Source organism: Pelophylax lessonae (genome assembly GCF_965119305.1).
Source record: "Pelophylax lessonae genome assembly, chromosome: 3".
Classification (NCBI taxonomy): Eukaryota; Metazoa; Chordata; class Amphibia; order Anura; family Ranidae; genus Pelophylax; species Pelophylax lessonae.
In genome coordinates this window covers 459,997,346-460,141,524 of record NC_138770.1, presented here as the reverse complement: position 1 = coordinate 460,141,524, position 144,179 = coordinate 459,997,346, and positions in this window count along the sequence as shown.

Sequence of the window (144,179 nt, the reverse complement as noted above, 5' to 3'; positions counted from 1 at the left end):
CCCTGCAGGCCGCCGTAACAGAGGCGGAAGTTTTGCCCAGTACACAGTGGGTTGCCATAACAATGCCTCCCGTGGCATCCCGACAGGGCGCCCGGCAGACGCTGTAAGTAATGACACATACATATCTCCCTGCAAGCCGTCGTGACGGAGACAGAAGTTCCGCCCAGGTGCAGAGAGTTGCCATAACAACCCCTCCTGTGGCGTCCCAAGAAGAGGAATCAGGACACTCCATGGACGCTACAATCGATGACACACATACCAAGGAGAAATGAAGAGAGAGGGGGAAAGGGTAATGAGCAAGGCAAAACAAAAAATGTGAGAAAACAGAGATATAGATATACAGAAAAAATAGGGACAAAATAGAATTTTAAAAAATAAATAAATAAAAAAAATATATAAAGGGAAAACAAAAAGGGTAGGGATGAGTAGTCATTTAGGCACAAGTGGATGGACCTTCCAAGAACTGGGATTATCCATCCAAAGGCACGTGAGCTTCCGTACAGTTGCCTAATCGTAAAAACCCAAGGTGGAGATCCGTGGAGAAATAAAATAAAAAACATAAAATATTCAAAAATATCAAAAAATAATAATAAATATTAGGAAAAGCATCCAAGCTGACATGGATATTCAAATTCATTAATTACACATGTTTCATACAATTTCACAGCTGAATAGAATTGTGTGGTATAACTAGGATGGGATAAAAGATACATAGTACTAAGTCTAAAGGCCCATATGTATCCTTTAGTGATACAAATAGGGTTTAAAACAAATAGTTTCATTAAGGCCTGGGGGTTCTGTGCTTTGAAGAGAAAAAATCCACTTGGATTCACGTTGGAGGAGGAGACAATGGATTTCCCCACCTCTTTCATGAATGGGTATGTGCTCTAATGCAAAGAAGGGAATGTTTGATAAATCAAAGTTATGGTAAAGGCCGCTGTGGCGGCTAATTGGAGTTTCCATTCGCTTCTTCCCAATAAGAGTTACATGATCTTTGATGCGTTGGAAGAAGAGCCTTTTCGTCTTACCGACGTAAAAGGCAACGCATTTGCATAGCATCAAATAGACCACTCCTATAGTTTAACAATTGGCATAAAAGTGGGGACGATATTGGCGACAGTTGGGTAATGTAATGGAGGAGGCATTGTGCAAATATGGGCAAAATTTGCATTTGCCACACGGGGCAGTACCTTTTTTGGTTGGATTTAAAGTTTTAGGGTGATGGTGGCTTTGAACCAATTGGTCCTTAATTGATCTTGATCGTGTAAACGTGATCTCTTGATGAGATCCAATGTGCTTAGATACAAGATCATCTGCCTGTAGTAAATACCAAAATTTATTTAGTATTTGACGTACTTTGTGATGATGTCAAGAAAATTTGGTAATAAATTTAGTGGTTCCAAGGTCTGATTGTTTGACTGTTTTGTGTAGTAATTGCGACCTAGTATTTTTGTTTGTTTGATTGTAGGCTTTTTTCAAACAAGATCTACTATACCCTTGTTGAAGTAGACGAGTTTGGAGTGCTTTGGCTTCCTGATCGAAATCTATAGGGTTAGTGCAATTCCTTTTTATACAAAGGTATTGGCTATACAGTATATTGGATATTGGGGTTGAGGGTGGGAACTGGAGGCATGAAGTATTGTATTCCCTGCCAAGGGTTCACGGTACAACGAGGATCCAATAGTGCCATCATCATTGGTGAAGAATGATGAAATGAAGAGGACATCGTCAATATATTGATGCCACCTGAGTACATGGTCCATATATTGCTTGACATCATCTCTGGCAAAAAGGTCCCTCTCCCAGCCACCCAAAAAAAGATTTGCGTATGAGGGTGCACATCGAGTCCCCATTGCGACACCTTGTTTTTGTATGTAATGGGTAACGGAAAACATAAAGATGTTGCGAGTTAATATGAAGTACAATAGGTCAAGAATAAATCGATTGTATTGCTAGGCTGTTTGTCCTCTTTCTGATAAGAAATGTTCAGTTACTTTAATCCCCAGATCATGAGGAATTCAGTTACTTTAATCCCCAGATCATGTGGAATTTAGTTATAAAGTGCTTCCACATCCACTGCTACTAGCCAGGCACCTTCTGGCATGTGCAGGTCTTCTATAGTTTGGAGCAAATCTATGGTGTCTCGAACATATGATGAAAGGGATACCACATGTGGGCGTAAATAGTTGTCAACAAGTTGACTCGCCTTTTCAGTGAGACAACCACACCCTGATATTATGGGGCGACCAGGGGGATTGTTAGCATTTTTGTGGATTTTAGGTAATGAGTACAGGCTGGGGGTTTTAGGGTGTTTCACATTCAAGAATGACTATGTATTTTTATTTATTATGCCCATATGAAAAGCTTGACCAATTAACCACTTACCCAACAGGCCTATTTTTGACACTTTTTGTTTACGAGTTAAAATCTGTATTTTTTGCTAGGAAATTACTCAGAACCCCAAACATTATATATATATTTTTAGAAAAGACTCTGGAGAATAAAATTGCAGTCATTGCGCAGCAGTCTTTAAAACGCCATTTTTTAAAAAAAAAATTCCGAAAAATCACATTTTACTGCATTAAAAAAAACGAAGCAATAAAGTTAGCCCATTTCTTTTTGTATATTGTGAAAGATGATGTCACACCGAGTAAATAGATACCCAACATGTTACGGTTTAAAATTGCGTACACCCGTGGAATGGCAACAAACTACGGTCAATAGAAATCTCAATAGACGAAGCTTTAAAAATTTTTAACGGTTACAGTTTAGAGTTAGAGTGTAGCTCTTTTTTTTCTAATTAATACTCACGCTCTGGCAATCGCGGCGATACCTCACATGTGTGGCTTGAACAGTGATTTCATTTGCGGCGCGACTTCGATATACGTTTTCTTTCGTGCGTGAGCTAACGGCTACGGGGGCGGCTAAAATTTTATTTTATTTTATTTTTTCTATTTATTTATTTTTTTTAACTTTAACACAGGTTTTAAAAAAAAAATCTGATCACTTTTATTGCTGTCACAAGCAATGTAAACATCCCTTGTGACAGCAATATGCAGTGACAGGTACTCTTTATGGAGGGAACGAGTAACCCAGACATGATGTCATGGATGCCGCCTCCGGGTTACGTCAACGGAGACCCAATCGAAGCCGCATCCGGCTTAGATCAGGACTCCATTCAGCCGGCACCACATCGGTCGTTACCGCCCCCTGAGCCGCATCGGTCTTTACCGCCGGGAAGCCGACCGCTGGCTCTAAACAACGGTACTGGGATGATGCCTCTAGCTAGTATAACCCCGCAAAAGTCTGCCGACGTACGGATACGTCACTTTAGTAAGGTTTGGTAAGTGGTTAAGGCATTGTATTCAATCTGAATGGAATTAATTCAACTGGCAGATATTTTTTTATACCAAAAGGGAGTTATTTAGAATGGTCATAACTAGTGTTGAGCGAACACGGACTGTATTATTCGTGTTCGTACCGAATAATTGGATTTTTTTTACCCGAACACGGACACGGACACTTTACTGTATGTTCGGGTAAAAATCCGTGTTCGGTCGTTTTATTTCCGGGTTTTGCATGCTTTGGCGCTCTTTTCATGGCGGGCTTTCAACAGCCAATCAACAATCGTTTAACTGGTGTGCCTTAAGCCATCCCAGCCATGCCTGCAAATGTCTTAGTAGCTGTGATTGGCCGTCTGAAGCATGTGACCAAGTCTTTATAAGTTCGAGGCAGCCGCCGCAGCAGCGTCATTCTGCTGCTTAGCTAAGGGACAGAGCACACATCAATGTGCTGGCTGCTGATTAGGGAAAGATAGGCAGGAAAAAACCATTTGTGTCCGGATAGAATTGAGGGACAGGTCGGAGTGTTTAGGCAGGGCGAGTTGTAGGCATTTTAGGGATAGAGTCTGCTGAATTATAGGGTCAGTGTCTTCTACAAACTACAATCGATATTGCTGTGTGGGGGGTGGGGTGAATCTGCACTCAATCCTGATCTACGATCTCTTCTCAATCCTGTTAGGGACAGAGTCTGCTGAATTTTAGGGAAACTGTGTTCTACAAACTACAATCGATATTGCTGTGTGGTGTGGGATTGGAGATAGGCAGGTGTCAGTGATCCACATCCATTTTTCTGTGTGTGAGCTGCAGTGAACACAATCTTTTTGGGCTGCAGTGAACACAATCTTTTTGGGCTGCAGTGAACACAATCTTTTTGGGCTGCAGTGAACACAATCTTTTTGGGCTGCAGTGAACACAATCTTTTTGGGGTGCAGTGAACAAAATCTTTTTGGGGTGCAGTGAACACAATCCTTTTTGGTGTGCAGTGAACACAATCTTTGTGGGGTGCAGTGAACAAAATCCTTTGTGGGGTGCAGTGAACACAATCTTTTTGGGGTGCAGTGAACAAAATCCTTTTTGGGGTGCAGTGAACAACATCCTTTTTGGGGTGCAGTGAACACAATCTTTTTGGGGTGCAGTGAACAAAATCCTTTGTGGGGTGCAGTGAACACAATCTTTTTGGGGTGCAGTGAACACAATCTTTTTTGGGTGGAGTGAACAACATCCTTTTTGGGGTGCAGTGAACAAAATCCTTTTTGGGGTGCAGTGAACAAAATCATTTTTGGGGTGCAGTGAACACAATCTTTTTGGGGTGCAGTGAACACAATCTTTGTGGGGTGCAGTGAACACAATCTTTTTGGGGTGGAGTGAACAACATCCTTTTTGGGGTGCAGTGAACAACATCCTTTTTGGGGTGCAGTGAACACAATCTTTTTGGGGTGCAGTGAACACAATCTTTGTGGGGTACAGTGAACAGAATCTTTGTGGGGTGCAGTGAACACAATCTTTGGGGGGTACAGTGAACACAATCTTTTTGGGGTGCAGTGAACACAATCTTTGTGGGGTGCAGTGAACACAATCTTTTTGGGGTGGAGTGAACAAAATCATTTTTGGGGTGCAGTGAACAACATCCTTTTTGGGGTGCAGTGATCAAAATCCTTTTTGGGGTGCAGTGAACACAATCTTTTTGGGGTGCAGTGAACAAAATCCTTTGTGGGGTGCAGTGAACAGAATCTTTGTGGGGTGCAGTGAACACAATCTTTGGGGGGGTACAGTGAACACAATCTTTTTGGGGTGCAGTGAACACAATCTTTGTGGGGTACAGTGAACAGAATCTTTGTGGGGTGCAGTGAACACAATCTTTGGGGGGTACAGTGAACACAATCTTTTTGGGGTGCAGTGAACACAATCTTTGGGGGGTACAGTGAACACAATCTTTTTGGGGTGCAGTGAACACAATCTTTGTGGGGTGCAGTGAACACAATCTTTGGGGGGGTACAGTGAACACAATCTTTTTGGGGTGCAGTGAACAACATCCTTTTAGGGTGCAGTGAACACAATCTTTGTGGGGTGCAGTGAACAACATCCTTTTAGGGTGCAGTGAACACAATCTTTGTGGGGTACAGTGAACAGAATCTTTGTGGGGTGCAGTGAACACAATCTTTGGGGGGTACAGTGAACACAATCTTTGTGAGGTGCAGTGAACACAATCTTTGTGGGGTGCAGTGAACACAATCATTGTGGGGTGCAGTGAACTCAATCTTTGTGGGGTACAGTGAACACAATCTCATACTTCTGAAGATTTGAGGGTGCTGCCTGTTCCATACTCCCCCTACTCCTCATCTAGCCTTTTAGGGGTACAAACAATAGTAATTGGGGCCTAGTGTGGTTGTGTACGTGTGATATACATACACTTTTTTTGGATCATATTTTCTATTCCGCTATTTAATCAAAAACCTTTGGGGATCAGTTAAATTGGGGGATAGTCTGTGTTGGTACGTGTGAGAGAGATCCACCTTTCCAAGTTGTTGGGGTTCATCTCATACTTCTGAAGGTTTGAGGGTGCTGCCTGTTCCATACTCCCCCTACTCCTAGCCTTTTAGGGGTACAAACAATAGTAATTGGGGCCTAGTGTGGTTGTGTACGTGTGATATACATACACTTTTTTTGGATCATATTTTCTATTCCGCTATTTAATCAAAAACCTTTGGGGATCAGTTAAATTGGGGGATAGTCTGTGTTGGTACGTGTGAGAGAGATCCACCTTTCCAAGTTGTTGGGGTTCATCTCATACTTCTGAAGGTTTGAGGGTGCTGCCTGTTCCATACTCCCCCTACTCCTAGCCTTTTAGGGGTACAAACAATAGTAATTGGGGCCTAGTGTGGTTGTGTACGTGTGATATACATACACTTTTTTTGGATCATATTTTCTATTCCGCTATTTAATCAAAAACCTTTGGGGATCAGTTAAATTGGGGGATAGTCTGTGTTGGTACGTGTGAGAGAGATCCACCTTTCCAAGTTGTTGGGGTTCATCTCATACTTCTGAAGGTTTGAGGGTGCTGCCTGTTCCATACCCCCCCTACTCCTCATCTAGCCTTTTAGGGGTACAAACAATAGTAATTGGGGCCTAGTGTGGTTGTGTACGTGTGATATACATACACTTTTTTTGGATCATATTTTCTATTCCGCTATTTAATCAAAAACCTTTGGGGATCAGTTAAATTGGGGGATAGTCTGTGTTGGTACGTGTGAGAGAGATCCACCTTTCCAAGTTGTTGGGGTTCATCTCATACTTCTGAAGGTTTGAGGGTGCTGCCTGTTCCATACCCCCCCTACTCCTCATCTAGCCTTTTAGGGGTACAAACAATAGTAATTGGGGCCTAGTGTGGTTGTGTACGTGTGATATACATACACTTTTTTTGGATCATATTTTCTATTCCGCTATTTAATCAAAAACCTTTGGGGATCAGTTAAATTGGGGGATAGTCTGTGTTGGTACGTGTGAGAGAGATCCACCTTTCCAAGTTGTTGGGGTTCATCTCATACTTCTGAAGGTTTGAGGGTGCTGCCTGTTCCATACTCCCCCTACTCCTAGCCTTTTAGGGGTACAAACAATAGTAATTGGGGCCTAGTGTGGTTGTGTACGTGTGATATACATACACTTTTTTTGGATCATATTTTCTATTCCGCTATTTAATCAAAAACCTTTGGGGATCAGTTAAATTGGGGGATAGTCTGTGTTGGTACGTGTGAGAGAGATCCACCTTTCCAAGTTGTTGGGGTTCATCTCATACTTCTGAAGGTTTGAGGGTGCTGCCTGTTCCATACTCCCCCTACTCCTCATCTAGCCTTTTAGGGGTACAAACAATAGTAATTGGGGCCCAGTGTGGTTGTGTACGTGTGATATACATACACTTTTTTTGGATCATATTTTCTATTCCGCTATTTAATCAAAAACCTTTGGGGATCAGTTAAATTGGGGGATAGTCTGTGTTGGTACGTGTGAGAGAGATCCACCTTTCCAAGTTGTTGGGGTTCATCTCATACTTCTGAAGGTTTGAGGGTGCTGCCTGTTCCATACTCCCCCTACTCCTAGCCTTTTAGGGGTACAAACAATAGTAATTGGGGCCTAGTGTGGTTGTGTACGTGTGATATACATACACTTTTTTTGGATCATATTTTCTATTCCGCTATTTAATCAAAAACCTTTGGGGATCAGTTAAATTGGGGGATAGTCTGTGTTGGTACGTGTGAGAGAGATCCACCTTTCCAAGTTGTTGGGGTTCATCTCATACTTCTGAAGGTTTGAGGGTGCTGCCTGTTCCATACTCCCCCTACTCCTAGCCTTTTAGGGGTACAAACAATAGTAATTGGGGCCTAGTGTGGTTGTGTACGTGTGATATACATACACTTTTTTTGGATCATATTTTCTATTCCGCTATTTAATCAAAAACCTTTGGGGATCAGTTAAATTGGGGGATAGTCTGTGTTGGTACGTGTGAGAGAGATCCACCTTTCCAAGTTGTTGGGGTTCATCTCATACTTCTGAAGGTTTGAGGGTGCTGCCTGTTCCATACTCCCCCTACTCCTCATCTAGCCTTTTAGGGGTACAAACAATAGTAATTGGGGCCCAGTGTGGTTGTGTACGTGTGATATACATACACTTTTTTTGGATCATATTTTCTATTCCGCTATTTAATCAAAAACCTTTGGGGATCAGTTAAATTGGGGGATAGTCTGTGTTGGTACGTGTGAGAGAGATCCACCTTTCCAAGTTGTTGGGGTTCATCTCATACTTCTGAAGGTTTGAGGGTGCTGCCTGTTCCATACTCCCCCTACTCCTAGCCTTTTAGGGGTACAAACAATAGTAATTGGGGCCTAGTGTGGTTGTGTACGTGTGATATACATACACTTTTTTTGGATCATATTTTCTATTCCGCTATTTAATCAAAAACCTTTGGGGATCAGTTAAATTGGGGGATAGTCTGTGTTGGTACGTGTGAGAGAGATCCACCTTTCCAAGTTGTTGGGGTTCATCTCATACTTCTGAAGGTTTGAGGGTGCTGCCTGTTCCATACTCCCCCTACTCCTCATCTAGCCTTTTAGGGGTAGAAACAATAGTAATTGGGGCCTAGTGTGGTTTTGTACGTGCGAGATACATACACTTTTTTGGATCATATTTCCTATTCCGCTATTCGAAAAAAACCTTTCTAGGGCAAGATCTTAAATTACAGAAATATGAGGAGACCGTCAAATAAGGGCCGTGGCCTGGGTCGTGGTGCTGCTGGTAGAGCTCCTGTTGCAAGGAGAGGACGTGGTCGATCTGTGCCAGCTACACGCACAAGTGAAACACCTTCCTCAAGTGTGAGTAGGCGACAGAACCTGCATCAGTATTTGGTAGGGCATCAAACGCCCCTAGAAGTGATGAGGCCAGAACAAGTTGAGGCGATAGTAGATTGGTTTGCTGCTGACAGTGCCTCCAGTTCCTTCACATTGTCTCCCACCCAGTCTACTGCAGAAAGGTCAGAGTTGGCACCTGCAGCCAATGTCCAACCGTCTTTCACCTCACCCCCTTGCAAATCAGGCCAGCAGTCTGAGCCCCAAGCCATACAGCAGTCTCTTATTCTTTTTGAGGACTCTGTCAGCAGGGTTTCCCAGGGCCATCCACCTAGCCCTGCCCCAGAAGTGGAAGAGATTGAGTGCAGCGATGCCCAACCACTTATTTCTCAAGATGAGTACATGCAAGGATCATCGCAGCACGTCTCCGATGATGACGAAACGCAGGTGCCAACTGCTGCGGCGTTCAGCATTGTGGAGACCGACAAGGAGGGCAGGGGTGAAGACTGGGTGGAAGATGATGTGGAGGACGATGAGGTCCTCGACCCCACATGGAATGAACGTCATGCAGGTGACCTGAGTAGTTTGGAGGAAGAGGCGGTGGTCGCACAGAGCCACCAGCACAGCAGAAGAGGGAGCAGGGTGCAGAAGCGGAGCGGCCGTGCCCTAGACACTACGCCCGCTACTGCCCAACGCAGCAAGGGAACGAGCGCACCAAAGTCAGCTCAAAGGAGTTCTCTAGCGTGGAAGTTCTTTAGAAAATGTGCTGATGACAGGACACGAGTGGTTTGCACCCTGTGCAATCAGAGCTTGAAGCGAGGCATAAACCTTCTCAACCTGAGCACAACCTGCATGATCAGGCATCTAAGTGCAAAGCACGAGCTGCAGTGGAGTACACACCTTCAAAACCAAGAAACGTCTCTGGCTCATCCTGCTTCCTCTTCTGCTGCAGTCTCGGCCGCTCCAGCCACATCTGTAGTGATACCGGCACCTGCCACCCCGCAAACAGACGATCTGTCAGCAACACCACCACCTGGGTCACCAACAACCATCTCCACAATGTCCCGTGGAAGCGTTCAGCTTTCCATCTCCCAAACACTTGAGAGGAAGAGGAAGTACCCCCCTACCCACCCGCGATCCCTGGCCCTGAATGCCAGCATTTCAAAATTATTGGCCTTTGAAATGCTGTCATTCCGTCTGGTGGAGACGCACAGTTTTAAAAACCTTATGTCGGTGGCTGTCCCACAGTACGTCGTGCCCAGCCGCCACTACTTTTCCAGGCAAGCCATCCCTTCCCTGCACAACCAAGTGGGGGAAAATATCAGGTGTGCACTGCGCAACGCCATCTGTGCCAAGGTCCACCTAACTACGGATACGTGGACCAGTAAGCACGGTCAGGGGCGTTATATCTCCCTAACGGCACACTGGGTAAATGCAGTGGCGGATGGGCCTGAGGCGGATAGCAATTTGGCGCATGTCCTTCCACCACCGAGGATTGCAGGGCGCTTCAGTTTGCCTCCTGTTCCTAACTCCTCCTACTCCGCTTCCTCATCCTCTACCGCCTCCTCATCCGGACAGCGTAACACCTTCACCACCAACTTCAGCACGGCCAGGGGTAAACGACAGCAGGCAGTTTTACAACTTGCCTGTTTGGGGGACAAACCACACACCGCGCAGGAGTTGTGGAGGAGCATGGAACAGCAGACAAATGAGTGGTTGCTGCCAGCGAGCCTCAAGCCCGGCCTGGTGGTGTGCGATAACGGGCGAAATCTCATAGCAGCTCTGGGCCTAGCCGGTTTGACGCACATCCCTTGCCTGGCGCATGTGCTGAATTTGGTGGTGCAGAGGTTCCTTAAAAACTACCCCGATATGTCAGAGCTGCTGCAGAAAGTGCGGGCCGTTTGTGCGCACTTTCGGCGTTCTCACCCTGCTGCTGCTCGCCTGGCAGCGCTGCAGCGTAACTTCGGCCTTCCCGCTCACCGCCTCATATGTGACGTGCCCACAAGGTGGAACTCCACCTTGCACATGCTGGAAAGACTGTGCGAGCAGCAGCAGGCCATAGTGGAGTTTCAGCTGCAGCACGCACGCGTGAGTCGCTCTGCGGAACAGCACCACTTCACCACCAATAACTGGGCCTCCATGCGAGACCTGTGTGCCTTGTTGCGCTGTTTTGAGTACTCCACCAACATGGCCAGTGGCAATGACGCCGTTCTCAGCTTAACTATCCCACTTCTATGCCTCCTTGAAAAAACAATTCGGGCGATGATGGAAGAGGATGTGGCACAGGATGAGGAGGAGGAGGAGGATGAAGAGGTAACATTTCCAAGGCTTTCAGGGCAGTCATTCGCAAGGGGCTCCGAGGGTGGGTTCCTGCACACGCAAACGCCAGGGACGCAATTGTCCAGCAGGGGCACAGTTCTGGAGGATGAGGAGGATGAGGAGGAGGAGGAGCTGGAGGAGGAGATGGAACCATGTTCACAGCAGGGTGGCACCCAGGCCAGCTCATGGCCATCACTGGTGCGTGGCTGGGGGGATACAGAGGACACGGACGATACACCTCCCACAGAGGACAGCCTTTCGTTGCCTCTGGGCAGCCTGGCACACATGAGCGATTACATGCTGCAGTGTCTCCACAACGACCGCCGAGTTGCCCACATTCTAACTTGTGCTGATTACTGGGTGGCCACGCTGCTGGATCCCCGTTACAAGGACAACGTACCGTCCTTAATTCACTCACTGGAGCGCGATCGCAAGATGCGCGAGTACAAGCGCACGCTGGTAGACGCCATGCTGCTGGCATTCCCATCTGACAGCGGGGCCACAGTGGAAGCACAAGGCAGAGGAGGAGGAGGAGGAGGTCGCCAACGCAACCAGGGCACCGCCAGCACCTCAGAAGGCAGGGTTAGCATGGCCGAAATGTGGAAAAGCTTTGTCAGCACGCCACAACAAACAGCAGCACCAGCAGCTCAGATGGAACGTCTTAGCAGGAGGCAGCATTTTACCAACATGGTGGAGCAGTATGTGTGCACACGCCTACATGTAGTGAATGACGGGTCTGCCCCCTTCAACTTCTGGGTCTCCAAATTGGGCACATGGCCTGAGCTTGCCCTTTACGCCTTGGAGGTGCTGGCGTGCCCTGCAGCCAGTGTATTATCTGAACGGGTATTTAGCACGGCTGGGGGCGTTATAACAGACAAGCGCAGCCGCCTGTCCAGAGACAATGTGGACAAGCTCACGTTCATTAAAATGAACCAGGCATGGATCCCACGGGACTTTTCCGTACCTTATGCAGAATAGCAATGGATACCGACCTTACCCACCCATTGTTCCATTTTTGCTCTTTCTCACTCTTTTGGGGTGTACCCTCATTTAAAATTTTTGAAAAGAAGCAGTGTTGGCTACCTCGTCCTCCTCCTCAGGGCCAGATTAATGTAGGGGCTATTGGAGCTGCAGCTCCAGGCCCCTACCTTTTATATAGGCCCCGGGTTGGCCATATTCACTGTTACCGCTCTTCTGTCACTTGTAAACACAGAAGTCTGGGTTCTATGCTCGCTTCCCCAGGCAGCACCCTCAGAACCTCCCCACACAGCGTGAAGGCCGGACATGGAGGGACAGTTGGCGATGCATGGATGTGTTTATGGGCTTCAGAGACAGCATCCCATGTTGAATTAGGCATGCATGGCTGCACCCTTCCTCCTCTGGGTGCATGGCAAGGCACGGCCCTTAAGGCCCTTCAAAATCCTCAGCACCAAGCCCATGATGCTGTTAATCCGGCCCTGGTCCTCCTCCACCGCCGCTTCCACCTACACCGCCCATAGGTGTGCGCAGCCTATTGCATTAAGGTGTGCACCCCAAAGTTGAAATACACATGCATGTGTTTGCCAGCAGGGAGAGTAATGTATCGGGGCCATGTACCTGTAGGCAAGGAGAAATAGAGCAGAGCAGGTCCCAGGGAGATCTTTCCCATCTCCTCACTGGCAATGCTATGTGCCCTAGGTGATTAGGGTGTGCCCAGGCACACCCAGCACACCCTGTGCGCACGCCTATGTCACCGCCACATCCACCACCACCTCAACCTCCCTCCTACTCCATATGGGCCTCGTCCTTCAGAGATGAAGAAGAACATTGTTTTATTTTTCTGTTTTTTTTTGTTGTTTTAAGTTATTTCCCTATCCACATTTGTTTGCAGAGCACTTGCCATGCTCTTAATTACGTTTTGCTGCCATTTGCAGCACTCTAGCCCTTTCCTTTGGTGTTTTAGAGCCATTTTAGTGCCTTAAAGTTCGGGTCCCCATTGACTTCAATGGGGTTCGGTGTCCGGGAAAAGTTCGGTAAAAGTCCGGGACACGGACCCGGACTTTTTTTTAAAGTTCGGCCGAACCCGTCGAACACGGACATCTAGGTGTCCGCTCAACCCTAGTCATAACCATTGCTTTATATTGTTTGGTGTCCATTACAACAATGATCCCACCTTTGTCAGATGGTTTTATCACAATTTGGTGGTTTTGTTTTAAGGACCTTAGGGCTTTACGTTGAGAGGAATTTAGATTTGATTTAGTTGTTTTTTTCAAATTTAGTTGGGTATATCATGACAGACTTGTGTAAAAGCCCAAATGTAACGGAATCCGATGACCCACACTGTACTTGTGGTCTTCTGTCAATATACGGCTTCCTCCCAGTTATGAACATAGATATCAAATCCCAGCCACCGGAAACAACTCTTTTATTGAAAAAGAAACAGACATTTATACACTTGAGAACTATGGCAGTCACTACATGAATATTTACCCAAAACATCACACAATGGACAGATAACGAGGTACAGCTGATACAGGGCTAATCCCATGACATGCATCTGTTACCAACTGAAGCAGTCCAAACCATCAATTTATCTGTCACATAGTTTTTTCAGTCTCAGTGATGGTGCGTACCATCACATATCTTCCCCCAAAAGGTAGACTAACCAGGTACCAGACCATTCGGTCTGTGCCTGAGTTAGTCGGGTAACAAGCCCCAAAGAGTCAATCCATCATGGCAGCTTCCTTGACAAAGTTCCACATAGTTTGCAAGTTTGTCCCGGCAGGGCGCATGGAGCTCTCATAGCCAATCAGTCTGTGAAAGTCTGGTTTGGGCAGGCCAGACTGGGCTTTTTGGTCACCCTGTGTCTCTAATAGACACAGGGTGACTTACACATAAGAAGTGCCTAGGGGGTTGAGAGCGGTATTTTCCAATCTCTCTAAGGTAAGCAGTGTTCCACGGGCCCCCCAAAGAAAGTGACTCCCGTCACATCTCTCCCCTTGCGGAAGGAGATTAACACAGGAGGGGACCCCAAACGGGTTGACTTTGAAGGTAGTCTGTAGTTCCAGCCCTCCAATGTCTATACCCACACAGTACCCCAAGCAAATTGTCCCAAAGGGAGCAATACTCACCCAGCGAACCTCTGCCTCTATCGTAGAACATACCCGCTGCAGGGAAGAAGCGTGGACTGGCCCTTCTCCCTGGAGTCCTTTCAGCTGCTGGAGAGAAGACAGGGTGGTTGGGTTCACTCCCTCATGCTGTTGGGGACCTGGGTTAACTGCCCAGCATCCCTGGGATATAGAGGTTGTGACGGTACTAACCGTCACTATGAGTGAAAGACAGATAAGTAATGGTTTGGATTGCTTCAATATTTGTCAGCAAAAACTTCATATAGAAATATGAAGATTTAATACCACCTTACACAGTGTATTCCATGCTTGGCTGAGAGAGAGAAACAAAGACTGACATCTGCAGACGTCCCTATTGTTTGTGTATTTGGAGGGAATGTGTATTGTTTTAAAGTTTACCTGTCTGTTCCATTGTTAAATGTTAATGACCTCACATTGTTCTGTCCAGATGGCTAGATAATTAGTTTAGTTCCTGTATACACTTTCATTTGCATATGCTACTGTAATCAGCCAGAGGGGAGGGATTGTGTACACTGTATGAGAGTGTAAAACCCTGTTCCTATTGGATTGTGAATGTCACGTCCAGTCTTCAACAAGGTCCACCTGGGCGGTAACCTTGTGAGTAAAAACTGTATATAAGTCTGTTTCTTGTTCAATAAAGTTGTTCTAGAGTTACTTCACCTTCAATCTAGAGTCCTGTCTCTTATTGGGGGAATATGCTACAAGGGATTGCTATGGTCTTCCATACTCCCTTAGATAATCACTAAGCTCTTGTAAGAGCTTGTGTAAGAGCTTGTTCTGCTGCCCTCTCTGGGGAAAGAGAGGTTCACCCACGGGAACATGGAGCCTGGGTGGGATGAAAATGGTGGGATGAAATCCCTAGTGCTGGGCCCTGATTTTGTGTGACCACCAGCTCATTGATTGATCAGGTGTCTGCTGGGTTATTAGTAGTGACCAGGGCTGGCTAAAGACATTGTGCTGCCTGGGTCCATGAATGAAATGCTGCCATCCCCAAAAAAAAAACACTAAAAAAATATCACGCCCCATCAAAAGGCACCCACATCCATTATTTTATTTCATGATAATTAAAATTAAAATTAAATTTATCAGACAGTTAGATTTACATGCAACAGCACACCCACTTCACATCAGGAGTCCCCCCTTAATATCAGAAGCTCCATACTTAGCATCAGGAGCCCCCTATCTAACATCAAGAGTCTCCTTTTACATCAGAAGTCCCCCCCTTTACATTAGGAGGCCCCCTTTGCATCAGCAGTACCTACTTACCTCAGAAGTCCCCCTTTAACATCAGAGTCCCTCTTTACATCAGTAGCCTACTACTGAACATCAGGTGTCTCCCTTTATGTCAGAATCCCTCCTTACATCAGAAGTCTCCCCCTTCATGCGGCTTTGGTTCTTCTACCCCCTATGCGCGTGCCTGTGTCCCCCTCCTCCATGCGATTGGAACATACACAGACTGGTGAGGTTAACAAACAGCCCACCAGCCCCAACCCCCATCACCACCAGTGATTGCTCGACCGCCTACAAAATTCTGTACCCAAAACTATATTTTCCATGCGGAGCAAGCTGAGGAGCCCGCTCAGCTTCTGGTGCCCTCCTGCCATTGACTGAGCAGGGGAGGGGAGGGTACGGAGAACATGCTCAGCCTGAGGGAAGCCGTGCTGTCCTTGTATGGGACATTAGAGCGGCCCAGGGGGAATTTCGCACCCTGCCTACCCTAGGGTGACAACATTTCCAAAATGCCATTCAGGGACAATTTTTGCCAAGGACGGGGGGGATTGTAGTCTCAGGGTTGATCAGCGGCGGAGGTGACTTGTTGGGCAAATGGCTAGTGTTAACACTTATATCAACCTGACACAATGCTTGATATGGTGTCAGGATGATCAAACCACATTATTTCTATTACTACATTGTATTATATAATGAAATAGTTAAACTCACCGTAATGCAGAATTAGTGGGAACCCTGAGCTTGTCACTTGCCACCAGATGCAGCGTGACATTTGTTACCATCGCCTGCTACCAGATGCAGATTGTCACTTGCCGCTGTCACCTGCCACCAGATGCAGCTTGTCACTTGCTATGTCGCCTGCCACCAGATGCAAATTGTCACTTGCCACTGTCGCCTTCCACCAAATAAAGCTTGTCACTTGCCACTGCCACCTGTCAGCAGATACAGCTTGTCACTTGCCATGTCGCCTGCCACCAAATGAAGCTTGACACTTGCCAATGTCGCTTGCCACCAGAGAACGGGCAGGGAGAGAAAATGAGAGGGGGGCAGAGAGAGGAGGGGCAGGGAGAGAGAGAGAGAGAGAGGAGGAAGAGAGAGAGAGGGGGTTGTCGGCTGCTTGTTTAATCTTCTCGCCCTCACATCCCCTCCACAGATGCAGCACATGGGCAGGGAGAGAGAGGTGGGAGAAGGAATGTGTGTGTGTGACAAGCTTACACATGCTGGATGGAACAGTGTGCAGATTTCCTCCTTCTAGGACAGCTGCACCGAGTCGGCTGTCACCTGCTGCGTGCACAGTAACACCAGGGATGATTGGGAGGATGGAGCGGAAGCAGCCGTCAGAGGACTTCTGTCCCCGCCCACCAACTATCAGACACCTATCACAGTGCTCCACAAGCCTTTTGGCTTTGTGCTACACGTGGTGGGTGGGCCAGCAGAGAGAAGAGGCCAGCAGCCTCAGCAGCAGCAAAGAAGCCCTGAAGTTCCCCAAACCCTGAAGATCCCAGCACATGCGCCCATGCCTCTCTTCCAACTTTGTGCTTGTGCCTCTCTTCCATATGCCACACACTCTACCCTTTGGCCCAGTCTGCCACTGATTTGCCACCCTTATCAGAGTTAAGCCAGAGTCCAATGGACCCACCGGGACCCATGGTAGGGCCTGCCCTAGTAGTGACCTGACCATGGTTCTGGGCTCCACCCTCCTGAGGAGTCCAGGTGTGCAAGGGAGAAGCCAGAGAGTGCATAGGTGCAATGTAAAAGCCAGAGACCCAAGCCTGAGGTTGCTGCCAAGATTTAGGAGGGCTCCAAGTGAGAGCCAAAGCAGTAAGGGGCTGCATACTGTATTATGTGCACAGAGGATGCATAAAGACTGTGAGAAAGAGACAAAGGCCTGAAGTGTAGTGTTGAGCGAACACGGACTGTATTATTCGTGTTCATACCGAATAATTGGATTTTTGTTACCCGAACACGGAGCCGAAAACTTTACTGAATGTTCGGGTTTAAAATCCGTGTTCGGTCATTTTATTTCCGGGTTTGTATGTATTGGCGCGCTTTTAATGGCGGGCTTTCAACAGCCAATCAACAAGCGTTTAACTGGTGTGCCTTAAGCCATCCCAGCCATGCCTACAAATGTATTAGTAGCTGTGATTGGCCATCTGAAGCATGTGACCAAGTCTTTATAAGTTCGAGACCGAGCACCGCTGCGTCATTCTGCTGTAGTACAGGGACAGAGCACACATCATACATGCTGGCTGCTGATTAGGGACAGACAGTCAAAAATCATATTGTGTCCGAAAAGAATTCAGGGACAGGTCCGAGTGCTGCAGGCAGGGCGAGATATTAGGTCATTTTAGGGAGAGGCTGGAGATAGGCAGGGTCAGTGTTCTACAATCGATTTTGCTGTGTGGGGGGTTTGCAGTGCCGGCAGTCACCGATCTTATCGATCATTTTAGGGCGAGGTTGGAGATAGGCAGGGTCAGTGGTCCACATCGATTTTGCTGTGTGTGGGGTTGTGTGAACACAATCTTTTTGCCCGCTGAGGAGGAGGGAGAAAAAAGTATTTTTTATCAGTCAGTTGTGTGCAGAGTTTTTCCTTCAGTGCTGCTGACTGTGATAATACACTGCTGTGTTCACATGTGCTATTATTGAGTGATTTCAAAAGTTATACACTTTTTTCTATTCCACTATTCAATATACACCCTTGGGTTAAAAAAATTAAATTGTGGCATAGTCTGTACTAATCTATTTAAAAATTACAAACTTAAAAGGGGAATTTTCTTTTTTTTTTCCCTCCATAGCCTGCAGCAGAGCTGACTGATATAAGACACTGCTGTTCACATGTGCTATTGATAAATCACCAATTTTATATCATATTTTCTATTCCGCTATTCAATCTTCACCCTTGGGGTAAAAACAATTAAATTGCGGGATAGTCTGTATCGGTACGTGTGAGATACACCTTTACAATTATTGGGGCGCATCTCATACTGCCGAGGATTGCAGGGTGCTTCAGTGTGCCTCCTGCCTGTTCTGAACTCCTCCTACTCCTCATCCTTCCTTTGGGGGTACAAAAATAGTAATTTGGGCCTAGTCTGGGTCTCTACGTGTGAGATAGATACACCTTTTGATATCATATTTTCTATTCCGCTATTCAATCTACACCCTTGGGGTCAAAACAATTAAATTGCTGGATAGTCTGTATCGGTACGTGTGAGATACACCTTTCCAATTTTTGGGGCGCATCTCATACCGCCGAGGATTGCAGGGTGCTTCAGTCTGCCTCCTGCCTGTTCCGAACTCCTCCTACTCCTCATCCTGCCTTTGGGGGTACAAAAAATAGTAATTTGGGCCTAGTCTGGGTCTCTACGTGTGAGATACATACACCTTTTGATATCATATTTTCTATTCTGCTATTCAATCTACACCTTTGGGGTAAAAACAATTAAATTGCGGGATAGTCTGTATCGGTACGTGTGAGATACACCTTTCCAATTTTTGGGGCGCATCTCATACCGCCGAGGATTGCAGGGTGCTTCATTTTGCCTCCTGTTCGGACCTCCTCCTACTCCTCATCCTCATCCTGCCTTTAGGGTACAAAAAATTGTAATGGGGGCCTAGTCTGTGTTTGTACGTGTGAGATACACCACCGTTTTGTAAAATTTTTCCTATTCCGCCATTCAATATACACCCTGTTTGAGTGTAAAAAATTAAATTACGGCATAGTCTGTATCGGTACATGTGAGATACACCTTTTTAAATTTGTTTGGCGCATCTCCTTCCACCGCCGAGGATTGCAGGGCGCTTCAGTTTGCCTCCTGTTCCGAACTCCTCCTACTCCTCTTCCTCATCCTGCCTTTAGGGTACAAAAAATTGTAATTGGGCCTAGTCTGTGTTTGTACGTGTGAGATACACCGTATTCTAAAATTTTTCCTATTCTGCTATTCAATATAAACCCTTTTGGAGTGTAAAAAATTAAATTACGGCATAGTCTGTATCGGTACGTGTGAGATACACCTTTTAAATTTGTTTGGCGCATCTCCTTCCACCGCCAAGGATTGCAGGGCGCTTCAGTTTGCCTCCTGTTCCGAACTCCTCCTACTCCTCTTCCTCATCCTCCCTTTAGGGTACAAAAAATTTTAATTGGGGCCTAGTCTGTGTTTGTACGTGTGAGATACACAGTTTTTTATCCTTCTTTCTATTCCGCTATTCAATATACACCCTTTTGGGGTAAAAAAAAATTAAATTGCGGCATAGTTTGCATATTTGACTGTGAGATACACCCGTGCGATACTGTTGTTGTTTTGTTCCGCTATTCAATAAACACCTTTCTAGGGCAAGATCATAAATTACAGAAATATGAGGTGACCGTCAAATAGGGGCCGTGGCTTGGGTCGTGGTGCTGCTGGTAGAGCTCCTGGTGCAAGGAGAGGACGTGGTCGATCTGTTCCAGCTACACGCACAAGTGAAACACCTTCCTCAAGTGTGAGTAGGCGACAGATCCTGCAGCAGTATTTGGTAGGGCATAATGCGCCTCTAGAAGTGATGAGGCTAGAAGAAGTACAGGCAATAGTAGATTGGGTTGCTGACAGTGCCTCCAGTTCCTTCACATTGTCTTCCACCCAGTCTACTGCAGAAAGGTCAGAGTTGGCACCTGCAGCCAATGTCCAACCATCTTTCACCTCACCCCCTTGCAAATCAGGCAAGCAGTCTGAGCCCCAAGTCACACAGCAGTCTCTTCTTCTTTTTGATGACTCTGTTACCAGGGTTTCCCAGGGCCATCCATCTAGCCCTGCCCCAGAAGTGGAAGAGATTGAGTGCAGCGATGCCCAACCACTTATTTCTCAAGATGAGTACATGGAAGGACTATCGCATCACGTCTCCGATGATGACCAAACGCAGGTGCCAACTGCTGCGGCATTCAGAATTGTGGAGACCGACAAGGAGGGCAGGGGTGAAGACTGGGTGGAAGATGATGTGGAGGACGATGAGGTCCTCGACCCCACATGGAATGAAGGTCATGCAGGTGACCTGAGTAGTTTGGAGGAAGAGGCGGTGGTCGCACAGAGCCACCGGCACAGCAGAAGAGGGAGCAGGGTGCAGAAGTGGATCGGCCGTGCCCTAGACACTACGCCTGCTACTGCCCAACGCAGCAAGGGAACGAGCGCACCAAAGCCAGCTCAAAGGAGTTCTCTAGCGTGGAAGTTCTTCAGAAAATGTGCTGATGACAGGACACGAGTGGTTTGCACCCTGTGCAATCAGAGCCTGAAGCGAGGCATAAACCTTCTCAACCTGAGCACAACCTGCATGATCAGGCATCTAAGTGCAAAGCACGAGCTGCAGTGGAGTAGACACCTTCAAAACCAAGAAAGGTCCCTGGCTCCTCCTGCTTCCTCTTCTGCTGCATTCTCGGCCTCTCCATCCACATCTGTAGTGATACCGGCACCTGCCACCCCGCAAACAGACGATCTGTCAGCAACACCACCACCTGGGTCACCAACCATCTCCACAATGTCCCGTGGAAGCGTTCAGCTTTCCATCTCCCAAACACTTCAGAGGAAGAGGAAGTACCCCCCTACCCACCTGCGATCCCTGGCCCTGAATGCCAGCATTTCAAAATTCTTGGCCTTTGAAATGCTGTCATTCCGTCTGGTGGAGACGCACAGTTTTAAAAGCCTTATGTCGGTGGCTGTCCCACAGTACGTCGTGCCCAGCTGCCACTACTTTTCCAGGCAAGCCATCCCTTCCCTGCACAACCAAGTGGGGGGAAAAAAATCAGGTGTGCACTGCGCAACGCCATCTGTGCCAAGGTCCACCTAACTACCGATATGTGGACCAGTAAGCACCGTCAGGGGCGTTATATCTCCCTAACGGCACACTGGGTAAATGCAGTGGCGGATGGGCCTGAGGCGGATAGCAATTTGGCTCATGTCCTTCCACCACCGAGGATTGCAGGGCGCTTCAGTTTGCCTCCTGTTCCTAACTCCTCCTACTCCGCTTCCTCATCCTCTACCGCCTCCTCATCCGGTCAGCATAACACCTTCACCACCAACTTCAGCACGGCCAGGGGTAAACGACAGCAGGCAGTTTTAAAACTTGCCTGTTTGGGGGAAAAACCACACACCGCGCAGGAGTTGTGGAGGAGCATGGAACAGCAGACAAATGAGTGGTTGCTGCCAGCGAGCCTCAAGCCCGGCCTGGTGGTGTGCGATAATGGGCGAAATCTCATAGCAGCTCTGGGCCTAGCCGGTTTGACGCACATCCCTTGCCTGGCGCATGTGCTGAATTTGGTGGTGCAGAGGTTCCTTAAAAACTACCCCGATATGTCAGAGCTGCTGCAGAAAGTACCGGCCGTCTGTGTGCACTTTCGGCGTTCTCACCCTGCTGCTGCTCGCCTGTCAGCGCTGCAGCGTAACTTCGGCCTTCCCGCTCACCGCCTCATATGTGACGTGCCCACAAGGTGGAACTCCACCTTGCACATGCTGGAAAGACTGTGCGAGCAGCAGCAGGCCATAGTGGAGTTTCAGCTGCAGCACGCACGCGTGAGTCGCTCTGCGGAACAGCACCACTTCACCACCAATAACTGGGCCTCCATGCAAAACCTGTGTGCCTTGTTGCGCTGTTTTGAGTACTCCACCAACATGGCCAGTGCCGATGACGCCGTTGTCAGCTTAACTATCCCACTTCTATGCCTCCTTCAAAAAACTATTCGGGCAATGATGGAAGAGGATGTGACACAGGATGAGGAGGAGGATGAAGAGGTAACATTTCCAAGGCTTTCAGGGCAGTCATTCGCAAGGGGCTCCGAGGGTGGGCTCCTGCACACACAAACGCCAGGGACACAATTGTCCAGCAGGGGCACAGTTCTAGAGGATGAGGAGGATGAGATGGAGGAGGAGATGGAACCATGTTCACAGCAGGGTGGCACCCAGGCTAGCTCATGGCCATCACTGGTGCGTGGCTGGGGGGATACAGAGGACACAGACGATACACCTCCCACAGAGGACAGCCTTTCGTTGCCTCTGGGCAGCCTGGCACACATGAGCGATTACATGCTGCAGTGTCTCCACAACGACCGCCGAGTTGCCCACATTCTAACTTGTGCTGATTACTGGGTGGCCACGCTGCTGGATCCCCGTTACAAGGACAACGTACCGTCCTTAATTCACTCACTGGAGCGCGATCGCACGATGCGCGAGTACAAGTGCACGCTGGTAGACGCGATGCTGCTGGCATTCCCACCTGACAGCGGGGCCACAGTGGAAGCACAAGGCCAAGGCAGAGGAGGAGGAGGAAGAGGTCGCCAACGCAACCAGGGCACCGCCAGCACCTCAGAAGGCAGGGTTAGCATGGCCAAAATGTGGAAAAGCTTTGTCAGCACGCCACAACAAACTGCAGCACCAGCAGCTCATATGGAACGTCTTAGCAGGAGGCAGCATTTCACCAACATCTAAAAGGGTGTTTGGTGCCTCAGGCCAAAGGGGTGGGACTTTATGGGCTAAGTCAGATAATAGTATGACAAAATGAGTAAAATATCACAATTTATTAAAAAAAAACAGAAAACAAAATTCATGAATAACATGAAATAGTTTGAGTGCCTATGGGTTATAGACCCATGTGTACAGTGGAATAAGGTAGAAAAGTTACAGTGTGAATGGTGACATGGATATAGATCTCTGTCTGTTCTGGCTCATATGAGAGGCTCTGGAACGTGTTGAGAGAGAGTATATCTTGAATTTCCAACGCGTTTCGGCATTTTATAATACGTTGCCTTTATCAAGGAAAAGAGTGGGCCACCATATGTGCAAGATATATAGTGGGTAAATGTCAATTTACATGCTTAATATATAGATACTTCCATTGTAGGATGGAGAAGTAGATTATACACATACTTGTGACATTTACGTCAGATCCCGGACCTTTGTATCTGCTCTCCCAAAATAGCTCACACAGGATTTAGAAGGAGTCGCTGTCTCTGTGATGTAAGCAGGATTGGGTGAATTTTTGGGGGATGATGATGGTAAGGAAGAGATTTAATTTATCGCTGACTTACAGAGGGATGTAGGTGCTCTGGCTTGAATGGAAGGAATCCCTTCTCGTGTCCTGAAAATGTTTGGATAAGGTGGGTGTTCAGAATATTGAAAACATTTCAAGGATTCTTTAATAAGTCTTTATGTGAAGGAAGTAAACTGTATCAATTACAGATTAGGGTGTTGCAAGTTTGCACCAGTAGAGGGAGCCCCGGTCTTGTATTCCAGGTTGTTTCCCTAGTAAAATAGTGTACAAGTGAGCCTAAAATAGAGGCATTTGGCACTTGAAGAAGTCATCCGACAATGCATAAATATTAAACAAGCAAAAAATTTGGGGGAGCATACCCATGTATTTCTAAAGCTGGTGCAGCTATGAACCAAAAGACATGTATATTAAAAAAGAATAGCGCACACATGCAAAATGCATAAATATAGTCATTGTTGGATGGTAACTTACTGTTAAGGTGGGGGAATGAAAGGCTGGGTATCCGGGAGAAGCGGGTCCTGGGCATCTGTCACGTTCCCTCGGCAGGAGGGAAGTGGCGCCCTATTGAAAATTCCCGGCTATATATACCCGCTCACGCATGCGCATTGGTGCATCGGAGCGTCATCACGCGAACCCGGCTTCCGGGTGGGCGTGTTAGAGTGGTGTGCGTCAGGCTGAGCTGCACGCGCACCTTGCTGGTGACGATGGAAGGGAAGAAGATGTTCCGAAGCCGCCGACACAGAAATGGACAGGGATAGTGCTTCCATCCAGAACCCCTCAAAAAGTCTATACCTTACAGCCAATTCCTAAGACTCAAAAGGAATTGTACTAGTCCAACTACATTTCAAAAAGAAGCTGATGCTCTAACCCACAGATTGCTAGCAAGAGGATACTCTCAAACATGCCTTAAAAAAGCATTCAATCGGGTAAAAAAACAAAACACGAAATCCTTTTTAAAAGGAAAGATACAAAAACAGATCCACCTCCGACCAGGATAATACTAAGATTCTCCAATGAACACCAAAAAATCCGGAATATACTGAAAAAGAACTGGTCTATCCTCACCGAAGATCCCTCTGTAAAAGATCTAGTACCCGATAATCCTCTCATTACCTACAAAAAAACTCGCTCTGTGCATCAAACACTTGTACACAGCAAAATGAAATCCAGAAAGGATCCTTGCAAAACTAGAGGCACCTTTCCCTGTGGGTCCTGCGCCCAGTGTGCAGTCATACCTAAATCAACCTCTCTTATTTTACCAAATGGTGAACTCTTCACCCCCAAGCACTACGCAAACTGTAAAACTAAGGGGGTAGTTTATATAACGAACTGTGAATGTGGTGCGTTTTATATTGGAAAGACACGCCAAGAGTTCGGACTTAGAGTTAATAAGCATGTACAAAGTATGACTATTGGTAATTTTTACCTCCCACTGGGCCGTCACATGGCCCACTTCCACAAGTACCAAATGCCAAAAGTGAGTTTCTCAGTTCTAGATCATATGCATATTCCAGCCAGAGGAGGGGACTGGAATAAGTCTCTCCTACAAATTGAAATGCCCTGGATCAAAAAACTAAATGCCACTAGACCACCAGGACTTAACGAAAGCGAAAGCTATCGCCCTTTCCTAGAGGGTTTTGCTTCTGGCAAGACAGACTGACCAAAATTCCATAATCAATACCCCTCAGTAAGATCTCACCTCCATCTTCACTCCTCCCAAACATGACAGACATTATACCATTCCTATACCAACAAACTGGTCTGGTAAGTCTACATCACCAATGGGATTACCCCACCCGAGCCAGTAATGCCTCCCCCTGTGAAACCTACCTCCCTCTCTTCATAATATTATTGTATTCCTTGAAATTCTTATCAATATTCTCTGACATCATTGAAAATAATTATGCTTTTTTTCTTCTTCAAGTTGATTATTATTATTATAATTCAATACTGTGACATATAATGCGTCTTATTATCCCTGAGTCTTGATATTTGCACTCCCAAACACACCTGGCACAGGTGACACCAGAGGCAACCTCTCTGGGGGTTGACAGAGAAGTGCCCCTGCACAGGGAACACTATCCCTGTCCATTTCTGTGTCGGCGGCTTCGGAACATCTTCTTTCCTTCCATCGTCACCAGCGAGGTGCGCGCGCAGCTCAGCCTGACGCACACCACGCTGACACACCCACCCGGAAGCCGGGTTCGCGTTGTGACGCTCTGATGAGCCAATGCGCATGCGTGAGCGGGTATATATAGCCGGGGATTTTCAATAGGGCGCCACTTCCCTCCTGCCGAGGGAACGTGACGGACGCCAAGGACCTGCTTCTCCCGGATACCCAGCCTTTCATTCCCCCACCTTAACAGTAAGTTACCATCCGACAATGACTATATTTATGCATTGTCGGATGACTTCTTCAAGTGCCAAATGCCTCTATTTTTAGGCTCACTTGTACACTATTTTACTAGGGAAACAACCTGGAATACAAGACCGGGGCTCCCTCTACTGGTGCAAACTTGCAACACCCTAATCTGTAATTGATACAGTTTACTTCCTTCACATAAAGACTTATTAAAGAATCCTTGAAATGTTTTCAATATTCTGAACACCCACCTTATCCAAACATTTTCAGGACACGAGAAGGGATTCCTTCCATTCAAGCCAGAGCACCTACATCCCTCTGTAAGTCAGCGATAAATTAAATCTCTTCCTTACCATCATCACCCCCTAAAAATTCACCCAATCCTTCTTACATCACAGAGACAGCGACTTCTTCTAAATCCTGTGTGAGCTATTTTGGGAGAGCAGATACAAAGGTCCGGGATCTGACGTAAATGTCACAAGTATGTGTATAATCTACTTCTCCATCCTACAATGGAAGTATCTATATATTAAGCATGTAAATTGACATTTACCCACTATATATCTTGCACATATGGTGGCCCACTCTTTTCCTTGATAAAGGCAACGTATTATAAAATGCCGAAACGCGTTGGAAATTCGAGATATACTCTCTCTCAACACGTTCCAGAGCCTCTCATATGAGCCAGAACAGACAGAGATCTATATCCATGTCACCATTCACACTGTCACTTTGCTACCTTATTCCACTGTACACATGGGTCTATAACCCATAGGCACTCAAACTATTTCATGTTATTCATGAATTTTGTTTTCTGTTTTTTTTTAATAAATTGTGATATTTTACTCATTTTGTCATATTATTATCTGACTTAGCCCATAATGTCCCACCCCTTTGGCCTGAGGCACCAAACACCCTTTTAGATTATACTCCGGGATGTTGGCTACACCTACTATATAGGGCAACTAGGGATCTACACAAAATTTACCAGCATTTCACCAACATGGTGGAACAGTATGTGTGCACACGCCTACATGTAGTGAATGACGGGTCTGCCCCCTTCAACTTCTGGGTCTCCAAATTGGGCATATGGCCTGAGCTTGCCCTTTACGCCTTGGAGGTGCTGGCGTGCCCTGCAGCCAGTGTATTATCTGAACGTGTATTTAGCACGGCCGGGGGCGTTATCACAGACAAGTACAGCCGCCTGTCCAGAGACAATGTGGACAAGCTCACGTTCATTAAAATGAACCAGGCATGGATCCCACAGGACTTTTCCGTACCTTGTGCAGAATAGAGATGGATACCGACCTTACCCAGCCATTGTTCTATTTTTGCTCTTTCTCGCTCTTTTGGGGTGTACCCTCATTTAAAATGACTGAAAAAAAGCAGTGTTGGCTACCTCGTCCTCCTCCACCGCTGCTTCCACCTACACCGCCCATAGGTGTGCGCAGCCTATTGCATTAGGGTGTGCACCCCAAAGTTTAAATACACATGCATGTGTTTGCCTACATGTATATGGCCCTGGTACATTACTCTCCCTGCTGGCAAAGTGAAATAGAAGTGTGTGGCACTTCTCTTATGGCAGATCAGGTCCGAGGGAGATCTTTCCCATCTCCTCACTGGCAAACAGAGCGATAATGCTAATGTGCCCTAGGTGATTAGGGTGTGCCCAGGCACACCCGGCACACCCTGTGCGCACGCCTATGACACCGCCACATCCACTACCACCTCAACCTCCCTCCTACTCCATATGGGCCTCGTCCTTCACAGATGAAGAACATTGTTTTATTTTTCTGTTTTTTTTTTGTTGTTTTAAGTTATTTCCCTATCCACATTTGTTTGCAGAGCACTCGCCATGCTCTTAACTACGTTTTGCTGCCATTTGCAGCACTCTAGCCCTTTCCATTGGTGTTTTAGAGCCGTTTTAGTGCCTGAAAGTTCGGGTCCCCATTGACTTCAATGGGGTTCGGTGTCCGGGTAAAGTTCGGAAAAAGTCCGGGACACGTACCCGGACTTTTTTTTCAAGTTCGGCCGAACCCGCTGAACACGGACATCCAGGTGTCCGCTCAACTCTAAACAACTATTATTTCCTCCTCCTCATGTCTTGAGGATCATTACTAGATTCTCAGAACAACAATCAGACATTAGAAAGATCGTAAATAGATACTGGCATCTCTTAGCGAGGGATCCGGTCCTGGGATGTCATGTCCCAAAAACCCCTCTATTCACATACAGGAAGGTTCCAGCCCTCATGGACAGGTTGTCACAAAGCGAATACAAGGGTGACAATTGTGACGATCCTTGCAAATATAAAGGCACATATATTTGCGGTAGATGCAACTACTGCAGATATATGTATGTTCAAAAGCATCCAGTACTCCCTAATGGTAAGAAATTTGAGCCGAAACATTTCGCAAATTGCCGCACTCCTGGAGTCATTTATTTGTTACTTTGTGACTGCGGATGCTTTTACATAGGAAAAACCAAACTTGAATTTTGGAGACGAGCATACCGTCATATTTTGAGCATGAGTAGTTTTAACCCGGAATTGCCTTTGGGGTGCCACACCATCACTTTCTTTACTTATTGAATATTGCTACAATACTGGTCCCTTTACCATAGCTGCACTGATTTTTCAGTGCCTTCTATATAAGCCATCTAAGCTTATATTTACTGATTATATTGATTTTCTACTACCAAACAATCCCCCATTATGTCTATGGATACTCCCTGGCAAAGACACCCCCCCCCCTTTTTGTTTTCCTTTTATAATCAACATCATTATATTCTATTAACATCACTGGCTATATATAGCTCATTATTTTGTGTATTTTCTTTGATGCCAGGGCTCCTGACTTTTTTGGACTTCAGTCATCCACGAGATCCATCCCTTTGAGCATAGCCCCTTGTGGTAAAATTGCTGGTGAAATACTACTCCATGACATTTGAACTATGGTGATCCATCGGGCAAACGACTGCTGACTGCTTGTTTCGCAAACAGTGTAAATCATACATTAACACAATGCATGTAAGTGTTTATTTATTCCTCTATTGATGTTATAATTATATGCATGTACATTTACATATATGAAAATGTTATTGTAGTATTGCAACAACAAATGTACTAATCTTGCTTTTTATGATTTAATCTTAGAGGAACAGTTGTAGCCATCAGTGTCACCCCTGAAGAAGAAGCGCATCCACTTCTAAATGCATTGGGTATACACTGTGCTATAAATCTGATCATCTATATGCATTTTGTGTAGTTTCTGGAACACACTGCTTGCTCTTTTTAATGTTTTTTTGCTTTAATGTCTTTGTTTTTCATTAATAAAAATTATAATATTATATTCAATTTTTTTGTTATTTTTGCAAGTGCCTTTAAAGTCCCATCACCAGGAGAATTTTCCTTCTTCCTACAAGCGAGGCAGGGCTAGGGATCCAAGGATAAGCTTCCAATACACCAACTTTTCCTTGAAACCTAAAGATCTCTGCAAAATATTGGTATATACTAATGATAATTTGGTTAGGAAATGTATTCCGGTGCATCAACAATATACTTTTAGGAAAGCCCAATCCTTGGGTGATTTACTCATGCATAGTGATTTTGCCTGGAAACTACAGAATAAACCAAGGGGTGTTTCTGTGAGTATGCACAGGTGTGGCATATGTGAATTTTGTCATTTTATGAAAGAGGGTCCTACTCTGAGACTGTACTGGAAGGCTCCTCAGGTGCAGATGACATTTGGACTGTAGTTTGGAGAGTGTGGTCTACATGCTGCTCTGCTCTTGTGGATCCTTCTATATAGGAAGATTATTAGAACTGTTCACAAACATCTCTAGAACTTCATGAACTTCAAGAACATGTATATGACATTTCTACATATTATCTGGGATCTCCCGTCGCCTGAAATTACTGCTTGGCTTGCCTGGCCTCAATGACATTCTGAGTTTCAGCCCTTTCCTCTAATTTTTGAGCAATTTGTGAGTAAAAAATTTTTTTGAAGAAGGCATGGTAGAGGAGTCCTTTAAAATTATTAAAGTAATTTAGAAAAATTTAATAAAACTATAGAAATCATTGAATTATTAAACTACAACACATCAGGTTTTCACAGTCTCTATGGGACAAGCATAAAGTACTTTGAATATATGGCATTTTGTGTTACAATTTTTTTATTATGTTATTATGTTCCTTGCCAGCTGGAACCAGTGTAGCTGGATTATGTAGCTTTGTGGAGCTTTATGAGGGGTTGTTTCTGTATTGCCATCTCAAACATGTAGATGGCACTATTGGGTATGCATTTGGTTGGGAGCATCATGATGTCATTTTTACGTTCCCTGTTTGACGTTTGGAGTGGGTGGGATGGCACCTTTTCCATTTCCCATTTATAGGAGTTTGGCGTGCAAGGGAAGTAATACATCTGATGCAATTGGTATTGCAAAACTCGTCAGGCTTTTTTCATCACCAACAACAGCAACCACCAGAGCCAGTCCTGCCATTTTGACAGTGTTCTGGCCAGCAGTGTTAATTTTGGCAGCAAATTTCAATTTAGTTTTAGTCTTAATCTTAGGACTAAAATTGCATTTTAGTTTTAGTCCCATTCTAGTCTTCTGCAAGTGTTTTAGTTTTAGTCGTATTTAGTCGACTAAAACTCCAGTACATTTTAGTCGACTAAAACTCCAGTACATTTTAGTCGACTAAAACTCCAGTACATTTTAGTTGAGTAAAACGTCCTACATTTTAGTCGACTAAAACTTATTTTAGTCATCTATAATCGAATGGGTGTAGTTCAATTGTAATTTGTAATGCATTATTTAAGCATTTTTCTACAATTTCCAAACTCATTATATACGACTGCTGGTCCTGGAGTGAAAAATTGAATATGTTATTATTTATGGTATTAAGCTTTGAGCATGCACTAGCACAGCACTACACAGACACAGAGGTAATCATTAAGTCTTTATTTAGGAAAAACTGTTTTGCCAAGAATATTGCTTTTTTGACCAAAGGGGGTAACATAAAAATGCAATAAAAATACAAAAAAATAAAAACTTTGCAGGCTTGTTGACTCTCTTGTTGACATTCATTTACATGAACTTTAACAGGTCAAGAAACTGAACATAATAACACAATAAATCCTTTCAGCAGCTTTACCTGGTGTCAAAGGGACTGGAGTAAAGTCATTTTCTCTGATGATTCATTCCCCTTTCTGATTGTTTGGGGCATCCCAAAATAACCTTGTCCAGAGACTCACTCCAGGGAAGAAAAAATAAACATCAGCTCACTTAATCAGTCCTGGGGGGGTTGCTAAGTTCTCAGCCAACAAGGGAGTGTGCTCACTGCTCCCTCACAATTTTGCCTAATAACACAGCCATGAATAAAGAATGGTACAAAACATCCTCAGAGAAGAGAACAACTTCCTTCCCACCTCAACCATCCAAGAACAGCTGCAGAGAGACTCCAGGGAAGAAAAAAATAAGCAACAGCTCACTTCATCAGTCCTGTGCTCATGGCAACAGTACAGCATCCTGAGACCTGAGACCACTGTGGGGGGGGGGGGGGGGGGGTTGCTAAGTCCTCAGCAAACAAGGGAGTGTGCTCAGGTCAGACAGAGGAGGCCTGTAATGCTGCTGGCAGTGCTGGAGCCTGGATGGTGTTCTCAGGTCTAAGGGATGGCCTGTAATGCCCTGGATGCCTGTGGTGGTCAGGGCCGACAAAGGAGGCCTTTAATGCTGCTGGACAGTGCTGGAGCCTGGATGGTGGTCTCAGGTCTAAGGGATGGCCTGTAATCTAATACACAGTGCTGGATGGTGGTCTCAGGTCTAAGGGATGGCCTGTAATCCCCTGGAGGCCTGTGGTGGTCAGGTCAGACAGAGGAGGCCTGTAATGCTGATGCAAATTGCTGGATGGGGGTCTCAGGTCTAAGGGATGGCCTGTAATGCCCTGGATGCCTGTGGTGGTCAGGGCAGACAAAGGAGGCCTGTAATGCTGCTGGACAGTGCTGGAGCCTGGATGGTGGTCTCAGGTCTAAGGGATGGCCTGTAATCTAATGCACAGTGCTGGATGGTAGTCTCAGGTCTAAGGGATGGCCTGTAATGCCCTGGAGGCCTGTGGTGGTCAGGTCAGACAGAGGAGGCCTGTAATGCTGCTGCAAATTGCTGGATGGGGGTCTCAGGTCTAAGGGATGGCCTGTAATGCACACAGTGCTGGATGGTGGTCTCAGGTCTAAGGGATGGCCTGTAATGCACAGTGCCCTGGATGCCTGCGGTGGTCAGAGGAGGCCTGTAATGCTGCTGGACATGGACAGTGCTGGATTGATGGTGGTCTCAAGTGGTCTAGGGGATGGCCTGTATGCATTGCACAGTGCCGGATGCCTGCGGTGGTCACTGGTCAGGTCAGAGAGGAGGCCTGTAATGCTGCAGCCTGCAGTGCACACAGCACAGTGCTGGATGGTGGATGCCAGTGGTCTGAGGGGACTCAGGGGAGGCAGTAATGGCTGGCCTGGCTGTTGTAACTCGCTCAGTGGGTGCACTGCTCTGGATGTGGTGGTGGGTGTGATGTGATGTGATGGATTCGGGTCTGGAGTCCGGAGGCCTGGCTGTGGCTGTAGTGCTGCAGTGCTCTGGTGAGGTGACTGGTCTCGACTCTCTTGTAGTCATCACGTCAGACGTCACAGGGCACCCCACACCAGACGCCACACAGTTGCTTACTGGGAGCAGAAGCAGGCAGAGCTCCATGAAAACCGGAAGTTGGGTAAACGTCCCTGCCTCACATTCTCGTTTAGTTTTCGTTTGTTAACGGAAAACAGATTTGATTTTCGTCATAGTTCTCGTCATTTGACGAAAATGTGCTATACTTTGCATTTCGTTTTCGTCACTTGAAAAATGCCGTTGACGAAATCGGTGACGAAAACGTTTTCGTTGACAAAATTAACACTGCAGGCCAGTACACTGGACACGAAGTACAAGTGATGATGGATTGCTGAATGTTTCATTGTACCATTGAGTGGGGACCTGATACTATTCATCATTTATTCAGTGTATAGTGGATATAGGTTATCCTCCTGGTGCTGAGCCAGTCCTGATCTTATAACAGTGTTCTGGGCAGTACACCAATTGATACATGTACCTGCAGATGGACGGTTCCCTGGATAATCATCTTTAATCTTCTGTTCAAGCATAATTTCAGAAAACACAGTTTTAGCAGGTGTGTACCACATAATAACCATAGTGCTGGAAGTACAAGGATGTATATAATATATGAAGTACAGAGCATGGACACATGGATTTATTTTCCTTTTTTTCTGCACATATAGCAATGTTTGCCATATGAGAACTATAAGTATTAATTTTGGAATTTGGTCTGTGTAATTCATTTTTGGGTAGTCACCTATGCCAGCTGTGGATGGTGACATGTTATGATTAGTTATTGTCCAGGATTTGTTTATCATTTTATTCTTTCTTGTAGTATTTATATTATTATTAAAGTGGTTCTAAAGGCAGAAGGTTTTTGTCTTAATGCATTCTATGCATTAAGTTAAAAAGCCTTTTGTGTATAGCAGCTCCCTCAGCCCCTCTCATGCTTAACTGAGGTCCACCCAGATCCAGCGGTGTTGCACGAGAGCCTCGACTGTCCAGGACTCCCATACTCATTGGCTGAGACAGCAGCTCTGTGCCATTGGCTTCCGCTGCTGTCAATCAAAGTCAGCCAACCAATGAGGAGAGAAAGGAGCAGGGCAAGGCTGCGCTCCATGTCTGAATAAGGGAGCTGCGGCTCAGCTTGGGTGCCCCCATAGCAAGCTGCTTGCTGTGAGGGCACTCAACAGGAGGGAGGAGCCAGGAGCACCGAAGAGGGACCTGAGAAGAGGAGGATTTGGGCTGCTCTGTGCAAAACCACTGCACAAAACAGGTAAGTACAACATGTTTGTTATTTTTATCAAATAAAAGAGACTTTAATATCACTTTAATAAAGGATTACTAGATCTAGTCTGTGTAACCCAGTGTATTCATATATTTGATTACTATTTCGTTTAGTTAGTGCGGATGGAGTCCAAATCAAGCTTTTATTTTTTTTGCTCGTATTCATGTCTTTTAAGCAAATTAAGTATTCCTGTATTTTTGCTTTGAGTGTCCATAAGCATTTTTAATTCATTTTGAGATCCCCAAATTGATGTCTGTTCTAAAGGAGAAATATAATGTCCTAATGCCAAGTTTTTCTTTCATTACACCAACATTCTAAGTATAATTATAGACATATTTTAGCTTCTTAGATGATTAACAGTGCAAATATCTGCTAAAATACTAAGTAAAATACCATGCATCATTAGAAGTATATGGGTTAACTAATAGTCTGGATAATTGGTTGTAAATGGTTATTACATCTACTAAATCTAGTTTTAAAGAGACCATAAATACATGTGCTTAAATGACCATTTACCATAAAATACATTGTAATGAAAAGAGTATTCAAATAGATGAAAAAATGTAATACCTAAAACAACATTCAGTTTGTTTTACGCGCACACAAACTGAGAAAATACCACATTATTTTGTTTCTCCTAATTTGAAAATAAAAGCATTTATAAAGTATCTACATATATGGTTGTGGATCTCTACATATACAGTATAAATGTATATACTCTATATTGTATATGTTGGATAACAGTTACACAAATGCACAGCCATAATCTGGATTTAAAAAAAAGTTTGAGACAAAAATGACTTACCATCATAATGAGCAAAGACAATTTATTCTTGTTCCAGTATCCGTCTCTTTGCAAATCAAGATTAAGAACTCTATTAAATATCTGAGCTATTTTATAATCCAGTGATTAAAGAGGATAATGTGGGAATCTATTTTATATTAAAAGTAGATAACTGTTTTTTACTCACCGTGAGCTTTCCAATATTAAACCATTCCAGTGCATTTTTATGTATCAGCCATTTGTAAGAATGCCTAAAGTTAATTAATAATTAGCTCAAAAGCCCCTATTATGTACATATAATGATAATACTGATTTACATAATAATCTGGAACATATTGTATGTACAACATATTTTTTGTTAACCCCTTCATTGCAAGAGGTCATTTTAGGACTAGAAACCAAGTTTAAATTTATCAGCATCAATACATATCAGTTGACTTGAAAAAACTTGATTACTTTGCATATATAAGGTTTTTTATTTTGGGAAACATTTCTCTCTAATGTCTTTTTCCTTAGATAACAAAATGTAAAAAATATGTAATTAAAAGAAAAAACAAATCTCATTTAATTAAATAGTTTACGTTCTGTAATGTGTCAGTGACAGTATGGTCTCAGAACAGAGAGCGCACACAAGTATTACACAGTATTGATATTTGCTAATAAGCACTCCTGGTTAGTGACCATTAATTTGCTTTTAGCCAACATTTAGAGACTATGACTTCAAAACACAGCACATGCATTTTCTGCTAATTTATTAATCTCATCTGCTGAGTGCATGGTATGCTATACATTCTTGTGATATTTTGAATGCAAAAGGCAACTTACAAAAATTATTGTACGTGTATTCATCCTAATATTGCTAACAATTCCTAAAAATATTGCTACCTTCAGGCTGACACTAACAGTTGCCCTGATTTACTCTTGCTGTCATGATTTCACCAGTGATGCACTACCTAATGAACACCTAAAAAGACATGCCACCAAATGTATGAAGCTGTATAAGGCTGTCGTTAAGGCTAAAGCAAGATGGATTCTTAACAAGGAGCATGCATGGTAGCAAGACTGTAGTCTTACAGTAGCTTTCTGTTCATCCTGCTGCAGTAACTTGATTTTTAATAGAGCCCAGAAAACCTAAAAATTCTCTCTTGCAGTGGGGCTGTGTCTACATTGCATAGGATAACTGTTTGTTTAGTATAAGGGATAGAAAAACACTTACTTTACACTTTTACTTTACCTAAATACTTAACTCACCCAGCAGGTTGCATTCCCCATGTTCCAGGCAAAGAACTGTTCTTCAGTATCCTCATGTCCAGTTTGAGGACTGTGGTTCCTGTATCAGTGTTAATAATATCAGAGGACCTTAGACCACCAGAGTATAGGGTAGAAGAGGTTGCGGGGACCAGTCTAGCAGTGCAGGAAAGCCTGCAAAAGTCCCATATCATAAACAGGCAGTTCATCTTAAACAGGCAGCCCCACTGCAAGGGAGGAATTTCAGGTTTCCTGTTTCCTGGAGTTCATCTTTAAATGTGCGTTTTTCTCTGTCACTATGAAAGAATGACACCCTAGTGAACATATTGATTCCATTCACTAAGAGACTCACAAAAAAGCTCAGTCTTAATATGAATCAGTTTAAATGTATGAAATGTAATTGCTAATACCTGTAAAGTATAAAAAAAAAGAGTCTTGGATGCAAATGCCGTCTGAACAAAATGAAAGCTAGTGTCAATCACAAGTATGTGCTGGGTTTTGTACACATATACTATACAATACTATACAATTTTATTGTAGAATCTCTTTTAGATCTACCATCTACTATGTAGTGCAAGGGCCGCCCTGATTAATTACAGAGCAATTGGATAGATTGTGTTTTGGTAAATCTAAAGGAGATCGTCATTCAAGCAAATATGTGAAAATACTCTAAATTGCCCCCCCCCCCCCCCCCGAAATGCATGTGGGAATGAGGAGATATGAACAGGGACTGACAGCTGGGTGTCTCCATCCACTTACTCGTATATACTTGTATTGTATAAAGCTGGCCTTTCACTATACAAACTGATTGCACAATCTATGTTAGATTTCCCAGACTTATGGAATAGGATGACACACCTGAACAATCTATTAGTTTGTATCAAATCAGACAGGCCCTTGCACTACATAGTTAATGGTAGATCTAAAGTGGGTTGTACAATCAGCTTGTACAGAAAGTGAGTGGAAGGTGGTTTATAATGAGTAAGGTGTGGTCTAGAGTGGTTATAACGCCCAATCACGCCCTTTTCTGTGATACAGAAAGGCAGTGTAAATGCAAATACATTTGTCAGTGTATGCACATGTGTGCTCTGCCCTAAAAAAATAAATAAAAAACTTATATTGGGGGGGTTGGCTTGCGGCGCATAGAGTAAGATGCATTGAGGTTTATCTCTGCCGAGACTCCTGTAAACTATCCTGATCTCTCTCTTCTTGAATAACGCATCCACCATCGCAGACTCGCTCCGTGCTCAGTACTCCTCGGGTGCCTTTCCCTTCTCCCAGAGCCATGTCCAGATGCAGTAAAGAATTGCACACGGGCCCTGACCATGCTGGACAAGAAGGCGTCTACTCATCCAGGTCAGCAAAGGAGGCCACTTAGAAGCGGTTTGCCAAAGCACAGACCGAGGGCACTCCAGCTAAACCAACTTTTATGCCTGTGGAGGCTGTTCCTGACCCCCCTGCTGAAGGTAAGATGGACTCAGCCTGGACAGAGGACCCTGCAGAACTTCTATGGGACACAGTGAGTAATCCTGCTATCCTGATATCAGGCAGTGATCCTAGTACCCATGCCACACAGGAACCTGAACCCACTCTCAGGGAGACTTTTGCTGCAGTCTCATCCTGTAACACTAACCTATCTAACCTGACCACAGAACTTAAAACGGAGCAACTTTAGTGATTCCTGGAGTGCTCGCTATGCTGATCAACAATTGGGCATTTTCAATATTTTTCAGTGGGTCCCTTACCTTATTTTCAGGGCATTTTTGATTGTACTTCCTCCTTCTCCCCCCTCTGTGGTCACAGCCACTGACATCACTTATGCCTTTGCATTGAATCCTGGGAGCTGTTTGTCATTACTCCCAGGAGGCTGGAATCAGGAAGAACTCCCAGAACACTCCCTGGAATCATGAAGAAGGACATAGCAGATTACACTGCAGCTTCAGATGCCCACATCCAAGATGGCCGCGCTCAGACAGCATTTTTAAAAGTAAGATTTTGACTAAAATCCAATACTGTACACCTTGTAAGTATGAGAATGGCGGTTCTGTAAAGGGCAATGGATTAGTATTATAGGGGTATTTTTCGTTAAAAAAAGGTATTTGAGGCCGGAACTCCACTTTAAGGGAGTAAAAATAGAAGTTGCATTGATCCAGCAAGATATGCAAAAATTGAGAGATTGCATGGCTGCATTAGAGGGTTGCATGAATACTATTGAGGATGATGTGACGCCATTACAGCACGAGGTGCTGCAAGTGCAAACTTTAACCACCAGCCATGCTGCATGCCTGGAAGATATGGAGGACAGGCTCCAGAGAAATATTGTGCAGGCTGTGGGTATCCCTGAGAGGGCTGAGGGGAAAAACCCTGTTGCCTTTATAGAGCATTGGCCCATAAATTCCTTTGGAAAGGAAGCCTTTTCCTCTATGTTTACAGTTGAGCGAGCCCATCGGGTGCCTGCTAAACCTCCTTGTCCTGGTAAACCACCAAGACCGTTCCTGTTCAAACTGCTGAATACCATGACACTGTTCTGTACCAAGGAAGAACCAAAGAGGAAGCTATGAAGGTGGATAATGTCCAGATTTCCCTTTATCCTGATTTTTCTGTGGAACTGCAACGTAAATGGGCAAAGTTCACAGAAGTGAAAAAAACGTCTGCAATGCTTTGATGTTACCTATGCTATGTTGTACCTCGCTCGGTTGCAGGTGGCTGCGAATAATGAAACCCACTTTTTCAACCACCCTGCCGTGGCATCTGACTGGCTGAATTGAGTAAAACATACCCTACGGAAACATGTGAATACCTGAAAGATCAAGTAATCGTTAATTCTTCTATTCTGAGTATGACGGTGGAAGGCAAGATGCATACATTTTTTGCACTGAAAGTTTTACCTCTTTAAGGCAGCAAAGCTGCACATTGTTTCTACTTCTGCTAATGCATATCAGAGGAACATGATAGTCCCTTTGAATCAACGGGTGACCCAGGGACATTGGGGCCCCCTTTAATACTTGTCCAGCGTGGATGTCTTGTTTATGTCTGTCCCTCGTTTTATTTTTTTCTGGGGACTATGTGGTGGAGGAATCTGTTTTCTTGTTTTACTTTGTTTTGCTTCCCGTGCTGTGACCGCCTACTGTGGGAACTACAAACAGTTTTTTTGAATTGTGCATATCATTTTTCCTTATGGACTATCTACCTAAAGTATCTAGGTTCTGCATGCTACTGACAAGGATATTCAGGACTAAGGATGATCGAACGGTTCGGGTCGACCATCGGGTCGACCATCGGTTCGACCCGAACATTGGATGTTCGATATTCGGCCGAATACCGAACTTTTTGCGGCAAAAGTTCGGTATTCGGCCACCAGAACCGTCCAAAATGCACTGGGACAGGAACTGGGCTTTAAAAGCCCGTGATTGGCCCAGAAACGTCTGCAAAAGCCAATGAGGGGGCAGGAGTCTCCTAGGAACGTGATTGGAGTGACTACGGGGACCAGAGGCCAATCAGGAGTGAATACGCCCCACACTATATAAGATGGCCCCGCCTAACCCCTAGCACAGTTATCCAGATCCTGTTGAAGAGAGTTGAAGCAGTTCTGTCTGACTCCTGCTTGCTACACTACATTTCCTATATATCGAGTGGTTCTAAAGCTCCATATAGCAGAATTGTATTTAGCTTACAGCCAGTGTAGATAGATACAGCGATTGTGCTGGTTCTTAGAGTTACAAAAAAAAAAAAAAAACTTAAGGGACAGTGTCAGTCTTCTGCTGTATGGAGCTTTCTATTTAGTGGAAAGGGATATCTAGTGTAGTTAGGGAACTTTGTACTACATTAGTTAGATTTGAAAATTGAGTTTCTGTAGGGAAAGTGTGAGGGTTCTGTTTAGTGAGCACGTGGCACAGTGCTGCTGTATCACAGCAGGTATACGTGCTTGCTAGGCAGCAAAATACAGTGACAACTTAACGCCTGTTGTTCAAAGCGTTAGGTGCACTGTACAAAAGCCTTTGCAACTGTGCGTGACACGCAACTGCTGTGCTGTATCCAGCGACAACTGTGGGTCGCATAGCAGTGTGCGTTTTTCACTGCACACAGTTGCCAACGCATCAGTGACAACCTAACGCCTGTTGTTCAAAGCGTTAGGTCCACTGTGCAAAAGGCTTTGCTACTGTGCGTGACACGCAACTGCTGTGCTGTATCCAGCGACAACTGTGGGTCGCATAGCAGTGTGCGTTTTTCACTGCACACAGTTGCCAACGCATCAGTGACAACCTAACGCCTGTTGTTCAAAGCGTTAGGTCCACTGTGCAAAAGCCTTTGCAACTGTGCGTGACACATCTGCTGTGCTGTATCCAGCGACAACTGTGGGTCGCATAGCAGTGTGCGTTTTTCACCGCACACAGTTGCCAACGCATCAGTGACAACCTAACGCCTGTTGTTCAAAGCGTTAGGTCCACTGTGCAAAAGGCTTTGCTACTGTGCGTGACACATCTGCTGTGCTGTATCCAGCGACAACTGTGGGTCGCATAGCAGTGTGCGTTTTTCACCGCACACAGTTGCCAACGCATTAGTGAGAAATATGCCTGGTAGACCAAGAAAAGGCATACGTGGCCCTGCTGCGGAAAGGGGCACAGCTTCTAGGGTGTCTAGAGGCCGGGGTGGACGTGGTGGTCAGTCCTCAGCCAGGCCACCATTTGGATTGTTCTCCGGCAGTGGCCAAGCTATACCTCCACAGTATGTACAGGAGGTGGTGGACTATATGACCAAACCCTCATCATCGGCATCATCTGCAACTACAGTGACCCAGGCAGAGAAAAGTGGTCAGTCTTCTGCAGTTGTCAGAACAAATACAGATGAGTCCATGTCCACCTCATGTCCTCCCTTAGACCCAACTTCAGACATGGCAGAGGAGTCAGCTGAGCTGTTTGACCACAGTGTCGGCCATCTACTCCAGCCTGATGCTCAGTCCTTTATGGAGTCTGATGTTGGGTCTGAGTTTGAGGATGAGGCAGAGCAAACAAGAGGGGAGAGCAGACGGGCCGCTCCATCTAAGGCCGCACCTGTTGTCTCCCGGGCCAGGCCTGATGCTCAGTCTTTGATGGAGTCAGATGTTGGGTCTGAGTTTGAGGAGGAGGCAGAGCAAACAAGAGGGGAGAGCAGACGGCCCGCTCCATCTAAGGCCGCACCTGTTGTCTCCCGGGCCAGGCCTGATGCTCAGTCTTTGATGGAGTCAGATGTTGGGTCTGAGGTTGAGGAGGAGGCAGAGCAAGCAAGAGGGGAGAGCAGACGGCCCGCTCCATCTAAGGCCGCACCTGTTGTCTCCCAGGCCAGGCCTGATGCTCAGTCTTTGATGGAATCAGATGTTGGGTCTGAGGTTGAGGAGGAGGCAGAGCAAACAAGAGGGGAGAGCAGACGGCCTACTCCATCTAAGGCCGCACCTGTTGTCTCCCGGGCCACTATACACACCTCATCTTGCTGGGCCTTTTTTGAGACATCCCATGCAGATAAAACAGTTGCGATCTGCAAGATTTGTAAGAAGGGTATAAAACGTGGCAAAAATGTCAACCACCTGGGTACAAGCTGCCTAAACAGGCATTTGACAACCCACCACTCGGCCCGTTGGCAGGAGCATTTAAAGAACCCACAAAAGGGCCAAAGATCGGTCAGTCGGCCTCCTAGTTCTCCTCGCGCTCCTCCTCATGCTCCATCTGCTCCACCTGCACATCAGTCTGTTCCTGGCCCTGCTATAGTCACTCGTCACCTGTTGGCAGCCTCCACTGGCAGGGATGATGATATAGCAGGCAGTGTCGCATCTACCTCCAGCACACCACCAGCTGTAACATCTAGACGCCAAATTTCGATTCCACACATGCTGGAACGAAAAAAAATGTATACTCCCCGCCACCCACATGCCCAGCGTCTAAACAGTAGTTTGGCTAAACTACTGGCTCTGCAACTATTACCATTTAACCTGGTAGAGTCTGCTCCCTTCCGTGACTTCGCAAAATGTGCAGTTCCACAGTGGCAGGTGCCAAGTCGGCATTACTTTTCCCGTAAGGCCCTGCCATCCCTATACCAACATGTGGAAGGCAATGTAGTGTCGTCCCTGGCCAAGTCAGTCAGCCGTAAGATACACTTGACGGCTGACACTTGGTCAAGCAAACATGGGCAGGGACGGTACATTTCTGTCACTGCTCACTGGGTGACACTGCTTGCCAGCGGAAGGGATTGTACCCAGGGCTCGGTGCTGCAGCCAGTGTTGCCCCCACGTCTGCAAACAGCTGGTGGTGTCGCTGATCCGGGTAGATCGATCACTTCTACCCCCTCCTGCTCCTCCTCCTCTACCTCCTCCATGCCCTCCTCTGCAGAATGGTCCTTTGAATATGATGAGGTACCACGTAAACGTTCAAAGGGCTATTCTATGTCTCAGGCCAAAAGGTGTCACGCAGTGCTGCAGCTTGTGTGTCTAGGGGACAGGCAGCACACTGCCCCTCAGATTCTTGGGGCTCTGCAGGCACAGGCCCAGAGGTGGTTGACACCACGCCAGCTGCAGCCAGGGATGGTGGTTACTGATAATGGGTCAAACCTCCTGGCCGCCCTTCGTCAGGGAAAGTTAACCCATGTGCCATGCCTGGCGCATGTCATGAATCTCGTGGTACAGCGGTTTTTGAACTCGTACCCGGGAATGCAGGATGTGCTAAGGATGGCAAGAAGGGTGTGCAGTCACTTCAGGCGGTCGTACAGTGCCACTGCACGTTTGGCCGAAGTGCAGCGCGAGTTTCACCTGCCGGTACACCGCCTCATCTGTGACATGCCCACCCGCTGGAACTCCACCTTGGCTATGCTGCAGCGCCTGTACACGCAGCAGAGGGCCCTCAATGAATACCTATGCGAGTACGGCACCAGCACTGGCTCTGCGCGCCTGGTATCACGTACCTGGTGCAGCACCGCTTCCGGAGTCTCCCCCTGCTGTCCGGCTGGCCACCGACTTGCTGTCTCTCCCCTCCTCGAGTCGCCAGTGTATTGGCACAGAACAAGGCAAGTGATGTCTTGCCTGCCCCCAGGGCCCAGGGAAGTGGGGGGGGTGTCAGTGTAGTAGGGGGGTCAGCATAGGTGTCAGTGTAGGGGAAGTGGACATGGGAGGGAGGGAGGGGGGGGTGGGTCAGTGTAGGTGTCAGTGTATGGGGGGTCAGTGTATGTGGGAATGTAAGGGGGTCAGTATAGGTGTCAGTGTAGCTGTCAGTGTACGGGGGGGTCAGTGTAGGTGTCAGTGTATGGGGGGGGGCTTCAGTGTAGAGGAGAGTGTGTCAGTGTAGGGGGGTCAGCATAGGTGTCAGTGTATGGGGGGGGATCAGTGTAGGGGGGGTCAGTGTATGTGGGTATGTAAGGGGGTCAGTATAGGTGTCAGTGTAGCTGTCAGTGTACGGGGGGGGGGTCAGTGTAGGTGTCAGTGTATGGGGGGGGTCAGTGTAGAGGAGGGTGTGTCAGTGTAGGGGGGTCAGCATAGGTGTCAGTGTAGGTGTCAGTGTATGGGGGGGGATTAGTGTAGGGGGGATCAGTGTATGTGGAAATGTAGTGGTGTCAGTGTATGTGGCGGTCAGTGTAGGGGGGTCAGTATAGGTGTCAGTGTATGGGGAAGGTCAGTATAGGTGGGTCAGTATAGGTGTCAGTGTATGGGGGGGTCAGTATAGCTATTAGTGTAGGGGTCAGTGTAGTGGGGGTCAGTGTATGTGGAAATGTAGGGGGGAGTCAGTGTAGGGGTCAGTGTATGTGGGAATGTAAGGGGGTCAGTATAGGTGTCAGTGTACGGGGGGGTCAGTGTAGGTGTCAGTGTATGGGGGGGGGGTCAGTGTAGAGGAGGGTGTGTCAGTGTAGGGGGGTCAGCATAGGTGTCAGTGTAGGTGTCAGTGTATGGGGGGGGGCAAAGTGTAGGGGGGGTCAGTGTATGTGGAAATGTAGGGGGGTCAGTATAGGTGTCAGTGTATGTGGCGGTCAGTGTAGGGGGGGTCAGTATAGGTGTCAGTGTATGGGGGGAGGTCAGTGTAGGGGGGGTCAGTATAGCTATTAGTGTAGGGGTCAGTGTAGGGGGTCAGTGTATGTGAAAATGTAGGGGGGAGTCAGTGTAGGGGTCAGTGTATTGGGGGTCAGTGTATGTGGGAATGTAAGGGGGTCAGTATAGGTGTCAGTGTAGCTGTCAGTGTATGGGGGGGGGTCAGTGTAGGGGGTGTCAGTATAGGTGTTAGTGTAGGGGTCAGTGCGTAGGGGGGTCTGTATAGGTGTCAGTGTAGGGGGTGTTAGTGTATGGGGGGGTCAGTGTATAGAAATGTAAGAGGGAGTCAGTGTAGGGGTCAGTGTATGGGGGGTCAGTGTATGTGTCAGTGTAGTAGGGTTAAGTGAAGGGGGGTCAGTGTAGGTGTCAGTGTATGGGGGGGGGTAGGTCTGTATAGTGGTCTAGTAGGTTTGTGTAGGGGGCGCAAATGACTTGCCTTGCCCCGGGTGCTGACAACATACGCTACGCCACTGGCTGGAGCATTGCACAATCCAAAGGGCATGACAAGATACTCGAAGTGTCCGAATCTTGTGCGAAAGGCGGTCTTCCACTCGTCGCCCTCTCGGATCCGTACTAGATTGTATGCTCCTCGTAGGTCAAGTTTTGTGAATACCGTGGCTGCCCTGAAACGTTGGAATAGTTCAGGAACCAAGGGCAGAGGATATCTGTTTTTGACAGTAACCTTGTTCAACTCCCGATAATCAACACAGGGGCGTAGAGAATGATCCTTCTTTTCAACAAAGAAAATACCAGCCCCCGCGGGGGACGTAGAGGGCCGGATGAAGCCTTTTTTCAGGTTTTCATCAATGTAAAGGCGTAATGCCTCGAGCTCCAGTTCAGAGAGGGGGAAGATACGCCCAAACGGTATCTCAGCACCTGGTAAAAGTTCAATCGGGCAGTCATACGGCCGGTGAGGTGGTAGGATGTCTGCTTTCTGTTTATCAAAGACTTCCAAGAACTCATGGTAAGCTGCGGGCACAAGTTGGGATGCAGAGGGATCAGGTTGCAGGCCCAAAAGTGATGCAGGTTTCCCAGGACTGGGCTGGAAGCAGTTTTGTTGACAGTAGGTGGATGGAAATGCCACTTCTCCTGACTTCCAGTTTATCTGAGGATTGTGTGCTTGTAGCCATGGAATACCGAGAATGATAGGGAACAGAGGAGATGGGATAATGTCCAAACATAAGTATTCTCGGTGGCCTTTATTAGAGATAGCCAGTAATGGGCAGGTTTCTTGGGTTATAGGCCCAGACTTGAGATGGGATCCGTCAGCTAGATGGATAGATAGCTGGCGGGTCTTTGCTTGCAGAGGGATTTGATGACGCTGAGCAAAGTCACTGTCCATGAAGCAGCTGCAAGCACCGGAGTCAATAATGACTGGGACTTGGATGGTCTTTCCGAGAATCTGTAGCGAGAGAGGTAGGGTAATGTGAGTGGACAGATCCCTCCTATAAGTGTTTGCAAGGTAAGAAGGGAAAGCAAACTGAGACTTACTAGGCCGCACCGGGCAGGTCTGAAGGTAATGTCCGGCCTCCCCACAATAGAGGCATAAGTTGTTCCGGCGTCTTCGCAATCTCTCCTCAGTGGTTAGTGGAGAGCGTAAAAGTCCGAGTTGCATGGGCTCCACACTGGAGGTTGTGGGGAAAGAGACAGGTGGACGAAAAGCCGGAGGTGACGGCACTTGAGGCAACATCCAGGTAGGTCTGGAACTTCCAGCTCTTTCCACTCTCCGTTCCCTGAGCCTGCGGTCAAGCTGTATAGTAAGACTAATAAGGTCATCAAGAGAATCAGGCGTACCCACTCTGGCAAGTTCATCCTTAAGGCCCTCTGATAGGCCGAGACGGAATTGATGCCGTAAGGCTGCATCATTCCAGCCTGTATCGGAAGCCCATCTGCGGAATTCGGCGACATAGTCCTCAGCAGGGCGGCGGCCTTGTTGTAACGTATGTAGGGTTGCTTCGGCTGTAACAGATCGCTGGGGGTCGTCATAAAGCTGCGCCATTGCTTCGAAGAATGATGAGACGGTGTTCAGGGCTATACTATTTTGTTCCAGCAGACGGTGGGCCCAGGATTGCGGCTCTCCGAGAAGTAGAGAGATCACGAACCCCACCTTGGTGGATTCAAGTGAGAAAATCCGTGGCTGCAGGGCAAAGTATAGCTCACAAGAATTCCTGAAAGCCCGGAATTTGTGTCGGTCACCCGAAAATCGTTCTGGAGCAGGTACCCGAGGTTCTGGTGGTGGCAAAACCACTGCAGGTGTAGATAGAGCCCGTTCGGGCATGGAGGACCCAGGTGCCGGGGTTGCCGGGATAGAAACCATAGATTGGATGCGACCCTCTAATTGGAAGTAGCCCTCTTGCAAGGATTTGACTGCTTGGGTAAGTGAAGCAAGTTGCTGGCATAATGTCTCTAGAGGTGAAGCCCCTCTCTCGGTCTCCGACATCTGGCTGAGTGGTACTATCACGTACCTGGTGGAGACCAAGCTGTAGAGGGGGCTTCTCTTGCACCTCCTGTCCAACACCCCTGATAGAGATGACAGGCGGTGTAGGACACAGAGTGGCACGAGGGCCGGTATAGCAGGTGATGTCTTGGCAGAAGACTGATGGCTGTGGATCACCGGATGAACACCTGGAACTGGAACTCGGTGATGCTGGATGAGAAGGCAGGAGCGAAGTCGGAACACAAGCCAAGGAGTTGTCAACAGCCGGACAGCACGGGTACAGGAACGTGAGGCAAAAGCGGAGTCAGGATACAGGCCGAAGTCGGTACACAGTCTGGCAGCAAGGTACAAAGGCATAAGGCAAGGCAGGGTCAAACACAGGCTGAGGTCACAGGTAGGCAGGCAGGAATCCAAGGAGAGTCAAAGGCAAGCCGGGTCAATATAACGGGAAATCCACAAGCAGGTCAGGGCACAGGTAGACAGGAACACAAGCTGAAAGACCACTCAGCAATGTGCTCCTGTCACCGCTTGGTATAAATAGGCCGTTTGGCGCCAATTACGTGCGCACGTTGCGTACGCACGTTCGCGCCTTCGCGCATTCGCGCGTTCGCGCATTGGCGCATGCGCATTCGCACATTCCTTCCCGTGTGCCTGGGCATGCGCACTGAGCGTCTCTTACACCTGGGCTTCTTTTCACCACGGCAGTGGCTTTTGATTAAGGATGCATGCGCTGTCCTCTCTCCATTTGAGGAGGCCACAAGGATGGTCAGCCGGGACAGCGCATGCATCAGTGACACCCTACCGGTACTGTTTTTGTTGGAGCACACTCTGCGTGGCATTATGGACAGGGCACTGGAGGCAGAGCAGCAGGAGGAAGAGGAGGACTTCCTTGCCTCTCAAGGCCCCCTTTATCCTGAGAATCCTGACCCCATTATGCCTAGCTCCCAGAGGCCCGAGCAGGATCCAGGGGTGGAAGAGGAGGAGGAGGACGATTCTGCGGGAACTTTTGCAGGGTTTGAGGAGGAGGAGGAGGAAGACATGCGGCAATCTGCAAGGCCTAGTTTGACTCCCTCGGGACACTTTGGAGTAGTACGTGGCTGGGAGGAGGAGGAGCCCGTTGAAGATAATGTCGTTATGAGTGACCCCGAGGATTCAGCTTCTCAGGCCTTCGCTAATTTGCGACGCATGGGAAACATCATGCTTCAGAGCCTGCGAAAGGACCCCAGAATCAAGGCCATTAAAGAGACTAACCACTATTGGTTGGCCACCCTACTTGACCCCCGGTACAAGTGTAAAGTCTCGGAGCTTTTCCCATCCACCCAGAGAGTTCACAGGATCAAATCCCTTGAGGACAGTCTCAAGAGAAATCTGGTGAACATGTTCCCCGACTCCCGTAGGGTGCAGGGGCGGGGACAACCTACCACGGATTCTACTGGTGGTCATGAGAGGAGCGTTGGAGAAGGCGTGCGGTTGACGGATGCCTTTCGGTCTTTTTTTAGTCCTCACCGCCCAGGCCTCTCAGCTGCCACATCGCATCGACAGCGTCTGCATCACATGGTGGACGATTACGTGAGGGCACAAAGTGACACAGAGGGCTTTTCATGTGACGAATCCGATCCACTGGCATACTGGGTCTTAAGATTAGACCACTGGCCAGAACTGGCCCAGTATGCCATGGAGTTGTTGGCCTGCCCTGCTTCCAGTGTCCTATCGGAACGGGCATTCAGCGCAGCAGGAGGATTCGTCACAGACCATCGAACGAGACTCTCCACCGACTCAGTCGACCGTTTGACATTCATTAAGATGAATCAGTCGTGGATATCAAGCTTTGATGCACCTGATGCAGACCTTGTAGACTAGGCTATCGTTGTGATGTGGCAGTTGAGCCTCAGTTTAAGCCTGGACCATAGTGCCACCCTCAAACCCTTCTCTCATTCTCTTTACGTTCACAGAACCTCATTTTGGTTATAACAAAAACTACAATGTTTGCGCACCTGTTCCACAGGTGCACACCTTTACAATTTTTGGGCCTCCTTCAACACCAGCTCTTTGGGGTTAAGGTGGGGAGCCTATGCTAAAACAAAAACTACAATGTTTGCGCACCTGTTCCACAGGTGCACACCTTTACAATTTTTGGGCCTCCTTCAACACCAGCTCTTTGGGGTTAAGGTAGGGAGGCTATGCTAAAACAAAAACTACAATGTTTGCGCACCTGTTCCACAGGTGCACACCTTTACAATTTTTGGGCCTCCTTCAACACCAGCTCTTTGGGGTTAAGGTGGGGAGCCTATGCTAAAACAAAAACTACAATGTTTGCGCACCTGTTCCACAGGTGCACACCTTTACAATTTTTGGGCCTCCTTCAACACCAGCTCTTTGGGGTTAAGGTGGGGAGGCTATGCTAAAACAAAAACTACAATGTTTGCGCACCTGTTCCACAGGGGCACGCCTTTACAATTTTTGGGCCTCCTTCAACACCAGCTCTTTGGGGTTAAGGTGGGGAGGCTATGCTAAAACAAAAACTACAATGTTTGCGCACCTGTTCCACAGGTGCACGCCTTTACAATTTTTGGGCCTCCTTCAACACCAGCTCTTTGGGGTTAAGGTGGGGAGGCTATGCTAAAACAAAAACTACAATGTTTGCGCACCTGTTCCACAGGTGCACACCTTTACAATTTTTGGGCCTCCTTCAACACCAGCTCTTTGGGGTTAAGGTGGGGAGGCTATGCTAAACAAAAACTATCATGTTTGCGAACCTGTTCCACAGGTGCACACCTTTACAATTTTTGGGCCTCCTTCAAAGCCAGCTCTTTGGGGTTATGGTGGGGAGGCTCCGCCAACACCAAAACTACCATGTTTGCGCACCTGTTCCACATGTGCACACCTTCATAATTTTTACGCCTTCTTCAACACCAGCTCTTTGGGCTTACAGTGGTATGGCTCCGCCAACACCCAAATAACAATTTTTGCGCACCTGTCACACAGATGCATATCATTGTAATTTTTTTCCTTACAAAGGCAATAATTGCCTTCATTACCAGCACTTTCATAGGGATATGGTGTCAAGGCATCGTCCGCACCACCAAATGCCCAATTTTTAAGCATCCTTTACTTCTATTCAAAGTCAAGAGACAACAGTATTCATCCAAAACATCTCTAATCTTGTTCACTGTGCACTACATTGTGGCCCCTACCCCTAACCCTAACCCTCAATGTATCCGTGCATATATGTCTGTTTCTTGTGAGAATTCAAGTTAAAGTGCACCAAACACCATTTTACATGAAATAAAGTGCAATTACATACATCTTTGGACTTCTTGAAACATTTGGTAATAATAGCCCCATTGTGGAAATACACCCGTTAATTATATGCACATTTAAAGAGACAGCACCTTTTTCCAAAAAAAAATCTAATCTTGTTCCCAGTGCACTGCATTATGTCCTCATCATACACATTGGCTGAGCCGTTGATTAGGAGCAAAAGAAAGGTGCGGTTAAGCAAAAAAGTAATTTTTGAAGGTTTGGTATGCTGTAATTCTGGTTCTGGACATGCTACAGAGCTGAAACTTCACAGATACACCTTTTAGACCCCCCAGACACTAAATGCAAAGAAATCTCTTTTTTTTTTTTTTTTTTTTTTTTAATTTTTTTCCATAATTGGCTCTCTATCAAAAACGACAATTTTTAAGAACTTTTTTTTGTGTGATTAATAGTCCCTGGGGCATGACCCAGAACCCTAGGCACTTTTTAGGGGCATTTATTGGGTTTTAGGGCTTCAAAATTGTGTTTTTTGATTACCGAAGTTCGGGTCCCATTGATTTCAATGGGGTTCTGAAATCCGAACCGAACTTTCGGGAAGTTCGGGTGTTCTGGTCGAACCGAACTTTTCAAAAGTTCGATCATCCCTATTCAGGACCACCTGGGCGCGGACAGATGGGACCCCTGCTGAATACCTAACTTTAAGCCTTATTGACCCACTTACCACACGGTATTAGGGGTCAACAGGAGTTTGAATTTTTTACACCATATTGCACAAGCACGGAGGGTGATACCACCATTGCACACAATTAAGGATTTTCTTCTGATGATTTTTTTATCAGACAGCATCACAGCATTTATTGTTTGGACTCTTTGGACACACACCACCTTTTTTCCTCACAATTTTTTCTACAAATTTTTTTAAAAAGTTTTTTTTATGCCTCACACATGTCCACTTTTCCTATGCCTGCAAATAATTTCATTAGCGCGGGCAAAGGGGTCCGCTCCTATCACACCTATATGTGTGCATGTGTATATATACATACATGTGTGTGTGTATATATACCCCTATGCAGTAGTTCAGATGTTATGCCTGCCTCCAAAGACGCCCAGAAAATGCCCTAAAAAACGCCTGCAACAAAAACGCCCAGGTGTGTTGTTGCAGGTGTTTTTTTGGGCATTTTTTAGGCGTCTTTGGAGGCAGGCATAACATCTGAACTTCTGTATAGGGGTATATATACACATACACACATATAGGTGTGATAGGAGCGGAGCCCTATGCCTGCAAATAATTTCATTAGCGCAGGCATAGGGCTCCGCTACTTTCACACCTATATGTGTGTATGTGTATATATACATACATGTGTGTGTGTATATATACCCCTATACAGAAGTTCAGATGTTATGCCTGCCTCCAAAGACGCCCAAAAAATGCCCAAAAAAACACCTGCAGCAAAAACGGCCAGGTGTGAAAATAGCGGAGCCCTATGCCTGCTCTACTGCAATTCTAATACAAACAATCTTTTTTTTTCTGGTTCTGGACATGCTACAGAGCTGAAACTTCACAGGTACACTTTTTAGACCCCCAAGACACTACATCCAAAGTAATCTCTTTTTTTTTTTCAATAATTTTTTCAATAATTGTCTCTCTATAAAAAAATGACAATTTTTAAGAACTTTTTTTGTGTGATTAATAGTCCCTGGGGCATGACCCAGAACCCTAGGCACTTTTTAGTGGCATTTATTGGGTTTTAGGTCTTCAAAATGGTGTTTTTTGATTACCGAAGTTCGGGTCCCATTGATTTCAATGGGGTTCTGAAATCCGGGCCGAACTTTCGGGAAGTTCGGGTGTTCTGGTCGAACCGAACTTTTCAAAAGTTCGATCATCCCTATTGGTAATATTCATATAACATTTATCTCCATTTTATACCATTGTGGGTTGTCTACAGCAGCAGTCCTATATATACATAATTTTTTATACATAAAAATTTATACCCCTTTTGGCGCAAGTGTTTTTTATACATAATTTATTACTTTCAGTATGTTTACTCATCTAAGGTTGACCCTACAAAGGAGGAGTCGGTGCAATTTTGGGCCAATGCCCTCTTCCGACGCTATACAACACATATAAGAGATATGGTGAGCCTCTCCTTCCTATACTGCTTGAAACCCTTAAGGATGCTCTTCGATGTGGGGGTCTCCCTCACTCTATGAATGAGGCTGTCATAGTAGTAATCCCCAAACCTGGTAAGGACTCACTGTTGCCCAATTCTTACAGACCCATTTCTCTACTAAATACAGACATTCAGTTGCTGGCTAGGGTACTTCCCATGAGATTGGCGGGTGTGGTTTCTGGACTGGTGCATCTAGACCAGTCGGGCTTTATACCAGCAAGGTCCATGTTGAATATACGACGGCTATTTCTAAATATCCAGTTCCCAGTAGATAATCAAGGTCATAGAGGGGTGTTCTCCCTCTATGCTTTTGACAGCATCAAGTGGAAATACCTCTGGGCAGTTCTGCGAAGATTCCGGGTGGGGAAATCCTTTATCTCCTAGGTACACCTCCTGCATGCAGCTTCTAGGGCGAGGGTCTGGATCAACAGTGCCCTTTCCCTTATTCAGGGGAACAAGACAGGGGTGTCCTCTTTCTCCCCTACTTTTTGCTCTGGCACTAGAGCCATTAGTGGCCAAGATTAGAGCCTCTACGGACATTGTGGGGTTTCCGTCGTGGTGAGAGGGAGGATAAACTCTCCCTCTATGCGGACGACATTTTAATATGTATAGAGGATACTGCTGGCTAACTGGAATCTGTCATGAAACTTATACAATGGTTTGGGCAATGTTTGGGGTTTGCCATCAACTGGCACAAGTCATCTCTTTTTTGCTGGACCCCCTGGAGTCTACTCTTCGAGAGTCAGCATACCTAGGGATTGAAGTGACAGGAGATACTAGGACTATATCTCTTTGAATCATAAGCCCATTTTGCAAATGTTCAAACATAAATGTGCCAGTTCCTGTAAACTACCTTTATCAGTTACAGGCAGGGCAAATCTCATCAAACTGGTCTGGGCACCCCAACTGCTGTATGTCCTTCACAATGCTCCTGTGTGGATACCTCACAATTGGTTTGATTGCATAGATTCCCAGTATAGAGCGTTACTATGGAAAAATGGGGTGGCACGCATTAAATTGACCACGTTGCAATACCCTAAGGACCAGGGTGGGATGTCTATTCCTCACACCTTTACATATTTTATGGCCATGCAGTTGAAGCACTTTTCTGGGTGGGACCGTCCTGGTGATCGCAGACCCTTCCAGGACATTGCTGAATCACTGAATCACTCCCTATTGAAGTACTCGGCAATGTCCCAAATGGAAATGGGACTTCCTGAGGTCTCGCCAGAGTGTCTGACTGTGCAGCTACTTTTTAAACTCTGGACAGACTTAACCTCCCTGGCGGTATGATTATTTCAGCTTTTAGGTGCTGAAAGCGGTACCATTATTTTGCATTTAATTCCTAAGGACGAGCAGCCCAAACCAACTATTTAAATATGATTTTTTTTTACTGTGCGTTCTTCTTTATAACATCTTGGGTATGATAAAGTTTGAAACACAAAATCATAAATTATAATATTATTTGTTATTATTTATAGTTATTTATTATAATATAATAATAATAATACTTTTTATTCAATAAATTGTAATAAATAACATAATCAAAAACATTGAAATTTTTTTGGCCAAGCAAGGATGCAATATTAGTAGTCATATTGCTTCAGTAAACGTCCCGGGTATGGAAATTTTAAAACATGGTACAGCACAAAGTCTGAGGTCACAATCAGGACAATAGTACCATATTTCTTTATGGATTTTCCTTCCAGTGTCGTCACATTTAGAGCAGCAAACCACACACATCCTTGTGGGTGCAGACTTCTTTTCCGTTGGTGGAATGTGGTCCATAAAGTGACGACCAGTCAGGTGTTCGGGGTTCACAACACCAGCAGCATGACGTCTGGATCTATTTACAGCCGTTGGTGTTTGGTGCCTGAGAAATATAAGTTTGGCAACTTTACAAACAAAGTCCGCATGAACCACAGGCCTGTCACTCTTTTTTTTTTTTAGTAGAATGAATGCGTTCCACAACCATTGTTCAAGAAGATGCCTGAAGATTTTTTTTGTAATATTTTTTTTGTTGTTTTCTCATTGCCGGATTAAATGTCATGGCCTGGTCAGCTCTGTCCACACCTCCCATGGTGTTATTGTAATCCATCACCAGTTGTGGTTTCATTATGTCTTTTCCAGCTTTTGTGTGTACCATGACAGTAGAGGTGTTGTGACTGGTACTCATTAGGCACACATCTTTTTTGTCGCGACATCTCAGTGCCATAATTTTGCCTTTCTGCCAGGCAACTATTTCTCCTGACTTGAGCTTTTTATTGGCAAAGGTTGGCAGCATGTCACTCCGGTTAGCCTTAACGGTCCCATATGCATCCGTCTTGTTGTGAAGAAGGAACTCCTAGAGTTCTGGAGACGTATAAAAATTGTCTGTGGTTACACAGTACCCCTGATTCAGCAATGGCTCAATCAAAGTAAGAACCGAAGCGTTTGCCATTCCATAACTGCTGAATCATTTGTTGAATTTGGTTCCTTTCCCGGTGTATAGGACTGAATTCCATATGTAGCCAGTGCTGGATTCACATAGCATGAATGATTTTATGCCAAATCATGCTCTCTTTGATGCTATATACTGTATCCAGCTGAGTCTTCCTTTGTAGGCCGTTAGACTTTCGTCAATACAAATGTCTCTATCTGGTACATAAGTCTGCTGGTAATTTTTCAGAATAATTTGATAAACATCCCAAATCTTTTTGAGTTTTGGAGCTGGATGAGAAGTCTCATCAAATTCTTCATTATTTGCAAAGTGCAAATATTTCATAATGAGCAAAAATTTGTATTCTGACATGACCGTGCCAAAAAAAGGAGTGGCTAGTAATTTGTTGGTGGTCCAATACCACTTCTGCAGGGGTGTCCCCCACCACTCCCTGCATAATAACTAGGCCCAGAAACTTCCAGATGTCCTCTGTGGTCACTGGTTCCCACATCCTGCTCCTTGAAAACCTCTGATGCGCAGCAGTTTGTTGCTCCTGGTACCCATTTGTTTCCATAACAATCTTTTCAAAAACCTCATCAGTCAAAAAGAGTTGGTGGTATGCCAAGGGGTTGTCATCCTCAACATCCACTTTGATACCAGGTGCTCCAGTAAATGGGAACCTTGGGGGCGCTACGTGCTCCGTACTGCAGTCAATCGAGCACCAAGTCCGCACATCACTGGGATCAGTCACAGGATCATCGCTGAAATCGCTTCCTGTGTCTGATGACGAACTTCCCCACGAATTGCTATCACTCCATTCTGCAAGTGATTCTGTATCGCTGTCGCTGTTTTCCAGCAGGTCATATACCAATTTTGAGGTGGCGGCGTGCTTTTTTGATGCCATGGTCGCTCTGCAGTTTCCAGACACAAAGTACAGGAAAAATGCAGGAAGAGCACTGGAGAAAGCACTGGGGGGCAAACTAAGATCAATTTATTTTATTTTAGTAATGTTATCCAATAGGATTACAATATATCAGTGTGTTTGTGTTTTTAACTTTTTGAATTTGCCGCCGGTTCCACCCCCCTGCGTCGTGACGCTCGCAGGAGACGGAATTCAGGGCTCACAGCATCAGGCGGAAGATCCGGCTGCCGTATGCTGCATGAATATTTTGCGGGATCCCGGGGACAAGATAAGTACCCTCTTTTCCAGGATCCAGTGATGCTCCCTGGTGGTACCCCGAGTGTGGCTCGGGGTTACCGCTAATGGAACTGAAATTCCACCCCGAGTCACACTCGGGAATACCACCAGGGAGGTTAAAGAAGAGGTTGGGAATAGTGGGTTTTCTGGATTGTACCCTTATCTGGTGTAATAGCTCTTACTCTGAATAAGGGAAACTTCTCTGTCATTCTGTATGGAGGGGGAGCTCGGAGGAGGAATGGGCAAAATTTTCAGTCTCTCGATGTGCAAAACTGATAGAGACATACCCCAAGCGACTTACAGCTGTAATCGCAGCAACAGGTGGCGCTACAAAGTATTAACTTAAGTGGGCTGAATAATTTTGCCCGCCCAATTTTTCAGTTTTTTATTTGTTAAAAAAGTTTGAAATATCCAATAAATTTCGTTCCACTTCGTGATTGTGTCCCACTTGTTGTTGATTCTTCACAAAAAATTACAGTTCTATATCTTTATGTTTGAAGCCTGAAATGTGGCAAAAGGTTGCAAAGTTCAAGGGGGCCGAATACTTTCGCAAGGCACTGTATGTTACTGAACGATCTAAAACGCTCTCAGATAGATGTAGCATTAATCCAAGAGACACACTTTAAAGAAAGTAAATTACCCATCCTTAAGAATAAAAACTACCCTTGGGGATACCATTTGACTAATATAATGTCTAAGTCGAAAGGGGTTTCTATACTTATTTCCAATAGAATCCCATGGACCTTGCAGGAGACGCAATTGGATTCTGAAGGATGATATGCCTTTGTTAAGGGCTCATTAGGAGGTGTGAGAGTGACATTAGCAACCATATATGCACCAAACTACAAACAAGATACTTTTCTTACACGAGCTTTAAATAATTTGTTGAATTTTTCAGAAGGTCAGTTGATATTGGGTGGGGACTTAAATGTCCCTTTAATCCCTTCGATTGACACTTTGATAGGCTCTTCTTCTACTTCTCCACGAATTGGTAAACGCATAATTCAAGAATTACACAAACATCAACTCGTGGATGCATGGACTTTAATACACCCTGGAGAAAAAGACTATACATATTATTCTTCGGTTCATGGGATTTACACAAGAATAGATTATTTCTTAATTCTTCATAGACAGCTACACGCCATACAAAAAATTGAAATTGGAACTATAATATGGTCTGATCACGCCCCAATCACTTTACTTTACTCACTTTCTGAAACTATATAATTTACAAATCGGTTCTGGAGATTGAACGAGAGCCTCTTACAGACCCCAGAGATTCTTAGAGAATAACAGAAGAATTACAACAATATTTTCAAATAAACAAGGCCTCAGAGGGAGACCCGGGTATACTATGAGAGGCACACTAAACAGTAATCAGGGGTGTATTGATTAAACATGGTTCCAGGGTTAAAAAGGAAAGAGAGAAAAAATTGGCATCGCTACTTTCTTTATTACATGTGATGGAGCTTAATCATAAAAGATCCCTAATAATCAAATCGGAGACAGAGATGACTTCCCTGCGGAAACAAATTGCAGATCTTTTAGGTTACAAGGCCAAAGCTTCCTTACAAAGGAGCCATAAAATAGGATACGAGTCTGGCAATAAATGTGGGAGACTTATTGCTAGGGCCGTAAAAGATATCAAAGCTGCCACATATATCCCTTTAAATCTTATATCTTAAAGGAAGAAAACTATCATTACCTAAACAAATTGCTCAGACATTCGGAGACTTCTACTCCTCCTTATATAATCTCCCAGATCAATCCGCTTCGACAATACAGATGGAGGAATATATTAAATCATCTCAACTTCCCAAATTAGCAGCAGAAATTTGTAAAGAGCTAGATTCACCAATAAAACTGACAGAAATCCAACAAGCCCTTAATATGATGAAAGTTGGGAAAGCTCCGGGACCGGACGGTTTCACTCTCCAATATTATAGGGCTTTGTTACCGATTTTAGGACCACACCTACTGAAATTGTTCAATAGTGCAGGATTGAACCCAATTTTTTGTCGGGATACTTTGAGAGCACATATTGTAGTTATTTCCAAGGAGGATAAAGACCCAATGTTATGTGGTAGTTACAGGCCAATATCACTTCTTAATATAGATTTAAAACTTTTCACTAAAATATTAGCAACTCGACTGATGCAACATTTACATTCCTTGATCTATCTAGACCAAGTGGGATTCACAATAAACAGAGAGGCGAGAGACAACACCACGAAGGTATTGAACTTATTATACGCCGCAGACAGATCTCAACTTCCATTAATTTTTATAGGAACTGACGCAGAAAAGGCATTTGAGTTAATTGGAAATTTATGCTATCTACACTTAAACATATTGGCTTAGTTAAGACTATGTTGCAATGGATATCTTCTATATACTCTGCTCCATCAGCTCAAGTTAAGGTTAATGGGATTCTCTCAGAAGCTTTTCCTATCAAGAATGGCACGAGACAGGGGTGTCCTTTATCACCCATACTTTTTGCTCTTTCCCTGGAACCATTTTTATGTAAAATAAGACAAAATGTAGATATTGAAGGCATCCCAGTGGGGAAGAAACAATATAAAATTTCTGCTTATGCTGACGATCTACTTTTTTCAATTGTTAATACATCAATTTCATTACCGAACCTCATCAGAGAGTTCGAACAATATGGTACCATATCCAACTTGAAGTTAAAATTTAACAAGTCAGAAGCTATGGGAATAAACTTACCTATTAGAATCTCACAGAACTTAAAACAGAATTTTACATTTAAATGGACAGATAGAGCATTAAGATATTTGGGTACGTTTATACCTGCTAACCCTTCTCGAGTTTTTGAATTTACCTTTACTCCTCTGCTAACTGAAACTCATCTTCAGTTAGAGAAATGGAACACAGGCCTGCATTCATGGTTCGGCAGGTGTAACTTGCTTAAGATGACTATACTACCTAGATTTTTGTATCTTTTTCAAACATTACCCATTAGGATCCCAGCTTACTTTAAACAAATAAATTCAATATTTATCAAATTTGTTTGAGCACATAAGAAGACAAATCGATTGGTGCCGTCATGGAGATTCTAAACTTTGGGTACAAATTGAGCAGGCACATACACCTATTCCCCTCAATAGAGCAATATGGTGCTATGATGAACTACCAATAGAGTTGAAATCGCACCAGTTAATAGGTATGACGTTACAAATTTGCTCACAAATATGCTTTCAGAACCCTCTTTCTTCATATGACTCGCCATTATTCCCAATTTTAGGGAACCCAAAAATTGTCATGGGCTTGGAGGAACAACTTTTTAGATCTCTGAGTAAGACAGGTCATTTCCAAGCCTCACATTTTCTAAGAGAAGATAAATGGCCCTCACTGGAGACACTAATAAATGAGATGGATGTTTTCAGACTCTTGCACTTCAACTATCTCATTTTTTTTCGTTCAATTCCCAATCCTCAGAACTATGGTCGTCAATTGACAACCTTTGAAAGATACTGCTCAGATACAGGAAATATCTCTCATGTGATATCTAAAATATATTGCTTGATAAATACACCTGAAGGGCAATATCAATTGTCTTATTTTGACAAATGGGAGAGGGATTTGTCTTGTGCCTTCTCACCGGAGCAGCGACAGTGTATGATCAACCTTGTCTTTAAATCTTCTATTTGTACTAAATATCAAGAGACAAATTTTAACATTTTGACGGGGTGGTATTATACTCCACATAAATTACATAGAATCCCAATTAATAACTCGGATCGATGCTGGCGCTGCTTGGAGGGGGAGGGCACGTTACTTTATATCTTCTGGTCTTGCCCTAAATTGATAGGTTTCTGGAAAAAAGTCAGAGAGATCATGCAAAAGTTTACAGAAGTTGAGATCTTGGAAGACCCAGCTTTTTTTTCTTTTACAACTAAATAATTAATCAGTGAAAAAATATAGAAAATCGTTAATATGTCATCTTGCAAATGGGGCCAGATCTTGTATACCCCTTAACTGGAAAAAACAAACACCTCCAACAATAGCGGGTTGGATACAGAAAATAGAGGAAATAAACAAAATGGAGGACCTAGTAATGACAGCTCAACATAATAGGGAAAAATACATAGAGATGTGGGGAGCATGGAATTTATTTATCCTCCCGAGAGAAGGGATAGCCCTATATTATATTAGAAATATGAAGCATAGAATGAAAAAACTGTGAAAGTATCACGGATTCTTGGGTTAATGGAGCGCTTGCCCACCAAGAAAGGGAATGGATTAATAACCCCCTTCCTTCCCTTCCCTTCCCCCCTTGTCCCCCCCCCCCTCCTGTTTTTTTTTTTTGGGGGGGGGGGTTACGTTGTTTTTTGGGTTGTTTTTGTATATATAAAAGTAGAAATTTTGGGTGGGTAGAGGCTGTGCTATTTGTAGCTATACTATGAAGATGAGCTGATAACAAGGTCATGGGAATAGACGGATTTTGTTATAGATAAGATGAGATAAGAGATTTTGATTGTTAGATATTTGTATTATAATCGATGAAGTAAGAATCTTATTTATTTTTTTCTCTTTCTCTATTGTTAAATCGCATGATCATATTGTATGTTTTTGTTGTACAGCCTCATCTCAAACCCTTAATAAAATTTATAAGTGAGATAAAACCTGGAAGCTAATTGGTTTCACTGTAGAAATGTGACTAATTTTTCACTCTTGTAAATAAACTGCTTAGTGACATTTCTGTGTGTCTTTGGGGTACTTTACATCCAACCATTCGAATATAGCTCTATAAATTACCACCTTATTAAGGCATTTCTGTAGTATATCCACAATGTTTTTTCACATTCTTAACCATACTGTACTGTCACATTGCGAGTGGCCTAAATTCAGTCGGTATTTCCTCCAGTTAGAGTTGTTCAACCTCCCCCACTTTATGTTTCAAAAAGACACAAATACTGGAGTTTATATGTAATGCAGGTAATTTGTTAGATTTTCGTTCAAGTACATGACGCTAATGTGCCGTAAGGTCTAGGATAGTCCTTTATAAGGCATATCTTATTTGTGACTATCCTTATGGTGGAATTCATTTTCCGCCAGGAGTTGGATAGGTGTCTGAAAATCGCCCACTGAAAATGTTTATATTTTTGTAACCACTGACATAGATTTAATGATGCCTAGTGAAATATTTACATGTAGACTGTATATTTATCAACAGAGCAAAAAAAGAAAGTCTCTTTTAACATAAATTGTCTACAAGCTGCCAAATTATATGAGCATTGCTTTAATTAAAAACAAATGTTTTATTCCAATTTCAATCATCCCAGAAATTCACCTGTTAAGCATGTTTATGTTAACAAGCTTAGAAGTCAGAATAACAGACACTATTTGTTCATATTATACCGTATGTGTTAAAAATAAATAAATTATAATTATGTATACACAATCTTTACTAGCATTCTTAAATAATCTGCAGTTTTTGTAATTAAAATATTCTTCTGCCTCAGAAGACTGCAGTGATATTCAATATATAAGGTATTGCAAATCCAACAAAGTTTAATTGGAGCACAACTGTCGAGTCTAGTAAAGTGATCTGTTCTTAATTGCTATTGTAATAATTACCAGGGGTATCTCCAAAGACACCCAGACTGTCTCCATGCATTAAATGTTGACACTTTATTCAGTAATTTCCTGGATAAAGTTATTTACTTTGTAATATGTGACCCTTGAAAAGAAGAGACTTGAGAAAGTCATTATGGTTTCAGTGATCATGGCTTGCCAAAGTATCATTTTCAGGCATTTTATTTCTCAAGTGTGTTTCTGCTAAAGCTAAAACTGCTGAATATCTGGCTAATTAAAATGCTTTTTACAAATGTCTTGAGAAATAAGGTGTTTTTCAAACTCTCTGCTACTCTGATTGCTATTTTTTTATTTGATTTGTTTTAATGTTGCTAATGAAACTCTTCTTTATTAAAGTTTACTTTAAACATTCCTTGGCTATTACATCTAATATCTGGTGGGGGAGTGGTTCAGCACTGATGTAAGCAGTGCATGTAGCTCACCTGTGGTCCTCCATCCTGATGAGCTGATCGGTGTCTGCCGAGTAAGAGTGGGAGACAGGAGTGACGCAGGCAGCTGGAGGACACATAGAGGAGCAGTGCCTTGGATGCTGGTGCTGGCAGGGGGAGAGATCTCTCTCTGGAGTCCATCAGGGCCACCTAACATCGGTGGTGGGTGGGGCAACCCTTGGTAACTCCCGTGCTTGCCCACGCTGCCTAAAGGGGAGGAGTGGAGACCACTTGGCGGTGGATGAGAGGAAGCAGCGCCACACTGTGGGGGATAAGTGCGGTCCTATTAGTCTCTCCTCAGCCCCTGTCGGCTTCCCCAGTATACTTTGGCTCCCCTCTGCATCTCTCGGCTTTCCACTGCCTCCCCTGGCTTCTGACAGTCTTGTCCGTCCTTCTTCTGACTTGGAGGGATTCTCTGAGGATTCCTGGAGATTTCATTTGAAAAGTGCATCTCTATTGCATCGCAGAATGCTTTTCTCTGATGGACTGACTGTCTGACTCCGGAACTTTTGAAACTACACAGATAAGTGAAGTTGGCTTTTTTATTTTTTTATTATTTTATCTGTATCTAGAACAATTTGGAGTGGGGCAAAATGCTTAGTAACAAGGCCCTTATTTAGTATATATCTGAAATACAAGGTTAAAAGCAATGACAAGGAATAAAGGAGATATGTCAGTGCTACAGGAGGCCTCCAGCTCTCAGCCCCAATGAACAGTAAAGGAAAAAGTAAGGAAGCAGCAGCCAAATTGGAATGGTTTGCACATAATCCATCTCAAAATAATGTGAAAGGTTCGCAATCTAAGATATCTTTGTCACCTTCTACAACCCTTAACCTCCCCGGTGGTCTGATTATGTCAGTAATTTTGAATGTCAAAGCGGTACTCACTTAAATCTGTCCAAACAAAAGTCTAGTAAACATCCCGGGTATGATAATGTTTGAAAAAAAGAAATAATAAATTATAATATAATAATACATTTTATTCAATAATGTAATCAAACCAAAAACACTGAAATTTGTCCAAACAAGGGTGCAATATTACTTATCACTGTAATACTAGACACTGCATATTGGTTTAGTAAACATCCCGGGTATGAAAAGTTTTGAAACATGGGACTGCACAAAGTTCAACATCACAATCGGGACAATAGAACCTTGTTTCCTTTCAGATTTTCCTTCCACTGTCATCTCTCTTCGAGCAACAAACCATGCGTATCTTTGTAGGTGCTGACTTTTTCTTGGTTGGTGAGATGTAGTCCATGAAATGATGACCAGTCAGGCGTTCTGGGTTGACAACACTAACAGTGTGATGTCCAGCTCTATTCACAGCCATTGATGGTATTTGGTGGTTCACAAAGATACGTTCGGCAACTTTCCAAATTAAGTCAGAATGAATCACAGGCTTGTCACTTTTTTTTTTTTGAGCAGAATGTAGGCATTCCACAAGCATTGCTCAAGAAGATGTCTGAAGATATTCTTGTAGTACTTCTTTTGCTGTTTCCTCATTGCTGGGTAGAATGTCATTGCTTGGTGGGCTCTGTCGACACCTCCCATGGTTTTATTGTAGTCTATCAGTACTTGTGGAAAAAACAATTGGAGTATAAAATAGTCGCGTGGGGGGAGGGGCAGCAGCGCTATACCACGGTACATAGTCTACAATGTAACTCAGGCAGGCTTGATGGAAAATCTTGAAAAGTTTATTTATAAAAAATATGTAGTGATGATTAAAACATAATAGAATGTGTTCCAAACCAGATCTGTGGTGGGATGACAGGATGACTGAGCCGCTGGGTGAGCCGGAACTGTGTAGATGATCACAACAGGGAACCAGGCAGGAGGGAGAAGTATCTTATGTGCCAAAAGCAGACCGGACCAGCCAGTAGGGTGGTGTGGCTTCCTCCCACCCAATAGTGTGGCTGCTCGCACCGGGTCTAGCATAGGTAAATGGTCCCTTTATGCTGTGTGGATATCCACTATATGTCCGTTGGAACCGTGGTAGTCTCAGCAAGCCGCATGTAATACAATAGGGAGGCTCATAGCGTAATATGCATAGAAGTTTTAATGAAAATAAAGTAGTCACTTTCAAGTACAGAAGGATAAACCCAGCTGATACATAGGAAGCAGCGTTCGAGCCGGTTTACGCTCAGGCTGCGTTCCGGAAGGCGGAAGTGACATAGGGCGTAGCACGGGATCCGACGCGTTTCATCATCAACCATATGACACCATCAGGTGTTACGTGATAAGTCTTTCTTACTTATATACCTCCAAGCAGACTGTCGGCCAATGAGTGTGTAGAAATTTTAGGAGATCTTTACGGCCATCTAGTGGACAATAGGGGCTAAGGTTATAAGACTAGTCATCACGCCACCTAGTGTCAATTTTACATTTAACATATTATATGGCCTTGGATTTATTAGCTACAAATCGGCCCATGACTGCATAAGGAATCATTACGGCCAATAGACTGTAGGTGCTAAACAAGCCCACTGATTATGCCACCTAGTGTCAATTTTGTATTATGGCCTTTATAAAATAATAGCTACTCTTGCTTTGCATATATTGGTATTGAATTCCTTACAGGTATATAAATAAAAATAAAAATATATAACATTTACAAATTCTGCATATACAATATCCCTATGAGTAATAATGTATTAATATATACGTATATACAGTATATGAAGATATTCTTAGGAGGAGGAGTCTCTTGTAGTGCAGTAGCACATCTCTCCCAGCAAGGAATGTTGTCTCCAAGGGTTAGAGAGGCTGGATTCATCCTTTTTTTTATGGATAGTGTAGGACCCATTGATAATGGGGTACTTTGACGTAGTGGTGGGCTTGAGCACGATATGGCCATATGGTGGGACCAAATCTCCATTTTAATTTATGGATTGTCTTCATATTTGATAGTCATTTCTTTTGCATGTGTGCGCTATTCTTTTTTAATATACATGTCACTTGGTTCATAGCTGTACCAGCTTTAGAAATACATGTTCAAGATTTGCTCCCCCAACTTTTTGCTTGTTTATTATGTATTCGGTCTGACCAGACTTCTGCGGTTGAGCACCCCACCCCCCCCCCCCACACACACCTGTACTCTATCAGAGTCCACTATCAAGTAGATATAGGAGGAGTTTCTTGTAGTGCAGTAGCACATCTCTCCCAGCAAGGAGTGTTGTCTCCAAGGGTTAGAGAGGCTGGATTCATCCTTTTTTTATGGATAGTGTAGGACCCACTGATAATGGGGTACTTTGACGTAGTGGTGGGCTTGAGCATGATATGGCCATATGGTGGGACCAAATCCCCATTTTTATTTATGGATTGTCTTCATATTTGATAGTCATTTCTTTTGCATGCGTGCGCTATTCTTTTTTAATATACATGTCACTTGGTTCATAGCTGCACCAGCTTTAGAAATACATGTTCAAGGTTTGCTCCCCCAACTTTTTGCTTGTTTATTATGTATTCGTCTGACCAGACTTCTGGGGTTGAGCATCCCACCCCACCCACACACACCCACACCTGTACTCTATCAGAGTCCACTATCAAGTAGATATAGGAGGAGTCTCTTGTAGTGCAGTAGCACATCTCTCCTAGCAAGGAGTGTTGTCTCCAAGGGTTAGAGAGGCTGGATTCATCCTTTTTTTATGGATAGTGTAGGACCCACTGATAATGGGGTACTTTGACGTAGTGGTGGGCTTGAGCACGATATGGCCATATGGTGGGACCAAATCCCCATTTTTATTTATGGATTGTCTTTATATTTGATAGTCATTTCTTTTGCATGTGTGCGCCATTCTTTTTTAATATGCATGTCACTTGGTTCATAGCTGCACCAGCTTTAGAAATACATGTTCAGGGTTTGCTCCCCCAACTTTTTGCTTGTTTATTATACATATATATGGATAGCTCTAATCTTTATTAAATATTACATTAAAAAATAGTATTAAATTAATTGTGAACTCATTTTATTGGAACTATAGTTAAAATTATATATAATTTATAATAAATGTAATATTATGTGGACACATATGGGTATTATATTTTGCGGAACCACAAAACTAAATGAATGTATATATATGAATGGTTCCTGCGCTATCCTGGAGATAAATCAATCCTTAATGCTGCACCACAGTACTGATACTATAAAACAGTCTAAGAATTGGTTAAAAAAGGGGGGGGGTGGTGGTGCGCTTCAAGGATGCATTTAATAAATCCAATTAAATTATAAATGTGCTTCAATATAAAATTGTGATAAAATTCTTCTTTAAAACATGTGGTGAAATTAAAGTGCTCAGTGTTTCCATTTCTGTTTCTTACAGAATGCAACAAATTATTGACAACTTATGTGATTATTAAAAACGGTGTACATAAATATTCAAAATTGTCCAATAAATAAAGATGTGTCTTCAATCCAAATAAAGGCGATTCAAAAGGTGCTTTCGTGCAAAAAAATGATGGGACTAAGTTCCTCCACCTGGTGTCACTTCTAGGTGCTCTAAATTCTCACCTCAAATAAGGGAATAAAACGCCTGTGTTATGTGCCTTTCCTCTAGCGTGGTCCCTTATGGCTTCTGGGACCTTCCTAGGGGATTCTGTGTATGTTTCCGATCGTTGGTGTATCTCTGGGACTCCTTACTTGGGACTCCTTGTGATGCGGGTTCTCTGTTTACTCCCACCACCTCAGGGTGGTGGGAGTAAACAAAAAGTAGGTTTATTGGGTAGAATACTTTTTATGGTCTTATCCTGTTTTATTATAGGCCAATATTTACGTATGATGGACTCGAATTGTTTATAATCACGACTGAAGTTCGTTATTACGGCCATTTCCCCATTTTATTCTTTTTATCTCTATTCTTGGTTTTTAGCAGTTCATCCCGGTTCAGGTTTCCTACACTCTGTTCAGTTTTTTGTAGTTTTCCCCGGTCATACCCTTTTTCCTCAAATCTCTGTAATAAAAGATTGGACTGGGTTTCATAGTCGGTATGATTTAAACAATTTCGCCGGATCCTCATGAATTGTCCTTTTGGTATAGTTTGGATCCATTTGGGGTGGTGGCAACTACTGGTGGGTATAAAACAGTTCCAATCCGTTTCCTTAAAGAAAGTTTTTGTATTGACTATTCCATTCCTATATTCTAATGTAAGATCTAGAAAGTTGATGTTTGTCTTACTCCAATTAGCGTAAAATTTGAAACCATGTTTATTCTGGTTAATTCTTTGTAGGAATTGGACCAAAGCTTCTTCAGAGCCCTCCCACAATATAAATAAACCATCTATGTATCTTTTGTACAATTTTAGTGAAGGTTCTATTTTAGAAAAAATCTCCTCTTCCTCCCATTGTCCTAGCAGAATGTTCGCTACGCTCTGTGGGTACTTAGCACCCATTGCGACGCCTTTAATTTGATTGTAATGATCTCCTTTATGCCAGAAATAATTGTTCCTCATGGCGAGATCTAGGGCGTCGCATATAAATTTCTTTTGTTCTTCTTTATTTGTAGATTTATTGGACAAAGCTATTTCTATAGTGACTAGCAAAGTGTCTTCCTGTACAGTCAAGTCTTTCAGGATATTTATTAGATGTTTACTGTCCTGTAGATAGGATGGAAGAGTAGGTACAATAGGTTGAAGAAAAACATCTATGTATTCCCCTATTCTGGAGAACACGGAATCAATTCCGCTTAGAATGGGTCGGCCTGGGGGATTTTTATTGTTTTTATGTATTTTGGGTAATTAGTATATATCAGGAAGTCTGGGGGCCTCTGGTACAAGGTACCGGGCCTCTTTCTTAGTGATAATCCCCTTGTCTTGTGCTTTCTTAATAAGATGTTTTAATTTTGTCCTGAGCATATTTGTGGGATTGCTTTTTAGTTTTTTATATGTACTTTGGTCTCCTACTAATGGGTCCAATTCTTTATAGTAGTCTTCTTTCTTTAGGATAACTATACCGCCGCCTTTATCGGCTGCCCGTATAACAATATTCTTCCTTTTTTCTAGTTCTTTTATACCTTTGTTAATTATATTCTTCCTTCCCATTTTAAGGGTTTTAATTTTTTAATGTCAGTTTCCACCATGGCTTTAAATGCCTCCAAAAATGATTGGAGGCTTTCGAAGGGATAAAGGTGGAGCAATTCTTGAGTCCACTGTTCTGATAAGGTCCATTATCTTTTAATGTAGCACTAGGCTTTTCAGTAATGTGCTTTTTGATTTTCAGTTTCCTTGTGTTTTTTTCTACATCCAACGCTGCTTCCTATGTATCAGCTGTATTTATTGTTCTGTACTTGTAAGTGACTACTTTATTTTCATTAAAACATCTATGCCTATTACGCTATGAGCCTCCCTATTGTATTACATGCGGCTTGCTGAGACCACCACGGTTCCAACGGACATATAGAGGATATCCACACAGCCCCTCCCATACAGTGGGTCAGACCCCTGCACACACATCCCTAAGCCCACAGAAGAATTGTGATCAGCATAAAGGGACCATTTATCTACGCTAGACCCCAAGGGGTCATCTGGTAAGTGGGCTGAATACCTAGTGATTGATTCCCCTCCCTTTGTCTGCATGTGGAATCAGATCTTACTGAGCACCAGCACTTTAATATATTATATCACCAAGGATTGTGTTTTTTTTTTCCTTTTTTCACTTGGCACTTAAAGGGATAAATACTATGTATCCCATTTATTAATATAAAAAAGGCACAGTCACTTTTATTATATTTTTAAGCACTTTTTGATTTATATCACTAAATGTTTAGTATAAGATGTATATAATTATTCAATATTTATCACTTTATATTTGAGCACTGTCCCTTTGTATCACATTTATCACTACTTGTGGCTTCACATTTTCTTTCCCACCTTTTGTGCGTACCATAACAGTGGAGGTATTATGAACTGTACTCATTAGGAACACATCTTTCTTGTTACTCCATCGTAGTGCCATCATTTTGCATTTCTGCCAAGCAACCATTTGTCGAGGCTTCTTATTGCCAAACGTTGGCGGCATGTCGCACCGGCTAGCCCTAACAATTCCATAGGCACCTGTTTTGTTTTGCAGAAGAAATTCATAAAGTTCAGGAGACGTATAAAAGTTGTCGGTTGTTACTCAATAGCCCTGATTTAGCAATGGCTCAATGAGTGAAAGAACGGAAGATGTTGCCATTCCATAGTTGCTGTATATTGGATTGAATTTGTATTCCTTTTCCAGTGTATATGACTAAATTCCAAATGTAGCGAGTTGACGATTCGCATAGCATGTAGGATTTTACGCCATATCGTGCCCTCTTTGATGCAATATATTGTATCCAGCTGAGCCTACCCTTGTAGGCCATTAGACTTTCATCTATGCTGATATCTCTTTCTAGAACATAGCTCCGTTGGAAATTCTTTAGAATCATTTGAGATACTTCCCAAATGTTCTTTAGTTTTGGTGCAGGATGAGTAGTTTAATCAAATTCTTTGTTGTTTTTGAAGTATAAATATTTCATGATCAGGGAAAAGCTGTACTCTGACATGACTGTGCCAAAGAATGGATTAGTAAGTAATGTATTAGTTGTCCAATAACACTTCTGCAGGGGTTTCCCCACCACTCCCTGAAATATTATTAAGCCCAGAAATTTCCAAATGTCCTCTTTGGTCACTGGTTCCCACTTTCTGCTTCTTGAAAACTTCCGATGCAGAGTAGCCAATTGTTGCTCTTTGTACCGGTTTGTCTCAGTAACTATTTTTTCAATAACCTCATCGGTCAGAAATAATTGTAAGTATGGCAAGGGGTTGTCGTGTTCAATGTCTACTTTTATACCAGGTGCTCTAGTAAATTGGAATCTTGGGGGTGCTGCCTAATCTGTACGGCAATCAATAGAGAACCAAGTTTGCACATCACTGAGCTCAGTCGCAGAATCGTCGCTGTCGTCACTTTCAGTGTCCGATGATGAATTTCCCCACTAATCACTATCTCTCAATTCATCAAATAATTCCAATTCACTATCACTGTTTTATAGTTGGTCTAAAAGCACTTTTGACCTAAAGGAATGCTTTTTGGACGCCATGGATGTTCTCAAGTTTCCAGGCAGAAAGAACAATAAAAGTGCAGGCAGGGCACTGGACAAATCACTAGGGACAAAACTGAGGTGACATTCTTTCACACAGTAATGTAATCATGACAGATTACAATGGATTACAATGTGTATGTGTGTTTTTGTTTTTATTTTTTTGGAAATTCCTGCCGGGTTACACCCCCCTGCATCGCGGCACTCGCAGGGAAGGGAATCCGGAAGATGAATGCCAGCATCGGCCGGAGGACAGAGTGGGAGGACATCAGGGGATTGCAGGGACAAGGTAAGTAATTACTACAGGGTAATCCCGAGTGTTGCTCGGGGTTACTGCTTTTGGTACTGAAAATGAACCCCGAGCCACACTCGGTATTACCTCCATGGAGGTTAAGGGGTCAAGTCTAAGTAGCAAGCCCTACAAAATTGCTTTAACACCCTCTACCCAGTTGCAGGGGGATTATTTGACATTTCTGCTTCTGAGGTTTCATTGACTGAGGATTTATCCTTAAGAGAGGTGTTTATGACAGTAAATGGATGCAAATCTGCTCTGTGAGAAATGCTTGATCAGCTGAAATGTATAAAAGAGTAAGGGAACGCACTACAGAGCTGAAAGGCAGAGTCAGTGGAGTTGAGGATGAAATAGAAAATTTGGAAAACAGACAGAGGAGGAACAATATTTTCATAATTGGACTGCCAGAGAAAAGTGAAAGGAATAACACAAGAACTTTATTGGAAAATGGCTCCTGGAGGTGTTTGGGAAGGAAGAACTGTCCCCCTTTTTTGCTCATAGAGTCCCAATGAGAACCCCTGTCTTGGGAGGGATCCCAAGACCAGTGATTATGAAACTCCTTTTTTTTAAAGACAGAGAAATAATATTGCGAAAAGCAAGAGAAATGAAAGAAATCAGGTTTAATTGGTAAAAATCTCATTCTTTCCAGACTTCTCTACAGAAGTATAGAGAAGAAGGGCGAGATTTATAGATATCAAGAGGCGGCTGCGGCAGTTAAATGTGCAATATGCTATGCTATATCTGGTGCGACTGAGAATAGAAGCACAAGGAGTGGTTCATTTTTTTGACACACCTACCGCAGCCACAACTTAGTTAGAAAGAAATGAGCAGTCTATATAAGTCTTGAGACAAGAGGTATAAATCTTAAGATGGGGACACAAGGGTCTTTATTTTTGGTCTAGTAACACTTTTTGTATATAGGAGCATCGGAATGGAGTTATGATTTAAGAGTGTAGTTGTTTAGAGAGTCACAAGTGCGTTGACACTCACACAAGGTATTTTTTATAAGAAGGAATCCTGGTATTTACACAAGCCATATGGAACCACAATAAATATCCCCAAGGGGATTGGGGGGGGGGCAGTGGGATGATGGGGGGGGGTTGGAAGAGGGAGAAGAGGATAATAGGAGGGGGAGCAGGAGGAGCCGTTATTTTTTGTGCAGAATTAGGACAGAAAAAATAGACACACTTATTTGGTATAGAAAGAAAAAAAATGAGTATGAGCCAGGCACATTGGGACTTAAACATGAGTATATGTTTAAAAATGTGTTTAAGGGAAAGAAAAAAGAAAGAAAAGATTTTTTTTACATACATACATATTTCAAACTTTTTTAACAAATAAAAAACTGAAAAATTAGGCGTGCAAAATTTTTCAGCCCCCTTAAGTTAATACTTTGTAGCGCCACCTTTTGCTGCAATTACAGCTGTAAGTCGCTTGGGGTATGTCTCTATCAGTTTTGCACATCAAGAGACTGAAAATTTTGCCCATTCCTCCTTGCAAAACAGCTTGAGCTCAGTGAGGTTGGATGGAGAGCATTTGTGAACAGCAGTTTTCAGTTCTTTTCACAGATTCTCGATTGGATTCAGGTCTGGACTTTGACTTGGCCATTATAACACCTGGATATGTTTATTTGTGAACCATTCCATTGTAGATTTTGCTTTATGTTTTGGATCATTGTCTTGTTGGAAGACAAATCTCTGTCCCAGTCTCAGGTCTTTTGCAGACTCCATCAGGTTTTCTTCCAGAAAGGTCCTGTATTTGGCTCCATCCATCTTCCCATCAATTTTAACCATCTTCCCTGTCCCTGCTGAAGAAAAGCAGGCCCAAACCATGATGCTGCCACCACCATGTTTGACAGTGGGGATGGTGTGTTCAGGGTGATGAGCTGTGTTGCTTTTACGCCAAACATAACGTTTTGCATTGTTGCCAAAAAGTTCAATTTTGGTTTCATCTGACCAGAGCACATTCTTCCACATGTTTGTTGTGTCTCCCAGGTGGCTTGTGGCAAACTTTAAACGACACTTTTTATGGATATCTTTAAGAAATGGCTTTCTTCTTGCCACTCTTCCATAAAGGCCAGATTTGTGCAGTATACGACTGATTGTTGTCCTATGGACAGAGTCTCCCACCTCAGCTGTAGATCTCTGCAGTTCATTCAGTGTGATCATGGGCCTCTTGGCTGCATCTCTGATCAGTTTTCTCCTTGTATGAGCTGAAAGTTTAGAGGGACGGCCAGGTCTTCGTAGATTTGCAGTGGTCTGATACTCCTTCCATTTCAATATTATTGCTTGCACAGTGCTCTTTGGGATGTTTAAAGCTTGGGAAATCTTTTTGTATCCAAATCCAGCTTTAAACTTCTCCACAACAGTATCTCGGACCTGCCTGGTGTGTTCCTTGTTCTTCATGATGCTCTCTGCGCTTAAAACGGACCTCTGAGACTATCACAGTGCAGGTGCATTTATACGGAGACTTGATTACACACAGGTGGATTCTATTTATCATCATTAGTCATTTAGGTCAACATTGGATCATTCAGAGATCCTCACTGAACTTCTGGAGAGAGTTTGCTGCAATGAAAGTAAAGGGGCTGAATAATTTTGCACGCCCAATTTTTCCATTTTTTATTTGTTAACAAAGTTTGAAATATCCAATAAATGTCATTCCACTTCATGATTGTGTCCCACTTGTTGTTGATTCTTCACAAAAAATTACAGTTTTATATCTTTATGTTTAAAGCCTGAAATGTGGCAAGAGGTTGCAAAGTTCAAGGGGGCCGAATACTTTCGCAAGACACTGTGTATATATATATATATATATATATATATATATATATATATATATATATATACAGTATATATATATATGGGTGGGTTCACAAGCTATACATATACAATTTTCCTTTATTATTTAGAAGTAGGATGTGTGGTGAGGTGATGGTTTGCTCATGGAATGTAAGGGGACTGGGTGACTCATTAAAAAAAAAAAAAATAGCCCGCCTCAGAAGAGGAGGATGTGAGCAGGGGCGTGGTGACAGGAGAAGCGGATGGCGTCTTGCTAGCTTAGCTCTCTCCAGCCACAGAGAACAGAGCCATCTACAGTCCACCCAGCGACATAAAAATCAGCAGGATCGTGGCCACAAGTCCCCTGACAGCAGCAGAGATGACCCGCAGGAGGAGAGAGACACCGAAGCTGGAGAAATTGGAAAATATCTCCAGCTCTCCCTCATGCAGCATTCTGCAAAATGGCGGTGGAGGCGGACCGCTCCACACTGCACTGCAGTCACCAGGGACGGACAGAGGGAACAAGCTGAAGCCATCACAGCAGGTAGGAAATCCGGACAGTGAGTATTCCTCCGAATCATCCTCCCCAGACTCCCCATCCTTGAGAAGCCCTGCAAAAAACAGACACAGAATCATCTCCCCAGCTAAGCAGAGCACTGGAGACATCAGGCTGAATATGACACAGCAGCACAGCACAAACCCTGCACACTTACAAAGAGAGCACAACATTCCCTTCCCCTCTGAAGAACGCCTGGTATCAGAATCAATGTTAAAAGACATGCTACATTCTTCTAGATCCACACTACAGGCTGATATCATGGGATGGATGCAACAATGCAGGCAGGAAGTGCACCATTTAGGAGACAGGGTCAACACTTTTGAAGCTTCACTCAGCAATCATACCCTGTCTTTCAACACAATGGTTGAAGCACACAACCAGCATTCTGATGAAATACAGTGGCTTAAAGATAAAGTTGCTGATCTGGAAGATATATCAAGGAGAAACAACATTAAGTTGAGAGGTGTTCCAGAATCAGTACAGCCACATCAATTGGAGCAATATGCTGCAAATTTATTTTCTACACTGATACCAACTCTGTCTGATTCTGACAAGATAATTGATAGAATCCACAGACTGCCCAAACCCACCTTCCTAAGCCAGGAAATCCCCAGGGATGTCCTCTTACGAGTGCACTTCTTTCACGTTGAAGAAAAGGTCATGTCAGCATTCAGACAAGCTCCCACTCCACCTCCAGAATTTGCAAACATCCAAATTCTACCAGATCTATCCAGACATACCCTCCAAAGGAGAAGGAACCTAGCAACAATTACGAAAGCATTGAGGAACCACAAAATATTGCATAAGTGGAAACACCCAGCTACTCTTACCATTACTCATAATGGTTCCCCTACTGCAATTTCCACTCTGGAAGAGGGTATTGCATTACTCCAAAGATGGGGAATTATTCCTCCAGATACGACCCCACAAAGCAGTACCCCAACCCCGCTATCCACAGATGGAGAATGGCAAATAGCAAAAAAAAGAACAAAGCGCAGGGTGGACACCCCAGCACTTCCCAACAACATCACACTGGTTCTAGGCCTATGGAGTGAAAAGTCTCCTTATGGCCCCCTCATCTTCAAAGATTATCGACCATGTTGGTCGAGCTCAGACCCGTTATGTGGTCTCTTTTTTACAAAGTTCTATTTTTTTATCCCCCCTCCCACACCCCAGTGTTGCTTCATGAACACAGTCCAGTGACTAGGGAACTACAACCACCCCAAGCTACTTCAGACAAGAACACCAGCCAAAAGGACACGGAATGGCACCCCCTCTCATTTAAATTGAATCGCCTGACAACAAAAACCCCCTTTTTTAATACCACAATGCCAGTTAAAAAATTTCAATAAACGCTAACGGACTCAACCACGCAGCCAAACGATACGCGCTTTGGAAAGAAGCAAAAACATCCAACGCTGATATCATATCAGTACAGGAAACCCACTTCCAAACATCGAACTATCCTAAATGTTCCAACAAAAACTTTCCCTACATCTACCTGGCTACTTCCCCAACCAAGAAAAGAGGAATACTTGTCGTCATCAAAAACACTGTCGATTGGCAAGTCAAGGACACAGTAATTGATCTGGAAGGACGCTACATCATAATTACAGGAACTCTCAACAACATGCCGATAACTTTGGCGTCGATTTATACCCCCAACACACACCAGCTGCGCTTCCTAAAAAGAACGCTAAAAGTTATCTCGAGGATCAAGTATGGCGACCTCATGATCTGCGGTGACTTTAACCTGACAACAAATCCTGAATTAGACACTTCCTCTCCTCCCACTAAGAGGAAAATTTTGCTGCACGGTTTGTTTCACAAGGAGAACCTGTACAATGTCTGGAGATGTCTTCATGCCTCTGAATGAGACTACACCTTTTATTCCTCCAGACATCGTACATACTCCAGATTAGACATGTTTGTATCTGATTGGCACCTACTGGGGAAGATCTCATCTGCGGTTATAAAAGATATAACTTGGTCAGATCACGCAGTAGTGGAAGTGACCATAGATGAAGGAATCCCTAGGGGAGCCAATCCTGTATGAAGGTGTAATACTAGGAATCTACAATTGGATGATTGTAGGAAAAATATCTCCCAGCATCTAACTGAATATTTTGATAAAAATGCCAATTCTGTATCAGACCCCTGGTGTATATGGGGAGCTCACAAAGCCTATATGAGAGGTATATGCATCCAACTAAATTCCAAAATTAAAAAACAATATAACCTCAAATTGTCCCAGATTCTAGCCAAAATCCATGATCTCAAAACTAGAAATAAAATCAAACCAGACCCCAAAACCACCGACGCCCTCACCAACCTCAGAACAGAACTACGCTCTGCCCTAATGGAACAAAATTACATCCAATTCAGAAGACTCAAACTACACTGTTATGCTCACTTTAACAAAACTGGTAAGGCACTTGCACATAGACTGAAAACCCGACAAACCAAATCACGAATCTCCTCACTCAGACAAGCTAGGACTAATGATCACACACCCTCAAGACATAGCAAACGAGTTTGCGGAAAATATTACCATTCACTATATAACTTGCATACAGACCCCACGACTTTCCAACCGTTAAACACAGATATAACCTCTTTCTTAGACAATCTTAATCTGCCCCGACTTACCAACTCACAACTTGAATCTCTAAATCAGCCCATATCAATTGATGAAATCAGGAAAACTATACTCTCACTACCTCAATGAAAATCAGCTGGCCCAGATGGTTTTCCTAGTGAATACTACAAATTATTTCACCAAACTCTATCACTCTTTCTCCTTGAAACATTCAATAAAGCCATTAGAACATCCTCATTTCCTAAAGAGATGCTGGGAGCGTATGTGACCACAATCCCAAAACAAGGTAAAGATCCTCTATTGCCAGAAAGCTGCAGACCTATCTCCCTACTGAACACAGATCTAAAAAATTTCGCCAAGCTTCTTGCCAAATGCCTACAAAAAATGTTTCCCTTATTAGTACAACAAGACCAGCTAGGGTTTATCCCTGGTAGACAAAGGTCAGATGCCACCAGGAGAATTGTCAACATTGTCAACATGGCTGAAAAACGTCGAACGCCTTCTCTGCTGCTAACGTTGGACGCAGAGAAGGCGTTTGACAGAATTAACTGGAAATATATGACATCAGTACTGAACCAATTTGGTTTAGAGGGTAACATCTACTCAGCCATCCTTGCACTTTATTCTCAACCCTCAGCCAGGGTCTACACCTCTGGGACCTTATCTAAACCCTTTTAAATCTCAAATGACACTAGACAGGGATGCCCCCTGTCCCCCACGATTTTCAATCTGGCAATTGAACCTCTAGCTGAAGCGATAACAATGTCTCCCATTATTAAAGGTTTTAATACAGGAAACACTGACCATCCTATTACATTATTCGCTGATGACATAATTTTAATGATGACTGACCCTGAAAGATCCCTACCAGAAGCACATAATATTCTAGCTAACTTTAGTAAAATCTCCTACTATAAAGTGAATAACTCCAAATCCCAAGTCCTTAACCTACATGTAACACACGACACCAAGATGCATTTACAACAAATCTGCCCGTTCTCATGGACGGAGGAAAAAATCTCCTACCTTGGCATTCTAATTACCCCCCGCATTTCCGACCTTCTTCATGAAAACCTCAAATCCCTAAAACAAAAAATCTCTGATGATTTCAAATCCATGTCCAACATAATTCTGACATGGGGAGCAAAAGTGGCAATAATAAAAATGATTATCCTACCCCAAATCCTTTATATATTCAGAGCCCTACCCGTCTTAATGCCCAAATCTCAATTTAAATCTCTCACCACCCTTATCACAAAATTTATATCGTCAGGGAAAAAAGCACGTATAGCCAAGAAACACTTACAGCCCACAAATCTATGGGAGGTGCAGGACTATCTAACCTCCAAGCATATTGGTGGGCATCAAGATTAGACCAAATCAAACATTGGTTCATAGACCATGAAAAACCTAAGTGGGCCTTATTAGAGGAACATCTAGTCCCAACTAAAAACCTGATACATTTACTCTTGAGTGATCTTTGGATCCCCTGGCAATGGACGAATTTACCAATCACTATTAAGGCCTCACTCCAAGCCTGGAGAGCTATCTCTAACATATCACCAAAAACAAACACCCTCTCCACCCACAACATCCCCATTCAACTACTCGACCATAAAATTAAAAAATTGAACACAATAGAGTTGGGGAACTATGGATTGTCCTCAACCTCACAATTCTATGCTGAGAAAAAACTCAAAAAAAGAGAAGAAATTCTAGAAGAATTTTCCCTCCCCCAGGATCTGTCCATTACCATCTCTAAAATAACACTGTTATTGGTAAAACACCCGATCATAGATCTACCCACCAATACCCAAGCATGGAAATTTCTCACTACTTTTCCCCTCCAAACCAAAGGAATATCTGTCTTCTACTCCATCTTAACGGCCAATACCCTCACCACAAAATCCCCACACATGGAAAAATGGGAAGATTCACTAAACCTATCTTTCACTCTTAAACAGTGGCAAAAAGCACTCATCTCCACTCATAAATTGTCGCATTGCACTAACCACTGGGAGATTATGACTAAAATTACCAACAGGTGGTACTTCACACCATATAGACTGTCTAAAATGAACCCAGCTATATCACCACTTTGTTGGAGAGAGTGCGGAAAAACTGGCACACTTCAACACATCCTTTGGGAATGCCACTCTTTAACAAGCTTTTGGAATGCCATATTTAAATGTATAGCATCCACCACGGGTATGTTATCCCCAACTAGACCAGAATAAGCCCTTTTGAACCTCAACTTAGAATACTATCCGCCCAATTTCCGACAAATAGTTCTTCACCTCCTCCTAGCTGCCAGAACTTTAATAGTGCGTAAATGGAGAACCATTGAAACACCAAACATTTCTGAAACTATACTTTGTGAATGAGAATTATAAACTAGAAAAATCTCTTTCTCTGAATAACTTATCCTACCACAAATTTAAAAAAGTCTGGCTGGCGTGGCCTTATAGACCACAGTAATTATTTATCAATTAAATGACTAAGCTTTGTACAATACTGCCCATGTGGGGGGAGGGGGAGTGGCTTCGCCACCCGACTCAGTGACATTGTTCCCCTTGGTAACAGATGTCAGATATGAGGCTAGGGTATTGTCGAATCACTCCCCTTCCGTTCTGACTTTAATGTTGGGGAAATGATGGGACAGGGGGGGAGTGGAAAGTTAACCCTTTCTAGCTACAGTTATTTTCCCCTAGAAGCCATATGATGGACACACTTCGGGAGTTTTTGGGACATAATAGATCAACAGCAACACATGGTATAGTGTGGGATACCCTTAAAGCCTACTTAAAGAGGTTGTAAACCCCTTTTGTTTACATTTACCTATAGGTGAGCCTACATTAAGGATTAAGGCTTACCTATAGGTGCAATAAATATCTCCTAAACTTGCACCGTTTAGGAGATATTTACAGTGCATGCAGCCGATGATGTCATCGGCGCATGCGCTCTGAAGGAATGGCCACCTGTGCCGTTTCTTCAGATCCCAGTGCTGTGAACGGCGGCTCCCACGCGCATGCACGGGAGTGATGTAATCGCGCCCCTGGCCAATCAGATGGCCGGAGGACGAGATCCAGAAAGCAGGACAGCCGGACATGTCGGCCGTCCTGTCGGTACTGAGGGGGCTTCGTTTTTAGGTAAGTAATTCATAATGAGCTAGTATGCGATGCATACTATAAGGCATATAAGACTCACTTGGTCTGGTGAGTGAGCAATTTTACTATTAGCCACGGTGGAAATCAAAAAGTGACACCAGTATCTGATTGGAGAGCCTGGCACTGAGCACCTGCACCTTTGCACTGCACAGTGTTATTTAAATATGTTTGAACTTTTTTTCACAAGAAGTCACATTTGTATATGAACTGTGTGGAACATTTATGAGATCATTCACATATCTCATGCACTATGTATGAACTTGAATATTTTCTGTTTTTTTATATATAAATTTGTTTATATGTATTTATACTGTGCAATCTAATGAACAAGCATTTGTTCCTTGTATATAACATCAATTTGTTCACTTGGTTTTCTTCTGCACAAACCTTTTGCACTTTAATATAAGCACCAATACTATTTTTTTCTGAAGTATTATTGGACTGTTTATATATTTTATATTATATATTTGCACTTTATTATTGAGCAAGCGCTATAAGCAATCCTTTATTAAGGTTACTCCATACCCATTCACTAGCACTTTACTATTGCAGCTGCTTTCCACCCCTTTAGTATTAGTTTTTTTTTAAGTTTTTTTAGATTTTCTAGTCTTTCCAGTTTATAGGGTGATCCATTGGTGCGGGGGATATACCACCAGTATGTCATATTTTCACAATCCATAAATGCAGTATGTCCATGATTAACAGCTACAAGTCCACAGAGGTCCCCAGACTCAGGACCTTCACCAGGAACCCCGATTAGTCTCCTATCACCCACCCACCTTCAAAAAAAAAAGAAAGGGGTTATCACCCCAGCAGAATAACTAGCCATATTTTGGCAGTATTTCCCCAGGGCTCAACCCAGGGGCTTGGAGGCAGCCCCTTTTATGTAGGTTGGGGTGGTAACCTTGCTGAAAATGGTGAGAATGTCATTAACTATTACAGCCTAGTTACCTTGAACTCACAGGTTAACCTGAGGACACAAAGCAACAGCAAGACATCGCAACATTTTGCACCTGGCTGGCTCAACTAACATGAGGAAATGAGAACAGCCAAGAAAAACAAGTGCTTACACAGGAAGATATGCTAACCCCTTGTAGGCACCTGCCTTGAAGCTTATCACACAGAAGCCTCATGGATCTGCACTAAATTTGTTCTGTTAGCAGCATCTCTTCCTGTCTAGAAAAATGCTGACTGGCAGGTTCTCTTGCAGCAGCTCAGGCCACTCTACCCTGAAACATTCTTGGCCAGTGTAGCCCAGCAAACACTTATCCTGGTAGTTTTGTCCCACCCTTAGAGTGCCTCAGGGCACACCAACCTCTCCTTTCCATCCTAAGGATCTTTCCACACTCCCAAAATGTGGTGGCTTGGACCAAGATATGGTGGTAGTGTTGGCCAATCAGAATTCTCCTTTTTTTGCTAGGGGTGAGCTCCACCCCTAGGCAGTAGCTGCAGCCAATTTAAATCATCCTTCTCTTTTCTCTTAAGCCCCTTTTATACTGGCCTGATCCTGTTTTTCTTAGTAGGAGATCTGTCTGGTAATCCCCTGCAAAGCTGAGAGGAGCAGCCGGATGACAGGTCCATGTCTTTTCCACTTATACAGAGTGGACAAGAACACATCCTGCCCACTCTATGGACAGTCTCATGTGAATAGACCCAATGTCTGTTTACACCCAACTGCCCTCTTCCTGCAAAATAAACTGTCAGGATGGGATACGAGGTAGCTGGGTTTAAACAGACACAAGTATGTTTACATCTGATATCGCATGGTCGAGACCGCATGCCTGAAAAACAGACATGCGGACTCGATCGGATCACTGATGCGAAAAGGGCCTTGCTGTGCTGTCAGTCTATAGCAGGGACCTGTCAATCTATAGCAGGGAGCAGCATGACCTGTGGACACAGTGAAAATGCTCAGTGAGCATATATTTGGCCACTCATCTGGTGTATGGAGAGCAGACTGTTGATGGTTGGCTGAAAAGAGGAATTCTATACTTGAGTAGAAAGCTTTTTGGTATAAATGTATTAAGCACTGAGTGGAAGAGAAAGGGAATGTCAAACTGATTGATAGTGTACTTATTTTGTGTAATTACACACCCAAAAGCACTGCTACACGCCTGTAGAATCTGCCTGCAAGGGGGCTGTATAAAATAGCAGCCAAACTATGTTCATTCAGTAAATGATAGACATGTGTCTGTTTCAGCATAAAAGTTAGATGTATTTTGTTTAAAAAAAAGAACTCTGAAAAATAAATAGCAATTTGAAAGTAAAAATGTATGCAGTATATACTGTACATGTATTTTAACTTCCATGTAATAACATCAGATCAGATTAATATAATATTAGGAGTCCGTGCTAATAGAACCTATTTGTAATATTACCAATAAAAGTGTAGCGCAACCCGTAAAACAATTATAAAGTAAACATGTATACATCCAAAAAAAAGACCACACAATCATTTTGTTATAAGGCAAGTCCACAAAATTTTCCCTGCCTCCAACCACCGATGAAATTGACATATCCTCTTATCTGCTCATTGCATATCACCTGTGCACCACATGCAATTCACCTTCTGTTATTCATATATGTTCACTTCCAGTATTTGACCCCAATAAATGAAGGTCACTAGTGCTTTTGCCCCTTCATGGGCTGTATAATGGATGCCTACTGAGGAAGCCTGTGGGTGGTTCATAATGCAAATACATATGGGCAGAGCCATGTCAGTGACATCAGCGGTGAGTCTGTAGTAAGAGGAATGCTGCTTACAATTTTGTAATGCACTGTACATAGCATTGTGTGCAATTGCTTGTGAGTGTCATTTTAAGAGATTTACATTAAATGATTTTTAAATTTACGGAGTATTATCTAAATTGTTTTTGCATGAATGAATGCCTGCATTTGGAGAGACTGGAGAAGAGGTGAAACATCCTAAAGGAGCCATTTATATACAGTCCACAAAGGGGCAAAAGCACTTGTGACCTTATCTTATTGTTGTCAAGTACTGGAGGTGTGCATATATGGTCCAAGGGAGGTGAATCAAATGTGGTGCATAAGGTGATATGTAATGAGAAGATAAAAGAATACATCAATTTCACCGGTGGTTGGAAACACGGAAGAATTTGTGGATTTGTGTTGTTTCAAAATTATTGTGTGGACATTTTTGAATTTATACATGTACACTTTATATTTATTCTTTTTTGTTTTCAAAAGATTTTTATTTGAAAGTCATATAAAACAATACAGATCATTTTTTTTTTTTTTCATAATCCAAATCAGGAATATACAGTGGTTACAAGCATATAAAAAAAAGGCAAGATAAGGGTGGTCCGGAAGTAAAAGTAAATCCAGCAAGCTATATTAAAGTAAAACAGGAGAGGAAGAGGGATGCATTTGGGTAGCTTAGAGAACACAGTGCTTGCAACCCAGAACATAATAGTATCATCAGTTAGAATCCCAACTAGCCCATTTGGCCTGAAATATTGGCATCGAGTTATGTACAGAATGAAAATTTTTTTCTGAAAGAAAGCTTAATACATTCCATTCGAGAAAGCACCTGAGACCAGACCAGGGTGTCTGATCTCCAGTTAAGGGCAATCATTCAATGAATAGAGCACATCAGTGTATGGATCAATCTAGATGTCAAGCACGGGACTCCAGGGATTTTTAAAAAAAGTAGACATATATTTGGGGAAAGGGAGATGGTTGATCCTGCCAATCTCGATACAAGCTTTTGGGCATGATCCCAAATGGGCCGCAGGCGATCGCAGCTCCAAAAGAGATGAAGCAGAGTACCCTCCTCTGAACAACCTCTGAAGCAAGAAGGTGATACTGAGCCGTAAAAACAGTGTATCAGGGAAGGGGTTAAATACCATCTGGTAGAGAGTTTAAGAGGGGACTCTCTACACGCACTAGAACGTGAACATTTGCGTAGGTTACTTAGCATATGTTGCCACTCCGGAAATGAAAAAGTACAGTCCAGGTCTTGTTCCAACTTAATCATATATCCATGTTTCTCCGGAAGAGAAACACTAACCAGATGGGAATATAGTGTTGATACAAGACCTTTTCCTCTGGGAGAAGAGGAGCAAATGTTTTCAAATACCGTAAATGGCGGGTTCAATGATAAGGAGCCCTGTGACTGATAAAACTCTTTTATAGTTATATAATGGTTCAACTCAGATCTAGGGATATTGTGCAATCGTATAAGTTGATCAAAGGTACAGAATGTATTGCATACTGAAATAGCTTTAAGGGAAACCAAGTCCCTGGAGATCCAGGGCTCCAAATCTGATCTGTCTAGTGGGAGAGAAGGGGAGCCTATATGGTTCATAAAGGAGGTCAGAGGGGAGACCCTGGATACAATTCCAAGAGGAGTTTTCAATCTGGAACACAGTTGATGTAGATGATTAATAATTTTATTGGGAAATGTATTGTATCTAGGCGGTCGTGATCTATCCCAGAGGATGGCTCGGAGAGAGCATGGGGCAACTGAGGCTTGTTGGAAGTCTAGCCAAGGGATACCGTCACCCTTGGTACTCCATTGGGCCATCTGCTGAAATTTTGCAGAGAGGTAGTAAGACCAAAAATCTGGAAGACCCAGACCGCCAAGAGACTGAGGGGCGTGAAGAACATGCTTATTATATCTGGATTTTTTCCCACACCAGACAAACCTTGATACATCCCTTTGAAAGGATAGAATGTGGGATTTAGGTACATTGATAGGGAGGGCATGGAAAAGAAATAACATCTTGGGAAGTAGAATCATCTTAACCGCTAACACTCTACCCAAGAGTGAGATATGGTAAGTAGACCAAGTTTTTAACAATAATCCAAATTTTTTAAACATATGCTTTTTAGCAAGAATAGGGAGTCATAGTGTGGGGTAATGTGAACCCCTAAATATTTAAATGATTTAGCACACCATGAAAATGAGAAACGCTCCCTTATAGAGCATCCAATTTGGTAGGTTAATCGGCATGAGAGAACATTTAGAAAGATTGACCCCCAGTCCTGAGATAGAGCTAAATCGTTCCAGCTCCACTAATAGTTGAGGTAGGGATATATGAGGGTGTGATAAAAAAAGAAGTACGTCATCTGCATAAAGGCTGAGTTTAAATTCTTTCCCTTACTTATGGAAACCACTAATCTTAGTATTGTTTCTAATGGAGGTTGCAAGGGGTTCAATTTCCAAGGCAAATAGGAGCGGGGAAAGAGGGCACCCCTGTCTAGTCCCCCTTTTCAGATGAAAAAAATCAGAGTTGCATCCAGGCAGGCGGATTCTCGTCTGTGGGGATTCATACAGGGCTCTAAAGCCGTGGATGAATCCGTCCCCCAATCCATATCTAGGTAACAAACGATCCAGGTAGGACCAGCTGACACTGTCAAACGCCTTGTGGATGTCCAAACTGACTAGGCAAGTAGGGGATTTGCTTACAGTGGGTACGGAAAGTATTCAGACCCCCTTAAATTTTTCACTCTTTGTTATATTGCAGCCATTTGCTAAAATTCTTCTTCCTCATGAATGTACACATAGCACCACATACTGACAGAAAAACACAGAATTGTTGACATTGTTGCAGATTTATTAAAAAAGAAAAACTGAAATATCACATGGTCTTAAGTATTCAGACCCTTTGCTGTGATACTCATATATTTAACTCAGGTGCTTTCCATTTCTTCTGATTATCCTTGAGATGGTTCTACACCTTCATTTGAGTCCAGCTGTGTTTGATTATACTGATTGGACTTGATTAGGAAAGCCACACACCTGTCTATATAAGACCTTCCAGATCACAATGCATGTCAGAGCAAATGAGAATCATGAGGTCAAAGGAACTGCCTGAAGAGCTCAGAGACAGAATTGTGGCAAGGCACAGATCTGGCCAAGGTTACAAAAAGATTTCTGCTGCACTTAAGGTTCCTAAGAGCACAGTGGCCTCCATAATCCTCAAATGGAAGATGTTTGGGACGACAAGAACCCTTCCTAGAGCTGGCCGTCCGGCCAAACTGAGCTATCAGGGGAGAAGAGCCTTGGTGAGAGAGGTAAAGAAGAACCCAAAGATCACTGTGGCTGAGCTCCAGAGATGCAGTCAGGAGATGGGATAAAGTTGTAGAAAGTCAACCATCACTGCAGCCCTCCACCAGTCGGGGCTTTATGGCAGAGAGGCCCGACGGAAGCCTCTCCTCAGTGTAAGACACATGAAAGCCTGCATGGAGTTTGCTAAAAAACACCTGAAGGACTCCAAGATGGTGAGAAATAAGATTCTCTGGTCTGATGAGACCAAAATAGAACTTTTTGGCCTTAATTCTAAGCGGTATGTGTGGAGAAAACCAGGCACTGCTCATCACCTGTCCAATACAGTCCCAACAGTGAAGCATAGTGGTGGCAGCATCATGCTGTGGGGGTGTTTTTCAGCTGCAGGGACAGGACGACTGGTTGCAATCGAGGGAAAGATGAATGCGGCCAAGTACAGGGATATCCTGGACAAAAACCTTCTCCAGAGTGCTCTGGACCTCAGACTGGGCCGAAGGTTTACCTTGCAACAAGACAATGACCCTAAGCACACAGCTAAAATAACAAAGGAGTGGCTTCACAACAACTCTGTGACTGTTCTTGAATGGCCCAGCCAGAGCCCTGACTTAAACCCAATTGAGCATCTCTGGAGAGACCTAAAAATGGCTGTCCACCAACGTTTACCATCCAACCTGACAGAACTGGAGAGGATCTGCAAGGAGGAATGGCAGAGGATCCCCAAATCCAGGTGTGAAAGACTTGTTTCATCTTTCCCAAAAAGACTCCTGGCTGTATTAGATCAAAAGGGGGCTTCTACTAAATACTGAGCAAAGGGTCTGAATACTTAGGATCATGTGATATTTCAGTTTTTCTTTTTTAATAAATCTGCAACAATGTCAACAATTCTGTGTTTTTCTGTCAGTATGGGGTGCTATGTGTACATTCATGAGGAAGAAGAATGAACTTAAATGATTTTAGCAAATGGCTGCAATATAACAAAGAGTGAAAAATTTAAGGGGGTCTGAATACTTTCCGTACCCACTGTATACCAATGTCTTGAATTATATTAGTGACTAGTCTAATGTTGTCTGTAAGTTGCCTGCCTGGAATAAAACCAGTTTGGTCTGGATTAATCAGTTGGCTGATATTCTTAGCTAGTCTATTAGCAAGTAGGCGACCAAAAAGTTTTAGGTCATTATTCATGACTGAGATAGGCCTAAAGTTGTGTGGGAGGGAATGGTCTTTGTCAGGTTTAGGGATGAGGGACATATTCACATACAGCATCTCTTCCGGAAAGCTACCGCCCAGAAGGACATGGTTAAATAATTTGGTTAATTTAGGAGTCAAAATTGAGGCAAAGGTCTTATAGTAGGAAGAGGAGAAACCGTCTGGACCAGGGGCTGTAGATGACTTCAAGGATTTTATCAAGTCCAAGACCTCATCATCAGTGCAGAGTGCCTCCAACTCCTCCTTTTGGGTAACAGAGAGGGAGGGAATCGGCAGTTTTTCAATCCAGGCATCAAACTCAGCCAATGGTATATTAGAGGACACCGATAAGAGATTTTTATAGAAATTTGTGAAAACATCCAGTACCTCTTTGGGATGTGAAACCATTTTACCATTGGGTCTTCTGAGTTTATAAACATGGGTGGGCTTAGATTCATGTGTAAGTTTTTTGGCAAACATTGTGGACATGGCATTACTACAGTATTAAGAATAAATTTGGCCTTGGACCACCTAAGGGCTTTTTCTGTGTCATTAGACAGAATTTCGTCCAGGACCCTCCTTTTGGAGGAAATCTGTTCCATTAGGGCTGAGGAGGGAGAAAGATTATGTAGGTTATAGAGTCGATCTAATTCTTTAGTAAGGGATTTTATATCAGCTAGTCTAGCTTTATTTTTAGCCGAGGCTAGGGGGATAATTCTACCCCTAATCACCGCTTTGTGAGCTATCCAAACAGTTGGTGTGGGAGTGTCGTCATTCTCATTTATGCCAAAGTATTCATCCAAAGAGGATGAGATCTGGGCAGTAAGTGAAGGATCGTTCAATAAAGAATCATTACAGCTCCAATTGAACGTAGTACTCTTCATACCCACCCCACAGTCCTCAAATGACACAATCTGATGATCGGACCACGGACAAGCGTGTATTCGGGCATCAGAAGAATTTGCCAACCAGACCGGCTTGCAGAATATATAGTCCAGTCTAGCGGCGCTGTCGTGAGGATGCGAATAAAAGGTGTACTCCTTAATACCCACATTATGAGCCCGCCAAACATCAATTAACTGAAAGTCACTAAGAACACGGGTCAGAGTTTTAGGGAAGGCCTTGGAAGAGGTCGTAACTCTACTCCTGTCCAATGAAGGGTGAGCCGAAAGATTGAAGTCCCCCCCAACCACCATGTGTGGGGACTCAAACCTGCCCAGGACCTCAAAAAAGTGTTTGAAAAATGTGGCATGAGCATCGTTTGGGGCATATAGAGATGCAACTGTAATCAAATTGCCCGCTATACTACCCTTGATGATTAGGAACCTACTTTCTGGATCACAATATGTAGATGAGATATCAAAGATAATGTTGTTACAGATAAAAATAGCAACTCCTCTTGTTTTATTTTGGAAAGTGGAACATTGGAATTGTCTAAAGGACTTATCAAAAAATTTTAAGTGCTTGTCTGTAGCAAAGTGTGTTTCTTGCAAGAGAATAATGTCTGCACCTAGTCTCTTGTAGTGCCTGAATGCCTTATGTCTCTTATTAGGGGAGTTGAATCCCTGGACATTATGTGAGAGTATTTTAAGGCCCATTCCTAATATGAGGGAAGATCAGTGGGATTAATTTTAGAGCTTGAAACAGGTGAGCTAAACAAGACACTAAATGTGCAAGTAAAAGAAAACCTTGACAAGACTTGGAAATTTGCATCTGATCATAGTAATGAACATGTAATATATTAATGAGATGTACTATAACCATTGGACCAAAGACCACGAACAGGCCAATTGACCAAAGAACCAGTAGTGATGTTATAAAGATCTGAGTGGATGACTTTCTATTTTTCCAAAAACAAAATTTTTGTAGTTAAAAAAAAACAAACAGAACATGCAAGAATCCTAAAGACTCTTTGAAGTGAAAAGTACCTCAAGGGGATGAGTAGTAAAAGTAAACCCATCCAAAATGTAATCAACCAATGGACTATTACGTCCATGCGCTATTCGCAGGGGTCTGGGCCCCACAACCTCAGGAACCAGGGCCAGTACTCAGGCCTGCTCCCAGCAGGGGCACAAACACCCACGAAATAGCTTCTAGTGGACAAACCAGTGGGAGGGGAGAGAGAAAGGCAGAAATAAACATTGAATTCACATATCGCTTGAATTAGAGCAGTCAGCAACATAACTCAAAAAATTGAAGCCCAGAAGGGCGCAGCCGACACAACATGCCCGCACCACCAATTGATGAGCAGCCATGCTGCGACGGGGGCCCACAGTGAACCTCTAGCCATCCAAGGAGCAAATCCTCATTTATAGAAAATTAAAACAAAGTTCTCAGTTCGCATACGAAGGGTCAAAAGGATCCATCTCTAAAGGGGTTACGCCATCTACGTTGATCCCTTCTCGTCTCAGGGGTGGACCATACAGGCGAAGGTCTTGGGGTGGCTTGTGGCCGAGCTTCAGGTGCAGCGTTTAGAAGACCCAGTTTAATTAGCAGTTCCTTCCCTTCAGATAAATTATAGACCACGTATATAGAGCCGTTATGTGGTACTGTGAGTTTAAAGGGAAAGCCCCATCTATAACGGATCCTGGCTGCTTGTAATACTGAGGTAACTTCCTTCATTCTGCGACACTTCTCAAGAGTGGCCTGTGATATATCTGGGAAAATTTGAATCTGGGTACCCTCCAGCATGATATTTGGGGTGTTCCTGGAAGCACGCAGAATGTCTTCCTTAACCAAGAAATCTTTAAGACACAATATCACATCTCTTGGGGGCTTATCAGGGGGAGGCTTAGGGCGTAGGGCTCTGTGAACTCTATTGCATATGAAAGCAGAAGCAGGTTTATCTGGCAGCAGCTCACCTGAAAAGCTTGGACACAGCAGGGGTTAGCTCCGACACTGATTCTGGAATACCTCTGAGACGCAGGTTATTCCTGCGATTTCTATTGTCCAAGTCCTCTACTTGTGATTGCAGTAAATCGTAGTTGTCAGACAAGAGTTCAAAGTCCTTCCTGAGATCATTATGTGCAATGGCCAGTTCATCATGCTTAGCCTCCAATAAATCTGTGTGGCCCCCTAATGCAGCTATCTCCTGTGACAGAGTGTTAGTTTACTTATGGATCTCGGTTTGAAATTTGTCTGCCAACTTGTCATACATTGCTGCAAGACTTGCATCAAGATCAGCCAGATGCTATTAGAGTACTCACGATCCCCAGACGGTGTCGTGGAAGAGGATGGCGGTGAAGAAGTTTCTGCCTGCAGTGTGGGGAGAGCCTGGGCGCCATCTTTGGTCATCCTGGTGATTTCCTTAGTACGCAGGAGATAGGTTGTCAGGGAGTGCTGCGGAGGGCGTCCCCGGTTGTTTTTCTTGGCTGACGGCATGCACGGGATGTTCCCACGGGGGTGCTGATAGTTAGTGCTTCGAAAATTGTAGAATTGGCCCCGGGGAAGCTGCCTGTCTCTCCCCCTTCCAACGGAGCCGAGATACCTAGCTACCTTCCAGCTCCGCGCATGCGCCCCCCACTTTATATTTATTTTAAGGGTTGTGCTATACTATTATTGGTAAAGTGCATATATAAGGGGTGGAGTGGAATCACCTAACAGTGTTGGAGCAGCAACCACAGGTGTGTGTGTATTTTTGTATTTCAGTTGCTGTATTTACTTAAACTGGCCATGCATTATTGTGTATGACATTAAGGTGACTGCGCTGATTGCTATTGATTATTATTTGCAATATTGATATGCATTGTCCCTAGTATTCTGATATTCTTGTTGCATGTCATGGACTTGAAGGAACGTTGGAAACCTACCTAAGTACATGAAGCTGCTTTGGTGTATCCTTACATGCACTAGGTCCTCCTTATAATATTGCTATGTAGTGCTATTCATTTTTGTAATCATCCAAAGTTTAAGCTTGCCATACACTGTTAGAATTTTGGCAGATTTTTTCTTAATTAACCAAAATTGAGCTGTGGGTGTCACTGTCATCACCCGCTTGCAATCGACTTTTGTTAAAGGAGTCAGTTCAAAAATTTTAAGCTGAGTTTCCACCCAATCAGACACAAGCACTGTTATTTTTTAACAATCTGTTTTATTATTTTTTTAAGATAATAATCCATCAAAAGAAAAAAAGCCAGATATGAGCTGCAAAACCATGCAGGGGTTCTCTCCAAAAAGGCAGGCCAAATTACAATATAGCTATTTAGGTATTAAGCAGCCACTGCTCATATTCCTCAATCCACGTTGCTTAGTGTAGATGCAGAAACAATTGGATTTGTATCTTTTAGCCCACATACTGTTACTGAACAAGACAAAATTGAAGCAAATATGTCCAAATTTACCGATTAAAGATGAAGAGGCTTCTGGACAGACAAACAAAATTGTATTGAGGAACAAGAAACCTCATTCCCAAATCTTTACCTTTTTGTAGCCCAGTAATAAAGCTTGGGCTGACTGCTTGTGGTTGTTTCTGATGGGAGCAGGGGTTGATCTGCTTGTACAGCAACCTAACAGCTGTGGGGGAGAGTAAAGATGACCATATATGGATCAAAATTCAGCAGGCTCGGCAGGGACCAGCCAAATTTCAATCCATGTATGGGCAGGGTGGTTGTATAGAAGTTGATTTATTGATTTACTTCTGTACAACCTCACTGTTGGACAATTTCCATTTGATCAGTGCCACTGGCTATAGCTTGCAGCGTTGATCAGTGTATTCTGACCACGGGGAAGCCTCACCATTGTCAGAATACAAAGGCACAGAGCGATGATTCCCCCATCTTCTTCGAATGTGTGGATGTGGGAATCCTTTTTTTTTCTTTTTTTTATTCGCCGGTTAAACTAAACAAATGAATCATCTATGGGCTGCCTAACCCTTTAAATAGCTGATATTAAAAGGTTTAAGCCAACCATACATGGATAAGCATTTGCCTGGTTAAGCAGTGATGGGTGCAGGGATTGATGTGCTTGTACAGGAACCTAGCAGTTGTGGGGGAGAGCAATAGTTTTATGTGGATGTTTCCTAGGATAACTGAAGGGGAAGAGTAAAGCTGACCATATTGGTTGAACAAAAAAAGAAAATCTATGGGATGCCTTAGTGTTCGCTGCAATTGATTTCCTGGAGAAGGGGATCACAACAAATCAGTCAGCTGCTAGTAAACTTTCCACTATCTGCACATACATCCACTAAGCTGATTTTTGTCACACCCAAGAAATCACATGCTCAAACTCTCTAGAGCTGAAGAAGCTTGATCAAATTACATCTTTCTACGCCCTGTATCACAAATTAATTAAAAATAGACCCAGATAATCTAAAGGTTCTCCAAGGACTGTACAGTGGTCACAATAAATGATCTATAATATCTTATAAAGTATAAAGTAATATATATATATAATAAATATAATAGTAAAAAAATAAGAATAGTAATATATAAAATTTACATAGATGTATGTAGAAAAAAATATATGCAAAGTACAAAGTATATGATGATTCATATAAACACTGCCATTAAAGATTCCACAGAAGGAGCAGAGCAACTTCTGAACCCATAAAAAAAGAATGTTTACCACATTGCAAACCTAAAACAACCTCAAAATTATACAAATATACATGTATGTAATATAATAAAGTACTAGAAATGATAGAATTCTGATAATAAATATAAAATAATAAACATTAACATGAAAAACAGATACAAGTGACTCTCAACCAGTACTAAAAAGTTTATTAGCAAGTGAACCAAAAGAAAGAGGAAGAGAATGGTCACACAATTTGACTAAACTCCCAAACCTAAATGTATCCTTAAATGAACCTCTCACCAATATACTACCCTCCAAACCTTTTTGTATCACTGAATGAACCTCTAGACCTTCAATAAGACCCACCAGGGACAAACTGCCCGGACAGTAAATTCACAATAGGTCCCTTCTACATATTTTCTGGTACCCTCTCCCTAAATCCAGATCGCCAATATTGGCTTCATTTGCAAAAAGTCTCAAGCTAGAAGGATTTTTCTCATGGGATTCTTAAAAATGCAGAATGTTCACAATGTTGCACTTGTGAAAAAAACTAGTTCTAAGACACCTGAAGGTGTGCCCCACATAGGGAAGATAATATACAGAGCCCTGCAGTTGATAAATTGCTTGATGGCATGGGAGGACATATCTGCCCTTATGACCCTTCTCTTGCGGTACCCCATAAACTCACACGCACCACAATTCCTGGTACCTCATCTGTAGTTCCCCTCTTGATCAAACAGAGAGCTACATACTGTATATCCTGCTTTTTTCATCCTTCAGAGGCCTGGGTTTTCTAAAGATGACACTGGGCTTCTGATGGCAAAGGCTCTATTTCTGAATCTGGTCAAAAGAAATATGCAATTATCTGAAGTGCCTTTTTTTAAGGGGACACTTAAATGTTCATGTGCAGTTCATTGCCCTGTCTATTTTTAGAAAATGCTTTCTCAATAGCATTGCTACTATAGCCTTTCTCATGGAATTTTTCTTTAAAATTAGGCACTGCTCTTTATTGTCCTGCAGCTTGTTAAAAGTTTGCCTCAAGCTACAAAATTGGCCAACAAGTACATTTTTGATCTATTTCAAGATGATGATTACTCATAGCATGTAAATAGCAGATGCCGCTGTTGCTTTAAAATTAGTTTTAGAGATGATTTTCATGTCAATATGAAACCTAAGTTCCAGATCTAAAAATACTAAATGATCAAATACAAAATGATCAGCATTTACAACATAAGTGAACTTCATAGCAAATTAATTTGATTAATAATGGTTAATGAAACCCTCCCAAGCCTGATTTGTACCATCCCAAACAATAAGGATGTCATCAATATAGTGAATGTAGAGGATCAGGATCACCCTGAATGGGTTATTGTTCAGTTGTGGGATTCAGCCGGTTCGCACCGGTTCGTTGGAACCTGTTACTAACATTTCACAAGTTCCCGAACTGGTGCAAGCCAGAGATCAGGCTGATCCGTTATTGCCACCCAGCCGGTAATTTACCAGCACGGCCGGTATTAAGGGATCCCCAGCAATTACCAGTATTTTTATTGCAGCATCTGTGCGCTACACTGGTTGCTAGGATGGCCTGCTGCCTGGCGTCTAGCAACCAGTGACATGCCAAGGAGGAGAGGACCCAGCATGCAGAGCGAGACAAGGAAGATCCTCCTCCGCACCTATTATTGAATGTCTGGCTCCACCCACCTCCTTCCCTGCATCTTCACAGTGTGGCCGCTGCAGAAGGGAAACTGCCTGACAGAAGACCTTGGAGCAGACAAAAACTGATGCTTCGGTGAGTCTCTCCCTCTCCCGCTACTCTCTTCCCCCCTTCTCTCTCTCTCTCCCCAGGTGCTGTTGGCCTTCTAAATTTGGGGGTCAAATTTTCCAGTAATTAGGCAGAGTTTGTCTGTGGTGATGGAGCACTGGATCTGCATCATGGATAGCTGGCACTTGCAGTTCACATACTAGTATATGGACTATTCACAATATTAATGTATTTTTATATGTTGGTTATTATTATGACATTTTCTGTCTGAGCATTTATATCACTGAATGGTGTCACTATCTTTGTTCTATGTTGTTTTGACATGATTTTAAGGTATAGTACATTAAGTTTTTATTGCAGTTGTATTTTGGTATCCTGACACTTCTTAGTATCCAGCGTTTTCTCTCTCTCTCTCTCTCTCTCTCTCTCTCTCTCTCTATCCCTCCATCCCTCTTTCTTTCCCTCTCTCTCTCTCTCCCTTCATCCCTCTTTCTTTCCCTCTTTCTCTCCCTCCCTTCACCCCTCTTTCTTTCTCTTTCTCTCTCCCTCCTTTCATCCTTCTTTCTTTCCCTCTCTCTCTCTCCCTCCCTTCATCCCTCTTTCTTCCTCTTTCTCTCTCTCCCTCCCTCCCTCTTACTTTTGTTCTTTCTTTCTCCATCCCTCTTTCTCTTATACTCTCTTCCTCCCTCCCTCTCTTTTTTTTCTTTCTCTCTCTCTCTCCATACAGGGGAAGGGGGCAGGTTGCTGTGTCCACCACCACTCACTGATGTACTAACTCCCTGCTTTTAATTTAACCAGTTCTGGACCGGAAGATTTCCCCCCTTCATGACCAGGCCATTTTTTGCGATTCGGCACTGCGTTACTTTAACTGACAATTGCGCTGTCATGCAACTCTGTACCCAAATAAAATTGATGTCCTTTTTTTTCCCACAAATAGAACTTTCTTTTGGTGGTATTTGTTAACCTTTGCGATTTTTATTTTTTGCGCTATAAACAAAAAAATAGCGACAAAAAATCCCAATAAGCGTATTTTTATTGGTTTGCACAAAAGTTATTGCGTTTACAATCTAGGGGAAAGATTTATGTCATTTTTATTTATTTATTTTTTTACTAATTATGGCGGCGATTTGCAATTTTTAGCGGGATTGCGACATTGCGCCGGACAGATCGGACCCCTAACTGACATTAGATTAAAAAAATTACACCATGCTTGAAAGTCGGAACTGGTTACTAAAATTTTTGAATCCCACCACTGTTATTGTTCCATATATAAATTTATTTCCAGAAATGTATAAACAAATTATCATGACTGAACCTGAACCTGGCCCCCATAGCAGTTCCTCAAATCTGTCTGTAAAATTCACCCACAAATGTGAAGTAATTATGATCCAGAGTGAACTGAATTCAGTCCAAAATATACCTGGCCTATAATGAATGTATATTGGGATTTTACTGAGAAAACAACTGGACAGCTTGGAGGCCAAATAGAAGTTGAATGAAAGTCTATAAAGCAGAAACCTCCACTGAGACCCACTTGAAGCCCAGCTGCCACACATAATTGGAGAGTATGTGCAACATGTGAGCCGAACCCTTAACATAGGAGTGTAACTGGCTTACAAGGCTCTGAAGAAAGTAGTTCTTCAATTAAGATATTGCATCCTAAATTGCTGGTGTGGCTATTGATGCCAGCCACAATGGGTCTCCCTGGAGGATTAAAGCTGCCTTTGTGTAGTTTAGGGATGGAAAAAAAAGGGGGTCATTGTGGAAGCACAAAATAACAAACTGCTGTTCATGGTTATTGACCACTTTAGTTTCAAGGATTTGGTCCAAAAGTATTTTTAATTATGTTTTGTATGATATTATTGGATCACCAGATAACTTTTCATAAGTATCGCAATCACACCAATAGCCTGAACACCTCCAATAAATATGCTTCCCTTATTTGTACAACCAGGCCCCTGCTGCCTTCCTGATGACAATCTTGAGACATGCCCTATTTTGGAGATATCGGATCTATAGTCCTTTTTAGCCTTCTCCCAGATCTCTGTAAGCTATAAATATACTACCTCATACAAAGTCAGGATAGAATGGGACTTTGCCTAATGTGAGTATAATATAGACTTAGTTCTATAAGAGGTGTGGCTGATGGTACCATTGTCAATTGTATCTTGAGGAAAATCAAAAAGAAACTCGAAAAGGAGGGCCAAATCAAATGGAACATCATCCCTCAATTCCAGCCACAAACTTTCAAAGATTCCAGTCAAAGATCATAAACAAGAAATAAAAGGTTCAGCTGCTAGCAATAAAGGTAAACAATCCTCCTCAGATAATGAATAAAAGATTGCAGCACTCATAAAGTTCATAGAGTTCATCAGACTAATCCTAGAAATTGAAGTTGATACCTGTATGTTCTGACATATGAATTCTGCCAGGATTCATGTATTCCTCAAAAGATAAATCCATGGGGAACCATAAAAAGAAAAAATTAAAGTCTCATAGTGAAGTACACTCAGTGATGAAATGCCATATACACGAGGGGGGTATTCACCCAGTGATGTGACCTCATAAAGGTTAAGTGCTCCTCACCCTTCACCTCGCATGCAATGCAAACTCACCAGAACTCCACTAAAAGTAACTCCAAGATTCACCCACGCTGACGTCACAAAGTGATTCACTGCTTGCTGTGGTCTCAGTTGTGAGTGGCTATGTATTTTACTATGGTGTTTTAACTCTGGTTATAATAAACACTTCTTTTTGCACTGGTCTGGCTGAATACACTGATCTGGCTATTGTGGGAGAGGAAGGAGGATGACTGATAAACATATCGTTTTCTGATGCTGTGACACTCAATGCCTGCTTCACCTGCCTTTGACCCAGGAGGATGTGCCATTTAGGGAGATCTTGGAGTTACTTTTAGTGGAGTTCTGGTGAGTTTGCATTGCATGCAAGGTGAAGGGTGAGGAGCACCTAACCTTTATGAGGTCCCATCACTGGGTGAATACCCAATGTATGTGGCATTTCATCACTGAGTGTACTTCACAATGAGACTTTCAAACTTTCAAAGAGGTCATCTTGTCTCCCATTTAATTTTCGGGAATAGCCCCAGCAGACTTGCGTGTGTCATGTCACCACCGGCATGTTTCCTGGAGTAATAATGCTGTACTGGAAGATTTCTTGTGAACTTATTTACACAAACAATTCATATTGATTAGAGAGAATGGGGGGGGGGGAGATTTTCAACCCCTTCTGTAAGAGAGTGAGTTCAGTGCTCGTGAAGGATACATTAGACAATTTAAATATTTTAATGATGAAGTTAGCCACCGTTACATCTTCTCTCTTTTGGGACTTCTTATGTCCTCTTTTTCTTCTCTCAGTTTTTCTTCTCTTATTTTCTTGTTGCTCTTGCTGTTCTGATCCCTTATAGTGTAAGGCTCTTCAAAAAAGACTGAGATAGTTCCTTAGATATACAGTATGTAAAAAAACACAAGCTAGAACTTTACCTCCCATTTTATCTGTATCGTGTATACTGGCTGATTGGCTGCAGGCCCATCCAAGGAGTGCCATGTAGGTGAATGCATTATTTACAGGGGTATGAATTATTAGTATAAATTGCTTAACCATTTTTATTGGTACTCATGCATTGGCTTTATGTCATAGTATTTTAAGTTTTTGCAGTAGATTAGCCCATGTAATGGTTTATAAGCAATGTATGAATTTAACACTGTTTTATTCTTGCAATTTCTGTTCTTATTCTTATTTTTTGAAATATTATCTGGTTCTTGTATTTATGGATTTTAATATAAAATATATTTTCAAATTTATTTTTTCCAACATGAATTTTATGTATATACTTATTTAGTGATTGTGCACATTGTCTTCATCTTTTGATGTATGGAAAGGTTGGTTGGATCAGTCAGTCTGGTTGGTTTTCTGGTTTACAAGGGTTGTAGTGTCTACTGGGCATTAGAGGCCCTACTTTCTGTAGAAGTGAGCTTTACATTCAATGGTTTCACTATTTATGCACTACAGTTAGGGTGATTCGGTTAGCTTTGATAAAGAGGGAACTGCCCTTGAATTGCATGAGCAATTACATATCTGGATTAGATTGCTGTTATCCTTGATGATAACTCAGTAAGCTGTCTTTGTTTCAGCCTTTGGTTTAAGGATTTTCCCTATCTGAAGTGGGCAGCAAGACCTATACATTGCAGAGTTCCTCATGATCGGTTTCTTCTTGCATCTGATGAGATCAGAAGAGGAGAACTATTTAGGGCTGTCTATGTAGACTGTCTATATGGGATCATAGACTTGAGGTTCCCTTTCATCTATAGCGCTGATGTTTTTTCTTTGTTATTAAAAAGGAGATAGATTTCAGCACACTCCTGACACTAAGGAATCAGGAGTTTCCCTTAGCTGTTTCACCTTTTTAGTAAGGCTGCACCATAGACAAACACAGGGATAGATGCAACACTCTATCAGCTATCAATCCAGCAAAATCACAAATATTGCTATGGTTCTTGTTTTTGTTTTTAACTGTTCATTTTTAAATCTTCAGATGCAGCACTTACAGATGTTGACTGGTGTTGTAGGTAGGATTTTCTACAGATACCTAGAAGCCAGACATGAATTCTCTAATAACTTAAGAACATTGCCCTAAATATTTTTCAGCTCCCAAAACTTTGCCATCGGTATAACAGTCCCCATATCTGAAAGAATGATATCTACAATCAATAGGTGGGTTCAGACTATCATCTCCATTTCTTTTTTCAAGTGCAAGCAGACACTACACACAAACACCAAAACCTGATACTGCTGCTCCATTTCTTAAGCATAATCAAACTCTGCACATAAATCCTATATTTTATTCATGCTGTCACCAATATTCTCTTTTTCGAGTGCCATCAGACTCTGCACACTTTATTATACAACTTGATACCATGTTTGGGATATACAGTGTAGCACAATCCCCCACTGCAGCCCTTACTTATTTCTTCTCATCAGTGTTTAATAAAGATGCTCTGTAAATTTATGCTACCTCACTTCCAGTTGTCAACATCCACCATTCTTGCTGATTTTTGTAGGCAGAGGTTATTTGAACTTTAGATTTTTTCCACAGTAGATGCACGACCTATAATACATGCACACCCATCTCTTATTGCTGTTTATCCTGTATATTCTTGTGTCTCTGCATCAAAGTCCTTCAATCCAGACCAACACTTTATGCTGGTTCTTCACAATTTGATGTTCAGCAGTTAAATTTCTGATCCAACAGGTCATCAGAGTCATAATGCATATAAAAAGGAAAGGGATATATGCCCTGAACTTGGATATTATATTAAAATTTGTACTCACAATTTAAAACACTTGTGTATAGGCATATCATTCATCATATATTTCCGCTTTGTAAAGTTGTTCCTCAGTCTCACAATCTCAGAAGTTACTTTTGCATTTATATTTAAAATGATCGAGAGTCTAAAAATACCTCTACAGAGTAAGCATAAAACTCAAGATTAAGGTGTAGGAAGATCTGAATCGACCTGTAATTTATTGTGTTTTGGACCTCCTCTATGTTCATCTTTGGAAATAAATGGTGCATATCTGACTGCTCTCAAATGTCTTTTTGGTAAACCTACATCTCCATTACTGCTGTTCCAATCCACCTTAAACTGAATGTAAACTGGCTGCTCTCAAATGTCTTTTTGGTAAACATGCATCTATACTAATGCTGTTCCCATCCACCTTAAACTGAAAACAGACTGACTGCTCTCAAATGTCTTTTTGGTATACCTGCATCTATATCTGTTCAACAACAACCTATAACTCTGTTCACATTATTGTGATGTTTCTTTTGTTTTCAATCTTACCCAAATTATAATAAAGAAGGTGAATCGGCGCTTATGATTAGAAAATCAGCAGCTAGCAAAAAAAGTGTAAAATATACATACACAAAAATAAAAAGAATATTGCAGCGTTGAAAATGGTAAACAAATAAAAAATGTTCTCAAATAAAGAATATAAATTATATGACGTTCCTCGTGATAAAAGTTCATATAATTGATGTGACGATATTCAGTGGGTGTGCTCCAGAGAACAAGTAGAAACAAACGATGAGAAGGAAAGTCATTTCTCCACCACCAAAAAACGAGTGAAATACAAACTCACCAGAGCGAAATGCTGTCTAGATTATAGGACAGCAATCGAGTGTTGTACAAATAACGAGGACCAATGCGCTACACGGAAGAAAATCTGACCCCAAAAAAACCCGGGTGAAGTGTAGAATAAAAATCACAATAAAAACAATGTATATATATATATGTGCAAATCCGCAATGAGAAAAAGCAGCCAAATTCCAATCAGTGTCCCCACTGTATAAAATGTGATAAAATAAATAAAATTCAGTGCTAATTCATGTGAAAATCTTGATCCAAAAAATATTAAAAATAGTGTTCCTAAAAAATATATATTATATATAAAAAAACAAAAAATCGGCACTAATTATTATTCTTCCAATAAAATCAATTAATCCGAGTGGATGAATCTATGTGAAGAAATGTAGAATGAAAAGAATATATCTTCTTATTAAATATTCTGGTTAAGAAGACTAAAATACCAATAATAAAGATGGGTGCAGATGGATAAATTTTGTGTGGTAAATAAATATGAAACCTCTCAATAATCAAGTGTGAATATAAAATAATCCGAAGTGAAATGCCTAATATAAATGAATGGTACAGGTGGACAAATGACATATAAAACGTGCTTCAACCGTGATATAAATGAATGAATAAATAGTGAATCATGTCTCAATCCATAAATAAATAAAACAATGGTGATGAATAGATCAATCAATACAAAATCAATGTGTCCAGAAATAATGTGGCAAATTGTCCCAATATATAACTGTGCAAATAAATGCGCACTCCTATGTGCAAAAAGCCAATCTCATAAATAATGTCCAAAATTGTGATAAAAGTGGGAAACAAATGAAGCTCCAAATCTCTGTGATCTTAAAGTGTGCAGTGGCCGCTTACCTCAAACACACATAATAAACACATGTGTATGATCCAATAGTGCTGGTAACCTGCTCCAGATCCGCTGCACAGACCGTTCCTCTCCGATAAGTGGACGACTGGATTTTTATCTACAGATTCCCATATGGTGATATGGATCCCCCGATGCAAACTCTTTGTCCTGGATGCCGATTAGACCTCATAGGGATATGAAGGAAAGATCGCTCATGGTGTGGTATCTTCAAAGTGTATTTATTAGTAAAAAGTATTGCACTTACAAAATAAAAGACAGATGCTCGCTGACACCGCTGCAAGCGGTATACAATAGAACTTCCGGTCACAGCCGTAGACACGGAAGTGACGTCACCCGGCTCCTGCCGACGCGTTGCGTCACAGACACACGTGACTTTATCAAGGAATGAAAAGAAGATATATTCTTTGTATTCCACATTTCTTCACATAGATTCATCCACTCGGATTAATTGATTTTATTGTAAGAATAATAATTAGTGCCGATTTTTTGTTTTTTTATATATAATATATATTTTTTAGGAACACTATTTTTAATATTTTTTGGATCAAGATTTTCACATGAATTAGCGCCAAATTGTATTTATTTTATCAAAATCGAGTGTTGTGCGACCAGTCTCAAGATCTCTAAGACATCAATGTACTCAGCAGCCCAAATGTGAGGGAAGAAAACTTCAAATTATAGAAAAGGGAAACGAAGAAGTATTTTGAATTGGATAATGTAAATGAGCACCCCTCGAGTTTTAAGGGCCAAATTAATGCAAAATTAAAAGAGGGAAAATGATTATCATTCACATCACAATAATGTTAATAAGAAGAGCTAGAGGTAAGATGTGTAAGAAACCCAGAAATAAATGTGGTTCCTATATACAGATGTACATACATAGTGAATAATTACTATGACAATGGGATAATAAATAACAAATTAAATCATATATTATTACATTATAAACTATAAATTTATTAAATACATAAAAATTGAGATATAAATGATAGATAATGGGAAAGTACATCTAGTGATAGATCTGTGTATCAATTGTGAATAAATAATATAAAAAAAAAAAGGTTTCTAATTATAAATATAAATCAACCATATGTGAAATATAATTAGGTCTAAAAATAGGGGAAATGGAATAATATTAATAATAAATCATGTACCTTAAAATTTAAATATAGGATGAATAATAATGAATAATATTAATATAAACATGGGACAGTATACATGTGGGGGAAGAAGGTGATTAACGTGAATCTATAAAACAATAATAACCCAAACTGTATTCAGTCCCAGAGGAGAGAAGCTTTTGAGTTCATAGGCCCATTTCATTTCTAATTTGGAGACTTCTCTGGTATGGTGGTATCCCCTCTAAGTTTGGCTATACCTGTAAATTTTAGACAGCTGGCATCTCTATTGTGACATTGTCTATAATGTGCGGACAGACTGGGATGTTTAAAGCCTTTTTTGATGTTGTAGACATGTTCACGGAGTCTATCTCTTAATCTTCGTGTAGTTCTACCAACATATTGTTTGTTACAAGAACATTGTAGAACATAAACTACATGCGTAGTTGTACAAGAAATAAATTGGTCTATGTTTTAAGATATATTGGTGACAGATGAAGTAAAATCCATGACCCATCTTTTTCTGCCCTGAGTAGTTGCGCAAATAACGCATTTGTTACAGGGAAAAAACTTTCATTTCTTGAAAGAAGGGTATTTTAGAGGGTGGGTTAACAATGTTGGGAGCCAACTTATCTCTCAAGTTTGGTGCCCTTCGGAAAATAACCTCTGGTTTTGCTGGTAGATGTGTTTTTAATATTGGATCTGCTAATAAAATATCCCACCTTTTCTGGAAAATTATTTTTATGTGGTAGTGTTGTATGGAGAAGTTGATAATAAAGGGGCAAAAAGGTTTATTGCGTGTTCGAGGGTTATCATTAAATAATGAATCTCTGTTAACTTGTGAAACCTCTTCTATTATATTATCTAATTTAGTATTGCAATATCCTTTTTCTATGAATCTTTCCTTAAGAACAAATTATAACAATATAACAATAATTACCCAAATTATGGCCTGATCTTTATCTTTACAACCCTGGCCTCGTGGTCCTCTTGCAGTTTCATTGTAGTGTGAAAAGTTTGGTGTGTCAGCTGTGTGTCCTGATGGATTGTTAGGCAAATTCCATCCACACCCACCACAGTATAAAACAAAAGCACCTTTTTAGGGGACACATGCTGGGGTTCTTCCAAAGAAGTGGCATGCTTTTAAATAGGAGGCACTTCTGCTCTTGCACTTCAGCGACCATCTACAGCAGGCTACCTCACAAATCACCAGACTGCAGGTGACTTAGTTTCTCTATTCAGCTCTCTTTCCTCTCTGTAATATGCGCTCTTTATCTTTCCTTTTCACAGTTGCAGCCTTATGCCTTAAACATTCTTTCCTTCACCCCCCTTCTCCACCCCACAACCTGCATTTTTTACCCTCACTTCTGCCCTCTCCTTATTACTGCACTCATCACCTCCCCCTAATTCTTATCCCACAAGCTAACAAAACACCCAGAATGCTGAGGCGTGTCCCCTCACATTCTTATATTACCACCCCCATTCTTATGCGTTACTCAAAAAAAGTCTCACAAAACGTAGCTGTTGCATAAGACTAAGTCTCACAAAACTATAACCAATATAAATCTGCCCTCCAAAAATATAATTCTTGCCTCCACACTGTGAAGAAGACCAATTTTATTACTCTCATTAACACCTTCTTATCCAGTCCCCGTCAATTCTTCTCTACCCTTTAACACTCTACTTCGTCCTTCACTGCCTCCACCCATTAACTCACTCACTGCCCAGTAGGGATGATCGAACTTTTCAAAAGTTCGGTTCGGCCAGAACATCCGAACTTCCCGAAAGTTCGGCCCGGATTTCAGAACCCCATTGAAATCAATGTGACCTGAACTTCGGTAATCAAAAAACACCATTTTGAAGCCCTAAAACCCAATAAATGCCACTAAAAAGTGCCTAGGGTTCTGGGTCATGCCCCAGGGACTATTAATCACTAGGGATGATCGAACTTTTGAAAAGTTCGGTTCGGCCAGAACATCCGAACTTCCCGAAAGTTCGGCCCGGATTTCAGAACCCCCGGATGTCCAGAACCAGAAAAAAAAAGATTGTTTGTATTAGAACACTTTCTTTCAGGACAGGTAAGCTTCTCTCCCGGTTTAATAGAAGGCATTTTTTGGGGTTCTTTTCAGTCAGGAAAAACATCTGAACTTGTGTATAGTGGTACTGTGCACAAGTTCTGATGTTTTGCCTGCCTCTAAAAACCCCCAAAAAATGGCAGCAAAAACACACCTGGGCATTTTTTTTTTTTGACGCTAGCGTTTTTTTGGCCATTTTTTTGGGTTCTTTTGAGGCAGGCAAAACATCTGAACTTGTCTATAGTGGTATATATACACACATACTTATATGTTTATACACACCTAGACATATATAGGTGTGATAGTAGCAGAAATATATGCTTGCGATAATGAAATCATTTACACTAATATATTTCTGCTACTATCACACCTATATATGTCTAGGTGTGTATAAACATATAAGTATGTGTGTATATATACCACTATAGACAAGTTCAGATGTTTTGCCTGCCTCAAAAGAACCCAAAAAAATGCCAAAAAAAAACGCTAGCGTCAAAAAAAAAAAATGCCCAGGTGTGTTTTTGCTGCCATTTTTGGGTTTTTTTTGGAGGCGGGGCAAAACATCAGAACTTGTGCACAGTACCACTATAGGAAAAACATCTGAACTTGTGTATAGTGGTACTGTGCACAAGTTCAGATGTTTTGCCTGCCTCCAAAACCCCCCAAAAAATGCCAGCAAAAACACACCTGGGCATTTTTTTTTTTTTTGACGCTAGCGTTTTTTTGGCATTTTTTTGGGTTCTTTTGAGGCAGGCAAAACATCTGAACATGTGTATAGGGGGTATATATACACATATATGTCTGAATATATACCCCTAGACATATATAGGTGTGATAGTAGCAGAAATATATTACTGTAAATGATTTCATTAGCGCAAGCATTTATTTCTGCTACTATCACACCTATATATGTCTAGGGGTATATATTCAGACATATATGTGTATATATACCCCCTATACACATGTTCAGATGTCATGTCTGACATCAAACATGTCCTCAAAAAATCACTGACAGTGGCAGCCCCTGCAGCATAAAAAATGCTTGCTGGTGAGAAGCCATAATGGTGTTCCGAAGCTATTCAGAGAAATGATCATTTCTCTATTGCGGTCACCCTGACATGGAAGGGTTTGGTCACCCTGCCATGGCAGTCACTGTCAGTTCACCCTACACTACATTACAGTCACCCTGGTATGGAAGGGTTTGGTCAGTCGGTCAGCCTGCCCTGGCAGTCAGTTTCCCCTACACTACATTACGGTCACCCTGGTATGGTAGGGTTTGGTCAGCCTGCCATGGCAGTCAGTTTCCCCTACACTACATTACGGTCACCCTGGTATGGAAGGGTTTGGTCAGCCTGCCATGGCAGTCAGTTTCCCCTACACTACATTACGGTCACCCTGGTATGGAAGGGTTTGGTCAGCCTGCCATGGCAGTCAGTTTCCTCTACACTACATTACGGTCACCCTGGTATGGAAGGGTTTGGTCAGCCTGCCATGGCAGTCAGTTTCCCCTACACTACATTACGGTCACCCTGGTATGGAAGGGTTTGGTCAGCCTGCCATGGCAGTCAGTTTCCCCTACACTACATTACGGTCACCCTGGTATGGAAGGGTTTGGTCAGCCTGCCATGGCAATCAGTTTCCCCTACACTACATTACGGTCACCCTGGTATGGAAGGGTTTGGTCAGCCTGCCATGGCAGTCAGTTTCCCCTACACTACATTACGGTCACCCTGGTATGGAAGGGTTTGGTCAGCCTGCCATGGCAGTCAGTTTCCCCTACACTACATTACGGTCACCCTGGTATGGAAGGGTTTGGTCAGCCTGCCATGGCAGTCAGTTTCCCCTACACTACATTACGGTCACCCTGGCACTTCATACTTTCCCTACAGAAATACATTTTTTGAAGCTAACTTAAGTGTAAAGGAGCACTCTAACTACACTAGATATCCCTTTCCTCGCACTAAAAATAGCTAAATGACACTTTTAAAGTAAAATTAACAGAACTGCTTCCACTCTCTTCCATGTCCAGTATAAGAATGCTAGGAATTTGGCGGGGGCGATCTTATATACTGGGGGGCGTATTCACTAATGATTGGTCTAGGGACCCCCTAGTCACTCCAATCACATTCCTAGCATTCTCCTGCCCCCTCAATTGGCTTTTGCTAATGGTTCTGGTCCAATCACGGGCTTTTAAAGCCCATTTCCTGAAGCATTGCATTTTGGGCGGTTCTGGTTGCCGAATTCCGAACTTTTTGGGCAAAAAGTTCTAAATTCGGCCGAACCTCGAACACCCAATGTTCGGGCCGAACCGATGGTCGACCCGAACCGTTCGATCATCCCTATTAATCACACAAAAAAGGTTCTTAAAAATTGTCATTTTTGATAGAGAGCCAATTATTTAAAAAAAAAAAAAGAGATTTGCTCTGTAGCATGTCCATAACCATAAAAAAAAGATTGTTTGTATTATGTCACTTATAGAACAGGGATATGGCTCCACTATTTTCACACCTTGCTGGTTTAGTAGCAAGCGTTTTTTTGGGCATTTTTTGGGGGACTTTGGAGGCAGGCAAAACATCTGAACTTCTGTGTAGGGGTATATATACATACACCCATGTCTGTATATATATATACACATACACATATATAGGTGTGAAAATAGCAGAAATCTATGCTTGCGCTAATTCACACTAATATGGCTTCTCTCCTATAACACCTATATATGTGTATGTGTAAAATACATATAAGTGTGTGTGTATATATAACCCTATACAGAAGTTCAGATGTTTTGCCTGCCTCCAAAGACCCCAAAAAAATGCCCAAAAAAAACGCCTGCAAGAACACACCTGGGCATTTTTTTTTGACGCAGGCATTTTTTTGGGCATTTTTTTGGGGTCTTTGGAGGCAGGCAAAACATCTGAACTTCTGTATAGGGTTATATATATACACACACACTTGTATATATTTATACACATACACACATATAGGTGTTATAGGAGCGGAGCCATATGCCTGTTAATTATTTAATTAGCGCAAGCATATGTTTCTGCTACTTTCACACCTATATATGTGTATGTGTATATATATATATATATATATATATAGGTGTGAATATATATATATATATTTAACCCTGCTACTACCTGTTGCTAAACCTATTTCTAATGCCCACCTAACCACCTGTCCTCGGGACCCCCTTCCCTCTCAAATATTACAATCACCCTCTGACTCTATCCTACACTCTCTAACCCAAATCTTTAACCCCACTCTTCTGGCATCTTCCCCAATTTAAACATTTACTAGTCATCACCATACTTATGGACCCATCTTAACAACCTTACCAATCTTAACAACTTACGCCCCATCTCCTTGCTCCCCTTTTCCTCCAAATTCCTTGAACATCTGGTCTTCAACCAACTGAGTGATTATCTCATTAAGAATAATCTTCTTGATCCCCCTCAGTCTGCATTTCACCCTCAACATTCCACAGAAACTGTAACAACAACAAGAGTCATGCTTGCAAGTGAATTGAAGCTAGTCAATAAAAAAAATAACACTGGATCAAAAGAAATCATAAAAAAAGTGTTATAAAGTCCGCTGTGTAAAAATAAAAAAAGTTCTCTTTTAGTGTTGTAAAAAGCAAACCAAATCAAGTGATGAACATCTATCACCAATGAAGAAGTGTTCTAATAGTTTAGCCACCACTAGACATATAAATTGCACACTTACCAAATAGCATGCAACTCCCTAATTAAAGAGAATTCAAAACGAGCCTGTAATAGGGCTGCCCTACCCTGGGTTCTCCTAAGCGATCCCTCTGGCTCCTCCACTGTTGGTGGTCATGACTAACTAGCGTTCGGGTTTCCCTTAATATAATATGTGAATATAAAAGAGATACTCCAATAGCATAAAACCCCATGGCTATGATTCTTTGAATAAAATATATATTACTCTCACATGTCGTAGATTAATAAAGTGCTCAAGGCAATACATTGGCCAAACAAGCAGCAGCATCCGCACTTCTGGGAACTCGTGATGATGTCAGCACGTCACTCCACCCTATGCGTTTCATCACTCGTGGCGTCGTCCGGGGCTCCACAGAAACTGTTCTTTTAAAACTCACATACAACTTACGTTAGTTAGCAAAAACCAACAGACACCATTCTGTACCCCTACTTTTGGACCTTTCTTCTTTGATATGTTTAACCACTTCCTGCCCGCCCTATAACACATTGACGGCGGGAATGTGGTTGTATTATCCTGACCGGACGTCATATGACGTCCGGGGGCGCGCAGAGCGGCGATCGGTGATGCGAGGTGTCAGCCTGACACCCTGCATCTCTGATCTCGGTAAAGAGACTACTGACGTAGCTCTTTACCATGTGATCAGCCGTGTCCAATCACGGCTGGTCACATAGTAAACAGGAACAGCCGTTGATCGGCATTCCTTAGTTCGTGCCTGACAGGCATGAGTAAAGGAGCGCCGATCGGCGGCTCCCCTGACAGGGGGGGTCGGCACTGGTAATCAGATCATTGATTACCAGTGCAGACCCTCAGGAGGGGTGCCACTAGAACCACCAGGGATGCCCACTATGACCCCAGGGATGCCCACCTATGACCCTGGGGATGCCCACTATGGCCACCAGGGATGGCCCCCCATTGTCCTCCCCATCAGTGCTGCCCGCCAGTGCCCTCCCTATCAGTGCTGCCCACAAGTGCCCATCATTGCCAGATTTCAGTGTCGCCCACCAGTGCCCATTATTGCCCACCAGTGCCGCCTATCCGTGCCCATTAGTGCCCATCAGTGCCGCCCGTCAGTGCCCACCAGTGCTGCCTATCAGTGCCCATGAGTGCCCATCAGTGCCACCTATCAGTGCTGTCAGTGCCACCTATCAGTGCCCATCAATGCCGCCTATCAGTGCCCACCCATGTCGCCTATCAATGCCCACCAATGCTGCATATCTGTGCTACCTATTAGTGCCTATCAGTGCCGCCTATCAGTGCCGCCTATCAGTGCCGCCTATCAGTGCCACCCCATCAGTGCCTCCCCGTGCAGTCTCATCAGTGCTCATCAGTGCAGGAAAAAACGTATTTATTTACAAAATTGTATAACATAAACAAAAAACTTTTTTTTTTTCAAACTTTTCGGTCTTTTTATTTGTTTAGCAAAAAGTAAAAAAACCCCAGAGGTGATCAAATACCACCAAAAGAAAGCTCTATTTGTGGGGGGGAAATTACATAAATTTGGTGTAGGTACAGTGTTGCATGACCGCGCAATTGTCATTCAAAATGCAACAGCGCTAAAAGGGTAAAATTGGCCTGGGCAGGAAGGGAGGAAAGTGCCCTGTATTAAAGTGGTTAACCACCACCTCCACCTCAAAAAACCTTTCTATTTTGGTCTCTGTGAGTGTATTTTTCGCTGGCTCTCATTCCACTGCACCTTAAGTGTTACTTACAATTCTACTTCCTCCTCCCCTCTTCCATTTTCCATCAGGGTCCCCCAAGGTTCTGTTCTTGGACCTCCCCTATTCTCAATCTACACATCCACCCAGGGCTAGCTCATAGCCTCCCATGGCTTTCAATATCATTTCTACGCTAAAGACACCCAAATCTATCTCTCCCCCCTCAGCTCACTCTATTAGTCTCCTCATGCATCACTAATTTACTAACAGACATATCTGTCTGGACGACACACCACTTCCTCAAACTCAACCTGTCCAAAACTAAACTCATAATATTTCCTCCCCTACGTGCCCCTTCCCCTGACTTCTCTGTCAAGAGCAATGGCACAACCATCAACCCATCCCTGCATGCCAGTGCTAGGTGTTATCCTTGGCTCTGAACTCTCCTTTCGGGCCCACATCCAATCACTAGCGAAAGATTGTCACTTCAACCTCCGCAACATCTCCAAAATATGTCCCTTCCTAACCAATGAAACCACACAGCTCCTAATTCACTCCCTGGTTATCTCTAACCTCAACTACTGCAACTCCCTCCTTAATGGCTTACCTTTCAGTAAGTTATCCCCTACTCAGTCCATCCTGAATGCTGCTGCCAGACTCATTCACCTTACAAACTGCTCAACATCTGCTACCCCTCTCTGCCAATCTCTCCATTGGCTGCCACTCACCCAACAAATTCAATTCAATATACTAACAATAACTTACAAAGCCATCCACAAATTGGCCCCCAGCTACAACACTAACTAGTCTCAAAATACCAACCAAATTGTTCCTTTTCGTTTCTCTCAAGACCTCCTGCTCTCTAGTTCCCTTGTCACCTCATCCCATACTCACCTCCAGGACTTCTGCTGCACCTCCCCCATCCTTTGGAATTCCCTACCCCAATCTGTCTGACTATCTCAAACTTTATACACTTTTAGGTGATTACTGGAAATGGTTTCTGCAGAGAAGTCTATCCTGCCTCCACCTAACAATTGTACTTTCATTTTCTTCTTCACCCTCCAACCCTCCATTTACCTTTTTCATTTTTCATCAGCAAATATGCAAAATATCAGATATCAAAAATTAGGTAGCATACTCACATCTGCCTAAGATGCCATAATAACTCAGTTTATTGCTTGCAAAGTGAGTTTTGGGTCAGAAGCTGACAGTCTGACAAACAGCTCAAACATAATTCTCCTTCATTCGCTCTCTTTTTTGTGTTTATCAATGCCTCTCTAAAATGCAATGAGAAATACAAAAATACAAAAATGAGGTTACTTTTTTTCCAGCTAATAGAAGTTAAAGTGCAGTATGATTCACCTGAAGAAAAACTATTTTCATGAAAGTTCTGTTAACATACATGTCATAATTCTTTCCATTGGAATTCCTGGACAGGTCTGGTAGAGCAGACTGATTTACAATCATTGCCTGGCCAGATGAGGAGAAAGCTCTTATTATTATTGTGGTACTTTAATACTAATAAATTATTATACAGTATAGCTAGTAGAAGTTAGTCAAATTCAACTGGACCTGTTCAGAAAAGTTGGAGATATTTTTGTTGTCACTGGTGCTTGCACACGCTGTGTCCCTAGAAGCTGCTGATGTAAAAAGGAATCCTCTACTTTGAAGCAAAGGGTGAGAATAGCAGTGACACCACTGCCATATTTTGTCAATAAAGTCACCCCCATCTCTGCCCCTTCCCTTATCTAGCTGATGATAGTCAGGAAACTGTCATTCAACTACCAGTACTGTTGGAATCAGCTCATGTTTTTCCTTTATGGCAAGTTGATGGGTGTTTCCAGCAACTTAATTGATAATGGATATACAATGTGGGACTTTTTCATGGATTTTTTCTTTTTCTTTTTTTAAATTAAGGGCTTGTTAGATGTCTGGACGTCTTTATTTCTAGGTTATAATTCTTGAATTCACATAGGAAGGTGATATCTGGGGGCCTGATTATTGAGGGCTTCTAGATTTCAATATGCCTCTCACCTGCAGACCCACACAACCACTGGCCAAGGTTGTGGGGGAGAGGCCCTTTTCCTCATCAACACGGTATGGTTCAGGAAGGGGTTGCACACTCAACCCCTCTCTCTTTCTTGGCCAGCCAGGTTGTTTGCTCCGATCAAGGGTCTAGATTTTTATTGATTTTTAGGAGGAATTTTTTTTTTTTTGCATAAAGTTATCTCTTCAATTCCATACAGACTCAAAGGATCTGGTATGCATTTGTGGGGGACTCTACACACAGTTTTGCCACAGAATGTGCTACAGATAAAGTGACATTAAAAAAGTATCCAGTTTAAATTGCTGGCAAATGGCATTCATTGTCCGCTTCTAAAAAAAAAAAAAAAAAAAAACAACACTCTCCAGAGGTCTATCTGTATACTGTATGTTATGGGGGGAAAAAGCAATGACATGTCATTTGCTGGCAGATATAAACACTCTTTTACTTTCTAAATGCACTTTCAGTATATAATAGAGATGAGCCCCTTCATAGGTAGGATAAGGGATCCCCCACCGTTACCCTATTTAAAGGATTTTCTCCTGGTCAAATATATATATTTTTTTACATTGGTACAAGTTCTCTAGGACAGCGCCTGGACAATCAATGTCTCCCATTTATTTTTATTGGGGTTCGGGTTCAGCATCCAAACTTTTTTGAAGTTTGCTGAACAGTGGTCAAACTGAACCTAGGGCAGTTCAGCCTATCATTACTAGCTACTAACTATGTAGTGACCTATGGATACTACTAAGTGGCCTAACTCTTTGTACTACCAGCTATATCACAATCTAACTAAAGTATGTCTAACTTAAATGTGACTATGTACTACTAGCTGCACTATGACCTGCATTTACTAACTATACCATGCATACTATTAGCTCCACTATGACATAAATTGATAATACCAACTATACCATGACCCAATGAAAGTGTGTCTAACTATATCTTGGAAAAAAATGTAACTTCCACAGACATATCAGACACACAAAGTCACACATTTTACATGATGCTTTTCATATGATGATAAAGGGACTTGTAATAAGAATCTGGTGGTGCAGAAGATTATTCTCCCTGGTGATTTATGAAGTGATTTATGTACATTGGCAGCCAAGTACAATATTTGTATTTTTAGGATGATTTACAGGAAGAATATTAGCTGCCTTGATTGATAACGTATTCAAAAAGGCATCAATCTCTTTCTTAAGAAACTATGAACATTTTGGCTTGGTTGCAATGCTACTTCTGTGTACAACAGTTTATTTTACTGAAGTTCCTAAGAAGGCCTTGAGTAGATGTTTGCAGCAGCCTGATATTAACTGAGTTTGCAGCCTTTAGCACCAATTTAACACCTGTTGACAATAAATTACTTTGCTTTGAAAGACAGTAACGATTAGTGGATAGAACAACAATATCTAACATATGACAACTCTAGGTTAAATGCATCAAGGAAATATTATATAATTAGTGGTGTATTTTTTAAGAGTAGTAAATTGGACAAAGGTTCACTGCATATCTCTTCATCCATACATTTCATTAAAATGTATGATTAACACTAATCTTTCAGTCTTTTCAATGTAGCCACTATATTTTCTGATTCTTTAAAATGCAAGCTGAGAAACTCACATCACATATCATTAAACATAACTTTAAAGTGGAACTATGGCCTTAAAACAAAACAAAACAAAAAGCCAGAAAATGTTTTATTACAGAACAGACATACTAAGGGGTTGATTTATAGAAAGCAAATAGTCTGTTCACTTCCCGGTAAAATTTTCCTTAGCTTAAAGAATGTAATGAAAATAAATTTTCCAAAAAATACCCAATCCTGCAAGGAAAAAAAAAATACTGTATTTTTACTTGCACATGATTTGATGATAGAAGTAAACAGAGCTTCATCTCAATAACTAGGCTAAGTGAAAACTTCCTTGTACAGTGAACAGCCTAATTGCCATTAGTAAATCAGCCCCTATGTCTCTTTTGCAATAAAGGCTTCTTATTTTAGTCCTTGCATCCTTCTTTACACTGTACACTGAGTTGTGCATACACAGCTCAATGTAAATGTATGTCATCTAAAGGATGCATTGGAGGCTGAAGCCCTTACACCCAGAAGAAGCCAGGGAAAAGATGACGGTGACGGCGAGGGAGCTTGCAGACATTGCATCACTGGAGTGGAGTTGAGTATTTGCAATTAACTGTGCATCACATTTCTAAATAGCAAACAACATTTGTGACTAATTCTCAAATTTAATAAGCTATACAACATAACATCTTTCCCAATGTCTCTATATTTCTTTGAATGTCATTGTGACTCATACGATTATTGCTTTTTTTTTGGTTTGTTTTCAGTTTTTTAATAACACTTGCTAGGCTGTCAGAGCAGATTAAAGTTTATACTCTTCTTACATGCAAATTATATAACTAAGTTGTAACCTATCTACTGTATGTAGTATCATAAAATTTCAAGCAAACTATATTTTGTATGCAGCTACCATTTTCTGTCAAGCAGAGCACCAATTTACAAAGAATCAAGTTATTCCTCCCATTCTAACTGTGGTAGAGCATGTTTTACATATCTGATTAAAGCACTGTACAGCTATAACATTCATAACCTGAAACAAAAACAAGTTTGGTGTGTCAGCAGACATTACTAAAAATATACTTTTCTACTATTATTTCACTGTAGAAATGGATATTAGAAAGCAACATAAATCATATTATGTATCAATTCGAGCATTTTGGGGCCTGATGACCAATTCAATTATATCAAGTTTCCTACTGGTCTGAGAAAAATTCCTGATAAGACAAATATTTTTTGTAGAATGTGGTATCAAGGAGGGATTCACAATAAGCGTGCTAAATTATTTAAGATCAGTAATTGGCTGCGCAATATATTATTTTCTTAAACTCTCTTTCATGCAATTGCTGATACAATCCCACTGTGTTTGAAACTTAAAAACAGGTTAACAGAAGACATACAGTACAAGAGATTACTACTGAAGGTCATGGTGAGAAAGGACAAAAGGAAAAGACCTCACAAAGCCCTCCAATTGATTTATTTTAGTCCCTTCTAACTATAACCATAACAGTTATAATTTTTTGTTAGTCCATAGGCCCTACTCCATAGATGCCAGTGCTTACATGCACTGCACCAATAATGACCATCAGAGCCTGAAACAGGCATATGCAACTTGACTCTATAATATTGGGCTATATATGTACAATGGAGAAAGATATATAATAGATAGATACTCAGCAATATCCCTATATATATATAGTAGCGCAAACTTGTCAAGAAGCAAGTGCCAAGTGGCACTTGCTTCTTGACAAGTTTGCGCTACTATATATATATAGGGATATTGCTGAGTATCTATCTATTATATATCTTTCTCCATATGTTTTAGTTAAGTAGCTGCATAGCCAATTTATTTATTGGTGAGTGGTCCTCATTTGAAGCGCTTGGGATAGCTTATACCTTTATTTGGTTTTCGTTGGGCATTTAAGCTGTCATATTATATATATGTACAATACCTTAGCAGCTCTGAATGTACAGTAAGCCATTGGGACATAAATGAATGATTTTCATGGTTCACATTTAGGAAACTCATTTATTAAAAAGGTTGAAAATTTAACTTACAGTGAAAAAAAAATACATACAAAAATACATTAATGGTTAAAAAAGAACATCATAAAGGCAAGTTAATTACTGTGTTCAAATATATTGAAAGCTAGTATAAGGGTTTGGGAAAGGTATGTTTTATCAAAAGAACTGTACAAAAGACAAGGGGACACTGGATGTACATAGAATAGAGGAAGGGGTTATTTATAGTAAGTTTGGTCAAGTTATGAGTGCTTTACAACATAAGTTAGTGATAGCAAAGACAATAGCATTTGAAAAAAAGACTGGATGATGTTAGTGAAACTAAAATGAGTATTCTAATTCACAAAGCTAAAAAGGCAATATTTTGATCCAGTGGGCTGACTGACCTTTACTACTGGAGGTAGTGAATAATTTTTCCTCTGGTGTGGCAAAATTGTTTTTTTTTTTTTGCTATCCTCTGGACCATTTGAGGAAAGTGGAAAAATAGCACCGAATCACTTTGATGTAATCTATCTGGTTCCCAGCTTCTACAACTCAAAGGATCACCACTATCTTTTTGGCTTGTAGTGTAACGTAAAAAACAAAAAAAATTAAGAAACAAAACACTACTAAGAGGTCCAGATACAACTTTATTCCAATAAAAGTCAGGGGGAAGGGATTGTCTCTCTGACTTTTATTGGAATAGTGTTGTATCTGAATTTCTACGCAGTGGTGTGGTGCTTTAATTTCATTATTTCTTCTGGACCAAAGCTGCAACAGTTCTGAGATGTTGAACTTATTGGACAGCAGCCTTTTTCCAGCTTACTACCTATTGATAAGAGAAAATAAAATACTACACACAAAATCTAAAATAGTTCATCCCAATCACCCCCTTCTATAAATTTTTAATGTAACTGTTAGGCTCCATGTACACGGGACGTTGTAAATGGCCGTTTAGGAGCAGTTGGGCGTTTTTTTCAGAAACCCCTGAACCAACCTGCATGTTATCTTATCTGTCCATGTACACAGGGTCGTTTACAGTCATTTGCAGGCAGTTGAGTTCAGGGACGTTTTTTGGAACGCAATTATTTGCGTTCGAACGTGTGTTTCAAACGCAAAAACGGGACCGAACGGGACCGAACGTGATGAAGTACATTCAGCCACGTTATACGTTTTATTTTCTTCCATTCAAAATCAATGGTTCCCTGTGGGAGCCTATTGATTTGAATGGAAGTTGCACCGCAAGTTGGATTTGGATGATCCGACTTGCGGCACGACTTGCGCTGTGAGAATCTTGAGGGGGAACTCCACGCCAAAAATGGGAAACAAACTGTGTGGGGGTCCCCCCAGGTTCCAAACCAGGCCCTTCGGGTCTGGTATGGAATTTGAGGGTAGCCCCACGCCGAAAAAACGACGTGGGGTCCCCCCTAAATCCATACCAGACCCTTATCCGAGCACGCAGCCCGGTAGGGCAGGAAGGGGGAGGGGACGAGCGAGCGGCCCCACCCCCCTGGACCATACCAGGCCACATGCCCTCAACATAGGGGGGTGTTGGTGCTTTGGGGCAGGGGGAGCTCTGCACCCCCCACCTCAAAACACCTTGCCCCCATGTTGATGGGGACAAGGGCCTCATCCCCACAACCCTGGCCGGTGGTTGTGGGGGTCTGCAGGGGGCTCATCAGAGTCTGGAAGCCCCCTTTAACAAGGGGGCCCCCCAGATCCCGGACCTAAACCTACACTAGTAAAACATTTAAAAGAAAAATACATATGTAGCATGACCCCCTTGAGGGCTGCTGGTTAGTGGAAGTTCCTCTGCACTCACCTGACCCTGAGAAGTATCCATCCCGCTATGCACTGTGGGTTCAGACATTTCAGTGGTAATCTCAAAAATTCACTGGCACAATGGAGATATGATTCTTATTGTTTACTGAAGCAAAAGGTAAACCAATCAAACTTATTAATACAAATAGGGTTCAGTAATAACCAAATATTGCAGTGTCAATCAGTTAAACCCCAGAAATCACGATGAAGTTCAAGGGACTAACAAATGTGGAAATAAATGCTTAACAAACAGGGTGTTATATTCAATGAATAATGGTGATTGACTGATTATGAGCTCTAACTGTCAAATGTAGTGATATATATATATATATATATATATATATATATATATATACATATGCCTTGAACTCTGCTGAACCTCTTCTAGAATCAGAACTAGCAATTTCTTATTTTTACTTTATAAGGTCCTAACATTACTCTAACAGGTCCCCTTTAAGAACTGTGAGTACTCAAACTCCTGTCCTAGCAAGGCCTTGCGGAATCTTCACTGGCAGTTGCAGCTCTTATCACTCTTCAGTGTGATATTTGTAATCCCATAGTACTGGTGTGTATGAAATCCTATCTGCAGTCAGTGTATAATGGATGCAGGTTTATACTTGCGATTCCGGATGTCACCAGGCACTCTTTCACACAGCAGTGTCCACTTGTGATTATCCAGTCACCCAAATGAAGTATCTCCCCCTCCTGCTCCTGCGTCATAGGGGATGTTCGGCGTGCGCTGCTCCTGTCAGTCAGTTCAGCATCACCCGCTCTGTACTCAGCTCTATTGGCCTCTATATATCACCACCCCGGTGACTACCAGCATCCGCACCGCTGAGGATGGGTTCTCTCTAGGCCGCACTCTCTGGCTTCTGTCACCAACAGTGTCCTCTGGCACCTCTCTGACCGATCTGTCCTCCACGAGTCCTGGAAGCAAGAGAGTGCACGCTCGGCCTGCAGAGAGGTATATCGGCTCCCCCATGATCCGTCACTCTCCCATGGCTCCCTGGGAGTATAGTCCCTCTTGCAAACCACGCAACAGCCTGCCTTCAGATCCATACTACATCCCCCATGATCCAATTCATCCATTTCCAGGGAAAGCCGATCCTTCTTGTAAAGAACCTTAAAGGAGCACTCTGGTTGCATCATAACAATAACTTGAATATATGTATTTATGACATATATGCATATGTAGTATTCCCAGCTTGGCTACACATATTAACGAGAAATATTAAAATGCAAAAAATAAAAAAAAAAACTAAGAAATATTTTTGTTCTATAAACCAGAATCTACAAAGGTTTGAAACTCTCTCATGTAGTCTTTGCTAAAGATTATTGGGGAACTTCCATTCATGGGAATGGAGATGGGATGGAGCCCATAAATATGTGGACAAGGTTGTAGTATGGTTTAGAAGGGCGAATGCTTAGTGTTCCTTACTTTCTTAGCCAGCCAGGTTACATGCCAGGATAAGGTTCTGGTATTGTTTTTTTTTTTTTTGCATAAGTTCAGTCAGTGGATTTGGGCATATGGGGGGGACTTATTGGAAATTGGAAGCCCCTTTAAAAAAAGGAAGACCTTAAATATCCACCTCCTCTACATGAACGAGTAACTACTTCTTTAAAAACAATGATGAATCAAATAAACACACAGACAACATAGAAAATTATTTTATTAAAGAAACTTGTCCCACAATGTAAATCCAATGTCATTCATGTTGTCCAATGATATAGATCCATTGTCAATCATGATGAATGCTGCCTGATGACCTGTAGACACAATCATGATGATCTGCACTATTACAATCCTCTACCATCTCAAATGACACCTCCCTGGCAAGCTGCTAAATGTCAATGAAAATACCCAGAATGCCCACAGGCTTGTTCACAAATCCTGCTGCCATAAAATTAACACTTTCTGCTGCAGCAGCCAGAGGTTCTCTGCTTAAATTAGTGGCTTTATGGTATTTATCATAGGAATCAATGATACCTAGTTTCAATTGCAGATGGGTTACAGTTCTGCTAAACTGCAAATATGCCATAATTGAAATGGGCAGTAGAGAGCAAACGCCAATGCAAATTTACAACCGTTCCATATTTTATAGGTAGGCAAGAATTTATTGTTTCAGATTTACATTTTTATTAGGTCAAAATACCATGAATAAAGTAAGAATTTACATGATCAACATTAAAAACTTTGTTTCAGTGATATTTTGTAGAATTACAGTAATTCTTACTGCATAGTTGCAATTTTACAGTAAAACAATTCAAATTATAATTCCTTATGTCCTATTTCAGTCAGAATTAAATAATAGTGATGTCATCTTTAAAAAATAGTATGTCAGCCATGAAGACTACAAAGCATTTAAAAAAGTATTAATCAATATTTACCCTGAGTTGTGCTTGGGATTGTTTCCTTAATATATTTTTAAACTTAAAGTAAGCATCTGCAAAATTACAAATTATGTCTCTGTACAATGTACATTTACACAAGATACATGTAACTAATACCTCACTTCTAGCAGTTATAATTCTGAAGCCTTTCTCGGTTTTTACATATTCAGTCATCGATCATTAAGCATAGACGCTATGTAAAATGTCACTGGTATTTCATTAAATCACCTTACTGTAAAGGTATTTGTGCAGATTAAATCAAAGAAATGAAGGATAAACATTGGACCAAAGGAAGAGCCACACAAATATAGGACTGTGCTGAATAATAAATCATGAAACAAATGCTAAAAACACAAAAGAGATATTCTCTTTAGCATTTATCAGAAATGACAAGTTCTGTGTCATAGGAGATACATCTGAAAAGACAGGATACATTCATGTTGTCAGTATTAAACTCCATGTTGTATCAGTCAGAAATACATCACTGTGGCACATGATATGCTTTAAAATATGTGCTTCTATAAATAGCCATGGTGAGTTAACTTGTGGCACACCAAAACACAATACTTATGTATAAAAATAACCTGTTTTTAGTTAGAATTATTATGGTTTTATGGTATCACTGTTAATAAATACACAAGAAATAATACATTCATAATACCAGCAGATATATATGTGTATATCAGCGCTGCTAAAACTTGTGCTCAAAAAATTATCAATATTAAACTATCAAAATATATATATGATGTGCAACTAGTGCCATAAAGTGCTGTAAATCTCAGTGCAATTCTTCATAAATATGAGTATACTCAATAATAATATTTCATAAATGCAAATATTAAATGAATAAATACATTTTCCAAATGTGCATAAAGTGCAAAAAAATAAAAAAAAAAGATAAACAATGTCCTGCAATAATTAAGTGTCCAGTGCTCAGTGCTCTTAAACTCAATTGCTGGTTATTCCACACAAAGTGCTCTGTGCTCAAAATAGCATATGTTGCTGACAGTTCCACACAAAGCGATCAGTGCTTGGTGCCTCCGCTGCGTGCTCCCCTCTCAGTCCCCTACTCACCGGACAGAAAGGGGTAGAAAGCCTTTGATATCAAATCCCTCCTCACTAGGGGTGGATAGCAAGCGGGCAAGTGACCATAAACCAACACTTGATTGCAGTAGCATGGCAATATTGCAGCTTCCTGGGCTCCTAAATCAGCCTGATCCAGCTTTCCCTATGGGTATAGCCATTAAAAAGAGAGAATCTTCATCGTGCAGTATTTTAATAAATGTATTGCCTTAAAAATCAAAGTTACACTTACAATATCACAATGCAGTATCGCTTCTCTTCCTGGTGGTGGACACCGGTCTTTCCCTATGCTTTCCAACCACCGGAACCGGAAATGACGTAGTACGTATGAGCAATGGCTTGACGCATTTCGCTCCACCAATCGGAGCATTCTCAAAAGCGATTGCATCATTCATACGTACATGCATATTAATACCAGGCTCCGCCTTAAGCAATTCTCATTGGGCCATAATCACATAGAGGGAGCAGAAGCCGATCAACTCCATCTTGGTACTCCTCCCTGCCCAAGCATTCTAATGCCGCCATATTGGTACTCACAGAACCTCATTAACCCCTTATAATGTACTAATATGTACCGCCCTATGCACACACTAGTGCGATCTATTACTCAACGGCTACAATATTGATGTATATAGTCCGTGACAGCCTCTTAGCCTCTCTATATGATTTTACATGGCCATATTAATCAACAATGCCTGCTATATTGTATCCTCTAGTGGACAAATATTAAATTACATTAAAATACATATTATACCCTAATTTTTCCCCTACACATATCAGCTAAAAATAACAATAATATATATATAAGGAGATATGTAAACTATAAATCTAAAATGATATATTTGTATATTAAATTTAGATGTTAAAACCAAAAAAATATTATATATATATATCCATAATCTGTTATGAGATCACATATAGCTATCCCTCATCACAATACTCCTATATACAAACTCTGTGTTCACAAATTACCAAGGTCTGGTAGAACATGTTACTCATGCTCCCCATTCTACATTACATATATAATAATTATACTAGAGACAATCTGATAACTTAATATTAAAAACACTATGTTGGACGTCAATATGCCTAAAATTATAAAACATTAAGGATAAGAACTATCATCACTTGCTAAAATCTGTATGACATAATTATAACCGCAGGTAAATATTAAAAATATATTAAGAACATAAATATCTGTATGCTTAAAAATTATTGATAAAACAATTAATGTCCAATTCGACATTTAAACCTGCGGGTGTCATACATTCCAGCTGCTGTATCCACTTTGTCTCATTCTGTGAAATAGCTCTTTTCATATGCGTAGCTCTTTTCATATGTGTACCCTACAATGTGGACTCATTTTGTCTATACCACAGAATGTTAATCTACTAGGGTCTATATTATGATATAGCCCAAAGTGGTTCGAAAGACTATGATTACGGAATCCTTTCTTTACATTATTTACGTGTTCCCTCAGCCATACTCTTAATTGTCTGGTTGTGCGGACTACATATTGAAAACCACAATCGCATTTGAGTAGATACGTGACATGTGTGCTGCTACATGTAATAAATTGTGAAAATTTGTATCTTAATGCTGTAGTATTAGATGTAAAATGTGTGATTTTCTTTCTTTTGTCTTTCTTACACGTGGTACACGTAACACATCTACCACACTTGTAAAAATCGTATTTGGTCTAAAAACATCACAGTCTTTTTTGGAGGGTCAGGGATACTTTTTGCTATTCTATCCTTCAGTATCGGGGGTCGCCTATAAATAAATGTGGGTTTCTTTGGTAAAAATCTTTTTATACAACGGATCTCTTAAAAGGATAGGCCAATGTGTTTTAATAATTTTCTCCATTTGCCAGTACTGATAATTTAACTCCGCACAGAAAGCTATATCAAACGCATTATGTTCTTTCGATTTCTTCGTAAGCAATGAGTCTCTTTCTGTGTTCCTGATTTCTTGTTGAATATTATTAAGCTGAGGCCTCTTATATCCTTTTTCTACAAATCTATTTACTAGCACATTAGATTGCTCTTCGAAGTCCGAATCACGATTGCAGTTTCTTTTAATCCTTAATAGTTGTCCTTTAGGAACAGCAGAGATCCATTTGGGGTGGTGTCCACTACTGGTGAGAATATAGCTATTCCTATCTGTCTCTTTGAAGTACGTTTTAGTGAACAACTGTTGATCACTCTTAAAAATCACCAAATCCAGATAATTAACTTCTTGCATACTAAAATTTGCAGTAAAGGAAATATTATAAATATTGTCATTCATCTGTTCAATAAAATCCTTGAAGGTATCTTCTGATCCTTCCCAGACGATAAAAATATTGTCTATATATCGCCTGTAGGCTCTTAGGGAGGGGTGGGGCTTGTGAAAAATATATTCATGCTCCCACTTACTCATAAATATATTAGCCACTGTCGGGGCATACTTCGCTCCCATTGCAACTCCTCTAATTTGATTAAAAAATTGTTTATTGTGCCAGAAGTAATTGTTGTTTATGGCAGTATCTAAAATATCCAACATAAATGCAATCTGCTGTTGAGGGAGTTTGCCATCCTTATTCAAAGCCCACTTTACTGCATCACTAGAATCTCTTTGTTTGATATTGGTGTATAATGAATTAACATCTATACTAGCCAATATGGTCTTATCTGAGATGCGTATATTTTTAATTTGGTTGATTAAATCCCTACTGTCTTTGAGATATGCTGGAAAATTCTGTGCCAAGGGCTGTAGATAGTGATCAACTTATTCTCCTACTCTCGAATATAAGGATTCCACCCCATTGATAATAGGTCTTCCTGGCGGATCCTGTAATTGCTTATGAATCTTCGGATTATGATAAATAATCTGCATTTTGGGTGCCTCTGGTATAAGAATATCTAGCCTCTTTTTTGTCGAGGATACCTTCTCTATGTGCCTTCTTAATCTTTTTATTCAACATGGCCTTCAATTTGTTGATAGGATCCCCTTTAAGCTTAGCATATGTCTCTTTATCTTCAACAAGTAGATTCAGCTCTGCGATGTAGTCTTCTTTGCTCATGACCACTATTCCTCCTCCTTTATCAGCGGGTTTGATGATAATATCCCTTTTCTTTTCTAGTTCTCTAATGCCTTGTTTAATTATTTTACTTCCTTTAATTGGGTGGATTGAAATATTTTTTAAATCCATAAATACGTCCAGGCATTGATTATTATTGTTCTTCGGGTTAAAAGTGGATTTATTTCTTAGGCCGCTATGTACAAAAGTTTCCTCTTGTTCCTCATTAATAGCGGTCTTGTTAGCAAAATGTTTCTTAATGTTTAGTGTCCTTACGAATTTGTGCAAATCAATAAACGTTTTGAATTTGTCTAGTGGTTTTCGGGGGTGCATATTTTAATCCCATATCCAGTATCTTGAGCTCTTCATCAGTGAACCTCACATTGCTCAAATTAAAAATACCTTGCCCTAAGATTCTCTTTTTCTTTTGCCCCTGGCCTCCTCTACGTCCTCTCTTCTTTATTCTCCGTCTCTTCTGGGGTATTGTGTGGGAAGGCCTCTGTATGGTGCTCTGTATGGGCCTCTCGGTCTCCACTGATAAGCCTGCCCTCTCGGGGGGCCCCAATAGTTGCCAAGATGGAGTACCAAGATGGAGTCGATCGGCTTCCGCTCCCTCTATGTGATTATGGCCCAATGAGAATTGCTTAAGGCAGAGCCTGGTATTTATAAGCACGTACGTATGAATGACGCAAACGCTCTGATTGGTGGAGCGAAACACGTCAAGCCATTGCTCGTACGTACTACGTAATTTCCGGTTACGGTGGTTGGAATGCACAGGGAGAGACCGGCGTTCACCACCAGGAAGAGAAGCGATACTGCATTGTGATATTGTAAGTGTAACTTTGATTTTTAAGGCAATACATTTATTAAAATACTGCAAGATGAAGATTTTCTCTTTTTAATGGCTATACCCATGGGGAGAGCTGGATCAGGCTGATTAAGGAGCCGAGGAAGCTGCAATATTGCCACGCTACTGTGATCAAGTGTTGGTGTATGGTCACTTGCCCGCTTGCTATCCACCCCTAGTGAGGAGGGATTTGATTTCAAAGGCTTTCTACCCCTTTCTGTCCGGTGAGTAGAGGACTGAGAGGGGAGCATGCAGCAGAGGCACCAAGCACTGAGCACTTTGTGTGGAACTGTCAGCAACATATGCTATTTTGAGCACAGAGCACTTTGTGTGGAATAACCAGCAATTGAGTTTAAGAGCACTGAGCACTGGACACTTAATTATTGGAGGACATTGTTTATCTATTTATTTCGATTTTTTTGCACTTTTGCACAATTTTTTGAGCACAGGTTTAAGCAGTGCTGATACATATATATTACCCAAAAAGGTTTCCTATTTTTGATCAGGAGCAGCTTACCTGTAATATAGAGGAAGTGTAACAATTTTCCTAAGCACAGGTACTTTTACCCATTATAATACCAGCAGAGTCTATAAAAAACAAAATCTGTATAATATATTTAATATTATCTGATTACGGCATTTTGTTAAAGCCATAAGGATAAGGGTTTCGATTATTCCAGTAATAGAATAATCACCTCACAGTTTCTTTTTAAAGCGGATTGCGAGGCTCAATATTAAAACTTGCCAAATCAAACTTCACAGCTAGCCAATTGAGCATAAGGTACTTCCAGTACAAAAAAAGTACCAAAATATCTTATTTTAAGCCACGGTGGTGATTACAAAGACTTTCATGATCCCTTTTCTTCTGTCACCGGGTCTAAGAAAATGTTGATGTAATGATAAGGTCTGCATTCTTCTTTAGATCATTCAGTACCTTCAAGGGGAATATTCAGCATGGAAGGCTGACTGTGCTACTGTATTTGGTATTGGTAACAGTCGACAGCTAGCATTGTCGATCCTCTTCCAGAAATCACGTAATGAGCCACCAACTGGCTGAATGTACAGGTACGTTTACAAAGACAGATGTATCTACATCTGATAACTTTAGCCACTCCCAATTCTCTGACTATGGAATTAATATAAGTTGTAGCTGATAGTTGCCAATATCCCTTAAATGTGTATACATGGGCAGATAACCCTGATGTGTAGGACTTCAAATGACAACACATAGTATTTCATAATGAATTGTAACCTAAAGTAAATTGTAAAAATATACAAAGATCTTTTTTGGTATCACAAAATCTAAAAACATCTTATACAATGATAAAGTGGCTATTCCAATGTTTCATTTTTTTTCAATATATTCAGTTACAAAATTTCCACTGGAAATCACCAAACAGAAAACTACAGATGGTGGTCACCCAATGCGTTTTAAAATTTGCTTTTGTAATCTTCTTCAGGGATGTATATGAAGTACAAGAGGAGGTTACACTCTATGATAGGAACATAACATTAGACATATTTCATGTAATCTATCACATTACAGGTTTATACACAACTTTCTTATTATATTCATATGTCATCAATACCTGTTTAGAGATGATTAAAGGTTAGACAAATAGCATAGGAAAAAACCCCAGAACAAAACCACACATTATCCTCCAGATGCACCCGGGGACAGTGAGGCCAAGACGCCCAACCTGTGAGTCACTGGGGTTGGTTGGGTCAATCCAATGTTTCCTCTAGACAAACACTCCCATCTTTGACAATATCTCTATTAAGAATACTCATCTATTCAGAAGATGGCTATCTCTTTACTACTGGGCCCACTAACTCCAATTAAAATAAAAAAAAGCCACGTGGAGTATCTAAAGAACTGCCAACATCCCAATAGCAACCAAATACAGTTGTTGCATATACATGCAAATGAAACACCCCTCCCGGGGCTTTGAGGCAATTACAGACAAGGTAATAGAGTTTAAAAGGCTAACGCAAAATTTTATTTATATACAATAATAAAAATAGACAAAAGTCCAAAATGTAATACATACATAAATATGTATGCAAAGATTTCATATAAAGAGTACCCTAAATTGGAAGATACAACCTACAATAGCCCATATAGTGAATTAATGGTAGATACTGCGCTACCCTATATAATAGGATTTACTTGTAATAAACGACTGGTAGATGATTTGTGTTCATGTGAATAAATAAATAGATACTACTGTGCTATAATTAATATGCTTACTGGAAACAATGTAAATTAGCAAATATCAAAAAACCTCTAAAGTGCACGTGCAAACATGTAAACAATAGTGGTGATAAATTTATAAAGTGCTGGTGCTTAATTGATAATTTTCCAGTAAAAACTCATATCATATGTAATACATTAACAGCAAAAAGTTTTCCAAGCATGTATCCAGTGAAGAAAAGTCCATAAAGTGAAAAAAAACAAGTAAGGGAAGTGCAAAAAAGAAGGTGCTCAAAAAGAGTCTCTTGTGATGAAATGGGGATCGTGCGAGCCTTGATTGCTAACACTCTGTGCCAAAAGGTAAGGTAGCCCACTTACCAGACGATGTGGATTCTTATGGCGTATACCAATAAGAATCTAAAGCGCTTAAACTGCTGCTCCTTTGATGTGGATGGACGGATGGGCGATCTCGTTATGGGTACGGATGTGCTTTCGGCATAAGAAGAAAGAAGGAAGAGAGACTCCTCATAGTGTAGAAGGTTACAAACCTTTATTCAAAATATCTTAAGAACACATCAATCTTCATAAAATCATCCGTAAAAATAGTCCATAAAACCCCCAAAACCGACACTGCAGCTAAAACTTGAATACTCCAGATAAAATCACTCCAGGTAAAAACATACGTGACACAGCAAAAAACTCGACCAAAGAAAACACTCGAGTATGGCTAAAAAGATTACCGCTCATGAGTTCCTGTATTGCCTCGCGGCTGTAGTACAACAGGACGCTGGTTTACTCCGCTAGTGTGTGCCGTACCCGGAAGTGTGGGTTCCGGCGTGCGGTCCAGCTACAATCTCAGAGCGAGGCAACGTGTGTGCCAACTTGACGCGTTTCGTCAGAATGTGATGTCTTCGGAAGTGGTGCGCACGTTGCGTTTCAGCTTGGTTATATGCCGGACCATTTGCTCATTTCCACTAATTGACCCGCACTGTTAACCCCTTTTGTCTTAGTCTATGAACCGGAAGCAATTCACTAAGTTCATGATCTGTGCTTGGTTGTTTTGGGTATGGTAATTCTCAAGTACAAAAAAACTCCCCGAGATAGAATAATTAATTATTTTATATAACAGCCATATACCGACTATATTAAAAACTCCATATAAATTACCATTAATATAATTAGATTCTGCCAATCTTGGTGAGTGATAGGGGTCCAGACATGTGAGTTAGTGATTGGCTTCTGTTTACATATATACTTATTTTTCATATTCTTGATATAAAATGTAAATCTAGATATATGGCGAAAAAGAAAAATAAAGATAAGAAATAAAAATAAAAATAAATATAATTAAATATAAAATTAAAATAAAAATAAGAATAAAAATGAAATAAAAATAAAAATAAATATGAAAATAATAATGAATAAAAAATAAATAAAAAATAATAAGTATAAATATAAATAATACTAAAAATAAAACTAAAAATAAAATAAAAATAAAAAATAAAAAAATAAAAAATAAAATAATAAAAATGAAAATAAAATAAATAAATAAATAAAAATAAACAAAAATAAATATAAATAATAATAAATAAAAATAAATAAAATAAAAATAAAATAAAAATAAAAATAAAAATAAATATAAAAATAAAAATAGAAATAAAAGAAAAATGAAAAAAAATGAAAAAAATATATAAATGAAGAAAATAATTGTTACATTTTGAAAGACAACCCCTCATGAGAAGTGAAAATAAAGGATAAGGGATTCCTTACACACATATAATATGATTAAAAGTTGGATATAAAACAGTTTATATCTAAATCCTTATTCATTCCCCTCGGTTGTATGGTGTCCAATTCACATATCCAAAATGTTTCATTTTTGGATATGGCTATTTTCCTATCCCCCCCTCTCCAGTGTGGTTCAACTGTATCAATCCCACAGAACTTTGCTAATGTGGGGTCTCTATTATTTTTATTTTTAATTTTATTTTTATATTTATTTTTTTATTTTTATTTTATTTTTATTTTTATTTTATTTATTTTTATTTATATTTATTTTTATTTTTATTTATTTTTATTTATTTATTTATTTTATTTTCATTTTTATTATTTTATTTTTTATTATTTTTTTATTTTTTATTTTTATTTTATTTTTATTTTTATTTTTAGTATTATTTATATTTATACTTATTATTTTTTATTTATTTTTTATTCATTATTATTTTCATATTTATATTTATTTTTATTTTTATTTTTATTTCATTTTTATTCTTATTTTTATTTTAATTTTATATTTAATTATATTTATTTTTATTTTTATTTCTTATCTTTATTTTTCTTTTTCGCCATATATCTAGATTTACATTTTATATCAAGAATATGAAAAATAAGTATATATGTAAACAGAAGCCAATCACTAACTCACATGTCTGGACCCCTATCACTCACCAAGATTGGCAGAATCTAATTATATTAATGGTAATTTATATGGAGTTTTTAATATAGTCGGTATATGGCTGTTATATAAAATAATTAATTATTCTATCTCGGGGAGTTTTTTTGTACTTGAGAATTACCATACCCAAAACAACCAAGCACAGATCATGAACTTAGTGAATTGCTTCCGGTTCATAGACTAAGACGAAAGGGGTTAACAGTGCGGGTCAATTAGCGGAAATGAGCAAATGGTCCGGCATATAACCAAGCTGAAACGCAACGTGCGCACCACTTCCGAAGACGTCACATTCTGACGAAACGCGTCAAGTTGGCACGCACGTTGCCTCGCTCTGAAATTGTAGCTGGACCGCACGCCGGAACCCACACTTCCGGGTACGGCGCACACTAGCGGAGTAAACCAGCGTCCTGTTGTACTACAGCCGCGAGGCAATACAGGAACTCATGAGCGGTAATCTTTTTAGCCATACTCGAGTGTTTTCTTTGGTCGAGTTTTTTGCTGTGTCACGTATGTTTTTACCTGGAGTGATTTTATCTGGAGTATTCAAGTTTTAGCTGCAGTGTCGGTTTTGGGGGTTTTATGGACTATTTTTACGGATGATTTTATGAAGATTGATGTGTTCTTAAGATATTTTGAATAAAGGTTTGTAACCTTCTACACTATGAGGAGTCTCTCTTCCTTCTTTCTTCTTATGCCGAAAGCACATCCGTACCCATAACGAGATCGCCCATCCGTCCATCCACATCAAAGGAGCAGCAGTTTAAGCGCTTTAGATTCTTATTGGTATACGCCATAAGAATCCACATCGTCTGGTAAGTGGGCTACCTTACCTTTTGGCACAGAGTGTTAGCAATCAAGGCTCGCACGATCCCCATTTCATCACAAGAGACTCTTTTTGAGCACCTTCTTTTTTGCACTTCCCTTACTTGTTTTTTTTCACTTTATGGACTTTTCTTCACTGGATACATGCTTGGAAAACTTTTTGCTGTTAATGTATTACATATGATATGAGTTTTTACTGGAAAATTATCAATTAAGCACCAGCACTTTATAAATTTATCACCACTATTGTTTACATGTTTGCACGTGCACTTTAGAGGTTTTTTGATATTTGCTAATTTACATTGTTTCCAGTAAGCATATTAATTATAGCACAGTAGTATCTATTTATTTATTCACATGAACACAAATCATCTACCAGTCGTTTATTACAAGTAAATCCTATTATATAGGTTAGCGCAGTATCTACCATTAATTCACAATTACCAGATCATTATCTCACAGTAGATAGTGACCTTCATTACTTGCTGCTTCCCAACATATTAATTAATTAATTATTTTTTTTACTACACCTAGGCGCGAGTATATCATTTACACAATAGCCCATATAGATCAGACTAGCTAAGGGGATCTTACAGTCCAACCCAACATGTTTCAGAGTGATTCCTTCTTCTGGGGTTTTGGGGTACAAAGAAATCTAGGAGATAATACATGACAATTAGCATAAGTCATCTCTAATGTACATAGTGATGTATTTAGTGTGTAAAAGCATCATAATACAGTACAAGAGGCTACCAGCATTTGCATATAGTCAAAAAGACACGCCTTCAAATGGAGCTGGAGTGACACATGTTCCAGTTTGCTGAGAGGATTGCAGGTGCCCATGCCAAAAATGTGCTACCGCAAGGACCCACCTGAGGGGGTCAAGGCCAAGTTGCCCGAGGCAATCACAGAATCAGGAGGGAGAGGTGAAGAGCTTAAAAATAAGGGAGTCTCCAAATAAAAATGTCAAAAAAGTCAATCACAACGTTATGAGGTTGTAATATGCTATAGAAAAGGTGAGCAGTGTAGATCTATTGGTCAGATAGAAAAAGAGTACAAAGCGGTAAAAAAAACTTGGGAAGTCTAATGTGGGTCCGTCTGTCAATGAAGATACAGTAGGAGCAAGATCCACATGGAAATGTTCCATAGGTCTTACAGCTTACAAGGGGTCGGGGTGTAAACTAGAAGCAAAAAGAATAGAGTTACCTGCTGTGGGTTTGCGGTATAATTCACTGGAGATAGAGCCTTGACTATCCTTATGAATGGCTGCATCCAAGAAAGTAATTTCAGTTTGACTGCAGGAAAAAGTGAATTTGAGATTGTGGTCGTTAACATTGATGCAGGTAAGGCATTATGACAGGGCCTCAAAGGGGCCCTGCCACAAAACTAAGATGTCATCAATGTAACGATGCCATGCCAGGGTGCAATCTGTGAAATAGGCCAACTTTTCATCCATGAGCAAAGTGCACTCCTATTTCCGCAGGTTCAGGTTGGCATAGGAGGAAGCACAACAAGTTTCCATAGCCACCCCCTGTACTTGGAGGTAATGAGAGCCATGGAAAGAAAATGCATTATGTATAAGGATAAAATCCAGGGATGCCACTATGAATTCATTGAGAGGTTGATCGTGTAGGCCCCTTTGTGACAGCTGCCAAACATCTGTCAGGGGTATAGAGCTATATAGGGCCTCCATGTCAATGGCGACATAATAAGCATCAACATGGGTTCCCTCCAAAATCTGCAATAAATGTATAGTATCCCTCACATAGGAGGGTAAACCAGCAACAAATGGTCTCAGATGGTTATCGAATACTTGACTGAGCTTTCCATCTTCTGGGACAGTGTTTCTCAACCGGGGTCCCCAGGGGTTCCCCTGCAATTCAACATTGTGGTGGATGTATATCCGCCCAATGTTGTTTCCAGTGTTCACAATTTGTGCTGACAGTGAATACTGTCAGTGCGCATTGATACCCGATGCCCTCTCTGTAGTTTTGGAGACCATGGAGGAGGGGAGCCGCGAATGAAGACTGGAGGTGCGGAGCACCAGATCAGAAGGTGAGATCCTGTCTGAATGGTACCAGTGATGCACACTGTGGAGGGGGGAGCAGATAAAAGGGTACATGGCTGGATTGGAAGGTGGGTTCCTGTGTACAGAAGGGGTGAATACAAACAGGGGAGGGGGGAGCAAAGAACAGGAGGTGACATCCTGTGTATAACAGCACTGAATGCAGACTGCAGTGGGGGGGTGAGCAGAGAGTGGGGGCAAACACTGGATCACGCTGAATACAGCAGGAGGTGAGATTTTAATAGCTTTATGTTATGCCATAATTGTACATAATGCTATTATGATCTCACCTCCTGCTACATTCAGTCTCATCCAGCCACAGGCCCCTGCACTCTGCTCCCCCCCTCTGCAGTCTGTATTCAGTCGCATACACAGGATCTTGCTTCTTGCAACATTCAGCCATGTGCTCCCACTATCAGCACTCCTCCTGGCACCACCCTTACATGGTCAGAGGGGCTGGAACTATAGAGGAGGGACCAGGTATCAATGCCCATTTCATATTGAAAACAACATTCGTATCATGTGCGTATTTCTTCTGCACAGAAATATGCAACATGTATGCATTTTTCTGCAGAGAAAAATACTCAAATGACACCAACATTGTGGTGTAAGCAGGTCAAATCTGCACCATTTTCCATCAATTCTTATGCATGTATGCAGTGAAAAAGGCCCAACTGTTCCCATAGTCAGCTGTCCTATTTATGAATCACAATATCTGGGAGTTTTGTTCAAGTTCAGTAAGGCCTCATTCACAGCATATGTGCAAAAAAACTAATGGAAAATATGTGCAAATTTGACATGCTTAGAATATTTATGACATAAAGAAAACTATTGATTTCTATGTGCCCTGTTTATGCTATAATATTGGTATCAGGTAAGTTCTAATATTTATTCTATTAGTTAAAGCTATTTTTACAATATTTGTGGATACATCTACAGCTTGCTGATCAGATCCAATGTCCTGTGAGCTGTGGATGTTACATTTTTTTGGCAGGTTCCCTGAGATCTCAGACTTTTTGCCAAGGGTTCCTCCACAGTAAAAAGGTTGAGAAACACTGTTCTGGGACCTGTGACATGTTACAGAAGACTGCAGGGATTGTCTAGGTAGTGTGTGCAGAAGTGGGAACTAGTACCCACTTGAGGTTTGCTAGCAGCGAAACTTCTCTGTTGGGGTGGAGGTTCAATTTAATTGTATCCATGTTAGATGGTATTTGCAAGCATTCATTTACATTCAACTGTAAATCCTTGTTGTAGTCTCTTTAATAATAGTGATAGTCGGTGCTTACAGCAGATCCCCTGCTTGCTGTCACTGGTTTGTTTTGGACCATAGTGAGATTAATTCATGGAGGAGCATAGCATAGAGCCATGGTCTAGAAGCCAAAACCTTTCTGTTCTCATTTTTATTTTAAATTACAGTAACATGCAATATTGGATTGTTAGGGTGTCATTACATGATGTAGCATCCAGCTGACTTGTATATATATATATATATATATACAAAGGAAAATGTTGTTCTTTAAAGTATGATTATTATAGTGCCACTATTATTATTTTTTCCTGTAGAGGTTTGCGCAAAACAGTATATTGATGTTTTATATCTTGGATCCATGGCTACTTGGGAAAGGAAATAAAAGAGTGATTCCATCATGTGCAGTGAATGCTGTACGCAACGCATTTCCAGATCCACATGGGTCATATGTAGGATTTTTTTTATGCCAATGATTATAATGCCATCAACATGGCCTTTGCATGAAAATTACATTTTTTTGAAGTTTGAAAGTAATTGTGTAATTGCTTAAAATGTTAAAATAAATTGCTTCTTTATTAATAATGGTAATTTTTTTTAATTTGTTAAATAGACACAATAAATGTAAAATTAAGTTTGTGAAGGTAAAATTTAAAAACACAGATATAAATAATTAATACATTTGTTTTTGATATCCAATTTCTTTTTAGAAAAGTCTAAATCATAATAAACAGGATGAAAGAAAAGGGAGATAGGGTGGTAAAGAGGAAGGGGTCGGCCAGAGAGAGAGAGGGAAAGAGAGATGTAGAATGTAAAAAATTTGAGATTATAATAACTTTATTAGGGATAATCGAACTTTTCAAAAGTTTGGTTCGACCAGAACACCCGAACTTCCCGAAAGTTCGGCCCGGGTTTCAGAACCCCATTGAAATCAATGGGACCCAAACTTCGGTAATCAAAAAACACCATTTTGAAGACCTAGCACCCAATAAATGCCCCTAAAAGTGCCTAGGGTTCTGGGTCATGCCCCAGGGACTATTAATCACACAAAAAAAGTTCTTAAAAATTGTCATTATTGATAGAGAGCCAATTATTGAAAAAATTATTGAAAAAAAAAAAGAGATTTCTTTGGATTTAGTGTCTGGGGGGGGGGGGGGGGGGTCTAAAAAGTGTACCTGTGAAGTTTCAGCTCTGTAACATGTCCAGAACCAGAAAAAAAAAAGTTTGTTTGTATTAGAATTGCAATAGAACAGGATAGTGGCTCCGCTATTTTCACACCATGCCGGTTTAGTAGCAGGCGTTTTTTTTTGGGCATTTTTTGGGGGTCTTTGGAGGCAGGCATAACATCAGAACTTCTGTGTAGGGGTATATACACACACACACACACACATGTATGTATATTTACACATACACATATATAGGTGTGAAAGTAGCAGAACACTATGCTTGCGCTAATGAAATAATTAACACCCATATGGCTTCTCTCCTTTCACACCTATATGTGTGTATGTGTATAAATACATATAAGTGTCTGTGTGTATATACCCCTATACAGAATTTCAGATGTTTTTCCTGCCTCCATAGACCCCGTAAAAATGCCTAAAAAAAACGCCTGCTGCAAAAACACACCTAGGCGTTTTTGTAGCTGGCGTTTTTTTGGGCATTTTTTGGGCGTCTTTGGAGGCAAGAGGGAAGAGAGATAGAGACAGAAGATATGAAGAGAGATACAATAGAGAAAAGTGGATGATAGAGATTATATTTATTTTTTATCACTTACCTGAAAATCTTTTTGAATCACATACAAAAAAAAAAAAAAAAAGATGAAAAACTGTCTCTGCGTCTTATCTAATCTAAAATCACCATAACAGAAATGTAACAAAAATCGATATATATGAGAGTATTAATGAGAAACAGAGAGGAGTGGGGGGGGGGGCACAAAAATAACTTATTGGGCTAGATAGAAAGGGATTTGGGGGTTTATAATAAGGGATGTGTGGAGGGTGAGTAAAGACAGAGAGCAAGAGATAGCTAGAGTGATAGGAGGGAAAGAGAGGGTGTATAGAAAGAGGTTGAATGAGAGAGAGAGACATTGTAATTGGCGGATAGTGTGTGTGCTGATACCAGAGCTCATATAATCTATATCCTTTTTATCTTTTTTTTTATTTTTTTAAACAAGTATTAATAAAATTAAATAATTCTCAATTAATATATAAAAACATCTAAAAAAAAGTATATACTAAAGAACAGAGGAGAAAGATAGAGAGTAAGAGGGAGAATGCCAAAGGGGAAAAAAAAACAAGAGCGATCAAAAAAAAGGTGGTGTCTGAGGAAAGTGAGACTTGTCCATACTGTAGATAGGATGGATATAGAGTGAAAAATAAATACACACATATTTTTTTACCTTGCTCTCGTGGTCTTCTAGTACATGTTGACACCAGGATATATTGCCTTATCCTATAGAACAAAGTTAACATTTTTACATTTACAAAAAATAAAAGCCAAAAAGGAGAAAAAAAAATACAAAGGAAAATAGTTATCTTTCAGACAATTTATCATCAATGCACATCCAAAATATTGACAAATACCATAGCAGGCCCTAATTTAAATAATTGGTATTTTAGATTTAGATGGATAGTGCCAAAAATCAATCCTTACATACACATTACAAATTTTTAGGGTAGATGATTAAATACATTTATTTTGAAACATTTTTTTTTTAAATGTGAATTCATTTGCATCATCATATTAAACATAGCATTGCTGACTTCTATATCCACCATGCTTGATAAAGTGGAAAGAATGTGAGATGGCAGTGCTGGTTTGTGGTCTCTCTTCTTTGGCTATATACCTTGGCATGCCTCTATTTTTGGAAGTCCAATACGTTTGTAAATTGCCGTCACAGATGAGTCTTCTAAAATTTTAAAAACATGATTTTTTTACATCTTTATTGTACACATTATGGACAATCCTTTTCTTTATTCCTTTGGAAACTCCAAGTTATTTCTTTCAATTTCAATGACTTTGCCACTTTCATTGGTTACAGTTTTTGTTGCCGGATTCCTTATCACATTATGATTATGGCACAATGCTGCTAGTTTGGTCCTTGCCTCCATGGAGTCATATTGAAAATGTATTATTTTTGGACGGAATTTTAACATCATGCTGTGATATGTCTCCAAAGCACCAGTTTGACAAAAATATGTCAAGTGAGGAATGTCTTATTTTAACTGTGGGTCCAAAACAAACAATGTCAATGCATTGAAGGCTTCTGTATCTTTACTAATCCAGGAGACCATTTTATTTTCATTAGTAACAGGTTCATGTGAGCATGAATATTTATCATTTATCATTGCCAATTTTTCACTGGTGTTCATTGGTAACATAATGTAATATTGACTCCCGCTTTCCGTAAAGAGTGCTTTATTGCCAATTGAAGTACGATTACACCAATAGAAATTATTTCAAATAGGAACAATCCATGATGCAATAGACCTGCATGACTTCTTTTTTGAAAGTTGTAACAGTTTTCTTTTTACATTTTTCATGTAGTGCCATATATCAAATCGATGGTTGATGTTGTGATAAGGTGGTGTAGTCATTCATTTTCTTATTCCAGTGTGGCGATCTGTGCCAAGAAAGTGAACGTCTATGTCGTCATCCAAAATTCTTTGTAGGCACTTCTTAAATCCATATTTTTCCATTGCCACAGAGGAACTGCTCTGCGTAACTTGCACTACTTCAAAATTAACGATTTTCCATGAAACAATGTCCATGAAGGCATATGTGCAGTACTTTGCAGAGAAGCTGGGGCTGTCACACTGTCCTTCCCTGGCCAAAAGCAAGGGTTTTATTCTTAATTCATTTTGTACTTCCTCTTTTTGTTTTGTCCAGTGGTAGTCTATGGCTGGAAACAGGAATCTGGCCTGAAAGTTCTGAACTGTGGGTTTTCCACAACACTGAATTCCAGAAAAAAATCAAAAAAGTCTTTACTTTTGTTTAGCTCGACCCGGAGAGCACTAATGATGTAGAAATTATAATGTTTCCGGCAGCAACATTTTTGATCTTTGGTTGACTTCCCCAAAGTTTTGTATGATGTTGCAATATACAAGTGCAAAACACAACCACAAGGCTTCCAATTTTTTGTTTTCTAATTTTTTTTATGCTAGAAAAGCAATCTTAAAAGGGGACAATGCACAAGTAAAAGTTGCCTTTCAAAAATAATACATTTTCTTTCTTTTATTATCTGAGTTTCCATTGGAAAAAGTATTTTCAGGCTGGATTTCAAATTCTTCTTCCTCAAAGCTTGTATCAATTTGTGCGGTAACTTCAGATTTGGAACCATGAAAACTTGGATTCTCATAATATTTTAATTTTCTTTTGTTTTCAGTAGTGGAATCCAGTTAAAATAAATCTTCATTAAATACATTCATTGGAGTTGATAAAACAGATGATGAAGGGGATGGTTGTGGCAAATCATCAATTTCATGAGGAGTATTACCTTGACAAAATTTCCAGGATATAAAACATGACATGTCTGTGTTGGTGTCCGGTGTGGACTGTGATTGCTGTATGGGAGAAGGAAGAATGAATTGTATGTAGGAATGGTCAAGGTTAACACTCTGCTCACTTGCAATTTTGGTATAACTTTCCTCAGAAATGGTTGCTGGGAAATCAAATTATGTGGTTTGGATACTACCTTCCAAGGTTGTCAATACTTTTTGATGCTTTGATCGGTGACATTCATGTAGTGAAAATGTAGAATTTGTCACTTCTACGCTGACAGCCTGTGTTCTTTCTCTGCCAGTCAATCTTCTTCCCCATAGAGAATGGTGTTGAAGATAATTGAGGGAAAATGGTAGGCACAGCATCTGCCTGTAGTGTTCTCCTGCAACCTTGTGTTTTGAATGATTCTTTTTTAAAGTGCGCTGAACACATTCAAAATTTGTCACCTCTTTTATCTGCTATAATCAAATCAGTGAATTCTTCAATCTAATTTTCACCCATTCCCACATTTTTAAGCCAAATACGGATTAGTTGTAGGTTTTTAGAAAAACAATGAATGCTAATCTCTAGTCATATATCTTTATGCCCAGATCCATGACGACACCCTTTAACAAAGCATTGCGGCATGTCTTTAAAAAAAAAAAAATTTTGAAAAAAAACCTGATATATAATATATGAGACTTACTTGTTAACGTATTTTTGGGAAAATGTATATTCTCAAAAATAAAAAAAATTAAACTGACTTTATATTTGATAATACATTTACATACTATTTCACAGTAACATAAGACTAATATTTTAAAACACATACAGTACATAAATAAATACTGCACTTATGGGTATAAATAAGTAATCCTAAATGCTGCTGTTCAAAAAATACTAGTATTTTTAGCAAAAAAACAAGAAGGGTACACAGCGCAAATAGGAATATATCAAGAAAAATCCCCAAAGGGATAAATCTAATAATTAGAGCTGAATAGTGTTGAGCGAACACAGACTGTATTATTCGTGTTCGTACCGAATAATTGGATTTTTGTTACCCGAACACGGACCCGAAAACTTTACTGTAAGTTCGGGTTTAAAATCCGTGTTCGGTCATTTTATTTCCTGTTTTGTATGTAATGGCGCACTTTTATTGGCGGGCTTTCAACAGCCAATCAACAAGCGTTTAACTGGTGTGCCTTAAGCCATCCCAGCCATGCCTACTAATGTATTAGTAGCTGTGATTGGCCATCTGAAGCATGTGACCATGTTTTTATAAGTTTGAGAGCCCCAGCGCGCTGCGTCATTCTGCTGTAGATTAGGGAGAGAGCACACATCATACGTGCTGGCTGCTGATTAGGGACAGACAGTGATTCTGTGAAAAATTGTGTCCGAAAAGAATGCAGGGTCAGGTCGGAGTACAGGCAGGGAGAGTTATTAGAGCATTTTAGGGCGAGGCTGGAGATTAGGCAGGGTCAGTGTTCTATATCGATTTTGCTGTGTGGGGGGGGTTGTGCAGTGAACGATCTTATTGAGCATATTAGGGCGAGGCTGGAGATTAGGCAGGGTCAGTGTTCTACATCAATTTTGCTGTGTGGGGGGTGGTGCAGTGAACACAATCTTTTTGCCCTCACTTGAGCCCACTGAGGAGGAGGGAGATAAAAATCTATTTTTATCAGTCAGTTGTGTGCAGCGTTCATCTTAGATCTATTTTACTACAAGTTAAAAGGGTTTTTTTTTTTTCAATTTTATACACTTTTTTCTATTCCACTATTCAATATACACCCTTTTGGGTTAAAAAATTAAATTGTGGCATAGTCTGTACTAATCTATTTAAAAATTACAAACTTAAAGGGGAATTTTCTTTTTTTTTCCCTTCATAGCCTGCAGCAGAGCTGACTGACATAAGACACTGCTGTGTTCACATGTGCTATTGAAAAATCACCAATTTTATATCATATTTTCTATTCCGCTATTCAATCTACACCCTTTGGGGTAAAAAGAATTAAATTGCGGGATAGTCTGTATCGGTACGTGTGAGATACACCTTTCCAATTTATGGGGCGCATCTTACACCGCCGAGGATTGCAGGGTGCTTCAGTTTGCCTCCTGCCTGTTCCGAACTCCTCCTACTCCTCATCCTGCCTTTAGGGTACAAAAAATAGTAATCAGGGCCTAGTCTGGGTCTGTACGTGTGAGATAGATACACCTTTTGATATCATATTTTCTATTCCACTATTCAATCTACACCCTTGGGGTAAAAATAATTAAATTGCGGCATAGTCTGTATCGGTACGTGTGAGATACACCTTTCCAATTTTTGGGGCGCATCTTACACCGCCAAGGATTGCAGGGTGTTTCAGTTTGCCTCCTGCCTGTTCCGAACTCCTCCTACTCCTCATCCTGCCTTTAGGGTACAAAAAATAGTAATCAGGGCCTAGTCTGGGTCTGTACGTGTGAGATAGTTACACCTTTTGATATCATATTTTCTATTCCGCTATTCAATCTACACCCTTGGGGTAAAAAGAATTAAATTGCGGCATAGTCTGTATCGGTACATGTGAGATACACCTTTCCAATTTTTGGGGCGCATCTTACACCGCCGAGGATTGCAGGGTGCTTCAGTTTGCCTCCTGCCTGTTCCAAACTCCTCCTACTCCTCATCCTGCCTTTAGGGTACAAAAAATAGTAATCAGGGCCTAGTATGGGTCTGTACGTGTGAGATAGATACACCTTTTGATATCATATTTTCTATTCCGCTATTCAATCTACACCCTTGGGGTAAAAAGAATTAAATTGCAGCATAGTCTATATCGGTACGTGTGAGATACACCTTTCCAATTTTTGGGGCGCATCTTACACCGCAGAGGATTGCAGGGTGTTTCAGTTTGCCTCCTGCCTGTTCTGAACTCCTCCTACTCCTCATCCTGCCTTTGGGGTACAAAAAATAGTAATCGGGGCCTAGTCTGGGTCTGTACGTGTGAGATAGATACACCTTTTGATATCATATTTTCTATTCCGCTATTCAATCTACACCCTTGGGGTAAAAATAATTAAATTGCGGCATAGTCTGTATCGGTACGTGTGAGATACACCTTTCCAATTTTTGGGGCGCATCTTACACCGCCGAGGATTGCAGGGTGCTTCAGTTTGCTTCCTGCCTGTTCTGAACTCCTCCTACTCCTCATCCTGCCTTTAGGGTACAAAAAATAGTAATCAGGGCCTAGTCTGGGTCTGTACGTGTGAGATAGATACACCTTTTGATATCATATTTTCTATTCCGCTATTCAATCTACACCCTTGGGGTAAAAAGAATTAAATTGCGGCATAGTCTGTATCGGTACGTGTGAGATACACCTTTCCAATTTTTGGGGCGCATCTTTCACCGCCGAGGATTGCAGGGTGTTTCAGTTTGCCTCCTGCCTGTTCCTGAACTCCTCCTACTCCTCATCCTGCCTTTAGGGTACAAAAAATAGTAATCAGGGCCTAGTCTGGGTCTGTACGTGTGAGATAGATACAACTTTTGATATCATATTTTCTATTCCGCTATTCAATCTACACCCTTGGGGTAAAAATAATTAAATTGCAGCATAGTCTGTATCTGTACATGTGAGATAAACCTTTCCAATTTTTGGGGTGCATCTTACACCGCCGAGGATTGCAGTGTGTTTCAGTTTGCCTCCTGCCTGTTCCGAACTCCTCCTACTCCTCATCCTGCCTTTGGGGTACAAAAAATAGTAATCAGGGCCTAGTCTGGGTCTGTACGTGTGAGATAGATACACCTTTTGATATCATATTTTCTATTCTGCTATTCAATCTACACCCTTGGGGTAAAAAGAATTAAATTGCGGCATAGTCTGTATCGGTACGTGTGAGATACACCTTTCCAATTTTTGGGGTGCATCTTACACCGCCGAGGATTGCAGGGTGTTTCAGTTTGCCTCCTGCCTGTTCCAAACTCCTCCTACTCCTCATCCTGCCTTTGGGGTACAAAAAATAGTAATCGGGGCCTAGTCTGGGTCTGTACGTGTGAGATAGATACACCTTTTGATATCATATTTTCTATTCCGCTATTCAATCTACACCCTTGGGGTAAAAAGAATTAAATTGCGGCATAGTCTGTATCGGTACGTGTGAGATACACCTTTCCAATTTTTGGGGTGCATCTTACACCGCCAAGGATTGCAGGGTGTTTCAGTTTGCCTCCTGCCTGTTCCAAACTCCTCCTACTCCTCATCCTGCCTTTGGGGTACAAAAAATAGTAATCGGGGCCTAGTCTGGGTCTGTACGTGTGAGATAGATACACCTTTTGATATCATATTTTCTATTCCGCTATTCAATCTACACCCTTGGGGTAAAAATAATTAAATTGCGGCATAGTCTGTATCGGTACGTGTGAGATACACCTTTCCAATTTTTGGGGCGCATCTTACACCGCCGAGGATTGCAGGGTGCTTCAGTTTGCTTCCTGCCTGTTCTGAACTCCTCCTACTCCTCATCCTGCCTTTAGGGTACAAAAAATAGTAATCAGGGCCTAGTCTGGGTCTGTACGTGTGAGATAGATACACCTTTTGATATCATATTTTCTATTCCGCTATTCAATCTACACCCTTGGGGTAAAAAGAATTAAATTGAGGCATAGTCTGTATCGGTACGTGTGAGATACACCTTTCCAATTTTTGGGGCGCATCTTACACCGCCGAGGATTGCAGGGTGCTTCAGTTTGCCTCCTGCCTGTTCCGAACTCCTCCTTCTCCTCATCCTGCCTTTAAGGTACAAAAAATAGTAATCAGGGCCTAGTCTGGGTCTGTACGTGTGAGATAGATACACCTTTTGATATCATATTTTCTATTCCGCTATTCAATCTACACCCTTGGGGTAAAAAGAATTAAATTGCGGCATAGTCTGTATCGGTACGTGTGAGATACACCTTTCCAATTTTTGGGGTGCATCTTACACCGCCAAGGATTGCAGGGTGTTTCAGTTTGCCTCCTGCCTGTTCCAAACTCCTCCTACTCCTCATCCTGCCTTTGGGGTACAAAAAATAGTAATCGGGGCCTAGTCTGGGTCTGTACGTGTGAGATAGATACACCTTTTGATATCATATTTTCTATTCCGCTATTCAATCTACACCCTTGGGGTAAAAATAATTAAATTGCGGCATAGTCTGTATCGGTACGTGTGAGATACACCTTTCCAATTTTTGGGGCGCATCTTACACCGCCGAGGATTGCAGGGTGCTTCAGTTTGCTTCCTGCCTGTTCTGAACTCCTCCTACTCCTCATCCTGCCTTTAGGGTACAAAAAATAGTAATCAGGGCCTAGTCTGGGTCTGTACGTGTGAGATAGATACACCTTTTGATATCATATTTTCTATTCCGCTATTCAATCTACACCCTTGGGGTAAAAAGAATTAAATTGAGGCATAGTCTGTATCGGTACGTGTGAGATACACCTTTCCAATTTTTGGGGCGCATCTTACACCGCCGAGGATTACAGGGTGCTTCAGTTTGCCTCCTGCCTGTTCCGAACTCCTCCTTCTCCTCATCCTGCCTTTAAGGTACAAAAAATAGTAATCAGGGCCTAGTCTGGGTCTGTACGTGTGAGATAGATACACCTTTTGATATCATATTTTCTATTCCGCTATTCAATCTACACCCTTGGGGTAAAAAGAATTAAATTGCGGCATAGTCTGTATCGGTACGTGTGAGATACACCTTTCCAATTTTTGGGGCTCATCTTACACCGCAGAGGATTGCAGGGTGCTTCAGTTTGCATCCTGCCTGTTCCGAACTCCTCCTACTCCTCATCCTGCCTTTGGGGTACAAAAAATAGTAATTGGGGCCTATTCTGGGTCTGTACATGTGAGATAGATACACCTTTTGATATCATATTTTCTATTCCGTTATTCAATCTACACCCTTTGGGGTAAAAAGAATTAAATTGCGGCATAGTCTGTATCGGTACGTGTGAGATACACCTTCCAATCTTTTGGGGCGCATCTTCCACCGCCGAGGATTGCAGGGTGCTTCAGTTTGCCTCCTGCCTGTTCTGAACTCCTCCTACTCCTCATCCTGCCTTTAGGGTACAAAAAATTGTAATCGGGGTCTAGTCTGTGTTTGTACGTGTGAGATACACCGTTTTATAAATTTTTTTCTATTCCGCTATTCAATCTACACCCTTTGGGGTAAAAAGAATTAAATTGCGGCATAGTCTGTTTCGGTACGTGTGAGATATACCTTCCAATCTTTTGGGGCGCATCTTCCACCGCCGAGGATTGCAGGGTGCTTCAGTTTGCCTCCTGTTCCGAACTCCTCCTACTCCTCATCCTCATCCTGCCTTTAGGGTACAAAAAATTGTAATCGGGGCCTAGCCTGTGTTTGTACGTGTGAGATACACCGTTTTATAATTTTTTTCTATTCCGCTATTCAATATACACCCTTTTTGAGTGTAAAAAATTAAATTACGGCATAGTTTGTATCGGTACATGTGTGAGATACACCTTTTTAAATTTGTTTGGCGCATCTCCTTCCACCGCCGAGGATTGCAGGGCGCTTCAGTTTGCCTCCTGTTCTGAACTCCTACTCCTCTTCCTCATCCTCATCCTGCCTTTAGGGTACATAAAATTGTAATCGGGCCTAGTCTGTGTTTGTACGTGTGAGATACACCGTTTTATAATTTTTTTTCTATTCCGCTATTCAATATACACCCTTTTTGAGTGTAAAAAATTAAATTACGGCATAGTCTGTATCGGTACATGTGAGATACACCTTTTTAAATTTGTTTGGCGCATCTCCTTCCACCGCCGAGGATTGCAGGGCGCTTCAGTTTGCCTCCTGTTCCGAACTCCTCCTACTCCTCTTCCTCATCCTCATCCTGCCTTTAGGGTACATAAAATTGTAATCGGGGCCTAGTCTGTGTTTGTACGTGTGAGATACACCGTTTTATAATTTTTTTTCTATTCTGCTATTCAATATACACCCTTTTGGAGTGTAAAAAATTAAATTACGGCATAGTCTGTATCGGTACGTGTGAGATACACCTTTTAAATTTGTTTGGCGCATCTCCTTCCACCGCCAAGGATTGCAGGGCGCTTCAGTTTGCCTCCTGTTCCGAACTCCTCCTACTCCTCTTCCTCATCCTCATCCTCCCTTTAGGGTACAAAAAATTGTAATCGGGGCCTAGTCTGTGTTTGTTCGTGTGAAATACACTGTTTTATATCCTTTTTTCTATTCCGCTATTTAATATACACCCTT